The sequence below is a fragment of the Sceloporus occidentalis genome, unplaced genomic scaffold, assembly GCF_023333645.1.
Source record: "Sceloporus occidentalis isolate IW3139 unplaced genomic scaffold, rSceOcc1.0.p SCAF_45, whole genome shotgun sequence".
In the NCBI taxonomy this organism is placed as follows: domain Eukaryota; kingdom Metazoa; phylum Chordata; class Lepidosauria; order Squamata; family Phrynosomatidae; genus Sceloporus; species Sceloporus occidentalis.
In genome coordinates this window covers 3,592,640-3,736,818 of record NW_028317025.1, presented here as the reverse complement: position 1 = coordinate 3,736,818, position 144,179 = coordinate 3,592,640, and the positions used below count along the sequence as shown (strand labels likewise).

General features: G+C 41.3%; 2 protein-coding genes across 2 annotated transcripts; both read left to right on the top strand.

Moving 5' to 3' along the window:
* The first annotated feature begins 31,304 nt into the window (after positions 1–31,304).
* On the top strand, positions 31,305–35,430 carry LOC149289487 (serine protease 57-like). Its single transcript, XM_089490541.1, has 5 exons — positions 31,305–31,344; positions 32,656–32,803; positions 34,429–34,573; positions 34,924–35,178; positions 35,263–35,430. Exons 1-5 carry the CDS (start codon positions 31,305–31,307, stop codon positions 35,428–35,430), a joined length of 756 nt encoding a protein of 251 aa, XP_089346667.1.
* Positions 35,431–47,488: 12,058 nt separating this feature from the next.
* LOC149289486 (paralemmin-1-like) lies at positions 47,489–102,570 on the top strand. Its single transcript, XM_089490540.1, has 10 exons — positions 47,489–47,617; positions 49,934–50,152; positions 51,253–51,320; positions 93,898–93,943; positions 94,653–94,733; positions 95,140–95,270; positions 96,051–96,144; positions 99,320–99,347; positions 99,457–99,510; positions 102,056–102,570. The coding sequence occupies exons 1-10, from the start codon at positions 47,489–47,491 to the stop codon at positions 102,568–102,570; spliced, it is 1,365 nt and encodes a 454-aa protein (XP_089346666.1).
* The last annotated feature ends 41,609 nt before the right edge of the window (positions 102,571–144,179 follow it).

The window sequence follows — 144,179 nt, the reverse complement described above, 5'->3', positions numbered from 1 at the left end:
GCGGTATGCGGTACCTCTGTTAATGTTATGCAGTTTTGGCGTCACGAGTTAAAGGTCTCTACGAGCGACTTTATTGGTCACCAGCCTCCTCTTGCACCAACCAATGAACAGCAGCTGCTTCCTGTCGGCGATCAATAGAGTCGCTCTTAGGGACTTTAATGCCTGATGCCAGATAGAAATATAATACCAACAATCTCAAACAACACTAACTCTGATGCTAAATCAGGCACATTCCCAACTATCTCCACTAGATGGCACCCACACACAAGGATCTGAATAGGGGTGCTGAACCTCCGAAGATTGCTCAGATTACATGGTATCTTTGTTCCTCTAACTCATCGGTTAAAATGTATGACGATGCTCTCGCCAATCATAATGTTTCTACATCGAATCAGCATCCCTGCAGGTGGTATTTAGTATTAACCTGAGATGATCCTCAATCATTAATAATGCCCAAAGTGATCTCATCATCACGATCCAAATAAATATTTTTATATTGATGAATAAATCTTTCTTAGCCAAGGGGTTTTCTTACACTAAAACTGGAGATTTTATTTTTTCTATTTTATCTTATTACTTTATCCAGGATTCCCATCTTCAATGTTTAATGCACACACATTAAAAATTGTATTTTTTCAGATAAACTAAAATTGTATTTAAAGCCATATTGATAAATATAACAAAACGCATTGTGCATAATACATTGTGGGAGAGCCCTTGACATGAGACGATAGCGGACAGAGAAAGAAGCTGCTCTGCGTACGTACCTATTTCGCTGCTCCCAGAGCTGTCCACATGCAAGTGCTTTTAATTAGTGATTCACACATTCCATAGTGTTTCAAAATAAAACCAACAATTGTGTTCAATAAAGCATGATTATTTTACAGTATCACGGGATGTCCACTCTCTGAGAAGTATTTTTCCTTTCTCAATTATATGTGCAACATTTTTTCACTTTACTTTGCATTTCGGGGAACAACACCAGTGTTTGCAGCACTTTGCCGTCAAAGAAGCTGATTTTTATCCCTTTTTTCTTTTTTGCAAATAGTCATGATAATCCCCAAGGACACATGGGGTTATGTTTGGGGTTGGGAGGGGGCACTGGTTGATCTCTGGGGAAACTCCTTACCTGCTTGCCCAGTCCCCTCTTAGTAACTTAGTATAAGTAACCCTGTGCTCATAGGGTGAACAGGGAACCTTGTCTTATCTGCTGTACTCAGACTCCCACGAACTAGCCAGCTACGGAGGCTCTACAAGCCAGGAAACGCTCGACCGGGACCTAACCACCATACAGTTCCATGAACCGTGGCAATGCCCCCCAACAATTGGAACTTTGTCACTACGGACACTCATTGTCCCACCACGTCACTCTTTTTAGGTTACATTGAGCTTGTGGTGGGCAGCACTCGGTGGTGATTACAGAGTGGGAGTGTCACGTCCTCGGAACCCGTCGCCCGCGGGCGGGGGTCTGCTCGCAGATCACAGGGACCCGATACTACTATCGGCGGTCCTATGGTCGGCGAGCGAACTAAGCTAATCCTCATGGCTGGTGCCGTGGATGTGATGGACGTCTGGAGGCACGGCCATGACCTAGGTTAGAGGTGGGGCTTTAGAGTGGCGCCAGATTTAAAAACCCGGTAGTGCTACTCACAGGCACCCTGTTGTGGTCTTTTCCTGCGTTCCTGAGATTGCTGTTGATTCCTGTTTATTGACCCTTGCCTGCCTGACTACCCTTTGCCTTGCGATTCTGTACCTCTGTTTGTGTTACCTGTGAACTGACTTGGCTTGTGTGACTACCTGCTCCTGCTGTGACCCCTGGCTTGTCTGACTACCTGCTTTGTTACCACCCTGACCATTCTGTTGGATTTAACCCCTTCTTGGGTTGTATTAATCCGGTCTGCAATTGTACCTACTATTGACTCAGTGCCTACCTATATTCTGTCTTCACGGAGGCCGCCTCGCTGTTGGGATCCTCTCTATACAGTCCTGGATTATCGCTATTGGGGCTCCTCTCTATACAGTGGTTTTCTGGGCAGAATAACTCCTGCGGTGAGTGCCTTAAGTGTAGCAGACGCGACAGGGAGCTTTTTTGGGAACCCTGGTGTCAAGGAAGCCTCCGTGCCATGTGCTCCTGGAGGGGACTGAGTGCCAGCCTCCTTACTACAGACTATGGGCCCTGGTAAAGAGTGCCATGTTATCCTTTTGTTATCTGTATCCTTTTGTATTGTTAATCCCTTTACTGCCCCTGTTGTCTCTGGGATACAGATTAAGGGGGCGGTTTGTATCCCAATATCTTCTTTTATGTTAATGTGTGTTTTGCTGGATATACCCAGCCATCTGTGTCTAAAATAAATAAGTTCTCCTCTTGTTGTACCTACAGACTAGTCTTGCCTGGGTTTTTGGGTACTGGATAGTGATATCCCTTTACTTTGCTTGGGGATATTGCCTGCGGATTGCGGGGAATTATTGTGCTGAAGGGAGAAGTCGCTTTTGGCGGAGAGGGACAACCTGAGGTCCCTGGTCGGTCCATCACAATTGATTGCCAGCGGCAGGATCCGACTTCTCCAGGACTGACACTGAGACCAGCCCAGCTGGGGGAGATATAGCTGCTGGCTTGACCCCGGTCTCAGCAACACAGTTTACCAGTGGATGGAGCGGGTCTACGATCGACTAAAGTGTAGCACCCTCAAAGATCTACTGGAAGCTAGAGGACTGATAGCCAGCAACAAGAGCAAGGCGGCTATCATCAAGGAGCTGATGGAAGGCGATCAGAGGAGCGAGTCCTCCGTTCAGGGTTTGGACTTGTCGGATGTTCAAAGGGAAGTCCAGTGGCGCCTGGACCTCCTAGGCAAAGACACCCCACTGGAAATGGTCCAAAAAATAATCTCGGAGACAACACAGCTCCTGATAGCGGAGGTGAACAATACCGGGAAAATAATTGAATCCGGATATTGTGCCTGCCATAAGAAATTGCCCTACGCGGGGTTTCGAATGTTTGATGACGGGAAGGAGGGCATAGACAGCTTCCTGCAAGTCTTTGAGAAGCAGTGTCGACTACAAGGGCTGGAGGAAAGCTACTGGGTGACCATCTTGGTAAGCCTTCTAACGGGCAGAGCTGCCGAGGCATACCAAGTGGTACCGGACGAAGAGTGCCGAGACTATGAACGGGTGAAGGACGCTTGCTGGCCAGGTATGGCATCACCATTTGCCAATACCCATCAAAGAATGGGTAAAAGATAAGAAACCCACGTCCCTGGACAAGGCGGCGGTACCAGCGGACCAGTATATGGATGCAGGTGGCATCACTCCCCAGTGGCTGGTATGTTCATCGGGAGAGGCAGAGTTTGGACGGGTGAGCACTGCACTTGTAGGGGCAATTGGGCTAAGGGAACAATTGGGACGGGATAGACTGACTAACTTCAGAGTCAACCCGTCTGGGCTCTCCTCCTTGTTAGTCTCTTTGGGATAGGGGAGAAATGTCATGGAAGCCTCCGTGCCATGGGCCCCTGGAGGGGACTGAGTGCCAGCCTCCTTACTACAGACTATGGGCCCTGGTAAAGAGTGCCATGTTATCCTTTTGTGTGTTATTAATAAAAAGGTATTTTATTATTTCCTAACTGTTTACCCACAGCACACTTTACTGCCCCTGTTGTCTCTGGGATACAGATTAAGGGGGCGGTTTGTATCCCAATATCTTCTTTTATGTTAATGTGTGTTTTGCTGGATATATCCAGCCGTCTGTGTCTCAAATAAATAAGTTCTCCTCTTGTTGTACCTAAAGACTAGTCTTGCCTGGTTATTTGGGTACTGAATAGTGATATCCCTTTACTTTGCTTGGGGATATTGCCTATGGATTGCGGGGAATTATTGTCCTTAAGGGAGAAGTCGCTTTTGGCAGAGAGGGACAACCTGAGGTCCCTGGTCGGTCCGTCACACCTGGTTTTATTACCAATTTTTAGTTTTACCCAGCAGCGGCTGGAAGTTTGGCCCGGCTACTGCACAGACTATTCCCAGGGGAAGTTTCCGCCGCTTTTTGGACCTTAACATCTTCGGACCCTGAGCTCTCCATTGGTCCCCCAGGATTGACGTCGCTCCCTGGGGATCACCCCGAAATAGTGACTCTTTGCCGGGTGAGCATTGCTGGCCATAGTTGATGGGATTAAACCCCTAATCCTATTGTGTTTGTTGTATAAATATCTGTTCTGTTTTAAATAAACTGAGTTCTGTTTGTACCCTACACTAAATCTCAGATATGTGTTATATTGGGAGAAACCACCACCTTTCTATTCTAAGCTCGCTAACCGGGCAGTAGATAAAAGTGAACATTTGTTAAGGCTCTTAAGTGCCTGTTTCATGTCTCTTATATATGACAATACTTTTAGAAAATGAGGGAACTGTACTTTATTCATATATATTTTAAGTGAGAGTATTAACACTTGATAGAATGGTGGGGACTAGCGAGAAGGTTCAGTTTGACCTTTTTGGAAAACAACATGGTGTGGCCACAGTAGGGTTACAATTCAATTCAAACTGAGCAGAAGGAGTTAAACTGCAACTTCTCATATCCTCCTTCTGTATTTAATATGGAATAACACAAAGTTAGCCCCTTTTGTCTGCTGGTTTAACGATGATATCCTTTAGATGTGCTAGTTAATTGGCTGCCTCCAAGTCATTGTAGGTAAGGTAGAAAGTTTTCTAATAATCACAGGTATTTTTGTATTCTCAAGGCCCTTAATGGAGATTTGTGGAGTGAATATTCTTCTAGGACTGAAATGAGCTATGTCATCAGTGACCGATCTGTGCATGTTAGCAGAGGTCCTGACATTTTTTTCCTGCACACTGGTCAGCCAGCTATTTTCACAATTTATCAGCAGGAAGCAAGCTGCCGTTTCTACTTTTTAAATACACAGTCTGTTGACAAGGTAGCAATCAGCCATATTAAGTTGTCTCCCCAATGCATTTTTTACTTTTATTTCACAAACAGATTGTGTGTAGCTGCAAACTACTCCAACTGAGTAGCTCAACCGTAGAGATCTTCCTTGCCCCTGAAAGCTCAATTACTAAGGGGATTAACCCTTTTTAATCTCCCAAACAGTAATGGAGGTGGCACTAGGGTGCAAACAGAACTGATGGAGAGCCCAGGGTCCAAGGATGTTATGTTCCAAAAAGCGACTTGATCTGTCATTGGGATCCTGAGCAACAGAGCTGGGCATGTCCCCTAGAAATTTCTAGAGCTGGGGCTGGGTAAACCCCAGTTCAAAAGATGGGCAGTAAAACCAGGTTTCTCAGATGAGATCCCTCTCAGTAACCACCTCCGATTGTGACCCACCATGATCACAGTATAACCCCAAAAGGGTGATGTGGTAGGACAACGGGCATCCATAGCAACTCAGTTCCAAAGTTTGGCGGGTATCGCTGCGGTTCCTAGTTGCCGCACAGTTCCATGGATTTGCGGCTTAGTCCCGGTCAGGCACCAGGCAGGGAGGAAAGGAAGTCCAACAAGCATGAATGGAACATAGGGTCTATAACCCGTGGGAAAGTTGGTGAATATACTCCTTTTACTGAGAGACATAGGGATGGGGAACAGGATCAGAACACTCTCCCATATTGTCAGGGCCGGACTTTGGAGACCAGCCCCATATAGTTTATCTTGCGGTCGAGCTCTTATACCCACACGCACCCTGAGTCACACTATTTACCATACAAATAACTATAAAACATTCTTTTTATCACATTATTTGTATAAAAATGCCAGAAAGCCCACGGACCCGGTATTCCGGTGGGCCAGTCCGGCCCTGCATATTGTCCAGGGCAACGTAGAGCAGCAGATAAAAGCCAACCTGGCAGGTTTCCGGACATAACATGGGGTAAAACAGATGGGGCTATCACAGGGCTACACATTGGCAGATAATTAAAAAAAAGGAGACCATAAAGTGCTACCACAAATGAGGTATGTGGTTGGGTTCCATATTTCATTTATGCCAGTGACTCTAAAAGGATTACCAATTCAGTGTAAAGGCTTTAGATGTGAGCACTATTATAGTGCATCTTCATGCTGATGTGAAATATTTGAAAATGTGGCGTTAACTTTATGAGTGCCAGAAAGTTCTGCTAATATTATCCATATTAATATAGGGTTAATTTTGGTGATAATAAAAAAAGCAGAGGACAAACTGTTTTTTGATCAACTTTTATATGTCATTCTATCAATACTGAATTATTTAAACAGTAAAACAAAGTCAGTCTTAGCCAAATAAAACTGCACAAGGCTGGAGCACGCTGTGGGTATAAACTGGATTTAAGATTACTGACGCAGACTGGAGGCATCATGGGCCATTTTATGGAAATAAGTAAAATAGACAATCTTAACTCCTCGGCATCCATGTGTACTGGATAAAGATGACATCAGTGACCGGCAGATAATACAATCTTATGTGATGAGACTGGGAGTAATCAGTACACTAAAAAAAAGTCATCATACACGGGACGCCTGAATCCACAATTTATTGCCACTGATCCTTTTTAATAAAATATGCAGATTAAAACAGAGTAAATAACACAAAACCTTTACTTTTCCTCTCACCCAGACACACACAGGCTCTGCCACACCGACACCCAGACACACACCAGGACAGGCTCTGCCACACTGAAGCATAAAAAAAATATTTTCTACGCTGCTTTGCCCCTTTTGTATTTTTGCCGCCTTATGTATTGATGCCTAAGCCAGACCCCCTTTGCTATTGATTAATGCCTCCCTACAACCTTGTGTATTGCACCCCCTTGTGCATTTATGCCCCTACACCCTTGTGTATTGATTTATGTGATGCCCCAGCCAACCCCCTCCCTTGTGTATTGATGCTCCCACCCCTTTTGTATTGGTTAATGTGATGCTCAATCATCCTCTTGTCTATTGATGCCCCCACCGCCATTTGTGTATTACCCCCCAGCCACACACACCCCTGTTTATATTAATTTTGTAATGCCATAACCCAGCCACTCCACCCTTGAATATGAGACTGCTTTCCTTTAACCCTAACTATTTTTTGGTAATACTTACATTTTAGTTTTTTTCTTTTTTCCTGCTCTCCTCCGATGTGATGACCCTCTCCTTGCCACGAGGAACACCTTCTGCAAGCCCACCCCCTCGAACGTCACGTGTTGTCACGCACGTACCGGCACGCAGGGTCGGCGCCGGCTTTCTCCCGGATCCCTGGTGCCGGCGTCGTCTCGGTCGGCTGCTTCTTCGCTCCCCACATCCACTTGGGGAGCTGGGGAAGATGGCGACGGAGCGGCGTCGGGTGCCAAGAGAGGGGCGGCGCTTCTTCATGCCGCTCCGGCACCTCCTCCTTCTGCCGTCTGTGTGCAGGAGAGGATGGGAGGTGATACTGAGGAGGCAATTGCTAGAGGGGCGGCGCTTCCAGCCGTATTACCCACACCTGAGCCTGCACCTGTATTGCTACCGCACCTGTGCCTGCGCCTATACCTGTGCCTGCACCTGTACCGTTACCTGTGCCTATACCTGCACCTGTATCGTTACCTGCACCTATACCTGTGCCTGTGCCTATACCTGCACCTGTATCGTTACCTGCACCTGTATCGTTACCTGTGCCTGAACCTGCACCTGTATTGCTACCGCACCTGTGCCTGCGCCTATACCTGTGTCTGTGCCTGCACCTGTACCGTTACCTGTGCCTATACCTGCACCTGTATCGTTACCTGCGCCTATACCTGTGCCTGTACCGTCACCTGTACCTGTGCTTGATCCAGACCCTGGACTGTACCTAGTAAAGTGAGTCTGAACTACACCTGTTTTTGCTTCCCTATTCCTTTGGTCGTCTGCATATTGGGCTCCTTCTCTGAACGGAACACAGACACCTAGTGGTGTCTGAAATAATATCTGAGCCCACAATGGAGTCCGCAGGAGTGGCAGATGCCCTTACGACCATGGCCCACCAGTTGACCTCCCTGAATCGCACTGTAGGGGAGCTCCAAGCAGGCCTCGCTGACCTCCGGATGCAACTCCAGGAACTACGGTCCGAACGCACAACACCTCATGTTGCAGTTCCCCTTGAAGCTACGCCAGCCACAGTTCCTGAGGGAGTCACTGTCCCTGAACCCCAGGTAGCCATGCCGGACAAGTTTGCGGGGGAGAGACACCAATTCCGGACCTTTCTTACGGCATGTCAGGTGATGTTTACTCTTCGACCACGCACCTATGCCTCAGACCGTATCAAGGTCCACACTGTTATTACATTGCTAACCGGGGAGCCTCAACAGTGGGCCCATCACCTCCTAAGAACCAACGATCCCGTCCTTGAGTCCTGGTCTTTGTTCCAGGCCGCTATGAGCAAGATCTATGACGATCCCCTGAGAGCCGCCACAGCCCAGAACACCTTACGCCACCTCAAACAGGGCAGGCGGCCTGTTGAGGAATACGTCACAGACTTCCGCCAGGCCGCAGTGGAATCTCTGTGGAATGAGGCCGCCCTCCTTGACCAGTTCCGGCTGGGTCTTTCGGACTCATTGAAGGACGAATTGGCACGCACTGGCATCCCTACCTCTCTGGAGGCCCTCGTGGATTTGGTCATCCAGATCGACCGACGCTTAAGGGAACGTAGACTGGAACGTACCATGGGCTCCAGTCCTCCGCGACGCCGTGCCCACCAAAGTCCTGCTCCCACCGTTACCCGGTCTCCACCGTCCACCACGCCTGCACCAGAGGAACCCATGCAGATAGGTCTCTTCCGGGGCCCGCTTTCGTCTGTGGAGCGCTCTCGGAGGAAATCACTGAACCTCTGTCTATATTGCGGCAAGGCCGGCCACCTGCTTCGCGAGTGTCCTGTGAGGCCCTCCAGGCTCGGAGGTAAGCTGTCCACAGAACACACGCCAAAGAGACTCGCAGTATTCCGTGCTGCCCCTCACTTTTCCGTCTCTGTCTCCCTACAGTGGACTGAGGAACCCATCACCACAACAGCAATGGTGGATTCCGGTGCCAGCGGGAACTTCATGGACTTGTCCTTTGCCAAGGCACACCAAATTCCCCGTCTCACCAAGCCCTTGGCCTTGCACATCCAATTAGTGGATGGTAACCTGTTGGCTTCCGGCCCAGTAACCCAAGAAACCACCTCCCTGGCCCTTTTGCTCGGTACTCACTATTACGAACTCATTCGCTTCGATTTAGTCCAGTCACCTTTGTTTCCCGTTATTCTTGGACTTCCTTGGTTAAGACAGCATAATCCTCATATCAATTGGGAGAGGGGCTCTATCACCTTTTCCTCCTACTTCTGCAAGGCCTCTTGTTTATTGCAAGCCGCTCCCTCTCAGGGACAGCTACTCGCACTGGAGACCCAACCCACCAACGACAAACCACCTTCTGTACCTCTGGCCTACCGTGCCTTTGCAGACGTATTCGAGAAGAAGGGCGCAGATAAACTGCCACCTCATCGTAGTTACGACTGTCCCATCGACCTGCTTCCTGGGGGGCCTATCCCATATGGTCGCATTTACCCCCTTTCTGGTCCAGAACTCCGGGTCCTGAAGGACTATATCGACGAGGCCCTCAAGAAAGGATTCATACGACCGTCTACCTCCCCAGCAGGAGCAGGATTGTTCTTTGTTGGCAAAAAAGACGGGGGCCTGCGACCCTGCATAGATTACCGGGCTCTGAACGCTGTCACTATCAAAAACCGTTACCCGTTGCCATTAATACCTGAATTACTGGACCGCCTGAGCTCTGCCCATATATACACTAAACTGGACCTCCGTGGAGCCTATAACCTGGTCTGGATCAGAGAAGGAGACGAGTGGAAGACCGCATTTCGCACACGTTATGGACATTTTGAGTACACAGTGATGCCTTTTGGCCTGTGTAATGCCCCAGCTACTTTTCAACACTTCTTGAACGATGTGTTTCGGGACTATCTTGATGTATTCGTCGTGATATATCTAGACGACATCTTGATATATTCGGAGTCTCTGGAGGCGCACCGACGTCACATGCACTGTGTCCTTACCAGGCTACATGATAACAACCTTTACGCAAAACTGGAGAAATGCGTGTTTGAGACCACCACAGTAGAGTTCCTCGGCTTCCTTCTGAGCCCTCAAGGGATCCAAATGGACGACAAAAAGATCCGAGCCACCATCACCTGGTCCTGTCCCACCAACAAAAAGGAGGTGCAACGGTTCATAGGTTTTGCCAACTTCTACCGCAAATTCATCCGTAACTTCTCCAGGGTAGTGCAACCACTCACAGCCTTAACCAAAAAGGAAGGCCGGTTCGTTTGGTCCCCTTCAGCCCAGGAGGCCTTTGACAGTCTCAAACGCCTCTTCACTACTGTGCCTATACTCGCATTCCCTGATCCCTCCAGACCCTACATAGTGGAAGTGGATGCCTCTGACTCTGCGGTTGGGGCCATCCTGTCTCAAAAAGACCCCCAGGGAGCTTTCTTTTCCAAGAAACTGTCAACCCCGGAAAAGAATTATGATATCGGTGACCGCGAATTGCTGGCTTTAAAAGCAGCCCTGGAGGAATGGAGACACCACTTGGAGGGTTCCACACACCCCGTCTTGGTTTTTACCGACCACCGAAACCTGGAATACCTCCGCACCGCTAAACGCCTCAAACCCCGCCAGGCTCGTTGGGCATTGTTTTTCAGTCGGTTCAACCTCAACATCACGTATCGCCCGGGGTCAAAGAACGGCAAAGCCGATGCCCTTTCCCACACCACGGGTGAGACCGAGAGGACAAGCGGATCCGACGATACCATTCTACAAAACGGCCATTTTCTCGCTATGTTTCCCTCTATTTGGGAGAGACTCCGTTATCATAGTTCACCAGGAAGAGTCTCCGCACCTCGTTTCTGCACACAAAAAGACGGGTTGCTCTACCATCGTGGGAGGATCTACGTACCGCCTCCTGTACGCCGCGAGATTCTGCGGTTGCATCACGCTACGTTGACGGCTGGACATGGGGGAATAAGGAAGACAGAAGAGTTAATTCAACGATCATTTTGGTGGCCAGCTATGCGTAAGGAGATAGTCGCCTTCGTCTCAGCCTGCCAAGTGTGCGCCACCTCCAAGACCTTACAGCGCAGGCCCGCTGGTCTTCTTCAGCCACTGCCAGTACCCAAACAACCATGGACTGACAACTCAATGGATTTTGTTGTTGACCTGCCGGCCTCTCGCGTCTTCACTACTGTCCTGGTTGTGGTGGATCGGTTCACCAAGATGGCCCACTTTATACCAACCAAGGGTCTACCTACCTCCACTGAGACGGCTTCGTTATTCCTCAAGGAGATCTTTCGCCTCCACGGTTTACCACGCACAATCATATCGGACCGTGGAACACAGTTCACTTCTCGTTTCTGGCGTGCATTCTGCAAAGGACTACGAATACAGCCCTGTTACTCATCCTCCTTCCATCCACAGAGCAACGGGCAAACGGAACGAGTCAATCAAATACTTGAACAGTATTTACGCTGCTTCGTTACCTACTTGCAAGATGACTGGGTCACGTTGTTACCTACCCAAAGTACGCCTACAACAATCAAACGCACAGATCCACTGGCTGCTCGCCATTCTTTGCTAACTTTGGCTACCACCCTGCTTCCTTGCCTGACTCTCCTGTGCCCGCCTCTGTACCCAAAGCTGCCACGAGACTCCAACGTCTTCTCCGATCTTTTCGAGTCATTCGATCCAACATCATCAGAGCGCAAATCCAGTACAAAACCAACGCCGATCGTCTGCGCTCTCCTACACCTAGTTATCAACAAGGGGACAAGGTCTGGCTCTCCACCGCTCATCTTCGCCTATCTTGTCCCACGAAGAAACTCGGCCCTCGATTCATCGGCCCTTTTCCCGTTGTGGAGATGGTTGGTTCTGCTGCTGTCCGTCTCCAGCTACCCAGTTCCTATCGGATTCACCCTGTTTTCCATGTCTCCCTCGTGAAACCGTGGAGACCACCTGCAAGCACCTCGACAGACTCCCCTCCTCCGCCTCCTGTGGCGATCGCAGGGGATCCCGAATACGAGGTAAAGCACATTCTTGATTCCCGGATTCGACACGGACGCTTGGAATACCTCATCCACTGGAAGGGCTACGGGGCGGCGGACCGTTCCTGGGAATCTGTGGACAATATACATGCTCCTGCCAAACTCTGTGCGTTTCACCGTCGCCATCCGGAGGGCTCGCCTGGGGGGGGGTTCTGTCACGCACGTACCGGCACGCAGGGTCGGCGCCGGCTTTCTCCCGGATCCCTGGTGCCGGCGTCGTCTCGGTCGGCTGCTTCTTCGCTCCCCACATCCACGTGGGGAGCTGGGGAAGATGGCAATGGAGCGGCGTCGGGTGCCAAGAGAGGGGCGGCGCTTCTTCATGCCGCTCCGGCACCTCCTCCTTCTGCCGTCTGTGTGCAGGAGAGGATGGGAGGTGATACTGAGGAGGCAATTGCAAGAGTTCATATGAAAGGCGGTACTAGGGCTGGATCTACAGGCGTGACGTCATACGTCACACCTGTGATCCCTATAAAAGCCCCAAGCTCCCTCTCAGCAGGGCTCAGATATTCTGAGACGCTCTGTATGCTACATAGCGTCCCAAGTGCTGTGCTCCTTGCCCTGTTTGGTGCCTGAACCTGTGCCTGAACCTGTGCCTGAACCGGTATCGTTACCCACACCTGAGCCAGCACCTGTATTGCTACCGCACCTGTGCCTGCGCCTATACCTGTGCCTGCACCTGTACCTGTGCCTGCACCTGTACCTGTGCCTATACCTGCACCTGTATCGTTACCTGCGCCTATACCTGTGCCTATACCTGCACCTGTATCATTACCTGCACCTGTATCGTTACCTGTGCCTGAACCTGTGCCTGAACCTGTGCCTGAACCGGTATCGTTACCCACACCTGAGCCTGCACCTGTATTGCTACCGCACCTGTACCTGCGCCTATACCTGTGCCTGCACCTGTACCGTTACCTGTGCCTATACCTGCACCTGTATCGTTACCTGTGCCTATACCTGTGCCTGTACCGTCACCTGTACCTGTGCTTGATCCAGACCCTGGACTGTACCTAGTAAAGTGAGTCTGAACTACACCTGTTTTTGCTTCCCTATTCCTTTGGTCGTCCTGCATATTGGGCTCCTTCTCTGAACGGAACACAGACACCTAGTGGTGTCTGACACGTGTTCAAAGTGGCCGCCCAGCCGCCAAGTTCAAAGCAGCCGTTGCGCGGCTGTAAGACCGCCTCCCCCGGCCGTTTAATGTAGTCAATGCTCACCCGGACTGCACGTCGAAGTCTGGCGGGCCGTATTTGGCCTTGGGCCGCACGTTGGACGCCCCTAGTCTATAGCAACAAAACCTGTCAGCCTTACAATAATTCTCCTTCTTGTCTGGTGCCAAAAGACTAGCATAAACTGCACCGGTTAGATGGGTTCTGTTGGTGTACAGCAACCTTTAAGTCATACCACAGATTCTCAATTGGATTGAAACCTGGGCTTTGACTAGGACATTCCAAGACATTAAAATGTTTCACCTTAAACCACTCGAGTGTTACTTTAACAGTATGCTTAGGGTCATTGTCCTGCTGGAAGGTGGACATCTGGAAACAGTCTAAAATCTCTGGAAGACTGAAACAGGTTTCCCTCAAGAATTTCCCTATATTTAGCGCCATCCATCATACCTTCAGTCCTGACCAGTTTCTCAGTCTCTGTTGATGAAAAACATCCCCACACCATGCATCACTGTGGTAATGGTGTTCTCGTGGTAATGAGGTTTGCGCCAGACATATCGTTTTTCTTGATGGCCAAAAGCTCAATTTTAGTCTCATGTGAGTTCCTAATTCCATATAGTTGGGGAGTCTCCTACATGCCTTTTGGGAAACAGCAAACACCTTTTTTTCTTTAAGCAATGGCTTTTTCTGCCCACTCTTCCATTAAGCTCAGCTCTGTGAAGTGTACGGCTTAAAGTGGTCCTATGGACAGATACTCCGATCTCCGCTGTGGAGCTTTGGTCTCTTTGTTGCCTTTCTGATTAATGACCTGCTTGTCTGGTCCGTGAGTTTTGTTGGGCGGCCCTCACTTAGCAGGTTTGTTGTGGGGCCATATTCTTTCAATGTCTTAATAATGTTTTTAATGATGCTCTGTGGGATGTTCAAAGTTTTGGATACTTTTTTATAACCGGACCCTGATCTGTAGTTCTCCACAACTTTGTCCCCCACCTGTTTGGAGAGCTCCTTGGTCTTCATGGTGCCACTTATATTGCGGTGACCTTTGGTCAGTGATGTTGCAGATTCTTGAGCCTTTCAGAACAGGTGTATATATATTTTTAGGTCATGTGACAGATGATGTGACACTTAGATTGCAAACAGGTGGACTTTATTTAACGAATAATGTGACTTCTGAAGGTAAGTACATTTTGTCCTATCATTAATAAGAGGGAACAGGGTTTTATAAATATGTAAGACTAACTTAACAGTATATTAACTCTTTGCATGCACACATTTTACCACCAAGTTTGACTTTGTTTTACAGTGTACGGCGGACATTGACGCCTCAGGGAGGGGCCAGACATGTCGTCGAGGCATTACATCAACACTGTTTGGGTGAAGAAAGCAAGCGTAGATTACTTTCTACACCCATTTAAAGTCATTATGTTAACTGAATGTTTTTGTGTGATGTGCCCGGACTGTCAATTGTCATCAAGGTGTTAAACGACATGCACCATTCAGCAGTATCTTCGCTGAAAGAGTTCCTTAAAGTGCTTACATGTAAATTATCTGTTTTGCTTCACCTCTGATGTTCCTAACTAATTAGATGAATTGTATGGCTGCATCCTGTTTAATAAAGTGCACATCTGTGATGCCTCCATTAATATTATCATTTCAGACGTGACAGTTCCCATTGGTGGTGCAAACAATTTAACACTGCTAAACTTTCAAGAAGTGGTAATACTGGGAATGTGACAAAACTGGGACAATTGCATCATTTGTGTCTAAAAACGTGTTGTATGTGTACAGAAAAGAGGAAGGTAGACATTTTGCGTGCAAGGGAATTCAGCGTGCGGTTAAAAAGCCAATTACATTCATTATACACTATATGGACAAAAATATTGGGACACCTGACCATTACACAAACAGGGACGTTTATGAGATCACAATCTAAATATATAGATATTAATATTGTTCACCCCTTTGCAGCTATAAAAGCTTCCACTCTTCTGGAAAGGCATTCCACAAGATTTTGGAATTTCTGTGGGAATTTTTTTCACATTCATGCAGTAGACCATTTGTGATGTCAGGCACTGATGTTGGATGAGAAGGTCCGGCTCGCAATCTCGGTTCCAGTTCCTCCCAAGAGTGTTTGATGGGGTTGAGGTCAAGGCTCTGTGCGGGCCAGTCGAGTTCCTCCACACCAAACTCATTCAATCATGTCTTTATGGACTTTGTCACGAACACACCACATGCGCATGACTTGGTTCTGCCTGCCCTAGACCGAAAATAGTGATAAAAAAATATCCACCCACAATTAACTATAATGATATAACTAATATCATAACACTGTCACCACCAAGACAATTTATAAATGAGGTGCCTTGGTCCCCCAAGCGAATTAGACTAAAAACCCATACAATATGCTTTAACACAGCATTGGTCTAATCAGGTAACGTGAGTCTTTACCAGACAAAGGCAGAACTTAATAAAACATACAACAGATAATAAACAGATTATTTACACCAAACAGATAAAAAATAAAAAGGAGAAATTAACAGAAAATCTAACTACTCATTTGAAGGCTAAAGTAACAGTTTTTCTGCCCGTAGGGCTCCGGGAAGGAAAGATGGTGACTTACCCAAAATTAGATCTTGGCCCCAAGTAAGCACACTGACCAATTTCCTATCATTAAATTTATATTTTTTCCAGTTCATCTCGAGTTTCCAACCCAGCCCACAGGGTGAAGGGAAAGTGTACCTATAGGAACCATAAGTGACCTCCCCCTTGTGTTGTGGAACCATATGTCAGGGTACCACTGAATCAGGACAAAAGGGTACTGGTAAAAATGTTTATTACAACAAGAAGGCAAAGCATAAGACAAGCGGGTGGTCATGGCTCAAGCCAAGGTCAGGAACCAGAACGGGTAATCACACAAGCAGAGGTCAGGAGTCCAGAATCCACAATCCACAATCCAAAAACAGGCAGGAGTCAGTACCAGAATAGGAGTGAGGCAGGCCGGGTCATACACATAGTATGCACTCACAGGTCTGGGACCACAAAAGGGCAACCAGCAACTGAACTAGCTGGGTAAATATAGTCACAGCCTGCAGGAAGAGGATGGGTTAACTTGGATACTTGAAAGTTGTAAGAGGAAGGGGGTGCAGCCTAACAAACAGAGAGCCATGAGGATGAGGAAAACCAGTACAGGTAGGCCAAAACCCTGACACCATATCAGTCAAAATAGATCATTTTGATTTTATTCCCCCTCCTGTGCTTGCCACAGCAATAATTCTTGAATCTATTAATTTCTTGTAAATTATGAAGTCCATAGATATGTCACTTGCTACTTATGACTGAATACCACGGAATACATTGGAACTAAACTTAGAGGCACCTCCTCTGTAACATTTCACACCACTGAATACCACGGAATTCATTGGAGCTAGAAGCATAGAATTGTCCAACATTTCTTGGTATGTCCTATTGATATGTCCCTTCTTGGTATGGTAACTCTCTCTTAACCTGTTGAGTGTATTAGGGTTATTTTCATCCTCTCATTATGAGTGTTCCCCTTAGCAACTCTTTATCAACAGTCTCTGTCAACTGAAAATAAACATCAACATTTTCTTTTAACTAACTCTGCACTCACTGTGCATACCGCATTTATCTATGTGGTGGCTCCTCATCTGCGATGGACTGGACTGATTAACGCTGGAGAAGCAGGGTCAGTTGAGGAGATCATGGATTTACCTCTAAACAGCCCTAGCGCAAGGTAGCGCAAGGTCTGTTCAGACCTCTGTTTCACTGCTCCCTTGCGATGCTACCAGCGATTGATGCTGAGCACTGGAATTTTATCTCACACAGAAGGCTCCTATTATGCTTTATACTTTCTTTACTACTCACAGCAGCAAAAGGGTTAACAAATAGGTTAGGTAGAGAAGAAAAAATGACAACCAAACATGACAGGTACAATATGCTGAGAACCAATAATATGAATAGATAGGTATAAGACAGGTGTAATCAATTTGTCCCTCCTCTTTCTTTGCTGCTCCTTCAGAGAGTTAAGTATCTTGTCACTGTGCTCCTCAATATTACTCTTAGTTTGCACATATTATATATATATATATATATATATATATATATTTAATATATTTTATTTAAATTCTGTACTTAATTCATGGTTTATCCCCCTTATTCAATTTATACACCTTTTACACTGTTTACAGGAGGTAACTCGTTATTCACACCATACTGCTTACACACTTTGCAGCCGTTTTGCCATGGCCGATTACTCCCTCTCCGGTCTGATCCTGCATTGTTTTAACACAGCGGTAAGACCACCATCTATTCTAGCTTGCCCTGCGTTCATATCTCCTGGTCTTTCTCCTCCTTGCAGCGGCTATTTTCGCGCCGTTTTTGCTTCTCCTTCCTAGGCTCCTCTGCGTCACGTGACGTATGAGCCTCCCCCTGCGAGATTACCTCAGTTGGTGCCCAGCTGACTCGCATTCCCGCCCACTCCCTTAGAGCTGCCAAGTATGCTTAGGAAGCGATTGCTGATAGCTTCCTAAGCTCTGTTTTAGCCGGACGCAGCCGTCTTTGATGATCAGTTTGGGACAGCCATTTTTTTTCGAGGGAGGACTTTCCTCCCATGATCCACGACCAGCCTCACTTGTGCAATAATCGTGAGCGGCGATTCAGGTATTTTAACAGAAAAGACGAGAATTGACAGACTAAGACAAACCGATACATTAAATGGAGAGAGCCCTGCTCGCAAGCTTACAATCTTGAGGGAATGGGGTGACAAACATAAGGCACAGAGAAAAGGTGAGAGGTAGTGTGGTGGTTGTGTCAATGACAAGGAGGTTCTAGCAGCTAAGATGGTATGCTTCTCTGAAGAAGTTAGTTTGGCATATATGCTTGTTGCATACCTCCCAACATTTCAAAATGTTAAAGAGGGTCACTTTCTTTTTAAAATCTCGCAGAACTCACCAATACAAGCAATTGCACTTTACAATGTCGCGCTCGAATCGCCACTTAAAACACGCTTCTTTTTTGTCAGCACAGTCATGCATATTAAAAATAACCAACACGTTAAATTGAATTCGCATAAGGCTCAGCCAGACATACTACTTCCATGATGCTGGCTGAGCTTCATGGGAAGTGCAGCAACAGTAAACTGCAGATGCTAGCTGTGAACTAAAATTCCTATGATTCTCAGCCAGCCAGGTGTCCACCATAATGCTGGCTGAGCATGATTGGAAGAGTAGTCCACAGCAGCAGATTTTTTTTAATTAAAAAAGGCTAATGTTAGCCTCCCTCCCAGGACCCCTACACCCTGCCTTTACACACACACCTGCATAAACACACATATACACATACACTGCCTTTACACACACATATACACATACACTGCCCTTACATACACTGCCCTTACACACACATATACACGTACACTGCCCTTACACGCACACATATACACGTACACCACCCTTACACGCACACATATACACGTACACTGCCCTAACACACACATATACACGTACACTGCCTTTACACACACATATACAAGTAGACTGCCCTTTAAGAAAAATATAGACACGTACACTGCCCTTACAAACACATATACACGTGGAGGCCGGCGTTAGTTCTGCAGTTAGACTCGCAATTATACATACCTCCCAACATTTCAAAATCTGAGAGAGGGACACCTTTTTTTCTTTTAAATTGGTCTCACGGATGATGCCCTTACACACACACATATACACATACACTGTCCTTGCACACACCTGCCTTTACACACACATATACACGTGCACTGTCCTTACACACACACATATACACATACCCTGCCCTTACAAACACCTGCGTTTACACACATATACACATACACTGCCCTTACACACCAACCTACAAATATGTATACTGCTCTTACACACACCTGCCCATACCCCTTTCTCCTGATCTCTTACCTCTTCCTCCATCCTCCACTGACTTTTCCTCCATCCTTCTTCCTCCATCCTGTGGTGGGAGCGCAAGGTCTGTCACTTCAGACAGGCGCGCCGGCTATTGATGCAGAGCGCAGGGGTACGACATCGCATTTGCATTATTTGCTGGCGCGTAGTGATTAGGGAGCAGTAAAGCGAGGTCTGAAATGACAGACCTCGCGTTCCCTAATGTTGAGCCGACTACAGGGAGTTGGTGATCTCCCAACTAGTCCTGCAGGCTGCAGCCTCCCGTTCTCGCCTCACCCTTCCTCCGCCCCTGCCCAAATCGGGACAATTGGGGGGCATGATATTGTGTTTGACAGATTAAGCCTAATGATGGGATGCTTGAGTAGAATATGCCAACGAGAAAATATTCCTGATTTCCTGATGTTGATTATTGAAATCAAATATTGCTGGGAGATTTTGTTCTTGATTATGAATGGGTTTTGTCTTGTACTGTCTGTTCTGTTAGATTGGCGTACTGAAACTAGTCAAATCTCCGTTTATTAAAAGGTAATACAATACATACACGTGAGCACAATCTGACATAGAAGATGAGTCAGAGCATAAACATGTAAAATGGCCTGCAGAGCGCATACATGTGAAAAATAAAAGAAGAACAATAACAAGGTATTTCCATACAGTGCGTACAGTCATGTTCAAACAATAGCGCCACACGTATAATCGAAGCGCAAGAGTGGTACAACACTATCCACAGGTAAGTAGACATTATACTTCGGAGCTAGAGTGGTACAGAAAGTGTCGACCGCTACCATGAAATTGAGATACAGAGATCACAAAATGGAAACAAGCTAACAATCGGAACTAAACATGAGCCTCGAAGGGCAGGAAGAACTGTCCAGTGGGGTGTTTTAGAGACCAAACAGAGTGAGGGGTAGGTAATGGAAAAAAAATAAAATAATGAGTTGATTACCGAAATAAAAGGAAATGCGACTTATACTTGGCAAGGTCAAACGACATGTCCGATGCAAATAGAGAGACCCAGAGTGGTTGTGCATTAATCAGGGACGCAGTCCCGTAGTAATGTGGAGAAGGATGGGGACACAAGAAAGGACTGCCACGGTAGCCATCTCAGGCCGTGTTTATGTGTAGAGCCCCTGGAGGAAGCGACAAGCTCTTCCAGTTGGCAGATGGAGTTGACCTGTCGCAACCATGCCGAGACTGATGGTGTAAGGGGTTGCTTCCAATATCTGGGTATAATCATCTTAGCGGCGTTAAGGAGGTGAATGGTAAGGGACCGCTTATATGCACCAATAGAAAAGCCATTAATGTGCAGGAGCACGCTGGGTGGCTCAAGAGCGAAGTCCGGGTCAGTAACAAATTACACGGAGGATGGCCTCCCAATAAGGGACGATCAGAGGGCATTCCCACCAAAGATGGAGGTAAGTACCGGTATAGGAACCGCATCTCCAGCATAAAGGAGAGACACTAGGCAGGAATCGGTGCAAATCAGACGGGACCCTGTACCAACGCGTGAGAAGCTTGAAGGCGGACTCCTGGAGACTACTGGAGATAGAACAGCAATGGGTAAGGGCAATAGCCTTCTCCCAATCCTCTGGTTCAAGAGCCACACCCAGGTCCCTTTCCCATAGGCTTAAGTAGTAAGGTTTGGGAGAGGTGACACTATCTATATACTTTTTTTAAAGTCTGGACAGTAAGTGAGAGGTGGCTGTGGAGTCATCCCATATAGACTCGAAGGGTGTTAAGGGTCTGTCGAAAGCGATCGTGGTGGGGAAAGTAGAGAGATAATGTTTGACCTGATGCAGGAGGAACTGGTGGGGAAAAGAGGGTGTGCGTCCCTGAAGCAAAGTAGAAAGCGAAGTAAATGCCCCAGCGCAGCGCAGTCTAGAAATATGGAGGACCTTTTCACCTGGCAGTAAAAAGGGACGCAGAGCATCACCACCACTCCCTATAGGAAAGTCCGGATTGTGTGATATTGGCAACAGGGGGCTAGGAAAGCTGGTAAGTTTATATTTAAGTTGCGCTCTCCGCATAATTTTGAGGGTAGGACCGATAGTGGGGTGAGCCTTTACACATGCGGCACAGCGTTGTTCAGCCAACCATGGCACTGAAAGAGGAGTCGGGCAGACGGAGTTTTCAATTTGGACCCATTGTGTAGGCGCAGCATGCGTCCATTCCACCACTCTCCTAAAAATAGGGAGCGTTTGTATTTGACACCTTAATGGCACAGGTAAGTTCTTCCAAAGTAATTGGGGAGTCTAACGTTAACCGTTCAGCGGGGGACAGCTTGCGGTGTAAGTGTTTAGCCGAAAGCTCCTCAATGGAGGGAGTCGAATCTGGGCCCTTGGGTAAATTGTATAAATTACTATAAAACTCATGGAAGCAGGCGGCAATCTTGGATGTTTCATGATGTAAGGTGCCTCGGGAGTCTCGTATCTTAGGTATGAAGGTGGCGGAGCGTTTAGCACGCAAGGCCCTAGACAGTAGCTTCCCAGGTTTGTCGCCCAGCTGATAGAAGAGACTGCTAGTGAGTAGAAGGTTCCGCTTTACGCGGGAGTCAAGGAGGGTAGAGAGCCGTCAATTGCTACAGAATCTCTGGGGCCAAAGAAAATTTATGTTGGAGTTCGAGTTCCGCAATCTGACGACTGAGCGAGACCAGGGTCAATTGATCCGCTCGTTTCAATTTTGCCCCAAGTTGAATAAAGTGGCCACGTATGACAGCCTTATGGGCTTCCCAGAGCGTCTGTATAGGAATATTACCCAGATCGTTTTCAGCAAAATAATGTTTTAAGTGAGATGAAAAGTCATCTATATGCGTGGGGTTATCAATAAGGTTCTCATTCAATCGCCAACACCAATGCTTTGTAGGGGAGAAAGGCACGCGCAGAGTCATATGGACAGGAGCATGGTCGCTAAGCGTCTGAGAGCCAATAGACGAGGAGGAGAGGTAGGAGAGGTGGTGATGCGACACAAATAGAGCATCTATTCGCGTGTAACGGTTATGTAATGCGGAAAAAAATGTATAATCCCGCGTAGTGGGATGGTTGAGATCTCCAGGAGTCCGCCAACTGATTCAACAACAGCATACGTTTAACCCGCTTAATTTTGGCATAAGGCATATGGGAGCAGACCACAGAGCAATCCAATTTGGGGTCGAGCACCATGTTCAAGTCATGTAACAAAGATAGTTAGGCCCTCCTGGAAACTAGCCAATCTAGAGAGAGTGTTAGCTAAGAAGGAGGCTTGGTCTTTGTTAGGAGCGTATATGTTAGCCTGTGCTAAAATAATCCTGTGCAGACCAATATACCCCTTCAACAAGAGGATCCTGCCCACCGGGTCTCTCCAGACATCGGTACACTGAAACGGAGTGGATTTGTGTATTAATATCACAACTCCCTTAGTCTTAGACGTGGAAGAGCTAGCAAAGTATGCGGTCTGATAAAATTTATTGGTCATTGTAAATTGTTTTGTACTAAGGAAGTGAGTCTCCTGTATAAATGCAATGTTAGTCTTAAAAGATTGTCAGGTAAACAATTTAGAACGTTGTCGGGGTTTGTTGAGGCCCCTAATATTCAGGGACGTAACTTTAATATGGTCAAGGGCCATGAAAGAGTATGGGCCGAGGTCTTCGAATAGAAGAGAAAGCGGAGCACATACCCAACTGGACAGTAATCACATAACTGGAACGAAAGTCAACATAGGAAAACACAACATAAGAAAACAAAGCAGGACAAAAGATTTGCCCGATGCCATGGCATCTGGTATTGAGCCATTGAATCAAACAAGTGGTTGATAACCCATTTCCTAACCCAGTAGGGATAGGTGGGTAGACTCTGATGGGGGTGAGTGTACAGAAAGAGAAGAGGCACGTAGCACGAAAAGGCAACATGAGCGTGAGCGAGGGTCGGGACATGCCTCGCAGCCTCTCCGCTGGGCACGTGAACGTGCCGGCTAAAGCATAAAATAAAACAAGAAAAAAATAAATAAAGTACGACTTAGTAGTGAAGACATGCATGATGGGAAGGACGGTAAATCATAGTGGAGCTCACAGGAGTACAGTACGCCTGCGCCCGCAATGTGATAAGCTCAGTGTAGCAAAACCAGACAGAACCGTTATCATAATGTATAGCAATTACAGAACAATAGACCCGTTGTAAGAGATGTGTAAAAGGTAAGACCTGTCCTAGGAAACTGTGAGGGTTTAACAGATAAGACACGCAGTGTGAGAAAGCGACATAACCATGAAAGCGTGAGGGTAGCAGTCGAGGAGTATATCTGAATGTGCATCAGGGAGCAAGAAGGCACCCCGATGAAACGTGTCAGTATGTGAGATAAATAAACGGTGCGTGTATATGCATGTAAGAAAGGCAATATGAGCATAAACAATAAGCAAAAAGAACAAACATAAGAGGACCATCTCTGAGGTCGAGAAGGTTGAAAAGGAGCAGGAGCCAGCCCTAAGGGGCACTGCTTACGTAACATGGGCTGCTGTGTGGTCTAGAAGGAGTTCACCAAGAGTGTCCCGTGGGTTGAGGGCAACTGAAGGCATGGGCGACCCCGAGAGTGAGGAGTCCGTGACCAAGAGTCCCGCAAGACGGACCGGAACAGCGGAGTATGTCCAGCCGAAGGAGCGAGGCGGCGAGGTCGAAGGCGTCTAAGGTCGCGGTCGCAGAGAATCACGGGGTGCAGCCGGGCCCCTCCAGACCAAGAAATGCAGGGTCGCAATGAAGGAGAGAGGAGCTCACGCAGGAGGCATTTTCTGACGTTTCCGTCGGCGAGATGAGGTGGTCCACTCCGAGGACGAGTCCTTGAGAGGAGCCGGTGCAAGGAAGGATGTCTCCCAGTCCGGGATATGCATCCTTGGGAGGCCCAAAGCTTCCAGGAACGTTGGGGCATCAGAGGCTTGTTTCAGAACGTAGGTCTTCGAGTTCTTGCGAGCGATCAGGGCAAAGGGGAAGCCCCACTGATATGGGATGGAAGCTTCCCGCAAAACCGCCGTCAAGGGCTTCAGTGCTCGTCTCGTCTGTAGCGTTATAGGCGACAGATCAGGAAAGAGAGAGATGTCCGACTCGTGCCACTTAATGGACGGGCTGGAACAACAACCACATAGGATCTGCTCCTTCACCGGGTAGTCGTGTAAACGGCAGATAACGTCCCTCGGCGGACCGTCCGGGTCACCCGGGGTCTCAGGGCTCGGTGAGCTCTATCAAGCTTAATGCAGGTGCCAGGGTCTCGTTGAAGTATAGTGTTGAAGATGTGTTGTAAAGTAGAGTGTAAATCTTCAGGTGGAACCGATTCAGGAATGCCGCGGACTCGCAGATTGTTCCTGCGTCCCCTATTGTCCAGTGGGAAAGCTGTTTAACTGCATCTGCTTGGGTAGTGACCTGCTGTGTCAGTTGGTCCACCGTATCCATAATCTTGACGGTGTCTTCTTCCGTGGCAGTGACTCGGTCTCCCAGCTGTCGGACATCCGATTTAATTTCGGACAGCGTCTCTCATATACCTTGCGTGGCTTTCTCAATCAGAGGAATCATCTCCTCTTTTGTAGGCAGTAGTTGCAGAGCGTGGCATATGGCCGGGTCGAGCAGTTGAGAGGCCTCAGAGCTTCTCTCTTCCACACAGTCCTCGTGGGAGCTGGCGGGAGAAGGCGCCATCTTGGAGAGAGAGTCTCCGGAGTCCGGGTCTACAGACCCCTGGAAATATGAGCGGACAGAGGTAAGTGCTGTCCTTTCTCGCTGCGGCTGTGACCGGGGGATTCCAGGTGGTCTGTTGGTTTTCCCCATCTCAGCGGAGAGTGGAAAAAGTCGCACTTTAAGCTTAATAGAGCGGAGAGGAGCTGCAGAGCACAAGGCTTAAGCAGCCATCTTGGTGAGCAGCAAGCCACGCCCCCGGCGTACTGAAGCTATGCTAGTGTCTAGATACTTTAGATGTGGCCAATAATGCAGCAGCAAGAGTTTGCATCATCAGGAATTTGAAAAACTTTTATGTAAGCCTGCTCATATCTCATTAAGAAATAAACTGAGATTAAGAAATGGTCGATTTTAAATTTTAAGTATTTCAATTGCTGGATTGGCATTCCCTGTTGAAGTCTTGTCCCATGTGTTATTTCATCATATTCCACTGTGGATGAATTTACAGGAGTTAATCCCCTATTTATGTCAGTTGGTATCCACTCCTTAAATAGTTTTTTTGCTTGACTGACAAACTATGCTTATATCAATGTAATCCAAATACATGCACAATACTAAAAGCATCCAAACTAGGTTTATATGGCAGAATTTCTTTAATTATTTTCATTAATTGATCATTCATTTTGAGTTTTAATTTCATTTATGCTATATTTTTCTTTATCAGCAGTTTCTGGGCTAAACTGACCTCTGGTTCCTCTTATGCATTTTCTGGTATACTACCATGACTTTCTTCCTCTTTTGTTATGCTTACACAAGCTTGTTTTAGCTCTTTCCACTAAGGCGCTCTTGAGATCCAAACTTAAATCATAAATCTGTTTTGTTAGCACACTAGGATGAAAACATTATTTTTCCACTATACACACATTGTACATTTTCTCAATTTTGTCCATACCAGTAAAGCAGGGGCATAACTAGAAACCACAGGGCCCTGGTGCGTATCTCCAGAAGGATATAGATATGTTGGAGAATGTTCAGAGAAGGGCTACTAAAATGGTTCATGGATTACAGGATAAAATTTACCAGGAAAAGGTAAAGGATCAGATGATGGTTTTGCAGATGTCTTATCACATGCTGAGGGGATTATGTCCGGCAGACAGCCAGGATGCAACCAGGGAGTGACAAGCTATTGTTTCAATTAATCTGTTTAATGTCTGCACCCCCCCCCCATGGTGCACCAAGATGTTGTTTTTCCCCATTCCTCATCAAACATATATTTTTGAAAACTAGATACCCCAGGGTATTTTAAATGCTGGTATTTTAACCCTTTCCAAGCACCAATTCTACCATCAGCCTTTAGCAAACTTTATGGTAGGCATTTTCCTTCAGGTATGAATTTTCTGCTCCTGGTATATGTCCCTGTCAAACACCGCAATATGTGTTCAGTAACATCTCCTGAGTACAGCGATACTCCCCATGCATGGGGTTGTTGGGTAATTTGGGAGGTAAAAGGCCACCTTTGTGAGGTGTGCATTTTTTGGCATTTGGACATCTCGTCAGTCTGTGCCCATGTCCCATTTTTGGGACATCTTTGAAGCCGGCCAATTCGATTTACCCCATCAACTAGGCACCCCATAGGCATTTAAAATGCCAATATTTTAACTCTTTCCATGCGACAAGTGAAGATATAGCGCTAATTGTAGGACTTGCTCATAAAAAACTTTTTGTGACAGTGGGGGGTTATTTTTACCATTGTTACCATTTTTTTTAAATTATTTTTTTAATTTTACTAATCAAATTGTTATTAGTGAGCTGGGCTCCATTGACCTGCATGGTCAAAAATGCAGGTTGAATGCAGGTACTGCATAGACCCTCTGTGAACTCTGACATTTGACAGTTGGCGCCGCCATCTTGAGAGTGACGGCAATACCATTCACCAATTACGCTTGTGGTTGCTCTTTGTAGCAATCACTAGGCGATCGGGGTAGGGGGTTGTGTTACTGACATGCCTCGATATTGAGGCATGTCAGCAACACCGAGTATGCTTAGGAAGCGATTGCTGATAGCTTCCTAAGCTCTGTTTTAGCCGGCAGCCGCCGTCTTTGATGATCAGTTTGGGACAGCCATTTTTTTTCGGGGGAGGACTTTCCTCCCATGATCCACGACCAGCCTCACTTGTGCAGTAATCGTGAGTGGCGATTCAGGTATTTAACAGCAGCCCGCTTTGTCACCAATGCATTGCATCGTGACCCCGTACATGTACGGACTTTGTCGTGAAGGGGTTAAACGGAGAAATACAACCACACGAGGACATAGTCTAAAGCTAGAGTGGCAAAGGTTTAAGACAAACATCAGGAAATATTACTTTACTGAAAGGGTAGTAGATGCATGGAATAGCCTCCCATCAGAGATGGTAGGTGTTACTACAGTGGAGACATTTGAGCAAGCATGGGATAGGCATAAGGCTAAGCTAGATATAAGAGAAGGTGCAGGTACAAGCGAAAGTATTCAGAGGTTGGGCAGACTGGATGGGCCGAAAAGGTTCGGCTGTCACTTTCTATGTTTCTATATTAGACGCAATTTCACACTGCACCCACAAATCATGCCACAAAGCTGCATCATTAGTGCACCCACACCCACATCTAATTTACTATGAATATATATTTTTTTTAAATGACTTTTTCTTACTTTTATTTTTAAAAATCTTTTACTCATCTGCTGATTGCTTCCTAAGTTCTGTTTTAGCCGGCTGCTAAAAGTAACTAATTGGTTCTCTTCCATAAGCCTATACATACCACATACTGCAGGGCAGCATTTTGTCTGGGCTGGTCAGCAATATGTAAAAATTGTATGCGTCCTGGAAAACGTGGCCAATGTGGTCACCCTACAGCCAGCACACTAGCCAAGTGCTGTGTCACTTGTTCCAGGTGGCTTTCCGGCCGCTCACTCACTTAGTACAGTGCCTCTCTCTCTTCTCCATGCAGCCGCAGACCTCAAGTGTTCAAGCACACACATAAAGACTTGCCCCAGCACCCAGACTGCGCACATAAGGACTTGCCCCAGTACACAGTTTGCAGACATAGTACAGCATACAGATGGACTTTAAGTATGATTGTTTCTACATTTCACTTCCTCCTCCCTTAACAGAAAGATAAACTATTCGTATTCGCAAGAAGACTCTTCTTACAACATCAGAGTCTGATGAAAATCATTAGCAACTCCCACTCTACAACCTAAAAGCCAACGTCTAGTTCCTACATGCACATGCAGAAAGAGACTTAGTCATGAAACATCTGCTACTACTGATCACAACTCTGTGCAGTCTCCCTCTCTCAGGTAAAATCACATATTTTAAAACAATTATAATACAAATATATATATATATATATATATATATATATATATATATATATGTTTATTTCCTACATACATATGACATGCTAATTATGCCTTCATAGGCGGGTCCTAGGTAAACCAAAGAAAACATGGTTTGTTATTTAGTATTGTTTTCAGATTTTTGCGTACTAGGTGCGAATCATGAAAGGAGAAGGTTAAGACAAGCAATGCTGCCAATTGTATACTGGCGTTAAAAACTGCATTTTTATTCAGTAGGAGTATTTTGAGTAAACATGACTAACAATTTTGTGGCATATCAGGCTAGGATATGTTGGGGTAGAATCCTGTAACCTTTTAAGGTGCCACGGCATTTTTGTGACTTATTATGCATTCATATATTTGCTGCACATGGGTTGGGGAAAGTGAGGGACCATAGGCAGTTTACAGGGGACATCATTTTATATGCTTGAGACTGTGGGTGAATGTAGTGAGCATCCTGGTAAGGGGAACTGGTCCCGACTTGAACAGCTTCCATTGAGGTGTAGAGATGCCGAATAGTCAAATAATTTTGCTAGCACCTAACGTTAACTCAGATGCAACTCTGGGATTTTCAACTTAAGTCACCTCACGCATTTTTGAAGCCTGAAGCTTTCTCTTAAATTTGGGTGAAAACATACATTGTAGTGATTAAACGCACAAATTGTAGTTTATCTATGAAACTGAAGCCCAGATGACTTCCATTTCAGAACAACATTCTGAACTTAGATTGTCTGAGACATCTTAAGAATATACGGTATTTAGTTTGCTTAAAAGGGTGAAAAGCTAATAAAAAAATAGAAATGAAAATATATAACAATGTCAAGGTACTTCTGCAGGTCACTAATAATTTCTTAATTATTTATTGAATAAATTGACTGTTGTAGGTGCATTAACCAGTAGTATATGTGTATGTGTGCTGTACGCAGGTAATGTTCTGATATTTATTAAGGTAGAGTGAAAAGGTGGCCATTTAATCACAAAAACAAATGAAAATATATAATGTTGTGTTACATAAGAATACTTGTTGCCCCGTGTGGTATAATTTTTATATCTATTAAGGACGCCATCATGTTACCCTTATGGGTCCAGTGAACAAAATGAGTTTGAACTTGTCACCAAATAATGCACCAGCTGACACTGGAACACAATAAGGATATTCAGTCCATAAAATAAACAAAATGTATTGTAGTCCTTGGACCTATAAAATAACAGCAGTGTATGCGCGGTAAAGATGACTTTATTGCCTAAATTATTATACCTTTTCCGCTCCATCTCTCTGCCAGTCCGGCGGAAGGACATCACTAGCCTCCAAGGTGCCATCGAGAGGTTCGTTTGGCAGGGTCGCAGAAGCCGGTTAGCTAAGTCCACTCTTTATAGACCAAAGACTGCCGGAGGACTTTCAGCTCCCCTCCTTTATGAGTATTTTGTCGCGGCTCAGTTGGCGATGCTCCTATCTCTTTTAGTGAGTCCCTCACCCGCACGTTGGGTCCAGCTGGAATCGGATCTCTGTGCGGGGACACGTTTAAATTGGTTTATGTGGCATTCCTCCCTTGACAGGCTTCAAGTTCAGCACTGCCCCACCCTCCTCCACTCACTTACCTTATGGTACCAGGTCAGACGTCGGTACCGACTCACGGATCTTGGCTCCAGAATGACTGTTTTCAGAACCGTGATTTTCCCGCGGGCCTCCAGGTTCGCCCGTTCCAATGGTGGGTCGCTAAAGGCCTCGTTACGGTGGGGGATCTGCTGTTCCATAACCGCCCCTACTCCCTACAGCAATTGCAGTCGCTCCATGGTATCCCTGCTACGGAAATCTTCCGCTATCACCAACTCCTCCATTTTACTCAACTGTTTCTTAGACGCCATCCTGACCATACATCTACATTTTATGAACGGACAAGTCGTCAATCTACTAAACCCAGGGGAGCGGTCTCACAATTATATTTTCACATCCTGGGAGTCAAGTTTTCATCGCCACCATCCTTTGAACAGCGGTGGGAAGCCGACCTGGGTCTTTCCCTTGACTCCTCTGAATGGGGGGAGATATATGAGAACGTATGGAGGGTCACGGCTTGCACACTTGTGCAGGAGAACTGTTTTAAGGTGCTGTCTCGTTGGCACCTCACACCTTCCCGACTGCACCACATGTTTCCTACGCACTCTCCTCTTTGCTTCAGGGGTTGTGATGATGAGGGGACGCCATTGCATATTTGGTGGGCGTGTCCTAAGCTAGTACCAATCTGGTCTCACTTCTTCCACCTGTTGAGTGAGGCACTCGGGGAGCCCATACAACCAGAGCCTTGGACGGCTCTTCTTTGCAAGCGTTACCCTTCGGACTCATTGACCGCAGCTGCGCATCGTCTCATATTCCGTATCTGTACAACAGTCCGCCTTACTATCGCCAGGATCTGGAAATCTGGTACGCCATCAATCCCCGATATTGAAGCAAAAATATGGACTATGTTGAAGCTGGAAAAGATTACGGCATACTTACGTGATACATCGCACCTGTTCCTCTCCACCTGGGAACCCTGGCTGGAGAAGTTTGCGTCGTCTGCTACTGTTCCAACATGGATTTGAGGGAGTGGGTCCTGGGCGCTTTTGCCTTGCTTGGCTGGCCACGGCCGGGAGGCATTGCTGCTCCTCATACCCTTTTTTTTTTTTTTTTCTTCCCCTCCCTTTTTCTTCTTCCTTTTCTTTCTTCTCTTTCCTCCTCCCCCATTTTCTCCTATTTCTTCCTCTATTTTCCTGGAGATGCTTCCCATTGGCTCTGCCTGTTATTTACAATGAGATTCAATTACTTCTGTATGCTCACGGTCCTCTATTTGGCGTGTTGGGCCACAGATTTGCTAGTGTCCTTGCTCGTAACGTTTGTTCTCTTGCAATAGCTGTTTTATTCAAGTTTTCGGGCTTATGTACATTAACAGTGTGAGCTGCATGTTTAGTTTGTATAGCCTGCATTCCTTGTGACATGCCTGTCATTTATTGCATTTTTGGAACGCATCTCCTGTATCAATAAAATTACTTCTTAAAAAAAAAAAAAATAACAGCAGTGTATGGAGGCCAGAAAACAAAAAAGAAGGCTAAACACCAATTAATACGTTGAAAAATAAATTAAAGTACAGCTGTGCAGGGATGGGGGAAGTAAAACAGAGTCTCTGTACAACCAAAAAAGGTAAAGAATCCAACCATATTCCACCCGAACCCTGCATATCTGTTCAAGATACCAGAAATGTAAGCATACTTTATTATATACATTATTAAGTCAAGTAAACCTCAAGAAATAATATATTGACACAAAATATAACAAATATATCATCCAATAAAATGGAATATATCATATTGGGAATTGGGAGTTAAGTACCTGTGGAATACGTGTAGACTAATGAAAAATTAAATATACTTCCCGTTTGCACAATAGAATAATATAATGTCTGCAATTTGGGACATCTGCCCAATGAAAAAAACTACCTATGGGGAAGTTATAGACTTATACTAAACGCTAGAAAGATGTTCTAAAATGTGTAATTTAAGTTGACAGGTTGTGCGACCTACATACTGGATGCCACACTTATGACACTTATGATTAAGCACGTTTAGTCATCTTTTTTTGTTTTCTGATCACTATACACTGCTGGTATATCATAGGTCCAAGGACTACAATAAATTATGGATTTGAAAATCATGTTTATGTCACTCTCTGGCTTTTTGCAGGGTGATAGTAAAAAACCCCTCTTAATTAATTAATTGCCCTGCATTGGGAATTTAACAGGTTACACTTTTTATTGTATCTGCCCAGCCAGAACATTCCTTTTTCCTGTGGCTTTAGTGAAATGTCCTGTTTTCACAGTCAATTCAGACCGCATTACTTAATATACCCCAAACGTGGGATGAAATAATAAATAGAAAACGAACACAAAAAAAAAAGAAAGAATTTTTTTAAAAGATAGTAAGATTAATGTTTTCCCATTAAATACATTTTTCATGTGTGAGAATTGCCAGGAACATTATATTATACCGGTTAAAAGGCACTGTAAGAATGCAAATAAGAGAAAAAAAGAGATATTATAATTATAGGAGTACGGTTTATGTATACAAATATTGAGGTGCATAGGTATGTTAAAACCTTTTTGTCTTGGTAATATTATTCTCCTCTGGTGTACATGCTCGCTAGGCAATCATCTTACAATTTCTTATGATGCTGAAAATAAAGTCTTCAACATCACAGGCTTTAGCAGAAATAACAAAATGCAGGTAACTCATCATTTCCAGTGATGTCATAATATAAAATATGATCTAACATACTACAGTTTGTAAAGAAAACAAAACATTGTAGGTCACTTTTTTATGAAATCATGTCGCTATCAATCTAAAAGTAGAAAAGAAAGATGATAAATTGTTTTCATGATTCATGCATTTTTAAAGGAGGTATCACCAGATACCAACAATGGATGATAACTGACATCTCTCTTATTGTCTTATATAGGAGCATATTGGATTGTAGGGGGACATGAAGCCAAACCACACTCCAGACCTTACATGGCATCACTGCAATACAAGAATGACCATTTCTGTGGAGGGGCTCTCATCAAGAGTAAATGGGTACTCACAGCAGCACACTGCATAGACGACCTGTAAGAGGAACTACACAAATGCTATTTGCATATATAATACATAATCGCAACACATGCAGGTTGCGACATCACATTAGGTACTTGCATAAACCAGAGGAAGGACTTTCTCACCAATGTGAGAATCTTCTCTAGATCCTGTGGAGTTGATGGACCTTATTAAATTTATGTCAAATAGTATACATTTTATTGAAAGTGCAAATTTCATCACTAAGATATGATGCAATGCTCAGCCTTTTTAATTCTCATCCAACATGAAAAGCAGCATGTTGGATCTCTGAAGCATAGCACCAGAGGGTTGACACCAGGAAATGCGTATAATATAATTATTCTAAAAGAGGTATAGAAAGAAAGAAACAAAAATGATGTGTTGGGAGCTATTCTAATGCATTCAACTACCCATGACAGCTCTCATGATGCAAGTGGGTAGCCATGGAAAACATATATGGAAATGGAGAGAGTTACCCAAGAGTGGCCTATGTCATCGTGTTGCCTAAATAAACATTTCTACAATCTACAGCACATTTCAGCTCCTGATGCTTTTTATCTTACCTACACTAGATAAAGTTATAATATTGAAAATGATAAGTGTCATTTAGGGTATGAGGTAACCACTTGTTTACCAAATTTGGTTTATTTATATAGCCAGATGGTAGCTTTTGCTGACACAAGGTTGCATGATTGGCCCAAACTGCAATGTAGTATAGACAGAGCAACCAGATCAGGTAGGGTAGTGTCCACATCACTAAAGACCAGGAAAGCTTACTAGCCATTTTATTTTAGAAAATACTGTTTCTGTTTAGGGCAAAACTTCCTTTGAAGTTACTTTACAGAGCTCTTTACCATCATCCATCTCGATATAAGGTAAATGAGGTAAATGTGATTTTACACAAATAGGAAAATAAATATTTGTATTAAATTACACACTTGGGATACCTTGGAAATTATCTGACAACTTGGCTCCACATTTCAAACTACATTAAGTCTAATGTCACATCTCTGACACACCCAAAGAGGATCTTTTTTTGACAAGACACTTAATATTAGAACCTTACATTATGCCCTTAACACCCCTTACCCCACATGATGGCATGGGAATGAAACTGACCTCAAACCCAAAATACATCACCTTGTTTATGCCTCTGTTCAGGCTAGTCAAATTTCACCTGAAATTTTGGTAGATGCCTGCTTCCATGGATACATTTTCACACATTGCGGAGCTGTTGAGATTTATAGACTATTACATTAATATTCAATGGCACTGATACGAATCATTTCTCTTAATTGCCTCTACTGAGCAACTGGGTGACTAGGCCAAAATAAAGCTTCTAATAAACTATGATTCTTTATATTCGGAGACCACATGCTGAGCCTCATAGATATTAAAGCCTGGGATACTGAGACACACACTATGCAAAATAATAATAATAATCATAGCCATAGATAAGGAACAGATTTAGCACACATGTAGAAATAAGATTTGTTTTTGCTGTTTAGTATTTTCGTAGCTGTACGTACAGCATCCTTTCCCTTGACTTACCTTACACATCACAACACACATTCCAAATACACTTTTTTATATTAAAATATGTATAATTCATACAACATCTTTGTTAATCTCATTGCAGGTCTGTGAACTCAATCCGTGTGGTACTTGGTGCTCATAAATTTTCTGCACCAGACAAATATTTGCAGGTGTTCAGTGTCTTAAATTCTATTAAGCATCCCAATTACAGTATGTCAACCTATGAGAATGATATCCTTTTGCTGAAGGTAATTAATGAAATCATTAACCCACAATAAGTATATGAGGTAATCATCAAATACTATTCTAATAAACTGTTCCAAGCGTTCCAAATTATTTTTGTTAAGAGATACCTCATTTAATGCACCAGGATTCTTTATGTGGCAATCTAATTGAGATTGAGAGAGCATGTAATGAAATGAAAACTCATAAACCTGGAAAAGTAGATGATCTGTGTGTTATTAGATGTATCAACAGTTGTGATATACCCACTATGGTGTTGGTCCCAGCAGAGCAACTTTAGACGTGTCCAGATTTGAAGAGGGTACGTCTTTTTTGCTCTTTCATTTAATTTTAATATTCTCTCTCACTCTATCAGCTGAATGATTCTGCCGTCGTCAGTACAGGAGTGAAGCCCATCGCTCTTCCACGTAAATCCTCAAAAGTAAAGCCTGGAATACCCTGCTCAGTGGCTGGTTGGGGTTACGTGTCTGATTCACATCTCAAACCTAAAGCTTTGATGGAGACAGATGTCGATATAATCAGCCAGAAATACTGCAGGAGTTTTTGGCCTGATATCTTACAAAGTATGGTTTGTTCTGCTACCCCAGGAAAAATCAAAGGATTTTGCAGTGTGAGTAGGAAGCATTAAGCTACCTTGAAATGTTTCATGTGCGAGTATGCTGTATATTTATCTTACATCATTTGACCTGTGCAGGGTGACTCGGGAGGACCTCTTGTGTGTAAGGATCGTCTGGAAGGCTTGGTCTCTTTTTCTGGAAAGAATTGTGGAAATCCTCTCACCCCGGATGTGTACACACGTGTTTCATACTTTTTGCCATGGATCCAGGAAGTGATCAAGGGAAATACAGAGCACTTGATGTAGTCAATATAGCCCTTTATATTGAATCGTATATCTCTTTTGTGGGGGTCAACTTTTTAAACAGGCAGGGGCTTGGTTATACATATATCCTTTTATATGTGTTTGATATGCACATCTTATACACAAGTAGAAAAACATGGAGAACAATAAATAATTATGTAAGGAAATTACATTTTCTTCATCATTTTTCATGCTTACCTATTTAAGTTAAGGATGTCATTTGTCATAATAGTGTTTGTAAGAGGAGTGTAGAGTCATTTGTGGAAATCTTTACAACTTGATTACAAAGATGTATTATAGAGAATAATAAGTAAACTATGAACGATGTGAATCATGCCAAAGGCTGTCATTGTAAATGTTACAAATCTTACGCTGCTGCTTCATCTTGAACTATGAATACTGTGACACAAAAGAAGGCACTGATATAGGTCGTTCCCACAGAAAATGAAAAGGCTTCTGAAGAAATTAGGCCTTTGTCAGGTTAGCTTGAAGAGCTATCTTACTTTATACATATTGAGGTAGTCATTAGAACTCAGTAATTCATTACTTTCTAGTAATGTAAGTGATACAGTACATGTCAGTTGTTCCCTTGCTATGTTAGATATATTTTAACAGCTATTTCTCATAACAGTTTCAGAATAATGTAGATATATTTTTATTTTTGGAGGCTTAGGTCATGTCAAATTTTGTCTTAGTCATATTTTTTTCCCATGGGCATTTGTCACACATGACACAAATTGATAGGTTGTAACTGTGACGGACCGACCAGGGACCTCAGGTTGTCCCTCTCCGCCAAGGGTGACTTCTCCCTTCAGGACAATAATTCCCCGCAATCCGTAGGCAATGTCCCCAAGCAAAGTAAAGGGATATCGCTATCCAGTACCCAAATAACCAGGCAAGACTAGTCTTTAGGTACAACAAGAGGAGAACTGATTTATTTTAGATACAGACGGCTGAATATATCCAGCAAAACACACATTAAGATAAAACAAGATACTGCGATACAAACCACCCCCTTAATCTGCCTCCCAGAGACAACAGGGGCAGTAAAGGGATTAACACACAAAAGGACACAGACACCCCTAACATAAGGAATACACATTGTGTTGATTAGATTATCTCCCAGACCTTAGTGTGCTGTGTGTAAACGGTTAAGAAATAAGACAAAAATAAAATAAATTTTTATTAATAACACACAAAAAGGCTTCATGTCACTGGATAACATTAACTGAGGGGTAGGGTGACTCTAAGAACCGTCACAGTCCCAAAATGCAGGAACCCCAAATCTGTTTTTGAGCTCCACAGTCTTTAGAGTTTCTTACGATTTGGACCCATAGTCTGTAGGAAGGAGGCTGGCACTCAGTCCCCTCCAGAGTCCATGGCACGGAGGCTTCCGTGACAGTTACCATAGAAACTTGAAAAGCATCTGAATAGTTTCTTGTGTCGCTAATCATTCAGAGTAAAGAATAAGAAGATAGGGTTTATTTGTGACACATGAAGTACTATTGGAAACAATTGGAAATTTTGTGTGTGTATGTGATAATTGAAAATCAAAGATGGTGATAAGATTACATCAGGAGAAAAAAGAATAAAAGAACAAAAAAGAAATAACTGCAGCAAACACTACCAGTGGGTAAATTCCCTGTTGCCCTCATGGATAGAGAAAACAATATGGTACAAATGTTTGGTGTGCGTTGGTTACAGGTGTCCAATAGACAGGGTTAAACACATATGAAGCACATTTCATGGAGATTTTACAATGCTTGTAAGTACATACACTACATGAAGCCTTTGGCTGGTCTTATAACTATGAAACAAAACAATTGATGCATTTTGCCTGTGGGCTTCCTGAGAGGCGATAACGAGAATAAAAAAGATTGTAACCTTGTGGTATAGCGATAAGATGACTGTAAGAATAATGTTTGGTCTCCCAACGTGGTAACAACTTGTGATATCTATTGACTGCCTGCACTGCGTGGAGCCGAATAGAAAATGGCTGGCCATACATGCTGTCTGACGACTTTGATGCTGACATTTATCAGTGATATTAGCATTCAGTTTTTTGTGTGGCATGACAGATATGCTGTTCTCAACGCTTAAATTGCGATTTTCTTAACTCTCTCTTTCTCTTGATTGGAAACGGACCTGAAACAGACAGACCCTGACGGACTCATTTAAATTTACCCCAGAGAATTGGAATCTCAAGATCCTGGCACCATAATCTTACTCTTAGAATTACTTTGAGTCCCAACCTATATAACTTTTAGAAAGTATATTTCTTTCCACTTAATTTCTTGCCACTGAACCTGGATTAACTTCTACAAGGACCAATAGGACAACAGCAACAAGTGGTGGTAAATATAATTGTTTTATTATGCTGAATAGAGATAAATTTTGTCTTCTTCATATAGAATTCCCTGTTTCTGGGAAATAAATAATATATTGCATTATTGTATATGACGGCTTGTGAGACTGCAGCTTATAACCCGTGATAGTGACAATAATGAAAAGGTATTTTTACCTGTAGATGAAGTTTGACATTATTTGCATCTATTAGGAATTTCACTAAATACTCTTAGACATTATTAAATTATTTTAATCTGTCCTATTAGTTGAACTAATATAATAGAGTTAGTGATCTTTTTATTACCGCCCTGATTATCATTTTTGGTTGCTGAGTGGGATGGAAATTAATTGTGTGTGCTAGACTCATAAAGTAGTAATTCATATTGATAATATCGATAATATATTGTAATTGGAACTGATTCAATTTGACATGTTTTAAGAATTTTGTGTTTTATATCATGCACTGTATGACTCATATATATATTTTATAAATTGTGTTTACAATAAATAATATTTTTGATTGATTATTATTGTGATATATATATCTAATTTGAATTATAATTTTCGGCGATCTGAAAGGATTTAGGATCGGAGATAAAATATAGGGTATCTCCTTAAATTAACATTGTGGATGTGGTTCTACAATCTTTGGTAGCGTCGTTATTTTGCGTGTGTGATAAAATATTGGTTTTACCTATTTTGTCTCATTAATATCCCTAACATACTTGGAGGCACTGCTGAGATATTTCACGTAAAAGAATAATTCAAATTATTGATATACGGTAGTTGTTGTCATTTTCGGTTGTTTCACATAGTATATTTCTGATACTGTGTATTGCATACTGATCAGTGCATAAAACAAGTCTGTGTCCAGCAAATCGAGTGTTACTTCTAGTGAAGATGTTTTGATGTCTAAAGCACAAATGCTGATACATGTTAATAACATTAAACAGGATATTATGAGAGGTTATCATAAAAATATGAAAATCAAAGAGAATTATGGAGAGTGGCTCCAATCCCTTAAGGATGAAGTACAAATGACCCTAATAAATGAATGGTCTGAAGGATCACCCTTGGTTGGAAAATTGAATGCTATTGTTCAAACATCTGATTTGAAGGAGAGAGAAGGGTTAATCTTTTCATCCTGGCCCTATTTCTTTGTATTGGCTTCTCAGTTGTTGCGAGATCGTGAAACTAGAGAAAAAGAAGTGTCTAGTCTCCAGAAAGAGTTGAATGCTTCTAAAGCAGCCCTGGATCAGTTAAATGATACCCAGGCAGAGTACAAACAGTTGAAACTAAAGTTTGATGAATTGACTGATAAGCATTTTGCACTTCATGGCCAATACTTTGATGCTAAGAGCAGGGAAACGGATTGTCAGTATGATCTTGTTAATTGTCGTAGGGAGATACGAGAACTCCAAGCCCAATTGTCTAAACAGGATAGTGTGCAAATGCCTAAGCTATCTTTGTATGGTGAAGGTGATGAAGGGGTTAAAACCCACACCACCGTAACAGAGTCTGCTGTTCTGAGTTTAAGTAAGCAATTACAAACTCTACAAGAACAGGTTAATCAGGTGGTTTTTGTCCAATCACAGCGGAATCAGAAGATTAAATGCTCTGATACACGCGATTCCTCTGATTCTGATGAAAATCAGGAGAGTGATAAAAGTGATAGTGAATCTTCCGTTTATTCAGAAGGTCATGTTTCAGGTGAACCCTCTGTGATGTTACAAGGTGCCAATACGGCCAGAACACACAGATCAGACGGGCGCTCCCGTAACTTTAAAGGAGCAGTAAAGGGTACTAAGAAATTACCCGTACCTGTCTATGATGCCCCTAAGGTAATTAAATTCCTTAAGGAGACTGTTGCTGAATTTTCTAAAAAAGGCGCAGCTAATATTGCTGATCATTTAGAATCATTTGAAAGGGCAATGCAGTTTTTGGGAATGGATGATGATTCCAACAAGAAACACTATGTGTCGTGGACTTTTTCAAGTCAGCACAGACATTACTTTGAAGGTTTACCAAGTATGCGAATCCTATCTTGGTCTAAAATGAAATATGAGATTAAGATTGAGTTTGGACAGTATAAAACTGTCTCAGCTGCTAAAAAGGCTGTGTATAATCTGAAATGTAGGCCTCACCAAAGTCCTAGAGAGTTTTTAACTGTTCTAAAGAACGCTTATTCTCTTACAGAACGTAAGCCCAGATATGATTCTCGAGAATTCCGTGATCTTTTCTTCTATGCAATGCCTTCTCCAATTCGGACAAATCTTGCTAGAGATTATGATAGCGATTGCTCGTTAGATTGGCTTGTTAATGAATGCATGACACTGTATACAGTATTGCATGCCAGTGATGATTTGCCTGATAAAAAGAGTCAGAAATTTTATGGACAAGAGGTGGCAGAAACCCAAGTCCATCTGGGATTAGAATCACAGAAAAAGAGAAGCTATGCTGAGGTGGTTAAATCCCCAAAACCTCAGAAACAGGAATCGGCTACAGCCTCACCTGTTGTCAGGCCTAAAACCCTTAATGTGGAATCCCAGGATAACAAAGGAAAAAGTCCTACTGCCAAAAAGAATCCACAGTGGAGGAAGGGTAATTCCCAGTGGAATAAAAACCCTCAGGCAAGGAGGAAATTTTACAGGACTAATAGGGACAGATCCAGTCAGTCTGAGTCTGATAACTCCCAACAGCCTCAGTCAAATAACTCCAAACCTAATAGGCAGTACAGGAATGGGAAAAACAATTTGCGTCATCATGTCAATCAAATGAGTGACCAAATCAAATTGTTAACGGAGCAAATGACTAAATTAAGTCAAACTATGGCTACAGCGACTACCAATCCTTTTTTAGGGGCAGGTCCTGCCACAATGCCAGCTCCCCCGCAATAGATCATAACGAAGTTAAAGCCGATGTGGCAATGCAGGGATGGTTATCAGATGATATAATTCCTAACCCTGTTTTACTTCCAGATCCTCATTATCTATCGGATGATTGTGTAATTGATGGTAAAACCTATGTGGTCCCTCCACTTTTGGCTAGGGGGGACGTGTCTGTAACTTTATCTTCTATTTTGCAGCCAGACCAAATGAGTCCGCAAGCTAACTTGTCTTTAAAAGCACCTAGTTCCCAGGAACCAGCTCTGAAGGAGTTAACCGATGAGATGCCAACCGCTAGTAACAGCTTGAATGCTCAAGACATTCCTGAGAAAGAAGAACTAGTGGGTAAGGATGTGCACACATCAGTACAGGTTGGAACTACTGCCGTGACAGGTAACGTATGGAAGACAAGTAACATGTTGACACATTCTAAGTTCTTATGTGAACTAGAGGAATATGAAGGTAGATATTATGTCTCTGTAAATGTACAGGATTCATTACCATATCCCTTCATGGGGTTAATTGACACTGGGTCACAGGCAACTATATTGTCAAATGTGTACTTTCAGAAGGTAATGGACTTAGCAGCGGAAAAGCCAAAGCTAAGAGATTTTCCAAATACTCTATTGCGTGTTGGAGGTAATTCCCTTCATGTCGTAGGTTCTACCTGGTTAAAGTTTACCATAGGTAATAAGACCTTGAGACACCCGGTAATAGTGGTAAATCTCCCCTATGACCGATTGATTTTGGGTATAGATCTACTCAGAAGACTTAATGTAATCATAGATTGTGTGAATGGGATTGTATGGTCACAAACCAAAGTACCCATTCCATATGATAAATCTCATCAGCAATCCAGGCGTAATTGCCATGTGATTGAGGAAAGGCCGGACTCAATTGAAATTCATTTTAGGAATAGTCAGCCATCTGATGTTACTGTTTTGCAGGTTAATGATTTTATTTCCCCTGCAGATGATCATTCCATAAAAGTTCAACCGGAGAGGATCCAAAATGTATCTCTGGAAGGCGATGTTTTAACCATTTCTCTTCACAGGAATTATGTGGAATCTGTGGAATCAGCAGGTCATGTGCAATTCCTTGACAAAATTGAAAGGGTTAATAACAATTTGTTTTTTCCTGTTCAAGTGAATGATCTAGGGAGAAGTAAGAATGCCAAGCTAAACTTGGACATCGAAAACAGCTATATCAGCAAAAGTCTGTTAAAACAGATCGCTAATCCTAAAATGATCCGGTATCTTTCTCCCCAAGACAGGTGGATCCATAATCTGGACGGCGAATCGGATAGCCATAATATTATAGCAAAATGTTTGTTATCCATTTCTATCGGAAATAAGACAGCCAAACATTTGTTTCTGGTGTTGGATGAACCTCGTTACCAGATTTATGTGGGCAATGATATTATACATCGCTTTGCTATGAATTTGGATCTGATTAATTCTAATCTTTGGACCAGATTAAAAAGCGATCCTTGTGAATTTCAGGATGAAGATGAAGTACTGAAATCGGCACAGTTATTGCCATATGCAGTCAATGTTCAAGTACCTGAAGATGTAACCATTCCACAAGGGAGCAGTAACTTTCTTCTACCCATACGGGTTAAGAAAGGCCAGAGATTGAGAAATCCTAATGCATTTATCTGCTTATCCAACCGGATGCAGCAGCTAGGTGTCATGGTAACACCTACACCAATGGTAAATATTCATGGAAACCCTAGTTATGTTGTTATAAACAACATTGCACCTCATAATATTACCTTATCCAAAGGTACTGTTGTAGGTTTGGCATTGGATTCAGAATATTATACTTTTGGATTCCAAAATCATGTTATAGGTCTCATTCCTGAAGAATACCTGACAGAAGAACAAATAGTGGAACAAACGTTTAATTCTATTCCAGAAGGTTTATTCACTATACAATCTGTTTATCCTTTCAGTATAGGTGAAGGTTCGTGCAGGATTGAAGAATCCTCCATTGTCTTTGACCACCTAATTGATGAACAAGAATATAATGACCAAAAGAAGATCGATCCACCTGGAGAGGATCTAACCTCTAAACTTGAGGAATCCTTTGAAATAGGTCAACCTGAAGTTTTTCCTGGATTTCAGGAAAGGGTGGAAGAACAGATATCCATAGCTGATGCTTGGGCTAATTGACAGCGAACGTCAACAGCTAAGGGAAATCCTAATGGAGTTCCAAGAGATCTTTGCCAAGGATTCTTATGATTGTGGTTTTACTAACCTCCATGTCGCTAGGATCCAGACTGATCCCGATCTACCACCCGTATGTATCAAGCAATATAGACTACCTTTAGCGTCCTATGATGCGCTACAGGATATCATTCGGAATTTAAAGGACCGTGGTATTATCCGTTCGGTGCCCAGTTCGTATAATAACCCCATCCTAGGAATTCTGAAGCCTAATGGTCAATGGCGTTTGTGTGCTGATTTAAGACAGCTAAATAAACGTGTGTATATGTCTGGATGGCCTGTACCCTACATAGACCAATATTTGGTACAAATGCAAGGATCCAAAATATTCACTGCCTTAGATTGTGCCCAGGGATACTGGACTATTCCGGTACACAAGGAGGACCAATACAAGTTGGCTTTTACATTTGGAAAACAGCAGTATACTTGGACCCGGATGCCTTTTGGTTACATAAATTCTGGTCATGAATTTGCTGTATTCATGCATAAAGTTATGCCTGATGCATTTGAAAGGGGAACCTTGGCCTATGTGGATGATATTTTACTCAAAAGTACATCCTTTGATAAACATATTCTGGAGATCCGACATGTTCTTACTCAATTAAGAGAGGCAGGAGTTAAACTTTCATTACAGAAAGCCCAATGGTGTCGCACCAAAGTCAACTTCCTTGGACACGAGGTAACTTCTGAGGAGTTAAGTCCACAGAAGAAGAAAGTTGAAGCCGTTCTGAATGCCAAAACTCCTACCAATGTCAAAGAATTAAGATCATTTCTAGGAATGATTAATTATTCCCGTAAGCTTATTGATAACTATGCAGAAATAACAAAACCTCTTTTACAGCTGCTTAAGAAAGACGTAAGATGGAACTGGGGGGAAGCCCAGGACAAAGCCATAGATGAGCTGAGGAGAAAACTCACTCAGGCACCCTGTTTGGCATATCCGGAGGGAGGTAAGCCTTTCTATCTGGAAACAGGATTTACTAACTTAAGCATAAGTGCGGTTTTGTATCAAAAACAGGACAATCTGAACAAAGTCATCGCATATGCAAGCAAAACCTTGTCACCGGTTGAAGTGAAATTCAACAACTGTGAGAAAGCTTTATTGTCTACGGTATGGGCATTGCAGAATTTTCGGAGCTATATCCACGGCGAGAAGATTATTGTAGAAACTGCTCACCAACCTCTACAATATTTGCAGAGCGACAGGATACGAGACGGTAATCTTTCTAACAGTAGAATTACTGCATGGACTTTATTCTTACAGGGATGGCCGTTAGAAGTCCGTTATAATCAAAATAAGAAGAACGTAGTTGCCCAGGGACTAGCAGATCTACATGATTGTGCTGCTCTACCTCTGGATGATAACTCCACCGGAGATGATTTCCTACAGGAACAATTACTTTCTCCGTATAAAGCTTATGACGAGGAATATTGTCGACCATTATCATGTGTATACATAGATGGTTGTTCATATCATATCACCATTGATAATGAACGGAAATTGGTTGCAGGTATTGGAATCACCTGGACAGGTGATTATCCAAATATATCTGTAGGATACAGCATTGGTCCTAAAAGCAGTCAGATAGCTGAACTTTGTGCCGTATATAAAACCATTCAAATGGCAATTGAATATGGTATTAAAGAATTTGTTATCATAACGGATTCTAACTACGTGCGCAACAGTTTTGTCGAATATCTGCCTAGCTGGAAACGTAACCAAATGCTGAGAAGTAACAACAAACCTGTGAAGCATGGTAAGCTGTTTTGTAAGATTGATGAATTGGTAATCAAACATGATTTGACCATTTACTGGAAGAAAACCAAAGGCCATTCTAAGATACAAAGTATCGATAAAGAAGGTAATGATTTGGCTGATTCATTAGCAAAACAGGCAGCCATCAATGGAGAACTTTTTAACATTGATGATTTTATTGGATCAATTCAAATTGAAGCCATAACTAGACAGCAAGCTAGAAATGAAGTGGACCTTAATGTTGCACAATGGAGTCAAGAATTTCCCAATGAGGATTTGATCACTAGTCAAAAGAACGACCCCATTATTGGTCGATTTTATGAGTATATAAAAGATCCTATTGCCAATCCTATCACTGATGATGATTGTAAGGCTAATGAAGACTTGCGAATCTTAATGAGATATAAAGTCCAATTCAACTTGATGGATGGATTGCTGATCAGAACATCCAAACATGGCATACAACAATGGGTAGTTCCTACCACCTTTAGAGGTTTAATGTTGCAACACGCACATGATGCACCTACTTCTGGTCACCGTGGGGATAAGATCACCTACGAAATACTGCGTGATTATGCCTATTGGCCACATATGCTAAGAGATGTGCAAACTTATTGTCGAGGATGTTTGATTTGTCCGCAATTCCAACCTCATGCTCCAACTCATCGTGCACCACTTCAGAAACGAGGAATGTCTCTACCTTGGTCTGACATACAAATCGATTTCATAGGACCTGTAACTAGATCCTCAAGAGGTAACAAGTATATGTTAACTGTTACATGTATGTTCAGGCAACCAGAGTAATAAGGGGAATGGGAGGACTACAGTACCCAGAAAGATTATCAGAATTAGGGTTATTTAGTTTGGAAAAAAGACGGCTTAGGGGGGATTTAATAACTATGTATAAATATATAAGGGGACAGTACAGAGATCACTCCCAGGACCTATTTATACCCAGGACTGTATCTATAACAAGGGGACATCCTCTACGGTTGGAGGAAAGAAGGTTTCTACACCAGCACAGACGGGGGTTCTTTACAGTAAGAGCGGTGAGATTATGGAACTCTCTGCCAGAGGAAGTGGTTATGGTAAACTCAATAAAAGAGTTCAAAAGGAGCCTGGACGTGTTTCTTGAAAGCAATAATATTACAAGTTATGGATATTAGATTAATAGGGACAGAACGTTGATCCAGGGATTTATTCTGATTGCCATATTTGGAGTCGGGAAGGAATTTTTCCCCTGGTATGGGGCAATTGGCATCTGCTTCATAAGGGTTTTTTTGCCTTCCTCTGGATCAACACAGTAGGGACACAATATGTATATAGGTTGAACTTGATGGACTTTGGTCTTTTTTCAACCTTATGAACTATGTTACAATGTTACCAAATGGGTAGAATGTATCCCATGCAGAGAGAACACTAGTTCTGTGTGTGCAGCACTACTAATTAATCATATATTTTCCAGATTTGGCCTTCCTCAGAGAATCGAGTCAGATCGTGGAAGTCATTTCACAAGAGAAGTGATGACAAAAATGTGGAAAATCCTAGGTGTGAAACGCAAGTTACATATCGCCTACCGTGCAGCTTCTAGCGGAGGGGTAGAGCGTTATAACCAGTCCATAGTAAATATACTCAAAAAGTATGTGAAAGAATCTGGCAAGGACTGGGATGTTAAATTGCCTTTAGTTCTAATGGCTAGTAGAGCTACACCTAGTACCGCCACTAAAATGTCACCTTTTGAATTGATGACAGGCAGGAAGATGGTTTTACCACAACATTTGCTATATCGTACATCTGATCATAATTTGATCAACGCTGCAACAACCCATCAGTATGTTGAAAATCTACGTAAACATCTTCAATATGCATTTGCTTTTGCACAAAAGAATCTAGGAAAAGCAGCAATCAGTGCTAAAACCTACTATGATCTGAAGACTACTAAGAAAGAATATGAAATCTCCGACCAAGTTTATCTGTATAACTTTGCACGAAACCAAGTGAAGGAAAAGAAGTTTCTACCTTCTTGGAAGGGTCCATATGTCATAATTGACAAGATTTCACCAGTAGCTTATAAGATCAAGATTCCTAAAGATGGTGATTTTGTTGAAAAATGGGTTCATATTAACCAATTGCGTTCTTGTCATCCCAGATCTCAGTTAAGAATTATAGATAATGATTCGGAAATAGAAGACTGAACATCTGTTTGGAATCAGAAGAGCCAAACCAACAATGTGGTATCGTATACAACTTGAAATGTGTGTTATGTTATGCAATCTAGTATATCCATATCATTAATTTCCATACCATCCAGCAACTATATTAATATTGATAGGTAGCTTGGATAGATATGTCGTAATGTTATGTGATATTACAAGTACGTATACTCATACTATTCTTCTTTTTGAATATTAAGACAAGGATTCAAGTTCTGAAAAATGTCCAAGAAGGATGTGGCGATCGTCTGGATCGTATTGCTCCTGTGTCACGAGATGCGGATGGAACCGATCGCAGAGCCTGGACCATCCTCTGGCATCATGATCCAAGAAGCTCCTGGATTCATCCTTACAGAAAAGAGGATCCTAACACAACGTGTGTTTGTCAGCTTAGACCCGAAGATCTCCATCGAAAAACAGTACAACGTTTCATCGATGCAGCTATCTGAATTAAAGGCCTGGTACCAGATGCATCTTGAAAGAGCACAAAGACGCGTTCAAGAAATTTTGGAACAAGCCAGGAAACCGTTTGTATCGAGCTCCATTACAATGAATCATCGAGCTAAAAGATTCCTTGTTGCTTTAATTGTTGCCTTGGTATGTACAGCCATAGGTGCAGTCGTTGCAACCGGTATGTCTGCCGCAAACTCTGTCTCCGTTCAAACTTTGGAGAACGAAATTCGAGGTTTAAAAGGAGAAATCAATGCTATTCATCGGGAAATGGAACGACAAAGAGAGTATCTAGTAGACTTAATGGTTATGGTAAATGATACCATTGTAACCACAAATATGCACTCCAAATTAATCTCTCACTCTATTAATCTGCACCAAAGTCATGAACAATTCAAACGTGAATTTTTGTTTGTGCACGACCCCATAATATTCCACACAAATTCATTTTTGGATGAAGTGCAATCTGGAATGACTGATTTAACCAGAGGACACATTCCTTTATATTTTGTTTCAGATGATATTGTTCGTAAAATGATTACGAAAGTCGATGGCAATACAGTGGAACCCATGCAATTAAATCTGGCCTATGAAATGGGAAGTGCTCTTCCTCTTTACATTGACCCAGAGCAAATGGAAATATGTTTCTTATTATCAATCCCGTATGTTACCCACCGAAATATTTTTCAGTTGAAAACCATACATAATGTTGGAACATGGAAGGATGAGATCCATGTCAGAATCCAAACCCCTGCTGTGTTAGCTTTTCAACCATGGGTACCAGATTGGTATTCAATACCTATTTTGACAGAATGTGTTAAATTTAAGGACAATATGATTTGAAGTCGTTAATATGCATCTGACGCTGGTTTAGATCATTCTAAAGCAAACTGGATTTTGCTTTGTCATAATCTAAAGGGGGGATTATGTCAGATATTTTATGATAGAAAATATGTATTCCATATATTCTGTATTTTACATGAGCACAAAATGGAGTCAGAGCCATTTTATTTTACTTAATCATATAATGATTATTTCTTCCTGTCTTTGTTCCCTCTATAATTGAGAACAAAGGAGTATTCATGTATATAGATGTTTCAGTATATATGATCCAATTAACGTTATCTCCCATGAGAAAGTTAAGGAGTAGACACTACATATCCTTAGGAATGTAAATTGGAATGGGGGATACGTCGTAAGACCCCCAAAACCTGGCACCATAATCTCACTCTTAGAATTACTTTGAGTCCCAACCTATATAACTTTTAGAAAGTATATTTCTTTCCACTTAATTTCTTGCCACTGAACCTGGATTAACTTCTACAAGGACCAGTAGGACAACAGCAACAAGTGGTGGTAAATATAATTGTTTTATTATGCTGAATAGAGATAAATTTTGTCTTCTTCATATAGAATTCCCTGTTTCTGGGAAATAATATATTGCATTATTGTATATGACGGCTTGTGAGACTGCAGCTTATAACCCGTGATAATGACAATAATGAAAAGGTATTTTTACCTGTAGATGAAGTTTGACATTATTTGCATCTATTAGGAATTTCACTAAATACTCTTAGACATTATTAAATTATTTTAATCTGTCATATTAGTTGAACTAATATAATAGAGTTAGTGATCTTTTTATTACCGCCCTGATTATCATTTTTGGTTGCTGAGTGGGATGGAAATTAATGGTGTGTGTTAGACTCATAAAGTAGTAATTCATATTGATAATATCGATAATATATTGTAATTGGAACTGATTCAATTTGACATGTTTTAAGAATTTCGTGTTTTATATCATGCACTGTATGACTCATATATATATTTTATAAATTGTATTTACAATAAATATTTTTTGATTGATTATTTTGGTGATATATATCTGATTTGAATTATAATTTTCGGCGATCTGAAAGAATTTAGGATCGGAGATAAAATATAGGGTATCTCCTTAAATTCATATTGTGGATGTGGTACTACAATATTTGATAGCGTCGTTATTTTGTGTGTGTGACGAAATATTGGTTTTGCCTATTTTGTCTCATTAATATCCCTAACAATGTATGTCTCTCTGATCTGGGTATAGAGTCAATGTTCAGTTTATTAGTTCTTCCATAGGCAGGCTTTAGCGTTAGGACCCACCGTCATTGGAGTACTTTGGCGTAGCGGTTGGCTAAGCATACTATGGCCATACGATGTGACGGAATCTCCAATAGTTATCATATAGTCCTAGGCTAGTTCCTGTATGTATGTGTGTCAGTGTCGGGTTTAGTAGTCGGAGGCCAATATGCAAGGCAGGAGACATAGGGAATCAAAAGCGAGGTACCGATAGGGATGAGACGTAGACAAAGTCAAGATAAGCAGAGGTCAGTTCAGGCAGCGAAGGTTCAGACACGATAAGGCAAGCGAAGGGTCAATATCCAATGAAACAATGATAAGGCAGCACTGACATATATACGTAGAGAGCACAGTATATCTGAGCACTGAATGAACTAAAGGACACAGATTTATAGGAAGGAGGGAGGGATACTCCCTCTGATGTCAAGATTAATCTGATTCCATACACCTGGGAATGTCGCCGACTGTGCTTTTAAGAAGAGGATTTGTATGCACGCGTGCCACTAGAGGGCGTGCGAGAGGTGGAACGTGTTCTCCGTCTCTGTTGGGACGGCCCTGGAGTTGTGTTCCGGCCGTCCTGAAGATCGCAGTGCCGGGAAGAAGATTGCGGCACCGTCAACGCCGGGGAGTGAGCTGGTCTGCCACGTCGGACCCCTCTTCGTCCGTCGCCATAATGGCGGCGTGGGTCAGAAGGAGGATGCAGCGGGGACCTGTCTTGTAACCCCGGTAGAGGGGGTGTCCTGTCTTGTAACCCCGGTAGAGGGGTGTCCTGTCCTGTTCATGTCGGATCTTGTGTATTCCTTGTCTTCCCCTGTTGTGCCCTGTATTATGTATATCTTGTCTGGTTATGTTTCTTGCTTGGTCTCCCTGTCCCTTGCTTGTTCTGTTTCTGCTATATACTCTGCTTAGCTTCCCTACTTCCAGCCTGCAGCATCCTGCACATGATTCCAGTGTTATGTCTCATGCCTGCTCCAGGGTGCCTGCAGGATATCTCCAAGTTTTGTTTTGGATTTCCACATCCAGCCAAGTTTAGTTTTGCTTTGTTCTGGACTACGTCAGCTGCTATGTCAGGGTGCTGGTATGTGGCTGCACAACCCTAGTTGCCCACCGGGAGAGTGCTGTCGCCCTGCACCAGGCACTGTCCAGGCACTTGCCCCAAAACAGCTTGTGAGGGCCACCTTTGCCCCAAACAGCCTGCCTGTGCCATGTTTGCTTCAGGTTTTCTTTGCCTCAAAACAGATTGCCCTTTGTCCCCTGTCCAACCTGGCACACATATGAAAGCACACTTTACATGCTTACACACTTACACATACTCACTAACACACTCACACACTCTCACACCACTTATACATCCATTGTCAGGGTGTGTAGGGGTTGGAGCACACCACAGAGAGACACCAGATGCAAAACCAGGGAATGGTATAATAAGAATGGTTTATTCCACTAAGCACTAATAGAAACAAAGGCATAAACGGTACCGTACAGCAATCCGTGGTCTGGGGAAAGAGTATCAGCAAAGTCTGTAAGCAAGCCAAGGTCAAAGTTCATAGAATTCAAATAACGAGTATCCAGCAATGAGGTATGGGAAATACAGGAAGGGACTTGAACAATCAAGCATTGATGGATTAATGCTGGGTGTTTAAATAGTCTGCCAAAACCTGGCTCCTCTCCCCAGATCTCAGAGACCCTTCATCCTTATAGGTCATAGTCAGTGGTGACCTGTCCGTCACTGCTTGTCCCGCCTCCAGTGTCCTCTTGCATTATTGGGCCCCAGGGCACGCCCCCCACAATCAATCTATTACTGGCACTCGCCCTGCATGCCACAGGCCATATCAAAGGCCAGGGATGTGGGCCGTGACCGCGTGTTACATGGACGGAGCTGCGGGGAGATGAGGTAGGTCCCTGACATCCATGCTCACACACTTATACATCCGCATCCATGCTCACATACACTTATACATAGCTATGCATGAAAACATACACTTATACACAAACATTCATGCCCACATACACTTATCACAGACATCCATGCTCACATGCATACAAACATATACCCCTCCTTAGCTCTCCAGTAGATTTCGGTCCTCTGTATGTAGGGTCATGTGACATAAGTGTGTCTGTCTCTCTGTGCTATTCAAAAATGTTTAGACCAGGACTGACACGGTCAATGTCAGAAGGGTCCTTTCTGAAACTTTTTGAAGTGGTACAAAGAGAGAAGCATGAGGAGACAGAAAGAAGTGGTTGCAGTGTCTCCCGGGCCCCCTACAGCAGCGACATCTCTAGTTATGCCACTTATTCTGGGAGCCTGTGTATGATGTCCAAACTGTCTCAATGTATAAAAGAACAGCTTGTATAACTAATATGTACAAAGTATTTCATTATGTAATGGCTCTCAGATAATAGCACAAGTGTAAGGGCATGACAATACAACTGGCAAAATTGTAAAAACCATTAATATAATTGCATGTGACAATTACTTACTGAGTTCTGCCCCTAGTATACTCTGCCATGCCCAGACTGCCCATATGGCACACCAGGCAAATGCCCAGTGAACCGATGGCCGACAGGGCTGGATATTTACTGATACGGCCACTCTAGGTCTAATTCAGGTCCTGTAGTGTGTGGCCACTGCCTTGATACGTAATGTGCAGTACAGCATATGACCTTGAAGTGCCAGGGCTGCTTAGTCATCATCAGTCTTACCACGTCCTTGTTGATGGTAAGTTCTGAGTATGACAACCTCATACTGTATCTTGGATGCCAAAACCCTTTAGTTGCCAAGGTAATGTATTCCAGTAACATTTAGGGTTTATTTTCTCAGGTTTTGTGCTCCAACACAATTGATTCACCATCAAGATCTTTGAATCACTTCTAGGATCCATGGCAAGAAAAATGAGACACTAGTGTACACATCCGGGGAGACAGGATTCCCACAATATTTTCCAGAGAACGATACCAGTCCTTCCATGCGATTTCTACACACAAGAGGTCCACCTGAGTCACCCTGTAGAGATTAGAGCATCTCATATTAGAGATATAACATATTGTATATAAATGTATTTGCATTTGGTTTGCATTTCTAGGTAAATTGTATGCTTCATACACACCCTGCAGGAGCCCTTAACCTTGCCAGGGGTGGCTGTACACATCATACTGCTGAAAATGCCATTCCAAGACTTTCTGCATGTCTCCTGGCTGATCACTCTGACATCTGCTTCCATCAGAGCTGGTGGTTTGACTCCCAAATCACTCACGCGCCCCCATCCAGCCACTGTGCATGTTGTTCTGGGAGTCAAGGTTGAAATTTTACATGGAAGTCTGATGGGTCTTACACCTATACTGATAATGGCAGATTCATTCAGCTGCAAGAAAATATGCATAAATTATAGCATGTGACACAACAAAATAAGGAAATCGCTTTAAGACTGAAAAGACAGAAAATCTCTGTTCTTATACCTGTACACTTTGTGGGTTGGCTTACCAAGAGCTATCCACTTTCTGCTCCATCTGAGAACTGTGAAGGGACAGGGGATGTACTAAGTGGGCAATGCTAGGTATAAATGGGGCACACCCTGTTTTACCTCAAAGTAGGTGGGAATATAGAAGAACTGGCAGTGGAACAGGTCAAATATCTTTCTCACCACCTAAAGAATAAAGAGCTGCCCCAGAGGGAATGGTAACCAGATGTGTGTCTACAAGCAGCGGCACAACACAACATTTTTCAGCCCACATACACACACAGGTTGTGTTTAATAGACCCTGAGTATAAACTTTCCACATACTATACGTCAGCCAATGATATTGTGACAAACCCCTTGTACATGCCTAGGACACACGTGCACCAAGAGCCTATTTTTTATTTTTTGTGCCCTCCATGTTCACCACAGCTCCTGTATGGAGTAAATGTTATGCCTTTGCCTTCAGGGCAAACCTGGAAGCTTCCAAAATATGAATATGCTACACCGCCGTGTTAAAGTGAGTGATCTTTCTTCAAAATACACTAGACACAGGCCATATTGGTGATTTAAAAAACCACAAATAAAGCAAGACAGGGATTAAAAATCGGCCCAGTGCCCTAAATCAGTCAAAGCAAAAGTATATAAGAAGACAATGGTGAAAGCAGATGTGCCACTTCCAGAATGGCTACATTTTAGAGTTGGGTGGGTGTGCAAGAGACAGAAATCTTGTATGAGAGTGTGTAAATATTTAATTTGCAATCCTTTTCTATTGAATAAAGTGATTTGATTAGGGTAATTTTGAGAGAAAAAATGAATGTTTAGTTTCCCATTTTGGTCTTTATTCTTACAAAGCCCTAAATTCAATGTCTGGTAAAATTTGTCCTCTCTAGATTTCCTTATGTTTACACATTCATTCTAAGCAAAAGAGCGAGATGTTTCTTCTTTTATTATATGGTATGACAGCAAGTAATATAAATGCAATATAACAAGCTGCATAGTCAAGCTCTCTGAGTACTGGTGAAGAATTGATTCATTTATTACCTTCAGCAGTTGGATATCGTTCACAAAGAAAGTCCTGTTGTACTTTGGGTGTTGAATGGATCTCTGGACACTGAACACCTGAACATATTGTTCTGGAGCATCAAGCTTATGTGCACCAAGTACCACACGGATTGAGTTCACAGACCTGCAACAAAGATACCATTCTACCACTCCTTTAGCTTGTTAGCACAGTGCTGTGTTTTATGATGTGCAGGGTATTTTGTTTAATGTTTGGTTTTGTCATATGTTGTAGATAATCTTCCAGGGTAGTTTTTTATATAAATGAACAGTGCTTGTGGTGTAGGTTAATTTAAAATTATTATAGAACCACAAATATAGAGTCACAAATATGGAACAGTCATTTTGTACACAGTATGTACATAGCAAATCAAAAAATTGAAAATGAAAGTTTGTTCTAATTTACAACAAGATACACGTAACTGTTAAATGATCGTATTACTTAACCATACCACAACATGCGCTATGAGAATGGCAAAACTACTTAACCACCAATTATATGATATTGGAGTGCACAATAAATGTGATGGCAAACCTGCAAAAACCTTTCCATATAGCCTATAACTTATATATAGGGGCAATATGTTCGTGCAAATGGGTAGTGGTGCATTTGACAATCGTGAGAGGACTTGTAAGTGAAATTTTTGCACATTTATTGTGTGTAAATAATGTAGGAATAGCATATGGTGATATCTCAGGGTGTATAATGTGTGAACATTGCAAGGGTAAAACTTGACTGTGCATGCTCAGTGTGTTTCATGATTTCTTGTAAGAAAGCAAGTTTAGTTTAGTCAGATCTAGTGGAAGGTAAACAAAAAAAGGTGTAAAAGGTGTAAAACTACACAGAACGTTGAATAGCTTTTACAGCAAGGTTTTGAATGTAGCATTTTTTCTTTGTTTATACCATTAAAGGTAATGATTTTCTTTGTAATTTAGTCAGGACATTGAAATGCTTACTGCTTTTTTTACCACCATTGTTGCATATAATCGACCAGATAAGTATACAAATTATTATATGTGAGAACAAACACACCCCTGTTACTGGCAATGATCATACATTAGATTAATAAGTATTGGAACACCTGACCATTACACGCAGCGGCATTGCTAGGGGGCTACAGGGGCTTAAGTCCTGAGTCTCAACTTCATAGCCATGAATGGAGACTCTGAGGCTAAAGCATACTTTAGAGTCTACATTTGGGGGTATGCACCCACTGGGGAGATAGATCTCCCTCTAACCGCCCCCAAATGAAAATGCTGAGCGCCAGGTTATGACACCATATATGGGCGCTCAGCACCGGCATTGTACGTAGGGGGTCCGTCCTGGGTGCCACTCATCATGTGATCATGCTCTGTTCCTGCCCCCTATAATTACATGGTTGAGTTTAGTGTGGAAGAACATGACTGGCCTGCACAGAGCCCTGACCTCAACCCCATTTAACACCTTTGGAATGAACTGGATTGGAGATTAGGAGCCAAGCTATCTAGTCCAACATCAGTGCCTGACCTCACAAATGCGCTACTGGATGAATGGGTAAATATTCCTACAGGAACACTCCAAAATCTTATTAAAAGCCTTCCCAGAAGAGTGGAAGCTGTTATACGTCCAACTTCATATTAATGTCTATGTATTTAGATTGCAATGTCATAAAAGTCCATGTTAATTTTATGGTCAGGTGTCCCAATACATTTGTCCAAATAGTGTATCACTTTTTTGAAGACAAATAATAAAATAACTTCACCTGGATTCCATGCAATGTGCTGCAGTAAGCACCCATTTACACTGGATTAGGGCTCCCCCGCAAAAATGACCACCCCTGTCTTGTACAGATGCTATGTAGGGTCTGGAGTGCGGTCTGGACTCACGTCCCCCAACAATTCGATATATTCCTATACAATGCAAATATTCCAATAAGGAGTGCTTAATAATATCAACAATAATACAAACTGTATTATTTCTAACTCCTAAGAATAGGGTTCACTATACAGTTTAGTGCATCCACCATATGTTTAGATTTGGCACGTAGGCTATATAAACAAAAGTATGTGAACACCCAATCGTCACTTGTATGAACTTGATGGACATTACATTCTAAAACCAAGACATTCCACATCTATGAAAACCTCCGCTCCTATGGAAAGGCTTCCCACAAGATTTTGGGGTGTGGGATTTTTTGCCAATTCAGCCAAAAGAGCATTTGGGCGGTCAGGCCAAGGGAGGTCTGGCACCTTCTGGCTTGGGGGGGGCAGGTAAAACCAAGTGACCCCACTTGCCCTCCATTTACATGCACACACTCTCAAACTTACACACTCACCCTTACAAACACACTTACACATAGACATTCATGCTTACAGATACACATTACACATTCATGCTCCCACACAAACACTTATATATACACTCTCACATAAATATGTACTCCCTTCTCACTCAACCCTTAACTCACTCAAATTTTCCTTCACTTGTACTGTGGGGTCACGTACCATCTGCTGTGTACCACCCTGTTGTGTTCCTACCTCTCAGGACTGGTCCAAATTTGCTCTTTGTGAATACTTTTGGACCAGTCTGGGGCAAAATTGCCCCCTGGCCCAGCCCGCCCCTGGGTCAGGCACTGGTGTTGGATGAGAAGGTCTGTCTCGCAAACGGTGTTCCCATGCATCCCAAAGGACCTTGTCTTGTGCATAGGAGCACACTCATCCTGGAACAGAAAAGGGCTTTCCCCAAACTCGTGCCACAAAGTTGAAAACATACAACTGTCGAAAATGTATTTGTATACTGTAGCATTACCATTACCCTAGGAAACTAAGGGGCCTAGCCCAAAACCCGAAAAACAGCCCCAGGTCATTATCTCTCCTCCACCAAACCTTACAGTAGAGGATATGCATTCCCATAGCTAGCATTCTTCTGGCATCTGCCAAACAGATTCATCCATCTGACTTAAGAAAGTGAATGAATGAGTGAGTAAATGAGTCAATTAATGTGTTTGGGGCAGAGGTGACACAGGCAGATGGTTTAGGGGCAGATATGGCACAGACAGGCTGTTTGGGGGACAGTGCTGGCACAGACAAGCTGTTTAGGGGCAGAGGTGGCACAGGCTGGCAGTTTATCAGCAGAAATTGCATAGGCATGATGTCTGGGGAGCAAAAATGGCACATGCAGGCTGTTTTGGGGAACTCAATAATTAGAAGAGGTGTCCACATATTTTTGGTCATGTAGATTTCACCATAATATATATATATATATATATATATATATATATATATATATATATATATATATATATATACAAATACAGTATCGGTGTGTTAATGTGAAAAGGAAATATTAATTCTTAATGTTGTTTCTAATGGAGCACCACGTGATACTTAAATGGCAGTATAATAATGGCTGAAATACCACTTGCCCCCATCTGCCCATTGCTCTTCTTCCATGTCACCACTAGATCAATGCAGCACACCTTGGATATATATGCCATGACAAGCCAGAGTCTACCTATCTTGGTAATATCTTCAGTCCATACTAATTCCCTCTATGTGATTTAGTTTATTTTCAGGGAAACACAGTTTGCAGCTTTCTCAGTTTTCAAAAAGGACAGGTATATAATGTATGTGCACTCATTTAAAATGGTTGAATTTGAACTCACCTCCAGCCAAGAACACATGAAAAGTGAGTATATACACCAGGTGATACTTAAAAATGTTAGTACACAGAACCTAGAAGACCAAATGGAAAAAGTGTTACAAAACATTTTTTATTAAGAAAAAGAAGAGTACTATAATTAACATGATTTAGTTGGAGGGTCAAGACTGATGAGTAATGTGAGAAAATGCTACTTTACAGACAAGTTAGTAGATGAAACAAACCTCAGGTGGGAGCAGTAGATTCAAAAGCATTTAGGAACACTTGCGATATACATGTAATCAGGAAAGGCAGATTATATGAGCTAATTAATCTTCTTCTGCCATTGCTATTTATGCATTTGCAACATTACATGTCATCATTGTCAGTAGTGAGGTGTTATGGTGTTATAGCTCTTACCAGATTCATAGGCGGTAACATCCTGATGTCACTGAGTTTCCTAACTTATCAAATGAAGGTGAGCTGCTGGGGCAGCAAACTGTCCCTTTTCCTGGAGTTGGTTGAGTGCCACTACTAAAAGTAAGTTGTTGGTAGGTGGAAATCTGGCTTTAAGAAAACCCTGTGTACACATATTAATAAACATGCTAACACATGATAAGTAATGAATATTGCATCATAGATCTGTAGTGCTATCATAGCTGTCATATCCAAAGAGAAACATTTTGTGGCACCAAATTATGTAAATAACATATACATCTGAAAGGCAATATAAGTACTAATTAATTAGGTAATTTTGACAGCTAGGATTATGAGGGAACAAAAGTATGTGAGCTTTTAAAGCACTAAGCTGGACCATCAGAAGAAATGGCAAGTGAATACCGCTTAAAGAAGTACATTGTAATTAAGTAAGATACTTTAATATTTAACAGAAACAGAATACATATATTAAGTCTCTCACCTCAATTGCTGGAACACGCTGTCCAAAGTTTTCACAGTTAACAGGCACCAGTGATTTTTTTATCCAGGCTGGCTGAAGAATGTAAATGCCAAAAACGTATCGTGGAAACATTGAGCAGTGACTGCAGAGGAAGAACCTGGCATGCATGCGCTATATCAGCTATCATCTTTTAACAACTTCATCCCTGTGCTGCTTTTTTCTCTATATCCTTGGCTTCCATGAACTGTGTATGATCAGGCTATGATGAGGTTTTAAAGTAGTTTTCCGAAGTATACAGACTCACTGTACGATACAGTGATAAATGTAACCGAAAAATGCAGAAAGGACACGCACCTTTAACCCCTGAATGACAAAGCCCGTACATGTACAGGCTCAAAATGCATTGTTTTCAATGGGTTTAGGGACCGCCCATTGTCCTTAAGGGGTTAAAAGCATATAAAACCTGATTTTGAGGTGCTGCAGAAATGGGCAACATGTGTACACACAACAAATCAAGAAATCAGCATACACAGCAAATACTTTTTAAAAGCACTCATCTGAGGCGTAAATACACGCCTTTCATCACACTATATAGCCATATATTGCTTAGCCAACCACTACTGCCTTTTAATCTACTGAGACTCTCATGCAGCTTCCTGGTAAGCAAAAAAATAACGAAAAATTAGATAGAACCCGCAAAAACTGGGGTACTTTGAAATAGCAGCAGCTAAGCAATATATGGCCGTATGGTGTGATGGAATGCTCAATATTTATGCCTCCAATGGGTGCTTTTAAATAGTATTTGCTGGCCATGTGCTGATTTCGTGCTTTGATGGATACAACCAGTTAATTTAAAAATTGTGCCAGAATAAAATATAAAATCACATGTCAGCTATGCTTGGGGGGCCTGTGGATATTTCACATATTCAACATATTGCAAAGCCAATAGATGGAGTGTATATTTTGTAGATGGAGTGTATATATTAATGTATAGATTACATACATATAATAATGCCAGTTAGTGGTAAACTGGCAATAAATTCAAAATTAGTTATGTTTTGCAAAGATCTGCAAATATATATCTGAATTTAACAGTTTGATGTTCAACTCAAAGGGACCCTATCTTTTGACTAAATCATGTAGACAAAGAGCCAGTTTTAAAGAGATTTTTCCCCAGAAGTGTAATGATTGTCTCATCCACACATATCCAGTTCATTAAAATGTTTGCCATGCTTTTCGCATGCTAAGTAAACAACAGAATAAAAACATACCCAAATAAAGATATATCAGCTATATAAGCACTGTAGAATATCCCATTGTATATATGGAATACCACGGTGGTGGTCTGCAGCAGGACATATAACAGGTTTAATATCAGTTTATGTCTTACCATTTTCTTTGTTGTCTTGCAGTGCCTCTTGTGGCCCAATAAGCAAATTGCAACTATGAAGAAATTGTTTTTACCATTTGTAGTAAAGTGATCTTTCTGTTATTTAACCCAACAAAATGTAATGTGAAAATAATAACAAATCTACTGGTGAGTATATTATATTACAGGTGAAGGACAGGAGCACTCCATTCATCCACATAAGACTTTATAGCAAGAATATGTGCCTATTCAGGGTAGCTTCCAGTTCAGGAATAGGTATTGTAAAAAGTATTGTAATTTCTGCACCAAAGTAACCCCTTAAACAGCAATGACATCACTGTACAGTGTAAAGGAAATCAGGGACTCCATAGCCCCGAATTTCAGTTTGTTTATTGAATAATAAGTGACTTTTTGCCACATTCTTATGTTTTTGTTTGTTATGTGGCACTTCAAGGTCTGCTTATGGGTATTCTCTAGGGTAGAAGTAGGAGTCGTGCTCAGGGGTAAAATGAGGGGCATATACACCTTACTGTTCCCAGATTTCTAATGAAACAGAGTGCAAAACATTATAGCAAAACATGTTATATTCTATGTTACTATGGACACTCCAAATTAAATGGGTTTTTTTTGTGGCTATTAAATGTTTGTCTGTGCTATGTCAAAACCTGTGAATGCTTAGGAGGACGCAATAGGCTAAATACATACCTTCCAAGTGTAAAGAGTTTGGGAACCTTCTGTCCCTTTTTCTTCCTCTTACATCCCTCAGCAGCTGTTTGCTGGGTTTGCTTGTGTCACAATGCTCTAAAGACCCAAAGCTTCCAATAATGTGTACAAAAATAAATTGAACTGTGTGAATATCCTAATTAAATGTTCAATGCAACTATACAAAAAGCCCAAATTCTGAAATATTGTGAAGGATGTTTATTACAGGTATATCAGAATAAACCCCATAGTTTTCTATACCTTACAGAAGCCATGTCATGGCCTACCCTTAACTTTGTTCTTTGCATTGCTTTAGCAAACAGTATCCAGGCCGGTTCCTTCCACTTCCATCCACTTCATCTGCCAGATGACATAGAAGTGCAGCAAATTAAGTTGTCCAGTGTTTTGAGGTGGATTACTTCAATTAATAATCTACAACACACCTTTTTTACTGGCGAATCCAGGAATTTAAGAAGTTCCTTCATATTGTAGATAGCACTAGGATCACTTATTTTACTGACTATTCAATAGTGGACCATCTTACACATATGTCTTCATTTTTATTTTATTTGCTGTATGTGACAGCCTACAAATTGCTCCATGGTATATAACTAAGTGACCTGTTTTTGGAGTGGTGAGATACTATATGGAATTCAGCCAGAGGTTCCAGATCAGGCAGCCTACAGGATGTGTTCAGATTTTTATACTATGGGGAAGCTTCCTGGCCAGCCACAAGTACACATGAAAGACGTCAGACAAAGGAGTTAGTTAAAATAGCAATTTCCATTGTCACAAAATCTTCAATAGGTCCCTTATTTCCTATTTTTTTAAACATATTGTTACTTGCTGATTGTGAATCCTCCTTAGAATATTTCTTATATGCTGAAACTCGGACTGCCTTTACTTAATTTTCTTCTCCTTGAATATGCTACATGAAAACACATTTCAAGTTGTTCAATGTAATTGCTTGTAACTAGAATGTTTGTGGCAGATTTGGCCAATTCATTGTTGTCTATCCCTGCTATTCAGTTTTCACCTAGTTGATCATGTAAAGCAGCCCTTTTATAATTTACCAGGGAACATTTGTCAGGCGACACCAAGGCAGAAAATAATAATCTTGTTTCCATTGGAATTGATGTCTGTTTAATGTTTTGTTTTTTGCCATAAAAATAATATATATCCACTTCAGTTTCTTTACTAAACATACAATAAAAATATGATTACCATCCCTCTCCATTTTCCAAGAAATATTTTATCATAATCATTAGTCCCTTAAAATCTCATTTTCTGTTTCTAATCAGTACAAACATTCATACCCTGGAAGGAAAGTGATGAATGGGTTAAAAGTAAAGCCTATACTATTTTTTACCTTCAAGAACAATACAGTATCTTCAGAAGGCCGGAAACAGTTTGCGGTAATGGGTTGGTTTTATTCTGCCCCTGATAATGTTCTGTTGATCTAGTTCTTACTACACTCTGTTAGAACGATGACTTAATCTTTCAAATTTAAGTAGCATTTTTGGTATTTCGTCTTGTATATGTTAATATTGCTCTTTAAAGCATAGTAAAATATGTAACAGAAGTTGATTTGCATTTGGCACTTTCTTTGCTTAAATCCCCCAGAAACAGATCTAGAGGTATAAATAACTTCATTACATATTCACTTAATAAAACACATTGCCAATTTACAAGTTGTTTTCACCATTTTATCAGCGTTATGTTGAACAAAAATGGGGAGAGTGATAGTTGTTTGAATGGTTCACATTATCCAGGTTACTGCTGTGTACACCACTGTCTCTTAAGGGATGCAGTTGCTCCCAGGTTGTCGTTATGTGTATTAAGCTAGGTGCAACTGGTGATCTACATTAGTTTTGTGCAGGTTAAACACTTGTATGTCAAGTTAATTTGAATGTTTAAATTATATTCTCTTTTTAATATTAGTTCAGTTACCACATTCCTACAATTCTGGAGTTTTGTGCAGATGCACAGTTTCCAATCCTGTGATGTATATACATCTGTGATCCAGGTTTGTTTAACTGCAAAAAATAATGGTATTTGATATGCCACAGTTATGAGATACTAAAAGTAAGAATTGTATCATGTTAGTCATAGAAAGAAATGTGCTAAATATGATACCTTTATTGACTAAATGAATTGCAACAGATTACAAGCTTTCAGGACTACTTAGGTCTTATGTACAAAGTTAGAAGAGGTCGGTGCTCTTGCAAGCTTACAATCTAGTCAGTGGTGGAGGGGGGAATGAGTTGATAAGGTCCAGATGATCTGTCATCAAATTTGCTGTAAAAAGTGACAGTTTAGTGTTCTTAACACTCACATTAAAGAATAATCCATATTAAACTACATTGTGAGTATACATTATTTATGAAAAAAAAAACACTTAGTTGACTTAGAAATTGTAGCCATGTAGGTGCCCTACTTCCCCATGATCTGATTTCTTGCCACTGATTGGCTGCTTGAAGGCACAATCGGTGACGGGATAAGGTTTCTACTGAAATCAAAAGGGAGCATTTGCTTCAGATGTGCAAGGGGGGTCTGTACACCCCCCCACCTATTGTAGATATGGAGTATATCACATATATCACATCCAGCTGAACACATATCCTGCAAGCAAGGGAAGAGGAAAATGAAAATGCATATGGGTGAATTCTTTATCATCCCACCTTGTATCCAGATCACGATATTAGAATTATTCACTGGGATGAGTGATCTACCTCACAAAATCAAGATAACTGTGGATGGTTCCATGAAATTCAGAGATGAATGTAAAATATGTTTTTTGTACCATTCCACTACAAATGCACTATATTGTTACAGAATTTGTCATAGATTTGTAATTTTCAGCAGTTATTTTAATAAGAAAAAAAAACCTGCACCACGCTACATACTAAATACTGTAGGTAGATCCCAGGCCACAAGCATATACAAAATACAGTACAATCTGAACATTCCTGCTTTTCTGAAGCATCCTGAAATTTTGAATCTTTGATTTTGAATTTGAGTACGGTAATATAAAAACACACAATTAAATGTCAGATAAGAACACTGCTGTCCATATTGTCTGCCTAAAATTAAATATAGCCATATGCTTATACCCTACATGTTTAACTCAAATCAAAACAAATCAAAAGAGGAATCCCATCTAGCTAAGGAAAAATAGGATATGTCTATTTCCTGCTTTGGTCTATAAAATGATGACAACTTATTTGTTTTAAATGATCTGCCTTGTATTTTTTACATAGCTTTTCCATTACATCAAATCTAACACTCCCCCATTTTTCCCTTGTTATGCAGCATGTTTCTATGCGAAACACTCTACAGAGCCACTTTGCAAAAGCAATTTCAGCTTGATGGCCCATAGGCTAGCAGTTTATTGGCCTGGCTCCCAACTAATGCAGTCTACTAGGGGACAATGCATTGGGAACATTCAAGCACATGTCCCACCAGCCTTTGTCTGAGTGCTCACAGAATTATGTAGGCATGTGAAGTGCCAAGTGAATAATATTTTTCTGATAATTAAGGCTAAAATCCAAGTACATTTCACATAAATATTCTATTGTAGTTTGGAAACTACAGGAATAGGATTGCTTTGATGCCAACAGGAAGTATGTAGACCAGGTTTGCAGTGACCTTGGCTTGGACCATCTCAAATTCCAGATAACTTTTCATTGTAATTTACACTTCTCACACTTAGCATAGTGTAGACTGTCTTGTTGTCTTTGAAAGGTTTGCATGATTGAATCAACAGCCGAAGGATCTGCAAATATCAGGATATCACACAAATAAACAAAGGTTCAGAATACAATACATAGTGCTACATGATCTGAAAGTCTATGTATAGATTGTTAGGTTTTTTATTTTTTGGCTAATATGTAATTGTTAAAGTTATTAACCACATATAGTGATGGATCCACTATTATGTTGTATAAGGTGTTTACTGTGAAAGGTGAAATGCAGTTTAATCAATGAAGGACAACATACCTGGGGCATTGGCACAGTTCTTTCTTTTAGCATGGGGGCAACATTTTTGAGCAGAAGTGGATTTTGCTATTAATGGGCTGATTATGGCAGAGGGAGTGAGTGTGGCTAAGTTCCATTCCACTTCCTTAAGGGGTGAGAAACACAGGTGTTTGCAGAAATGTTAAACATTTTAACTCCATATCACGTTTCATTATAATTTGTCAAAACTTGTGATTTTATGCTGCCAAAAGAGCTGAAAAGTTGAATTGATATGACACTTTCGATGGTCAGCTCCCTTGCTACAGGAGAAGCTCACCTTCATAATGTATAGTTATTAGACTTGCGCATTCGTCTTCGGGCGAACATGAAAACGAGCACGAAGAGGCCGTTTTTTTGTTCGTTCCGAAGACACGCCGAAGAGAATACAGTGCCGGCAAAACGTAGGAGAAGACGAAGACTCACAACCACGAAGAATCGAGGGTCTCGTCCAATGCCTGTGCTGCTGTTTTTTGAATTCTGAAGGCGCCTTTATAAGACCAGAGCTTGCCTGAGAGATCCATTCATTTTTCGCTGTGACTGCTTTGGCAACACTGCTGTGCTGCATCCGAGCGTTACAGAGAGAGATTGTTCTGTTCTGTGTGAGACTGGTAAGCCTTAGCCTGCCATTTCTCACAGTGTACTTCATCCTCACTTCAGTGCTACTTAATATAATTAATAATAATAATTTGATTAATTTAATTTTTTTTATTTAATTTGTCATCAACTGTAGTGTAAGTGCTGTTGAGTTGACAGTGCACCCAGTGCCTCAGTGGCACTGGGGTGCCCTTGCCCTGGGCTGGCACTAGTGCCTATTGCCTGTCCTGCTTAAATAAATTAAATAGAATTTATAAATAATAATTTAATAGAATCTATAATTTAATAGTTCATTATTATATATATATATATTTGTCAGTCATATATATATATATATTCTATAGTATACTAGTGTAGAGTGTACTGTAGACATTCATCTACTAGTGTCTAATTTAAAATCAGTAATATTAATTAATATAATTAATAATTGAATTCATTATAAAATTATATATATATTTGTCAGTTATAGTTAGTAATAGTATACTAGTGTAGAGTGTACTGTAGACATTCAAGACATCTACTAGTGTCTAATCTAAAATCAGTAATATCAATAATTCTATAATTCTTTCTTGTCTTAATAGTTAATTAAATTAGCTATAAATAAAAGTAATAATATTAAATAATTACTACTAGCGTATAGTTCAGCTAATCTTATTAGTACTGGTGCTGCAGCTCTATAGTTTGTGCTTTGTTTTAGCAACAGCAAGAGACCAAGTCAATTTTTCTTAATTAATCTTTCATTTTATTTCATTTGTTTTGCTCACCTCAGTCCATCAGTGAAGTGAACTTGTTGGGCTAGTGAGTGCAGCCGCATAAGTGCTGTGTTTTTTTTTGATCAGCAAGCAGTGATGTTAACTGTTTTGCAAAGATTTTCTCATTTATTTTACATTTTATTTCAATTTTATTAAAAGTACCCTTAGTGTTTTGCTCACCTCAGTCCATCAGTGAAGTGAACTTGTTGGGCTAGTGAGTGCAGCCAGCAGTGAAGCTAACTGTTTTGCTGTGACATTTTATTTTATTTCTAATTCTTTTCAAGAAAAATTGACTGTGACGAGCTGTACTAAGCAAAGCTTCAAGATACTAGCTGTAGTACTAAAATAATTCTAATCTTCTTTAATCTTAATCTATAACATATTATAAATAATATATAACAATATAAATTCTAATTCATAATCTATAATATAAGTAATTCTAATTCTAAATTCTAATTCATAATCTATATTCTTCTATCTATAATACATAATATATAAGTAAATTATTTCTAATCTATTAATATTATATAACTTAATATTAATTAATAAATCATATCCTGAATCTGATTTAACCTCACTTTAGCTTAGTGGGTTTGAGAGCGTCTGCCTAGAGGTAGACTTATAGTAAGGAAATATAGCTTTAGGCTAGCATAGTAGTAGGCTAAGCTCTTAGGCCCGTGTAAATTCAAATTAAAAATAAAATACTGCTAGTTATTTAATAGTTAATCTTGAGTTAATAATTTAAATAACTTTAGCACTTTGGCAGATTGCACACAGCACAGTGCAGTAGTGCATAGTTTTACTTTTTAAGCAGTAGCACTGAAGAGAACTTCCTCTAATTTTTTGTCTTTAATTCGTTTTTCCTTTTTTTTTTATTTTTTTTTTTTTTTATTTTTTTTATAGTTTTTTAAACACTACACTACACTACACACAACACAAAATTTGAAATGGATCCTCCTTTTGGGACTAAGGAGGGACAAGCTCCATCTACCACCGCCACCACCAGCACCACCACCAGCACCACCACCAGTTCTAAGATGCAGCCTTTGCGTCAGTCTAGTCGGCCAAGTAGGCCAAGCTCTCGCTTATCATTTGGGGAAGCATTGCTTGAAGGATCATCAAGTAAAGGAAAGGCACCAAAAGCAGGCAGTAGTAGTGCGGCTAGGCCCACAAGCTCTATGGTTTTTTACGGAAAGCCTAAAGCACCAGAAGCACGTTCAAAGTTAAAGGGTAGCACAAGTAGTACCAGCCCAGTGACTAAAAAGAAGTGCCTTTTGCCCCAAGCAGCATCTTCCCCATCCACCAGCAGCATGCAAGGTACCAAGCAGAGCCAAATTAGCAGCAAGACTCAGAGGGGTCCCAAACCAAAGCGATCTCATTCCTTTGTAGGGAAAACCACCACCACCACCACCCCCACCTCTACCGCCTCTACCACCACTAGTGCTGCGCCTACTGTTCCCACTGGTACCGCCACGCCATGTCCTCCTAGTACCTCTAGCAAGCCACCAAGTCCTTACAAAATTTTTGTAAAGACAGTTAGAGAGAGGGCTACACATAGTGGAACTCCACCTAGCGAGGTAGCAGAGGAGCCTGAGACTGAGAGGCCAAGTGCAGAGTCTATTCTTCCTGCTCGCACTACTACTAGTCACGAGTCTCACGACGATATCAGTCTTAGCTCCAGCCTAGCAGGAATTCCATTCGATCTGGCTAATGAAGAGCTAGACTATGAGCCAGAGGAAGTAGAGGAGATGAGTGGTCAGGAATCAGATTCCTCAGGGAGCAGTGTCCAAATGACTAGTGCACAATTTTCCCCTGAGCCTCCACCTTCTCCGCTACGATCATCACCACCACCACCACCACCAGCAGCAGCAGCAAAACCTAGCAAATCTAAAGCAATTAGCAGTCCCACTATGGCCAGTACTGTTACCACCAGTCCCACCACCACTAGTTCTGCCTCTGTTCATCCACCCCGAGCAGTAGGAGCAGCACCCAAGGCACACTCCAAGGCTATGCGCGCCCCAATTTGGGAGCACTTTGAAAATGTTGAAGAAGGGCGCTATGGAAAGTGCAAACATTGTGGGAAGCTAATAAGCAGAGGGAAAGTGTCTGGCCATTTTACCAGTGCTAGCATGAAGCATCACCTCAGCACTCAACACAACGCTGTGCTATTGGGGACAGATGCAGAGGGAAAACTTAGTGCAGGCAGCATAGCTGGTGGCCGTGGAAAAACCCCAACAGCTTCTTCTTCTGAGCCAATAGCAGCAGCAGCAGCAGCAGCAGCAACTAGTGCTGGCAGCCAGAGACCAAGGCAGGTTGGAGCACTGCATGTCCAGCCCACCCTGGAACAATTTGTGGCATTCCAATCCAAAAGGTCAATGCCCAAACAGCAGGCCAATAAAGTAACGCGACTGATTGGTCAGTTCATTGCTGTTGGAGGGGCATCCTTCTCTATGATCGAAGGGGAGCCTTTCAAACAATTGATGGCGGCTGTGGCTCCACAATATACAGTTCCGTCACGTTCCACTTTCAGCAGGAACATTGTCCCCTCATTGTATCGGTCCTGTGTTGCAGCAGTGAAAGAGGAGCTTTCCAAGGCTGCTGGTCAGTCTGTTCATTTCACTACAGATTTGTGGAGTGCACCTAGCGGCCAGCATGCCTTTCTTTCTTTGACAGCACACTGGTGGCAGCCCGGTGTGTCTAAGGAAGCTGCTGCAGCAGGCTACCGATCTTTCCTTCTCCATGCAGAAGTGATGGATGAAAAGCACACTTCCCAAAACATTCTGCATGCGATGAGGAAAATGTTTAGCCTTTGGGTGGGAGCAGAGGCGGGCACCAATGTTGAAGTTGGTTTTGTGGTAACTGACGGAGGTGCCAATATGGTGAAAGCGCTGCGAGATGGTCATATTGTTGGTGTGCGCTGTGCAGCCCACATCATCCATCTTGTAGTGAAGGCAGCAATGTCAGAAGGAACTAATGTGGCAGCAGTAGTTCTGTCCCGCTGCAGAAAGATCGCTGGGCACTTTCACCATAGTGTTAAGGCTAGCCAACTTTTGAGGGAAGAGCAAGAGAGGTCAGGTCTTCCCGTACACTGCCTACGTCAGGATGTCAGTACACGGTGGAACTCCACGTTAGACATGCTCGAGAGGATTTTGGAGCAGCAGAGGGCAATCCATAATCTTGCCTCAGAGCACAATATTGGGATTACCTCTCCATTGAATAGGGAGGATTGGACAGTGATCGCCCAGCTAGTGGCAGTCCTTAAACCATTCAGGGATGCCACAGAAAATTTAAGCTCAAACACTGCCAGTCTGGCCCAGGTAATCCCAGTGTTCTCCCATCTAGGCAGCAAGATGGATGTGTTCCTTGGAAACCGTGAGGCTGTTCAAGGTGGCACTCTACATCCTGACATAGCAGCCATAGTCAGGAAGCTGAAGGATCTGCTAAAAGTACACCTTCGCAAACGAATGGAAGAGAGTCCCGAAATGATGCTAGCGTGCCTTTGCGATCCAAGAATTAAGGGAAAGCTAGCTTTGAAATTTAATGTTCTCAGTAGCTACCGGGAGCAATTGGTCAACAAGGTGCGTGACTGGCAGCGTAAAATGGGAATGCTGTCCGAGGAGGGAGAGGTGCAGGAGGAGGAAGAGATGATGTGGTCTGCTACTCCTAGCAGCAGCATCAGCAGCAGTGCCACAAGCAGCACAACACAGCTGAGTGGAGCAGCTGCGTTTTGGGAAGAGGCACTTGGGAGTATAGTTGGACCATCTGACAGAGCTAGCAGCAGAAAGGAGAGTAGTGCTGCTGAAATGGTCAAACTTTACCTCTGTGAAGTTCCTTCTGCGCCTAATGTTGATCCTCTTAGCTACTGGGATGAAAAGAAGAGTGTGTGGCCTGCACTCTCATGGGTTGCGCAGCAGCTACTATCATGTCCGCCAACCACTGTTCAAAGTGAGCGCGTGTTTTCTATGACTGGAAACATACTGAGTCCACAGCGCTCACGCATGGCACCTCATCTGATGGAGCAGATTGCCTTCCTTAAATTCAATCTGCCCAAGTTGGGTTACCCAGCTCTTAGCTTGGAAAGTTAATTTTTTTTATCTGTAATGTTTAAGGTAGTTTCTCCCCCTGGTTGCACGTGTTTGCGGTGTGGCAACGTCTGCTACCTCCGCCGGTGTAGCCAATTTACGCTAGGGCCTAGTGTCTGAGTTCTGGAAGTCCGCTCCCAAACGCCATGGACTGACAGACTTTCATGCTTTGCCCTGGGGTGAAACAGGTGAGCGGGTCGTCAATTGCCCACTCATTCACCTTTTTCCTTTTCCAACGGTGCTGCTGGTGGTGGTGCCAGCATCTTTTGCCAGTTCACTTCCTGGCTGAAATCATGCCTCAAATGTCCCTAATGGAGAGGGTAGTTTCTCCCCCTGGTTGCACTTGCTGCGGTGTGGCAATGCCTGCTACCTCCGCCGGTGTAGCCAATTTACGCTAGGGCCTAGTGTCTGAGTTCTGGAAGTCTGCTCCCAAACGCCAAGGACTGACAGTCTTTGGATGCTTTGCCCTGGGGTGAAACAGGTGAGCGGGTCGTCAATTGCCCACTCATTCGCCTTTTCCAATGCTGCTGCTGCTGCTGCTGGTGGTGCCAGCGTCTCTTCTCTGCCAGTTCGCTTTCTGGCTAGTGTCATGCCTTAAATGTCCCTAATGGAAAGGGTAGTTTCTCCCCCCCTGGTTGCACTTGCTGCGGTGTGGCAACGCCTGCTACCTCCGCCAATGTAGCCAGCTTACGCTAGGGCGTTGTGTCTGAGTTCTGGAAGTCCGCTCCCAAACGCCAAGGACTGACAGTTTTTGGATGCTTTGCCCTGGGGTGAAACAGGTGAGCGGGTCGTCAATTGCCCACTCATTCGCCTTTTCCAATGCTGCTGCTGCTGGTGGTGGTGCCAGCGTCTCTTCTCTGCCAGTTCGCTTCCTGGCTAGTGTCATGCCTTAAATGTCCCTAATGGAGAGGGTAGTTTCTCCCCCCCTGGTTGCACTTGCTGCGGTGTGGCAACGCCTGCTACCTCCGCCAATGTAGCCAGCTTACGCTAGGGCCTAGTGTCTGAGCTCTGGAAGTCTGCTGCCAAACGTCTAGGACTGACAGTGTTTGGATGCTTTGCTCTGGGGTGGAACAGGTGAGCGGGTCGCCAATTGCCCACTCATTCGCCTTACCCAATTCTGCTGCTGCTGCTGGTGGTGGTGCCAGCGTCTCTTCTCTGCCAGTTCGCTTCCTGGCTAGTGTCATGCCTTAAATGTCCCTAATGGTAAGGGCAGTTTCTCCCCCCTGGCTGCGTCTGTTTGCGGTGTGGCAACGCCTGCTACCTCCGCCGGAGTGGCCAGCTTACGCTAGGGCCTAGTGTCTGAGCTCTGGAAGTCTGCTGCCAAACGTCTAGGACTGACAGTGTTTGGGTGCTTTGCCCTGGGGTGAAACAGGTGAGTGGGTCGCCAATTGCCCACTCATTCGCCTTTCCCAATTCTGCTGCTGCTGCTGCTGCTGGTGGTGGTGCCAGCGTCTCTTCGATGCCAGTTCGCTTCCTGGCTAGTGTCATGCCTTAAATGTCCCTAATGGTAAGGGCAGTTTCTCCCCCCTGGCTGCCTCTGTCTGCGGTGTGGCAACGCCTGCTACCTCCGCCGGAGTGGCCAGCTTACGCTAGGGCCTTGTGTCTGAGCTCTGGAAGTCCGCTGCCAAACGTCTAGGACTGACAGTGTTTGGGTGCTTTGCCCTGGGGTGAAACAGGTGAGTGGGTCGCCAATTGCCCACTCATTCGCCTTTCCCATTTTTCAATGCTGCTGCTGGTGGTGGTGGTGCCAGCATCTCTTCTCTGCCAGTTCGCTTCCTGGCTAGAGTCATGCCCAAAATGTCCCTAGTGGTAAGGGCAGTTTCTCCCCTCTGGCTGCGTCTGTTTGCGGTGTGGCAACGCCTGCTACCTCCGCCGGAGTGGCCAGCTTACGCTAGGGCCTTGTGTCTGAGCTCTGGAAGTCCGCTGCCAAACGTCTAGGACTGACAGTGTTTGGGTGCTTTGCCCTGGGGTGAAACAGGTGAGTGGGTCGCCAATTGCCCACTCATTCGCCTTTCCCATTTCCTTTTCCATTTCCATTTCATTATTTTCCTTCTGATACACAACCAACCAAACATAACACACACAATAACACAAATAACACAGTGACATAACACATAACACACATAACACATATAACACAGTGACAAGTGACAACACACATAACACACATAACACATACACGTACAATGCAAAAATCACAAGGACCTTTCCTCTTGTTATTTGTCCTGGCCTTCATTTCTACACTCACTAGCATTAACGCTATAACTCACACTTCATACTATAACATTTTTCCATCCACATACCTGCCAACAGACCCAACTTTTTCAGGGACAGTCCTGCTTTTTTCCAGTCCTGTCCCATCTAATTTAGCTAAACTAGGTATGCAAATACACGTTGGTAGTTATAGCTCGGTAGGTAGCACTAGTATAAACATTAAATAAATATAATAAAGTACTAAATAATAAATCTAACTTTAAAATACATTTAAATAAACCCCTAATTTTTTTTTAAAACCCATTAAAATTAAATTATTATTTAGACATAATACATCTTTAACCAAAGCAGTGCACTGCTACTAATCTTAAACATAACCGTACATTAACCCTAAGCTATTTTTTAGTTCTTGTCCAACATTTTTCCATCCGCATACCTGCCAACACACCCAAGATTTTGGTGGACAGTCCTGCTTTTTTCCAGTCCTGTCCAGTAAAAGTTGGGTTGTTGCAAAGTATGCCATTGTAAATAGGTAGCAAATGTTAGGCATGTATTACAAGTGGTCCAAAATCAATTTAAAAATGTAAAATAATCCCTATTCTTTTATTAAACATCTATGGATGTGTGATTGTGTATGATAAACGGAGGCCAAGTTCCTTGGAGCATTTGTCTCTAGGTCATTTTGTGTACAGTACACCTCAGTACGTGTGTGCAACTCTATTGGTCGTTTCGGCAGGGGGCTGGCCTGCCATCAACGAATGAAGTGCGTTCTGCAATTCACTAGTTGATGCCAGACCAGCCCCCTGCCGAAACGACCAATAGAGTTGCACACACGTTCCTTCACGGCAGCTGCTGCTGCTCCGATGTGTTGTTAACCCCGTATTAACCCCTGCAAGGCAACCGGGAAGGAAACGAAGATTAAACGAGCACGAAGAATGTCCGCGAATATTCGCCCGAAGAGAAGACAGGAACGGGCGAATATTCGCGGAATACGAAGGTTTTTTCCCCCCCGAAGACGAGCACGAAGACGAACACGAAGAGCCCCCTGGTGCCCAAGTCTAATAGTTATTGTGGATGCTGAAATGTTGAACTCTCTGATGTTATAGGTACATAAAACACGTTAAAATGTAACTAAGCAGAACAGAAGGTCAACAGGATTGCCTGTTTAGGATTCAATTAGTCCACAAAGAGAGAGATTAAAGCTAAATAAATAGGTAATGGAATGCGTCAGGTTAAGATTCCAGATAAATTGTATTTATACAGACTTTCTCACGTTTGTAACAAGCTTAGCAATAAAATACGGCCTTTTGGATGCTCATGTTTGGTTACACGCTATAGACCAGGGGTGTCCAACATGCGGCCCGCGTGCCAAATGCGCCCCGCGTGACCTCGAGGTGCGGCCCACGTGAGCTCGGCAGCCAGGATCCCAAGCCCTGCCGCTTACTTGTGGGAGGGTCTATTCTCTGCTCCAGTCCTGCCTCTTCTGTGTGGAGAACGAGGGAGGCAGTCTGTGAGCGGCATCAAGAGCTGTAGTAGGTAAGGGGAGGTTGTTTGAATGAGTATGCCTGTGAGGGAATGAATGTGTGAATGAATGAGTATATGAATGAATTAGTGTGTGTGTGATAGCATGGATGTGTAAGTGCTGGAACCTAGGCATGATGGATGGGACTGTGATTGCTGTTAGCAATCACACTCCTATCATGCTAAGTCAGCCAGTACATGCTGAAACCTGACTAGCTGCCCCCCTTGTGTATTGATGCTGCCAGCAGTATGGGGTCTGCACTTACAGCCACCCTGTACCAGCGTGTACTGGCTGACTTGGCATGATAGGAGTGTGATTGCTAACATCTAACAGCAATCAGCTAACAACAATCACAGTCCCATCATCAGGTTCCAGCATTTACTGGTTGCCTGGGTATAAAAAGAGTGTGTTTGCTGTTAGTAATCACACTCCTATCATGCCAAGTCATATTGTTGATGGGGTCTGCACTTACGGCCACCGTGTACCAGCATGTACTGGCTGACTTGGCATGATAGGAGTGTGATTGCTAACAGCAATCTGCTAACAGCAATCACAGTCCCATCATGCCTAGGTTCCCACATTTACTGTTTGCCTGGGTATGGAAAGTGTGTTTGCTGTTAGCAATCACACTCCTATCATGCCAAGTCATATTGTTGATTTTTTTTGTCCAATTGTGGTGTGTTACTTTTAATAAAAGTGTGGTTACACACTAAAATTGGACAAAAATTACTGGTACAATGCCCAGCCAACCGGTACATGCTGGAATCTGGGTATGCCTGAGATTGCTGTTAACAATCATAATATATAATTTTTTTGTACAATTTTGGTGTTATTAAAAGTATGTGGGGGGGTCATTTTCGGTTTTGGCTAAGTGAACCCTGAATTTTCGGTTTTGGTCCAGAATTTTCATTTCGGTGTATCCCTAAAATAAATAGAACTATTTCATTTTAACTTATCCAGAATCCTGAATTTGTAGTCACAAAACTTTCTAGGCCCAGAAATCAGTGAGAGGAAAAGTAAAGGCTTTGTGTCATTTACTTTATTTTAATCTGCATATTTTATTAAAGGCCATATTTTCACACAGTGAAAAATGAGTGCGGCCCTCGCACATATACAATTCTGATGAAGTGGCCCACTGCAGAAAAAACTTGGACACCCCTGCTATAGAAACCGAAATAAAAACCTTTAACACCCGATCACGTGTGAAATAAAATAAAATAAAAGTGAATACTTCCCTATAGGAACACTGCCGCTGCCCAACAAAACACTCCTCTCAAAAACGTACAAAACAGCAATCGGGGCGCATGTGTATATAGGAAAAAAGAAAAAATATATATGATAGTGTGATATTGTTAATATAATTTCAGATATGTGAAAAATATTAGGTGCACTCACAAACAATGTCAGTACAAGGGGCTCTTCAGAAATAGATTCTGTTCTTTTATTCTTTAAAATTCTATAAATATAAAACAGAAAACAACCACATGGTGCAGTAACTTCCTATGCTGTGTATAAGCAAGTAGAGATGCACTTACAAGATGGTTGAGTTCAAATAAATGTATTCAAACTTAAAGTCCGAGGTCCGGAATAGGTAATCTCCGATCTGGAAAAATGCAGGTTTGTTCTTTTATATCTCAACGCGTTTCGCCCTAGAACTGGGCTTCCTCAGGAGAAATAAAGTTGAAGTGGTCCGCAATATTGATCCGCAATCGTAGTGTGTGTTTTGTACACCCCTGCTATAGACCATGTTTATTTTACACATCGCGACTAGGAGGTATTGACATATGTCCACATCCACATCAACATCAGGAACATTTTAAGTTTGAGCAGGGCCCTCCTTACCTGTTGTTTCTTTAAGTCAAGTTGTTATGTTATATACTACTTGTTATGTCCTGTCTACCCATTGTACAGTGCTACAGAATACAATGGCACTGTATAAAACAATAAATAATAAAAGTTAATAACTATGAAGTGTTTTTAGATGCTGGTGGTAGAATGGTTCGTAGCTGTATTGGGAAGCACTTACTGTTTTAAGAGGTTTTTTCTTATGATGAATGGGCAGGTTTTGAAAGCTATGCACTCTACAACTATTTCATATTTCAAATTGATTTGATGACCATGGGGCAGCTTTTCTTGTTTTCTTACGAATATATCTTATTTAACTCCCAGGTTGAATACAGCTGACTCCTGATTGACTTACAAAGAATTGCACCTCAAAGAAATCAAAAAGGATTGATTCCACAACTCACATATATATGAAATCTGACATATAGTAGAAAAATAAATGTTATGTTTTGTTTTTACTAAAATTTGACAACGTAAGAGAGACTAAGAGAGATATGTGGTTCTATTGGTTTGTATTGACTTTTTACTGTCTCGCATATTTGGATGGATGATGATTCTAGAAAGTCAGCTGTGGCCACACACGAGTCTGTCCGTCACACGCGGATGTGAGTTGTAGCGCGCGCTGTGCAGCCCGCTCGAAGGTGCGGTTCCCGGAAATTCCAGCAGGGGGTGGTGTGAGAGTGTAGCGACTGTGCGGAGAAATACAGCCGGAGCCTCCCTCCTGTCACACTCGCACTCGCACACTCACAGGGCCAGCTCGGGCTCTGCCGCCTGCACATCACCCTGAGCTGTTGCAGGAGCCTACACCATGGAGTAAGTACAAGGAAGCACCCTTAAAAACACCCTTTTTACCCCCAAACCTCTGTTACTTTCTGTGCATCCCTTGCATCCCCCTACATCTCCTTCTTGTACCACCCTGCACACCGCTCCCTGTATTACCTATCAATTTCCTCCTCTTGTATTCCATTTCACACCCTTTTCTTGAATTATCCTTCTTACTCCTATACCACTTTGGACACCCCAGGTCTCTATATCAGCCAGCATGCACCCCGTCCACATTGTTTTCTTATACCTCTGTAACAAGCATCTCCTTGATCACCCCTGGAAGCACCACGCACCTCTCGTTACCCCCTTGTACCCCCTACTTCCTTTGCACGTTTGTATCTTTTTTAACGTTGCGCTCCTCTCTGTATTTGCCCGGGTCCTCCCTGCACCGATATGTTTCCTCGTACCCCCTCATGTCGCTCGATATATTCCAGCACCACCCCCACCCCTCTCTCTGTATCACTGCATACATTTTTTGTGCCCTGCAACGGTCCTCAAATTCCTGGTCTTCCTGTAATCACATCTACTCCCTTCATCCCTGCGTCTGGCCAGCCACTCCTCCTTGTGTTTCTGTTGCTCTTATCATTCTTCTGCCTGCCCTGCATCTTTCGGCTTCTCCTCCTGCATTTCTCTGCTGTGCTGCTGCCTCTGCATCCCCTCCTCCTGCTGCTCCAGCCTCCATGTGTCCTTGCTGTGTTTGTCACTGTAGGGAGTGCCTCCATGACCCAGGTGTCCTATGTTGGGTGCAGTGTCTGGGGTGGCATAGCTTGGGGGGTATTTAAAATCTTTCTGTCCCCTTATATATCTCTCATATGACTATTTGCCACCTGTTGGCACTGTCAGATTCATCTCTGGCGACTGGCGTATGATGCCTGGCGTAATTGTGCATGTTCAGGATGTGTGGATGTGAGGTTGCCCTACATAAGCAAGGGGAAGGCAGGAACATTCTTTATGAAGCAACATTGACTTCCACAAGCCTTGTCGCTTGTGGCGTCTGGGTATGGACCTTTTGCCTACTCCTGCACATCAAATGAAATCACAGCCTGCTCTGTGGGGAGGAATCTGTTAAGGAATTAAGATGTGCTAAAAGACTGTGCAAATAGAGGGATAGAAAAAGGAGAGAGAGAGAGGACAAGGGGCAAAACAAGGGGTAAGGGGCAAGAACAAGGAGACACCAGAAAGTAAGAAAATTGAAGGAGCAAAATGAAAAGAACGAGTGGGAGAAGAGGGCGAGAGGCCTCAAAATGGAACCACAGCCACATTCCAAAAGAGGGCTTGAATTCCCCAAGTGTCAGAAAAAAAACAGAAGTTCAATGCAAGGCTATGTAATGCTACACGGAGCACTGGGGCTGCTTGAAATGTAATCGCATATATTGATACAATTGCTTATGCAATAACTAATAATTTCATGCACGGATATACGTAGCTACAGTAGGGATACATAGCAAGACTACATAGTGGAAAGACAATAAAATACATAAAACAACTCATAACAAGGCTTCATGTAGCATGTAGAATGGAGTAATCCAGTATCATCATGCATGGTGATATAATATTGTGGGGCACAATAAAATATTTCTTATAGCAAAACTTCAGCAGTTTGAGGACAAAGTAGTAAATTTTAAAAACACGATTGGTTTCTATGGTGCTTGCTCCAAACGTAGAACTTTGCTGCAGAATTCTAGGATGGCTATAACAACGTACCAGTGTATTAATATGCAGAGGTGTTTTAAAATGTGATGGAATAGTAGATAGAAAGATTGCTTTTCAGCCTCAAGACTTATCTATCGCTCACTGTATTTATGCTTTCCATTTCTTTTTATTTTTTATAAATCAAATATTTGAATGATATGTCAGCATACTTAGTAATAAGTGCAGAGTAAAACCAAAATAACACCCAGCACTGGCTGTAACAACACAGAGCATTATAAAAACATATAATGGTATAAAGACATGGAATGTAATATGTTGTATTAATCCTGGGAGTTTCTGATGGCTCCATCAAGAGGCAGGTCAGGAGGAGGAGGAACTTCAGTGTATTTTTAGCCAGCTCTCCCACCCACAATTGGTATATTAATTGTGCTGTTCCACATACACTATTGATTGTTACTCTTTTCATACTAAATGCACCATTCAATATGTTGTTGAATGCCAAATCCCTTCCAGGAAATCATTCTCTAATCAAGTAAAAATTTTGTCTTATTTATAATTTTTGCCAGGATCTTATGACCAAAAGCAGGCACTGATAGAAACTGAAAAGGCATATTTTTTATGTTATTCAAAATACAAATGCGCTAAGGTTTATTTGTTTAATATTTCTACAGTAAAATGCATGTTTTGTCCAAGTGGGACAGCACCTTTAACATGCAGAGCAAAATAATAACATATGATAAATTGTGTAACTACAGATGTGTAGTGCATTAGTATCACATAAAGTGCTTTAATAACATTGGGGGGTCTCACACTGAATCTAAATACATGCATGGCAATAGAAAACCAACACAGTGGTGTTGAAGTTAATACGTTCTTATAACTAGGCGTGATAATGTGTAAATATGAGGCTGTATTATAATAACACGCAGAGTAATATCAGTGGAAATGTAAAGGTTGTAATAAGCTCTAGAGCATTAAAAGTTGCAGTGATATTGTATACAATTGGTTTTATACCATGCAGAGATAATAATATGTAAATATGCGCACGTGATGTAATAACACAAACAGCTGTACATGACACATAATTTGGCCAACACAAGCACAGAATATTATAACAGTATACTATATATGGACTATTCAAATACATAATAGTGTAATGCTACAAAGACAGCTGAAATACCTAAATAATTACTATACAGCTTTTACCCAAATCTCCCCACTAAAATTCAGCCCACTAACTGTGGCAGATGGGGCAAGCTTAGCAGATATGAGTTGCCCTGTCATCTTTCTCCAAAGGTGGTACATAACTTCAGTGTTTGTCATAAGGATGTTCCATGCATCATAATTACAGAGCTGGCTGCTGCATATATACAGTAATGTATTACATGTGAGTGAAATAATTATGGCTATACTGCGCGGTTTATGGAGCAGTGGGTACAAGGGGCAGCTGCTGTGCAGTGCGCAGACCCAGAGTAGCGATGTCTTTTGCCCTACTGAAATGACAGCCCAGGACTAGCATGCTAAAATGTAGAAAAATTCAACTTTCAGGAACTATTTTAACTATTGTCTACTTGGCACAGGGAGACATAACAGAGCACTGTTCAAGTGTCTTCTTTGAAAGAAGACACATGATAAGTTATTGTAAGCATTACTACCCTGCATGCCTTAGTAGGTATACTGAGATAAGAAAAAAAAAAGATTTTGCCGTAAAAACAAATAGCCTTAAAAAAAAATTACTGTAAAGAGCATAGAAAACCATTAAACAATCAATAATATTTATCTTTTTTTTTTTTTTTATAAAACTTAGAATACACATTGCTGATGCATTTGTTTTATTAGGGACCTTTTAATGCATGTGATAGCTGAGAGGTCTTTCATGGTGTCCCCTTCCAAATACTGGGGTGGTGTTCAGCTGAACACATCTCTTGACACATGGTTTACTTACCGCTTGTTATCTCCTGCATTGGCTCAACAAATTCTACTGGGGGGGGTATTTGTTTTTATGTCGTTGGGATGATGTTATATAATGATACTCATGTGCCCATGCGGAAAGTGCTCACATTGATTTTAGTGGTAGCTCTTTCCTGCCACTGATTGGCTCTTTCAATGCATATGGAAGAACTTACAAAGTACATGTGCATTCAGTGTTATGGGGGCTCCCTGTAACACTGAGTTCCTTCTTTAATGATATCATTGACAGCATTTTTTTTGTTTTATTGAAGCTGGGAAGGGTCTGAGAAATAATTACACTGCAAAGTCTGTCTGAAGTTGAACCCCTTTTGTGACCTTTCAAACTAGTACACGCTTATTTTTTTGCAATGTTTGGCTTCCTAAATGTCAGTATTGAGTTAATGGTCACACTTTTAATTTGGCCAAGTGTTAGAAAAAAAAGTCATTCTGTGGCAGGATTGTTTTTAAAGTTGCAATCATATAATTTTCTTGTACAATTTAATTTAAATGTGAATTGGTTCTAACTTGTGCACTGAAGACTGTTTAAATGGCTAACACTCTACAGAGCTGCAAAGCCCCCTTAAAGCTAGCATGCCAGCGACACAATAGTCGGTTTGGATGGTTCAATCTTGAATTTGGGCAGAGTGCCTTGGGTGTGTATTACTAAAACTGGGTGAAAATGTAAAAAATGCTCTGATAGAAATTACAATAGAATCCTATGTTTGGGGAGCATGACAAGCATGGAAACACTTGTGATGCTAAATGGATGGAAAGTGCCCAAAAAATGTTCAATGTAAAACATTCTGCAGAGCTGCTTTGGTCCATCGCAATCCTGTACCGCACTCTGCTTCTAGGTGAGAGTATATTGTAAGCACACGGACCCGCAATCTCTGTCCACACAGACGCTGTTTGCTTCAGTGATACAGCCATAACAGCCCCTTAAACTATTTTGGCATCTTAATTGCACACAATAGCCCGTTAACAATGATGTGTGCTTGAGTCACATATATTCTCTTAAGATTTATTTTCCCTAATGAGTAAGCCTAGGTAGTATGATTTTAAAAATAGGTATTGTTTGTAATAATTGTCTATAAAATTGGTTTAAATCCAGTCAGACCAACCCCATATGCAACAAAGAAATTACTCAGAAACCAGAGGGATTCTATACTTAGCTTAGTTGAAGGTAATCCTTTCACTCACGATTGAAACAGGTTAGTACAAATCTGCATTTTCAGAGACAGAAACACTTATAAAACATCTAAGAGAGTAATATTTATTAATGTTTATCAAACGATTACATTTAAAACATTTGTTTTTTTACCATTTACTCTTTGCTTCCACAGTATTACAAACTCAAATTGATACACAGCTGACAGGCAGATTGGTACGTAAAATAATGGGTGCAGTCACTACCTCAAGAGTTTGTAGAAGAGGTGAACATTTAAACTCCCTGACTTTACTATATGTATATTACTACTGGTCGACCCATGTTAGGGAGCAGGATAGAGGTGGGTCTGGGGGCTTTCTTAGAGGTGCGGGCCTAATAAAGTAGAAAAGAAAAAAAACATTTACTGCACTTACATTATGTTCTCTCCTTTTTTGTAAAATTAAGGTAATCTGATATGTGACCATTTACCATTTATTGGCTTTTTAAAAATAGTCTATGTATTGCTATATATATATATATAAATGTTGTTTCGTAGTAAAATAAACGAAAACACAAAATAATATACAAACCTGCAATAAATAATCCAGATTGTGTACAAACAAGGCATGGCTTGCACATTAAGTACTTTAGAAGTTGGGATTTCCTAATTTATTATGATCCTAACACATCGGCAGCACATCAATGGAATTCCGAAGAAAGCCTGGAGGTAGGGGGCTCAGGGTGAAGAGACCCCTTCATTAACAGGTCACAGCTGGGAGGCAGATGGTAGTATCAGAGGTTTTCCCCACTTCAGTTAAGTTGCTTTATTTTAGAGATCCGTATTGTGTGTCCATGTACTGTGGTCTCAAGCATGCCACGCTTAATAAATGCCAGCGAGCGTGGATTTTAATGAGTGAGTGTGTATCATTACCATGTTGCTGGGATCCAGTGGACTGGCGTACTTAGATACTGGGAAAATGTTATACCTATCAAAAACAATATTGTGGATTAAGCCATGTCAAATGGCCAAGTACCCCAATTTTAAAGAGTCCAATCTAATAATATTTGAAGTATTCCCAATTGTGCCTCTTCGGAGTTTGGGGAAGACCCCTTCCTGTTCCAGCATGACTGTGCCCCTCTGCACAAAATAAGATCCATAAACTCAAGTGGCCTACTCAGAGGCCTGACCTTAACCTTATTGAAAATGGTTAAAATGAATTGGAATGCTGATTACGAGCCAACATCAGTGCATGACCTCACAAATTAAATGCAAACTAGTGGCCAACTCCAAATTATGGTGTTGTAAAAAGGACAGACACTTCTTTAGTGCTTTTCTGCTTATTTCCTTTGGTGATTCACTTAAAGGATCTCTCTTACCCCCTCACAACGAAGAATATTATGTTGCAAGTACTTAACTATGCATTCTTTAAAAGTTACATGAAATATGTCAATTACTTGCCGCTCACTGTCTCATCGATGCTCTGATGATTCCTGCAACCAGTTAGCTGCTTAAAACAGCCAATCATTATGCAAGAAAGCACTACAATGAGCATGCGCAAAAATGAGCCAGTGCTGGAGCTGACTGGTGGTAAGTATATGATGTGTAATGACATGTGTTCTGAAGAACACTTATCCTGCACTGAAAAAAGTTGGGGGTGGGAAAAAGGGCAAATATATTTGCAAGGGGGATACCATGCACATTTAAAGGACCTCTCAGCTCTCAAATACATTAAAGTGCATATGATGACAAAAGTATCCCTTTAATATAGCATGTGTATTTGTAGTAATAAAACTTTTTCACGTGCTGTCTATCAGGTTTTTTTCTGCTTTGCAGTAAAGCCCACCTGTGGTTTTTTTGGCTGTAATAAAGCCACTGGTGAGTTTGTGGTGGAGTGGTTCTAAGCCAGCAGCTGAAAGATTGCAGGCTGGCTGGGTAACTCCGAACATTAATGAGATGCTGGAGTTTGAAAGTTTCTATAGACAAAAATTGACTGCTTTTCAGAAGGTGTGGTAGAATCATACAGGTAATCTCCCCTGAGTGGTTTAGGAACCAGTGTGTTATTCCCCATAATGACTGCATTGCGATTGTTGCATGTCAGTCTTTAGCAGACTTTGATGTGTAGAATAAGTCCTTGAGGACAGATTACCTCATGGCCATATGTAAACGCCTCTGTCCAGCTTTATATGTACATTGGGAATGTCATACACATGATGGATCTCTCTACAAAAGTGCTTGTGTTTTCTTAGTAAAAGCTTATTGTTTCCCTAAGTGCCTTAGTGCCTGCAGACTATGAAAAGGTGGGGGGATGGGTAAACCATCCCTTGGGGGTCAGAATGCCTCTTATTTCTGCTCACCATTAAATATGCAAGAGCCCCCCTAAATTGCTCACTCTGCGCCCCCAGCACTCACACCTCACCTCGGTTCATCAGCACTCAGACAGCAGCCCCCTACCCACTCCTGAACTCAGAATGTACTCTCCTTCCTTCCTGACACAGCACATCCTCATCACTAATGTATCTCTTGTGCTGTCTCAGAACTCAGTTATCAGAAATGAACAAAGCTATTTTACACCAGATTACAGCTATCTTTAAGCATTATGCATTTATCCTAATTGCATACAGCCATCTCCTAATCCATCTATTCATAATAGTGTGTCTGCACTGCATATTTTTATGCTGCAATGTGTGTATATTGTGTCCATGCTTTAAGCGCACTGTCCTCTTCCTCTTATGCATCTGTCTGGTCCCATGATGCCTCCTCGTCCTGGTTGCCATGGTGATGTTGCCACAGTGCCCGCCTCCCTATGGTGTCAGACATTAATTCCACACATCCCATCTCTCCCTGAGGGCCTGTCTGGGACATGATGGGAGCACTGTATAGGTGACACAGTTCCAAAGACAGACTGGGGAAGTCCAATAAATCCAACTGGTGGGAAAGGGAAACATTTACCATTACTAGGATCCTTTTGCCTGGTGTAAATCTGTAACTTTTTTTTATCTCTAAATCCACCTATTGATTCAATCGTTGCATTAAACATACATTTTAATGAATATAGAAGAAACTATTTTTTTAAAAATTGAACTGCTGATAAATGCGTATTGTGTTTAGGACCTAAACCATTAATGGAAGAATCATGATTTCAGATTTACAAAAAAAAAGAAATTAGGAAATCATGTCCTTTATGGTGCTGAACAGCATTCACCTATAGTTCCACATACTTACTGCTAATTTTCTTGAATACATTGGCTATATATGCTTTGGAACAAGTAAGATTGATGGGGCAAAATATACAGATTCTACACCATCCCAAAAATACATTTGTAGGAACCCATCCAGTGCTAGAGGAATGCAGAACTCCTGATTATGACCAAAGTTCCCCGCCAAACCCCCAAAATGATTTCAAGTTAAGGGTCCTCTGTGTAAGGGACCAGGAACCAGACAACACAAAAAATCTAAAATTAAAAAATCCTTTATTGAATAAACGATAAAGTAGCAAAAACGTAATGCAAAATTGTAGTCCGGAATTGAAGTCAGGAATACAGAAGTCAGCTGTGTCATGGTACGATAGCCAGGAATCTGGAGCTGGAAGGGTAGCCACACTAAGCCAGATCATACACAGGAAAATCAGGAACACACTTGGTACCCAGAGCAAAACACAAAGGCAATGGAATCCTGCAGGCTGCCCACAGCACACATAAAGCTAACAACACTAGAGAAATCTCAAATGTGGCAGTGAAACCATAACACTCTGGCTTGTCAAAGTCTATCACCAGTAGCAGTTGGGAAGTGCTTTCTTAATTTAAAAACCAACGTGAGATATAGTTAGAGGTTTAGAAGAGTATGCATCTCCTGACTTTTTAGTACAGTGTTTGTTTTTGCATCTTGTAGTTTGAAAAGACATAAGAAAAATATTTGAACAAGCATAGCAAAATATCTTTGTAATTAGCGAATCAACATTGTACTCAGCTGTTTTCCACGTTGAATTTAATGCACAAATTGACATTTTTAACATAGAATACAAAATGTAGAACTTGGGGGAAAAATGGATCAGACTATGAGACTATAGAATTTATGGTTGGCCCTGAACTACAATTACATTCAAAAAGGGGTGACCACTTAGTAAGGATAATACTTAAGTGGCCTATAACATATCTCTCTGGCCTAGTGGGCACTTGCCAGATGGCCAGTCACGGTCTGTCATCATCTATTATCCCTGGCTTTCAATGCCTCCTCTCGAAGCCCTGATGTATAGTAATACAACAAATTATGGAAAGGACAACAAATAATTTGTTTTTAGGTTTTGGCAGTAGCGTACCTAGGGGGGTGGGAGGTGGTCCGCCCCAGGTGCCACTCATCAGGGCGGGGCCGCGACGGCACTGAAAATCTGAAAAAAATATTAACTTATAAATAAATGAAATAAGTGGGGTGGATCCATGTACTGGATCCGCCACAGGTGCCAAATACTCCAGGTACGCCCTTGGGTTTTGGCTTGCTGAACCTAAAAAGAAGGCAGGTCATTTTCTTGCTGGAAAAGACTTAAAGGAATCTAACATACATGGGAGGCAGTGCGCCAGCTCACATGCTGTTGGAATACACTGGTATTGATTGTTAAAATATTCCCTCAGCATAGTCTAGGATGACATGCTTAATTCATCGCAGTTCATAGTCATATACTAATTGTTCACAGAGAGCTTATAATCATGTCCATATACAGTGTAGAAGTCATGGGGTTTGTACAATATAATTAGATTGTGGTTTCATTAGTATTTATTGACATATAGTGCCATCATATTCTGCAGCACTGTACAATGGGTCAACAAGGCATAACAAGTACATGACATAACAATTTGGACTTAAAATGTTTGAGGACTCTGTATTGTACATGCAAACATCAGAAAATAAGTTTATAAATTAAATTGTGTAATTAAAATACATTGTTTTCCCAAATATCATACTCGGTTGCATAAATTGCTTGCAATATATAACAGTCTCATAATATGCCTTGGTAAAGAGTAGCCCCTTAGCCATGCCTACACCCCAAAAACAAGTATCTATTTTTAGCCTTTGGAAATGTTGGGAGGTATGCAAGGTTTGCATGCATTTGATGAAATTCTAAAGTACATTGCTTGGTGTAATGATATCCACTGTATAACATATTGTCATCTAGACGGTAAACTTTAGTTCTTCTTGCTAAGCCTCTGACAGACCCCCTTAGTAACTAAAATGGTTAATCTCAGAAGATGGAGTGTAGTTAATTAAACCCATACATTTCTTAAGGCTTGTTCTATTCAGGGACCTCTGTGTCTAGTCATTATTCACATCCCTTGTGTCATCCTTCCCTCCTCCTCTTTCTAATCACCAGAAGTTCAACAAAACATGCTGAAAGGTGTGGAAAGAATTGAGGAGAGCCAACCCAGAGGGGGCTTAGGGGCACTGTGTATCAGCCAGAGAAACACGCAGAGTATGCACTGGAGAAAGGCAGCTGGTTTTAACATTGTTACAGGAACGATGTTGTGTGCAGGGGGAGTTCGTGATGTGTTGTTTTTTTCTGCTAAGAGAACACCGGAGAGGATGATAAAGTAAAGAGCGGTGTTTAAAAAGATTGTATATTGCCTTATTGTTCCAGGAGAGGAGTGCCAAGAAGGGTTTGTGATACCTTTTAGTGGACCAACTATCATATAGTAACAAACTTTCAACACCTCTCTAAATGGGGAAGAAAATTCTGTGTGTGTGGCCAAAATATAATTTAAAGTAAGTGGACACAGATTGGACTGTACCGGGTTACACCTGAACCAGCGCGCTAAGGCTGGTGCGATTGGTGCTTTGCACAAAGGCTGATCTTAGTACCAGGCAGCCAGCTAGGGGGCTTTAACAAGAGGCTTGCCTGCACGTACGAGATCCTTCAGACCTCTGCTTCAGTTCTTCCTTAGAACTGTGTGCCGGCGATTGATGCGTCGCGCCAGGATATGACATCATATCCCGCCGCTTAGCACTGAAGCCTCGCGCAACTCAAAGGAGCACTGAAGCAGACCAAGCACTCCCAACACAAGATTGAAAAGGTAAACAGATGAGGGACAGAGCTAAGAGATGGGGAGATAGAGGTAGATGATATTGAGAAAAGGGAGAAATTAAAGAGAACATTTGAAGAGATAAAGGCAAATGAGAGAGGCAGTGAGAAAGGGAAAAGATAATTATAAGGAAGAGAGATGGGGAGAAAGAGGGCTAGATAACGAATAAGAGAGATAAGGAGAGTGTATATATAATGTTTGTAAAGCAAGAGAGCTGATCTACGATTTGTGTTGTAAAGCAAAATCAATTTATTTTAACATAGTGGTATTGTAAAAAAGAGTTTTGCTTGGCCTGAACCTGCCCCTTGATGGTACATAAGTCTGCTGAGCATGGACATAGGCCAACAAGGGTTCAATCCCAGAAAGCATAGAAACCTAGAACCTCTTAGTTTCAGGAGCTATACACCATGTATATTTTTTTTCCTTCACTTTATTAGCCTCTACCACTTGTCTACCACCCTCTTATTAGGGAAGAAGGCACTGATGTCTGAAAACATGTAAACTTTAGAAATATTTAATAGAGTAAACATATTATAGCCTTTTGATGTTTGTAATCATTTTATTAGATTCACTTTATTTAAATTGTATGCAAATGTTTGCCAAATCAAGTGGGATAATGTATTAATTTAATTTTTAACTGTATGCATTGAATGTATACAGCTAGTAATGCTGTGCATTAACAGAAAGGGATGGGAACCGAAGGGCTGGGCCATCACATGAGGGCAGAATTAATGTTATAGCCACGCCCACCAATAGGGCACCAAGGAAATCATGCACCCAGGCGCCAGTAAGCCCAGGCTCACCCCTGCTCCTGAAGCTGCCGTTCTAGTCTTGTAAATGCAAAGTGACCATTCCCAGAGCAGACTTACGGAAATGCGAGAAAGAGACAACAGCGGGATGAGGTCTGAATTTTTTTAAAAAAGGCCGAAACAGGCAGCAGGATGAGGAGCAAGATACTAACAAAACAATGTGTAAGGATTCTGTATTGTATCATACGGGATGAGGTCTATAGGGGGTGACACCAACATGTATACGAGTACCTGCAGTGGAGGCTCCTCCATAGGAGCACATGCGCATGTGAACTCCCAAGCGCAAAACGAAAAAAAAATTGCAAAATTCATCTAAAATCCATTTTAATCTAAATTAGATTAAAATAGATTTTTAATCGATTTTGCAAATTTTTTTTTCCCTTTGCACTTTGGGGTTCACGTGCCATGAAGCCTCCTGTCCCCTGATTTAGCCTGCCTATGCCTCTTCCTATCGCACGTGCGATAGGAAGAGACCCTATTTGGCTCAATTGCTGCGGTGCTTGCTAAAGCGCCAGCTGAGACGCCCATTTGATCTCTGTTCACACAGTAAAAGCTGTGCGAACAGGAGGAGGAGCTCCCAGCCGTCAGCTACCAGCCAACAAACTGCCCGCCCAGCCTGGAGTCTCCCCACTCTCCCCAGTGTCTGACTGCAATCCCTGCAGTCACTCTAACGATTGGCCCCACCCCTTTCCTGATAGATTAGTTGCTGAGCAGTGTGGACGCTAACTGTGAGTATAAAATTAATATTTGGCTGCTGAAAGTAAGGGGAGGTGGGGGTTAATTTAGGGGCAGTTATGGTTAATGGGGTGTTTAGGGTTAATTTAGGGGCAGTTATGGTTAATTAGGTATTTTGGCTTAATTTAGGGGCAGTTATGGTTGATGGGGTGTTTAGGGTTAATTTAGGAGCAGTTATGGTTGATGGGCTGTTTAGGGTTAATTTAGGGGCAGTTATGGTTGATGGGGTCTTTAGGGTTTATTTAGGGGCAGTTATGGGCGATGGTGTGTTTAGGGTTAATTTAGGGGCAGTTATGTTTAATGGGGTCTTTATGGTTAATTTAGGGGCAGTTATGGTTGATGGTGTGTTATTTTTTTCCCCATAGGAATATATGTTTCTGTACCCCTTTCCTTTGGTAAATACATGCATTTTTCTGTTTCAGTTTCTTTGTCTATGTATTACAGGGTAGGATATCCCTTTCCATTGTTTTTATAGGATGAGCTCATATGGCACCCACCCTATCCCTTGGGACTGTTGCCTGCGATCGGCTGCTTCCTCTCCCAATCACAAATTTGCTTAGGAACAATACTCGTGTACAAGTGCATAGTGGAAAACGTATTCCTCCGTCACAGATAATATATAAATAATTCTGTAGAGCAGTGTTTCCCAGTGTTTTTTAACGATGTACCCCTGGTTGCTGGTGTCTACAACAGAGTACCCAAGTACTAGCACATAAGTCTTCAAGGGGCAAACATATAATATCATAGGTTGAGAAACATTGTTTTAGATGACATGACTGCAAAATCTGTAAAACATTTTAATAACCCATTTTAAAGATTTTGCTCACTCCCACTCTCTCACAATCTCATCCATGTTCTCTCACACTTTCATTCACTCTCACTACCTACTTTCTCCGCCGACTGCTTCCGTGTCTCGCAGCTCCGGAGGATCAGGGAGAGGATGTCCCCGGAAGCTCCACCGTTCTGCACAGGAGGTTATCTTCAGGTAAAATGATGGAGCTTCCAGGACTTCCCTTGATCTTGGGAGGGCACAGTTAACAGTTGATTGTCTGAAAACAAAACAAAGCATATTGGTACAGTATATACACAAAATACATATTCATGTTTGCATTCAGAGTATGAAGTATTGCTTGTAGTATTCCAATTAAAAGTTTGCCATATGTCTGAAGCTGGGATGTGTAGTAGTATCTGACAGAGCCAGGATTATCTAATCAGTCTTCTGTCTGGATGTTTTCTCCCTTATTCTTCTCTACCCTCCCATACATAGAACAAAGAACATATTCCACGCATACCCAGCCAATACCATTCAATAAACAATCTAAGGCATAAATATTGGGGATTCTCTCACTCTATATGACCATGTAGCTACCCCATCACTACGTCAAAGTTTTTGTAATCTGATTTTTCATGGCTATGTTGTTTACCAAAATGCTGAATCAATGGGATTACATTGCATTTTTAACCCAAGGACACTCTCCTGCAATTCAAAGCTTTCTCTGGACACCATTAGTGAGGCACCTTGGTAAGCAATATAGCCCTGAAAATTTGATTGGACTCGCCAAACGTGGAGTACTTTGTCATAGTGGCTAACCAATGTATAGCCATATAGTCATACCTGGGAACTTCTGGGCTCCGACTACCCGGAGCCTTCCCTTGTGGGACGCGGCCAGGACTGCCCACTGACGTCAGGGGCAGTCCTGGCCGCTGATGGCAGCGGGAAACACCCCCATATTTAAAGGGAAAATGGGTGGGGAGCGGGGCGTGTCAAGACCCCGCAACCCGGAGGACTCGGGTCTTGACCCAGAGAAGCGTTGCTTTACCCTGCAATCTCCGGGTCAAACCCAGAGAGTTCCCAGGAATGCATATAGTGGGAGAGAATCCACAATATTTGTGCTTTAGGTGTCTCTTAAAAGGTATTCACTGGGTATGCGCTGAATTCTTGCTTTGTTTTGTGTATTAATTGGTCATTATTATCCTAGCAGTACTACGGGAATCTGAATGTGTATACTTTTTGCTTTTTAGGTTGTGTGCTTTTTTTGTATATTCGTTTTGCCACCCATACATAGGCTGCCTGAAGTAAGCAATTACAGCTTTTAGCTCAGGGCACACTTTTGTAAGACACAACTTTGTCATTCTGTTGTTTAGTGGTAAGAACACATCTGTTTGTATAGCAAAACACAAACAAAGCATTTTTATGTATCTAAAACAGTAGATGGCTAATTAAGTCACCCATTTGGATTACAATTACAGTGCGCAGATACAGCTTCCTTGAAGATTTATACAGATATGTGATGGATTATGTATGAAGAACAATAATTTTGCAAAAGTGATGCAATCACTGTACCACATGATCTAAGGGAATCACACCTGTACGTCTAGAGACAGCAACTCTGTATCCAAAATAAGACAGCAGTGGCAATCGGATTCACTAATAAACGCATTGTTTAACAGGCTATAAATGCCCTTATACAGAGCAATGTGGAGGTTGGCGAGGAATATAAAGAGGTGTGGTGTAATATATATATATATATGTGTGTATATATATATACACACATATATATATATACACACATATATATATATACACACATATATATATATATACACACATATATATATATACACACATATATATTGTCCATTATTGTAATGGGCTGCAATGTAGATGCTGCAGTCTTCCTTTCTTTCACATCAATAAATTTCTTTTTAACTAAACGCAGATAATGGAATCTCTCATATACCCTCCCCCACTCCCCCTCTCCCTCCCCCACCTTTTCCTTCTCTCGCTCTCTTCATTCCTTCTGTTTGTTATCATCTCCCCTTCAGATCTCTCCTGTTGGGTAACCTGTTGTGGAATACAACTTCCATTATACCTTGGTCTTGCTGACCATGATTTAAACTGCTGTACATATCCGTTGTGGTGTCAGAGAAAAGTAGAAATATTAAATTTGATGACGGATAAAAAACGTTCAGCTGATTCAGTCTGCCCTTTTCACAAAGGTTCAAATGTTCCCTACTCCTGCACTCACTGTCCCCTCAATTACATCTTATCGTTCCGTTACCCCTCTTGTATTCAAGTACATATCCATCTCTCCCCTCTACACTTCTCCCAGCTCAAAATTATTCAGGCCCATGTCTCATGATCAAATCACACGACCAATAATAGACCCTGAGGCACAGATCTAAGTGCTGTACTTACCATGTGAGATAACCTTACCAAATGAAGCAATCCAATGAGCTGTGTCCACGTGCAGAGCGGCGTCTCCATGTCCAGAGACAATCTCCAAACTCAAAAGCAGTTTGCTGTACATAATTATAAATAATACCAATGCAGACTACAAAATTATATATATATTTATATATATATGTATATATATATATATTATTGTATATATATTATTGTATAATACGGTATATATATATATATATATATATATATATATATATATATATATACAGTACATACTGGAACATACATAATGCAGGGTTGTTCTAACATCAATGGGCCCCGCAGAGTTACAAAATAGATGTTGGCATCCTACACCTCATCACCTCTGATGAATAGCTGAGCAATGTATTGGCTCCTATCAGCTCTGTGGACCGTGCCTTACATTAAATAGATGTGGTCGTATCCCTGTGCATCTATTCAGACAACTGTTTGTGCATGTCTTGAAGGTGTTACAGTAGGTGGGGGTGTGAAGGGGATGATGACGCATGTGTTTCTGTCACCGTATGCAATCAGCCATGGTTTATCTACTTTTTTGAGATACAGGGTTAAATGCTGTAATGTACATCAGACAGCCTATAGAAATGACAAGATAATGGTTTATTATTTAAATTGAATCAGACCTGCTCAGATCGTGATAATGGTGTTTGTGGGGAGGTGTGATTCAACATTTGTTTATTCAATTACAAGATAAATAAACTGAGCATTTAAGAATGGGAGTATTCCGCCCTTCATCAAATGTATACAGAACTGTTTATGTCTATGCCATTTCTGTACAAACTAATAAAGATTATGGAACCCCTTGGCAGGACTAATAGCCTCCACTACATATATGATATACCCCAGGTATTTTGGGGTCCTTTGTCCTTGCAAGTTCTCATGGGAGCTAGCAGGAGCGGAGCTAGATGGGCATTGCTTAGAGACTGGATAAAATGCTATGGTACCAGGAGACTCAAGGGCCAGCCAGTTATAAAGAGTGTGCATCATTCCAATTACATCTTGTTATATACCATACAAAGCTAAGACTATTAACATGTCTACGCTCCGTTTTATATCAGTGTATTTTGGATCATATTTATCGCAGCAGAACTTGAGCGGCTATGCAAAGATTGCTGAACTTGCAGAAGCCATTCTAAATGCAAAGGTTAGCACTTTGCCAATGGGTGTTTAATTAGCTTGTTTTAATTTGTGGAATAACCCTGTGACACCGTATCTCCCAAGTGTTTTTACTTCGAAAAATGAGTCCCTCTGTTTTCTCCCCCGATGTCCTTCTTTACTGGTCAAGAGTATATTAAAAGTGCTGTACAGCCCTAAAATTCCCAGTAACGTGTAGAGGAGCCGGAAATGCATTTATAGTGTGTTCAAGTAAAATACATTCTTCTTCTAAATGATTTACTTGATCATGTTATTAGCTACCAAGAGGTCACAGTCATTAAAAAGGTCAAAGGCACACCTCTAACCACACTTCCTAGAAAGAAAGTGTCCGCCTTTGTTCGTGTTACAGTATGGGACACAGTGTGCAAATAATAATTCCTTATTACATTGTGACAATTTATGAGGACAGCACAGACACATAAAAAGCCCAATGTTTTCACAATGTAAATACCGGTGGCACAACCGTAATGATGGTTCCCTCATGATTATCAGTTCAATTATTTAATTTAGTATCTTAATTCTTTTCTAAAATAAATGTCTTACTGCCATTAGCCTGTTTCATGTGGAAATGGTCACCATGATAGGCAATCTATTTTATCAGTTACAGCTGCTGTAGTACATGTCCCTTTGGCCTTTCCTAAGTGCATTCCTGAATACAAGGTCATCTTGAAAATAGATGTAGAAAAGGTCAAAGTTGATAAAAGACAAGGAAAACAATTATGTAAATAAGTGTATTATGGATTATAAAAAACACAAGCTCTTGTTTTACAGGGTCAGTGAATCACAACAGCAAGTGGACAGGCGGCAGGTCATTGCGGTGAGTCTAAATGTTGCCTAAATGTACAGATATCATAGCCCTGACATGAAAAAAACCCAAGAACATTAGATTTGTGTTGGTGACTGAAATTCACTAAGGCGTTACTCACTAAACACAGGGACCTGCAGTGACAAGCCATATTCTGGACTGTACCTATTCCCTGGAATTTTCTACCCTATGTGGTCAGATTCTCTACTACAAATTTTAACTTTAAGCTCACAATCTATTCAGAGAAGCATAGGACCTACCCTCCTGATAACCTTAACCTGCATCTTGAAGAAACCATCTCTCCTCCTTCTGTCTCATTCCCCTCCAACCTCTTAATTGTAAGCTTACAAGAGCAGTGTCCCCTTCCCATTCTGTACCAGTCCAGTTTCAGTTTGATACCTTGAGGTACAGGGTTGAAATCATTAAATTCTAACACTAATGCAACTAGACTTTTTAAACTCAGTAGCTAAAAAAATATCCAAGCTGCTGTTTTATTTGGTGTTTGCTTTAACTCTTCCATTTTGAGGTTGTTTTTTTTGTTTGTTTATTTACGTCCACCTAGCCTTTTTTCGGTTTTGCAATAGTGACATGCAACATAATTTGCAGCAAAAATATGTATTTAGTCTTACACAACTGCACATTCAACTCGTTTTACAAGCATTCACTCACAAATACTCTACCTACATCTATACAAACCAACTCTCTCTCTCTCTCTCTCTAGGAGAAGCGACGGCGCCAGGTGGAGACTGAAAACAAGAGACGCCAACTGGAGGATGACCGAAGACAGCTACAACATCTCAAGGTGAATATGTCCTAACGCTTGCATCTCATTTCTCTGAACCTGTTCTTTCTTTTTATTACAATTTAACGGGTCTGTATCGTACTGTAAGCTAAGAGTATAAATGGATGTACTGTTTCACCACTACATTATCATGCACACCACATGATCACATGTGAGCTAGTCATATTCCATGTATAAAATGAAAGATACAAGTAGTAAGTAAAAGTTCAAGAAAAATACTTAAAATATTTTGGCTCTGTTAGATTGATTTAATGTTATGCAACTCAGTAGTCAAATTTGTTGATAATAATTGTATCTCATTGATTTTACAATGAAATATGTGGGTCAAAACGTAAGAAAAATAAAATTTTTACAAGTTTTAAACAGTTTTATATTTTACATTGTACCCTCCCATATTGACATCCAGTCTAAGGCTCTTCGGGAGCGATGGCTCCTTGAAGGTGCTCCAGCGTCCACCCCTGAAGAGGATGAAGCGACCAGGAGACAAATGCAGGAAGATGAGCTCAGGACTCGAGAACTGGAAGACACCATTCAGAGGTACAGGGGCTTGAACAATAAGAATGGTTTAAATATTTGTATATCCTTTTTCAAGGTTATCTCCTTTTATAGCCTATTCACTGTGCAGTGAAGGCTGTCACCTGCAATATTCACAAGCCTGCAAAGTCCGAGGCTTGAGTTTATGAGGCTGTTGGGAATTTGCTGCATACACTGGGAAGTGGAATATACTAGTGGAAATCCAGTAGACTAGTCATAAACCGCTACAAATGGCATAAAATCACAGGCTTGGTCACAAGCTGCAGGCCACTCATGACAAACTTAAATATGGTACAAGCTGGTTCAGAAAACAGGTAATCGTTAAACAAGTTAGAACACCCCTTACGTAGCCACGCATCTCCAGCCAGCAGCTGAACATATGTAATTTGGCAGTCCCTAGCCTCCAAGTGCCAGGGCCACTTTATCAACCCTAGTCTGAACAGGACCCAAGATTGCCTTTTTTGCAGGACAAGCTCACTGGGTTTGGCCCTTAATAATGCTTAGTAAGGTCAGGTAGTTGAATGCCCAGCTAATTTGCAAACTCCCAGGTTAGTGTCTGTGTATTTCTTCCAATAAACAAATAATGTAATTTTTTTTTCTCCAAGAAGCAATAACCTGGTATGTATTTTTATTAAACAATTGCATTTTTTATTGCATTATTTTTATTTTATTGCTTATTTCCTGACTTTTACCTCATCCTCACTTAAATTACCTAAACCTTATCCTGAATCAGATTACTTATCCCTAGCTTTGTTTATATCCTCTCTTTTTCCCTGTCTTTAGACTCGAGGCAGAACTGGAGTTGCTGGAAAATGGTTTGTCTGCCACATCCACCAAAGAGAGTCTGGCAGAGGAGCTAGTACCTTCAGACAGCAAGGTTAGGCTCCTTGATGTATATTTTTAAATCTAAACATGGACATAAAGACATAAGTAAAAGTATATTATGTGAATAATGGCTTCCCCACCACTAATTGTAGTAACTTTCATGAATTCTGTGCCATCATATAGAGAAGGTACATCCTTGACTTCAACGTCTATACACCAAGTCAAACTATGCACCAAGTCAAAAGACGCCGGGGCTCATACTGTATTACTTTTTGCAGACTGATTTCTGGTTCAATGGTCTGCTGGCATATGCTCCTACTCTGTCACTAGTAAAATTATTGTTTAGCTTTACCGAGAGCAGTAAAAGAGGCCTGACATGCACTCAGAATTGCTGGGATCACTTGCCTCTTCCCCTGTTATCAATATAATAGTGACCTGCTGAAAGGAGCTAAAATCTAGGCTTAGCGGCAAATGCTTTCTCTGTCAGTCGAACTATAAAAACGCTGCTCTTTGAAAAACTACCGCCAAATGGTGTCAAATAAATCACAACTAAACAGTGTGAGGTGTCACTAAACTATCTAGTTATGCTACATATGCATACCACAGTGACAAATGACAAAAAAAGACTCATACATAGGTAGGCATAATAGAAATGCCTGCTACAAAGGGAGCTAAACACAGTGTACGCAATTTATCTGTACATTTAAATCCCCCCTAAAAAAAGCTAAGCATATGGGGGGTGTAATTGGGAAATTAAGTAACCAATACATGGGTGAGATAGATGGGTCTGGCTGAAGCATTTGATACAACAGGAGCAACTACAGTTAGATGATATCAGAGTTTGTGGGGTAAGTCATATATAACCCTGATTTGTGTGGTTTGTTTGGCATAATTGTCAGCATAATAAGATAAATACATTTCAGGTGCTAGGGTTGGGTGAAGGGAATGACTAATAGCTCAGGATTTGAAATGTTGAGTTTGACTTCACAATTGGCCATCCAGAATGACTATAGGCAGAAGGCTAAAGCCATTCATTAAGATACATGTCGTACAGAAACTAAAAGGACTTAACATTTGTTATTTATGAAAAGCCCATAGATAGATTTAAATATTGTTCAATTTGAGGGCAACACTGCCAGAGAACAGGAGATGGTAGGAAGCAGTTAATGAAAAAGTGGAGAACACTGTGCTTCAAGATTCATACTAGAATGCTTATGTGGACCTTTTGAGCAAACATGGTGTTAGTAAGAGGTTTTCCTCCACTAGTCTAATGTCTGTTTTCTTAGACTTTGAGGTTAAATATTAATTATGATGCATCCAGCCTGGATGCACAGAATTCAGCTACTTACCCTTGAATTGTTAATAATTGCTAAAACTCCCTAAATCCTAAGGGCGAGGCTAGAAAGGTAAAACATCGGTTGGACCAGTGCTCCAGTTTAGAGAAAGCAATATTCCACCTAGAGGAAGCATGTCATGGAATGACATAAAATTTTACTTACAGAGTGCCAGAAGTTTCCATAGCACTGTTACAAAAGTGAAGTGAAAACTAACAAAAACATTAAAATTGATGATAAAAAAAATGGACAATAAAATCAAGTATTTGACGATGAGATCTGAGTTATAGGGTCACAGTGTTAAGGGCTCTGTAGGTTCTGAAGTACCTTCCCAGGTGCTAAAGAAAATGTCATTAAGGAGTCCCTCATTGGGCCAGGCTCTGGATTATATTGGGATCCCTCGCCATACCTTGGATGGCAGAGACATATGAACAAATACATTTAGAGCTGTTATAGTGTTTTGTTGTTTAAACTACTTTTAATTTTATCATCCAGGCCATTACTGTGTTTATTGGCCTATACAAGCAAAGCAGTGAGGCATTCCCTGTGAATTTTTTTTTTCCATTTGGTGTGTATGACTGAAACATTAAAAACTGAAACATTTACATTACACAAAAGCACGACTACCAAGTGCCCGGAGCACATGAATAAGTCAATTTCAGCCAGACCACAGTAGCTGTGATTAGTATAACTGGATCGCAGAATTATTCCTGAACCCGCAAGTTAGTCATACCTTGTTTAGAAAACCACCAGTGCTCGATATGCCTGGGTATTTTATAGAGGATGCTATCTATTTTTTATCTTCTCATTTAATTTAGTACCATCCTGTTGCTTTTAAGACACAACACAGCTTTATGGTGCCGATACTTTCCATTATTATATTTAATTTTCACATGGATGAGGAAATTCAGCGGTGCCTGATCAAACTTTGACCTTACAATTAATATTCTTTTACAGTATGTATTTATAAATGTAAACATACGCAAATCATTACATTATTAAAGATGTGCTTTCGAGATAATAGAAAATTTACTATATATTTGTAGAGTAAATAATTATATATATATATATATATATATATATAACCACTCTCTGGTGTCTTATTGTTTGCAACAGGGGATTGGAACATAATGTACCCGTGTCTTACTTATTTTGTATACCTGTGTATTCATAGAAAAATATAGTGTATAGTGTGAGTTAAAAAATGGAAACTGCACCTCAATAAGCCTTCCTCACCTTTGCCACTTTTATTTATATGTGTTTTTCATAGGTTCCAGTAAATGGTCATAGCTTTCAATGTTTTTACCAACACACAAGCGAATCCTTGCAGTTTTGTATCCATATATAAGCCGCTGGCAAGCATATGCATGATACACCCATGTGTATTAACCAAGATGTTCCCTTACATCTAATTTTGATGAGCTGAATGACAGTACCATCCTGTGGCTATCATTGGCATTGCACCTCAACCTACACAGAGCAATGGAAGTTGCTTATTGGGGAAAACCACGTATACAACTGTCACAAAAGACAGTAGTTTTCTTTGTAATATGTGGCATGTATATTATTATTATTTATTTATTGTTTTATATAGCTCCATCAAATTCCGTAGCGCTGTACAATGGGTATTCTCACCAGTTCCCTTACTAACCACATTTTTAAATAACGTAACAAAAATATTGATGGGCTGTGCACGCCAACAAAAATTCAGCATTTGGTGAGGAGCAAATTCAACAAATTTTATTTGGTCAAATTAAACTGAAACAAGGGCTTCTGTTGCTGTGAGGGGTGTCTGATCACTTAAGAACATATGCAATATTGTGCAATTAATTTTATTGCTTTCCAAAAATGCAAATGTTAATTTATTACAAATATTTTTCTGTTTCTTTCCAGACCTCACTGAATACAGCCAGAGGTAAGAGCATATATTTATTAGGATGTACTCTTTAACAGTCGACAGGGATGGATAATATTTATTCTCTTTAACTATGTTGTACTGATACTATAATATCTGTGTCGTCTATGCTCAGATCAGAATGTCACACCTGCTAAGAAAACAGACAGTCCAGACATGATGAGAGCGGGTACGTATTCAGGTCGATAAACAGGGATGACCTGGAACTCATGTGATAAGCACTGCTTGGCTTTTATAGCATTTAGGAAAGCGGCATGGCTGGGCTGTACTTTCTCATATTGGTTCTGCAGTGTCGCACAACACAGAAATAATGATGTCCCAAAAACATAATGTCATGAAGCAAGGTGACACGTTATATGGATATGGCTCATGGGAGCAAAGCTGTAGTGTCACAATGCGTTCATGCCTTATCTTAAAACGATGACACAATTTAAAGGGTAAGTTCCAATACCAGCTTTTTGTGGACTGTGATGTCATCAAAAAGTGCTTTCATGCACCAAAACAATACAAGGATTTTTTAAGATGTTTTACAGTGTTTTTTTGGTTTTTTTTGTGGAACTTCCTCTTTACCATCACAATTCTACAATATAACCAAATAATAATATAACATTACAGTGTCACACAGGTTCAATACACAGTGTCACGCTTTCATCTGTTCAAGGTATGCTGGCGAATGCCCCTCTGTCCTTAAAGCATGATCAGGTGCCCGATCCCAGGATGTAGCAGGCTGTTCCCCTTGCTATCTCCCAGTGCTTTGCTCTTCTCATTGTGAGCCTTTTTTCCCCACGCCTTCTTACCCCAGCTTGCTGCCCCTAAGCAGGGCTGTGGGTGGATCAGTGGCCATTACAGGGTTTAATGCCAATGTCCTGTTTGTATCCCAGCCATGTACTCTGTGGAGATCACAGTAGAGAAGGACAGAATCACAGGGGAGACTAAAGTCCTCTCCAGCAACACTGTGCTCCCCCAAGAGCACCCCCTGCAGGGGGTCAAGGTGTATGAAGATGATCAAAAAGGTATGGTGAGCTGGGAGGTCAGGGGTCCTGACACCCCTTAACACCATTTAACAGGTATTTTCAGCAACCATCACTGGATCCTAATAGTGCTACAGATTGAAACAATAATACATTCCCTACAATCATTCTTTTGGAAGTCTGTTACTGACATCTTTAATCGTAATCATAGGGAAATCATGCTCAACTAACACTATCTTCCCAGTTGTTACTGTGTAAGCTACCACACAAAACACGTTTACAATTACTTGAAAAGCAGATATACGTATGTATGAATATGATACAATACATATGACTAAGGTAGAAAGAACATGATAAAAGGGAAAAAATTGTAAATTATAAAATCATTTTAATGAAAGTTAGCTTGCGAGAATTTTTTCCTTCCTAAAAATCTACTGGAATCTGTGCAATATGAACTTCACTTAGGATGACAAGGCAGGCCTGGCACTTTAGGGTTGAAAGCCTTCAAATGACAGGTGTGTCCGACAGCTGGGTATGAGAGGTCGCATGTTACTTGTTTATGGTTGTGCAGTGTGCATATCCAGTGGTGGTCGCACATTAATATGCAGCTGGAGTGTGACATTGAGTGACCATGGAGTGCTCTTGGTCAGCGGCCCACTATGCTTTGGCCCGGTGTACCAGATAGCCAGTCCAGGCATGTTTAATACGTAAAAAATCCAAAACAGCCAAAACTTAAACTTTTTGTTTGACAATGACGAGCCATTGGGCATAATAAAGCCCCTGTCTATAGATCCGACAGTTCTGTGTTCATCAAGTGGAGGGCAGGCTGTATGGAACTCCCAGAGGCCTTTTGTGTATCACATGTTTTAGATGATTTCTAGTGAAAAAGAAAAGGGGTCATTTCTTGGTAAAGATAATCACATTCTGTATCCACTACTACAGATTCTGTATCCACTACTACTACTAATATTAAATTATGTGATTATTTTCCCTTTGTGTGTTATGTTAACAGAGGTACAAGTTCATAAGTGTTAAGCTCTAGTATATCCAGGGTACTATTTTAGTCAATTGATTAATGGAATACCATTGCAGCCAAAAATTGTGGTGTGTTGATGTCATTATGTAGTATATTCAGTGGCTGGGTATTATATTTGATTTTGCTTCAGATGCACAAAGATAAACATATTTTTTATTATGAGGTAATCGTTACCTGTGCTAATGATACCTAATTAGTATATCTATTACTAAGTGGTGAACAAAGCTCTTTCCATTGAGAAAATCAACAAAGTCTATACAGACAGAAAATAATTTTTATATTTTTCCCTTTGTTAATTTGAAATCCCTTCACTAAGATCAGATTCAGTGGCCTACATTCATTGTGGTTTCCTTGTCATTAAAACCCATAGGATATAGCTAGTTTCAAAAGTCCAGTAAATTGTCATTAATTGCAAGGGATTCTGAAGCCTTAATTTCCATTCATCTTATCTCTTTTTCTGCACGTGTGGCCTAATTCTGACTTTTTGTAATATTTCCACCAATGTCTGTTTTTGCCTTATCATTTACACTGAGGTTCCTCATGTTCTCTCTCAGTTCTCCACTCGTTGCATTCTGTTTACCATATATGAACTTTTGTTTCTTGTCTTCCCCCTTCATCCCTAATAGGCCTCTATGCTTTTGACATTCTTTTTTTCTTTACTGTTTTAATGATTTCTCTAACACATGTTCTTTGTTACCCTCTTGTAGTAGTGCACGCAGTAGGACCAGAGACCACTGTTCCCGGTGATGGTGTTCATTCTCTAAGCTCTGTGGAGGTAGAAGATCTTATTCACAAAGCAGAGGAGGCAACTTTGAGTGAAATTTCCCTAACTGATGATAAGACCAGTATGCAAAGAGTTTCTCCCAGAAAGGAGATTCCTGGTGTCCAGGCACGAACACCTCAGACCCCTCCGGGACCAGAACCTCCAGTCACTATGATCTTCATGGGCTACCAGAATGTGGAGGATGAGAATGAGACCAAGAAAGTTCTGGGCCTTGATGAGGCCATCACAGCAGAACTAGTGGTTATTAATGATGGAGACCCTCAACCTGCTGCTGATGTGGACCTGACAGAGAAGACCCAACACCCCCCTAACGGGGCCCCTGTAGATCCCGCCAACAAGAGTGAAAGGCAAGAGACCAATGACACAGTACCACCTAAAAGTGGCGAACAGGATCTCACCATGAAGAAACAGAGGTGCAAATGTTGCAGTGTGATGTAAACATAATGCTATAGGGGGTTGTCTTCCTTCTCTGCCTTCCCCCTATAAACTGATAAGGGGTAGCTGGTCTTTCACAATGTAGCCTGGAAGAAGGCTACTCCCTTGTCAGCTTGAAAGGGTTATTTCCCCAGCCACTGAAGCAGTGGAAAGTCATCTCCTTTACCATTAGGAACTCCTTTTTCCATATATCCTTTCCAAAACATAGGAGTGTCCATCTGTATCCCCCCAAAATTCATGTGACGTGAACTAAGCCTTACTCAGTGCCCTACTGAGAGTTTTTTCTTCCCCCAGAAATTGGAAAGAGGCTTCCCTCTACAAATCTGAAATAAGAGTATCTATCCACCTCAGACTCACAAGAAGGAGCTCTCCTACCCAGATTACTCTTATGTACAGAAAAAAAAATCAAACATTGTCCTCTTGTGAGCATCCTACCTTTATTATTCCCTCTATGAACAATCTGCAGCACTCTATAAGATAGAAAAAGCTACTGCCATTATACAAATGAGTGGAAAAGAGCTTGAGCCCCACCACTAAATCCCTTGATAATCTCTTGCTACCCAGTTTCTCATGGTGTACAACCATGCTTGGTTGTAGTGCTTAAGTAACTCTTGACTCTATTGCAAACTGAAAACAAAAGGTGAATTTACGGTTAACCAAGATTCCTTTAAATAACATGATACCTGGATATCTACTTCCTCTATAAATATGACTGTCAAGTATTACTAACTACCGAAGTATATATTAGAAAATCCACAATGCACTTGATATATGATGTATTTTTATGACAGCTGGAGCAGCTGTAATTGAGGATTAGTATCAAGTTTTTCTTAATTCTGGAAAATCCTGATTCATCATATGAGATTCCAATTGTGGCGATTCGTTTGCAAGGTCACAACCAGACTGAGGCCAATGTAGGGTCTGGCAGGAAGATTTTGAAGGGTGGAGACTGGTGGATGTGGCTATGATTTAGCTCTTGACTGCTGGGAAGGATTGTAGTGTTTTGAAAAGTGTTGTTATCATATTTACTGAGGGTATGTTGTAGGTTCTTCTGCATTTCTTGTGTCCCCCTATGAGTGTGTCATTTGTTTACTGTGACCCTTCCCAGTTGACTTTGCCTGTCCTTAGTCATGGTCATCATGCTGGGAGTCTTAAAGGTGGTGGGGCAAGGCTGGACATTCATACTGGTGCCTCTATCTCCTGCTCTGGACTATTTACCCTGCCTGATACTGAACCTGGCCCGCCCTCCCCTTTCCTCTCACCCAGATTTCAGACCGACTCATTGTAAAAAAATCTCAGTAAGTAAATAAACTGTGTCATTTACTCTCACAATTATAGAGTGTCCTATGTCTGCTGACATACAGTAGTACAAGTGTATGCACACAAAAAAACCAACCATACATAAATAAGTAAATGAGAATTATACAGAAACAGATAACATACATATAGAGACTTATGTTAACCACATCACAACCTCATTTCCATAATTCTTCTTCTGCAATGATTTAATCCATAAAAGATTTTATTTTTTCTTGACAGCTTCATAAAGAGCATTCTAAGTTCATCATGAATGATAGCATTCATATGCAGGTTTTGCCACACAAGGCACAGAGAAAATGCTTACAGGGCTGCTGTGATTTGAAGTTTTCTATTTACTATTCCAAACATAGGTGGCGCAATGAGCTAAATTACTTTATTAAAGCTGTCTATAGCTTGCACTTTTTTGTCACTGTAAGCCTGCACAGCCTCCATAGCATGCTGTACCTAACATCATATTGCTTAGCAGTCTGGAGGGGCAGTTAAGAGAGTGTGCTGTCCTGGGACAGACCTAGGACAGCTCCTAAAATAAATACATCACTGGGTTAAATTGCTCATAATTAAAACAGGAGCATCCAGGTTAACTGGAAATACTAAAGGATCTTAATAGGTATCCCATAGAGGAGAGGGAAGGTTATGACAGAAACAGTTGAATACATAAAGAGATTCAACAAGGTGATATGTCAGGACAAGATATATTGTCTAAATTAGAGGGTCAAAAAGCTTAAATATAATATATGGAAGTTTTACATCACTGAGAAGGTGAAATAGACTTCCTGCAGAAGCAGTAGAGGTTGATACGGTCAGGGGAATAAACATGCATGGGACAGGCATAAAGCTACCCTAAATGTAAAACCAGAATAAGGCCCAAATTTTACAGGAGAAAATGGGCAGACTATATGGGTCAAATGTTTTTTTTCTGTCATATTCTGTTTCATACATGATCTGGTAATGTGTCTAGGATAATGTGCTCAAAAATTGAATGACAAACCATGGGCAGCAAATAGTCTCTACTTTTCCTCGATTAGCTACATCATATGGCGCTCTAATGTGAAACACTGAAAAAATCTGATTTTCCTATTTAATATTTACATATGTCCTAGCTCACCACATAGATCATTATAGATGTCCACAATTACGCATTAATACTCCAACTTTTCATTTAATCCAAGCTGTTTATGAACAAATAGACAACTTCAATACCTACTACAAAAGAATACTGAAAATGGATTTTAGACATGAGCTACAGTTAACAATATTGTACATTTACTGTTCTCTGATTTTTGTTACATCAGAATAAGTACATACCCTCTTTTTGGTGTTAAGTGTACTGGCTTCTAAGGCAGCTTCTTAACAAAAGCTGGCTTCTACACCAGTAGAAGCCAAATAATAAATATCCAACAGTTTTATTTATTTCATTTCCAATTGTCATTAACAAATGAACAAGCCACAAATCATGTGAATGTTTTACACCATCAATCAAAGTGTGAAAAATTGTATCACCTACAGAATAGACTCTAGTATGGATCATATTGGCAGTACCTACATCACACTTCCAAGTTAAATCAACATTTAGGTTTCAAGGCATAGCCATACGTTTTGTAGCACATGTACATCTCTCAGGGCTATTACCTGATATCTCAATTGTCATTACCAAATGAACAAGCCACGAATCATGTGAATATTTTACACCATCAACCAAAGTGTGAATAACACACAGGGCTGGTGCAAGGATTTTTGCCACCCACACAAACCCTTCCCCTTTTGTCACACACACTTTTACCCCACCTCCTCCTAACTGGCTGACTCGCTCCCACTCCTCCCCATAGTGACCATAGGTCATTCAGTAAGCGCGGCTCGCGGCTGCACCCTGCACTGCCTGCCCGGCTGCCTGCCTCCCATCAAGTGACCGCTAGCAGACGCCTACTTTGTCTATAGGTGGCGCCAACCCTGCACCTACAGAATAGACTCTACTATGCATCATATTGGCAGTACCTACATCACACTTCCAAGTTAAGTCAACATTTAGGTTCTCAGGCACAACCATAGGTTTTGTAGCACATTTACATCTTTCAGGGCTATTAGCTGATATCTCAGTGAACTTGATAAATTAGAACAGCAACAATAAGCACGTATTAGTTGAAATGCTGTATATTTGAGTGCTGTCAATTTGAAAATCCCAGTCTCCTATCAAGTTGTCAAGCTGCATTCCACGACTGCATTCAACAGTTTGTCAGATTGGTCTGGTTGATCTGTTTATAGGGTTCTGGGTCAATCTGCTTCCTCCTGATAAGTCAAGTTTGAGTCGTTTTGGTATATGATTTGCTCTACTTTCCATTTTAACTTGACATGAATTGGGAGTCACATTGGTAACTTGTGAAAATGTAAATTTGAAAAGTCAAATGACCTCAGCAACTCAAATTAACTGGCAACTCTATTTAACTGAACCTTTAGTGAATAGACTCACCTTTGCATTACAACACTAGAAACTGCAAAATGATGATAACCAAACAATCTGGTGGCACTCAATCAGAGAGTGCTGTTGTATGGATTTGTGACATGTTTCTATAGTTTCTGAACTTTTTAACCAGGTATATATATACTGCATATATATATATATATATACTGTAAATACACTGTATATATATATATACATACATATATGTGTAAAAATGAGTATTGCAGTATATGTTTTTTCTTTGATTAACATTTCTTAATAATATGCACACATATATGTGAACACCCCCACCTACAGACAAAACAGTTGCATACCTCCCCTCCCATTCTCGTGAAGTTTCCGGACTCATGCTCTGCTCACAAGCTCATGTTTGGTTTCTGCCTAATAAAAGCGGCTCTGTGATCAGCAACATTCCTGGGTGTGCATTCCCCCAGTCAGCATCTCCTGACTATTGTCCTGCATCTCTCCTGGTCACTCTGTGCCAACGTCCAGCAAAGTGTACACACAACGCGGTCCTTGCCACCCACTGGGCACAGGCAGAGGGGACATGAAGATTGATGCCCTGCAGCATGGATGGGAGCAGGTAGGATTCGCCGTTTTTGTATTCTTTGACATCTCTGTCAAATACTGGGTTATGGCTCTTACTAAAAGACTAAAACATTTAAATACATCTAGTAGACTGTAAAACTGCTGTACCTATGTTTGGCAGTTTTTATTTATGAAAAACATGGTCATTTTGGTATTAGCGAAATCAATGGGTGTAGAAAGAGTAAGCTTGTATAATTAAAAAGCTTATAATCCTCCGTCAAGATTGTAAATGTAGTTGGAATGCTAGCATTCTATAAATCTATAATAAAGGGACAGGTAAAGTGTGAAATAGCAATACATAGCAAATACGTGAATTTTGCAATTATGTATAAAAGCAAATTCGCTGTGGTTTTTTTTTATTGTAAATTAAACCAGCTTACCACTTTGCCGCAGCGATTCTAGTGGTAGCCACTGAGAGTAATAGTTGGACTAATTTACCACGCGAATAAAGGAGAAAGAGTGTGGTGATGGTAAATTCAGTAGGATTTGGGAATGGGAAGAGATGCAGGAGAATGTGACGACCATTCATTCATTAGCAAGGACTTAAGTGCATGGACGTAACTAGACAATTTTATAATTCCCTACAACTGGTTGTTGCCATCTATAATTTTTGGAAGGGTCTGGAGCACAGGTATCATCCCTGGTACATATTGCCACCAGGTGATACAATCACACACGTACAGCCACTGCTGGATAAATGTGACCGTATATTAAACTCTTACACTGTTGCAGGAGCTGCACGCTAAAATAAGGACTCTGCCCCAGGAGTGGCACACGGTACAAATATTTGTGGTTTAGCAGGAAGGAGCAAGGGCGTAACTAGAAACCAAAGGGCCCTGGTGTGAAAATTGCCCCAGGACCCCCCAACTTCAACAGCTAGTCTGTGCCATCATTGCCTCCACACAACTGGTCTGTGCCTTCTTTGCCCCTTGCCCCCCTTCTAACATACAACATATGTAAACGCACTTACACAAATTACACACACTCATACTCTCTAACACACACTCCATCTCACCCCACATCCATGCTCACACACAATTACACATTGTAGATGGGATTTTCATGTGAGCAGCAAAGGATACTGCGTCCTCACACAAAACCTTAAAGGTGTATTAAATGCAGAGTTTCTTGACTCTATGGTCACACACCCTCTCCACCCCTATTGTCATGTTATGCTTCAAAAGGCAAGTAGAACATAGGAATTTATCCATGTATCAGATAGCTGTAAGGATATTCTGAAAGTAACACAAGGCCAAGGACCAAATACATTTTGAAACATGTAAAACAATAGATGGGCTCAATGGTTTCTATCTGCTAAAAAAGAATCTATTTTGTTATGTATTTGGTGTCCTAAAAACAAATAACAATGGTAATATAGTGGCGTGAGAGGGAGAGAAAGAGCCTAGATGATTGAGGAAGTGAAAGCAATATTTCTCATGGCTGCTTGCCAAAACTGCAAGCTATCAATACTGTGGAGTCCAAGGTCGTAAGGGTCGGAATGAAGTGCCAGACACCTCAGCTAGGGAGGGGCTGGTTATACGACACGTATAAAAAAACAAAAATATACGTTGTCAGAGAAGGGTATGTTATCAAATATCTATTTATGAGTCACACACCTGAAATTACACATACCTGTCCATCTGCAATATAAAAAATAGTGGTAATTTTTGCTTAATATTGGCGGTTGACATGTCCAGATGTCAGAATTGAAAGACTTCTCATCCAAATAAAACAAATGGGGCTGTTACAGCAGTGGCCTCCTGACCCCTTGTGACATACATTTAGCACACACACTGAATATAAAGCACATAGACGCACTAACAGCAACCTACACATATACACTTACTGTAACACCCACATACACACTACCTCTCACACACTTGCACCAACATATACTCACTCCATCATACCCCACCTTGTCAATGATATCTCACTCCCTCACAACTAAGTCAGTCCTACATCACACCCTAACCTTGAACTGAGTATTTCCTTATAGCTGCTTGCATGTTTGAACAGTTTCACTTTTAACTTTATGTTACGTGACCCCAATGCTTTCCTACTTATGAGAGTTCTCTAGAAAGCATTTCAATAAAATTGTATAAATGACTCAAAACCTTGTGTGATTTTATGTATTAGATATGAGTATAATTGAATAACGTATTTAAATGAAAATACTGTATTTTATTTACACTGAATTGTATTTAGATAGACCCCGGAGTTTATTATTATTATTATCAGAGGAGGACACTTGGGAGATTTCATATCATCAATGTATCATTAGGTGCTCATTAGTGAGATGTGGTGTGAGATGCAGCTTACTTACAAACACTATGTATTGTATAAAGCATGGGCAAGTTTCTCTTGTAAGGAAGAACTGGGCCGATCATGCATAATGCATATAGTAAATGCAGCAGAAAGGCTACATCAAATGCAAATGTTTATTACCAGGCAAGCAAAATATTACTATTAAATTCAAAGTATGCAAGATTCATTTGGAAAGCCATTTCACAGAGTACAATCGATTTGTTTGTGAAGTGGCTTTCAATAAGCCACTTCACAAACAGGGTACAAATGGCAGTGACAGTGCTGTTTTATTTGACGTTGTAATATGTATGTTTTTTCATTTTTCATTCTATTGAATGTAGCTCAGTGAAAGTTTGTATAAATTAAATTCTGTCCTTCTCTTCTTCACCTTTTCTTTCATTCTTTTTTTTCCTCTAGGACTGATAGCCACCTCCCTCTCACAGTGCCAGTTGCAGACTGATCTTTTACAGTGTTGGACTTCCAGGACGCCAGATACCCAACCCTTCATGTAGGAGTACATGGCCTGACAAGATGTTTAAATATCCTTCACCATGGCAGGTGCTGTGCAGTGGCCTGGAGAGGAGGGAGCAGGTGAGTAGACATGTTAACCTCATTGTGTGCTGCACTTCTTTAAAATTCTTGAACACATTATTTTCACAGCAGGAGACTGCACCATATAAACATCATTCCTGATAGTGTTGAATATCCTTCTAAATTTTTCCTTGCTCATGTTTTTTTGGTAGGAATATGTAATTGTCATATGACATAAAAGCAGGATTTGATAACTTGTTGCCGTGGTAACTAGAATAGTTTCTGAAATATTTATGTGATTAAACCTTCATAAGAAAAGAATGCAATGACAGATCTGCTAAAATGTATTAGCTTAAATCCAAGAATGTGGAACAGCACCTTGTAATGGTATGGTCCAAAAGTGAGAATTCTATAGCACCAGTCCATGGCAATTATGATCATGATAGTTTACTTAATGCTCCACTGTATGTTATTATCTAATAGACTTGTACATGGCAAGCAAAATCAAAACAGACAGAAGTTTTGTTATGTTTTTGCACGTTCCAGGACATTTTTGTTCAGGAGTGACATTCAGGGCATTCCGTAAGTGGTAGGACCCTGGCACTTCCTGGACTCACCTCTTACCTACAGTAGCGCCATCTCAAGGTTAAGGAAGGACCATCAGCAACAGAAGCACTACACCAATATATATACACATCCAGCAGCATGCTATGGAACTCAATTTCTCCAAATTTTGGACCAGTTTCATTAATTGATGCCTCAGAGTAAGAAAGGTCATATGGCAGCAGCAGCAGCAGTAGTAGGGCACTCATTTCCTTAACCCCTTCGTGACAATGGCTGATTTCATTTTTTGGACCCTTCGTGACGATGGCTGTTTTAACATTTCTGCGCTGCTCGTGTTTGGCTGTAATTTTCTTCTTTCCCGTTCGCTGAACCCACACAAGTTATATATTGTTTTTTTCAGGACAAGAAGGACTTTCTTTTTAGAGGACATTGTTTTGATCGTATCATATTATTTACTATTAAAAAAAGTATGAAATATGGTGAAAAAATGAGAAAAAAAAATTGACTTTTTCTAACTTTTAGAAATACCCAATATGTTTTTATGCATTACAGCAACACCATTTGGGTGCAGAAAGCGAACGTAGATCGCTTTCTGCACCTGTTTGAAGTCATGACGGTCCTGGACCGTCACTGGTCATTAAGGGGTTAAGGAAGGAAATTGAGCTGCAGAGACAGATCGAGGCACATGGTAGGAACTGGCAGACAGACTGAATCCCCCCTCATATTAGAACAAGAAAAAGAACACAAAAATAAACAAGAATTGGTGTAGCAGGGTAAGGATGAGTATTGAAGGACTGGGCACAAGGCAGAGTCACAGGCAGAGCAAAGAGAAGGACAGGCACTGGCAGACAAACACTTCCAACCACAAGACAAACACTTCCATCCCCCTCATATTAGAAAAATTAAGAATCCATTCCCAAGAATAAGGAAGGGCATTGAAGCCAGGTACTAGCAGACAGACATATCCAGCCACACGACTGATCAGCCCCCATATTGGAAAAAATAAAAACTGATTCCCAAGAATAAGGAAGGGCGTTGAAGCCAGGCACTGGCAGACAGACACACGCAGCCACAAGAGAAAAATAGAATTGATCGCCAGAGTATGAAAGGTAAGAGAAGCAGCAGCAGAAGCATGAGCAGTGGTAGTAGTGGTAGTAGTGGTAGTGCACTGGATCTTGGCAGGTAGGCACTGGAAGATGATAGGCACATAGAGCAGGATTGAATTTTGCCAATATAAAAATAAAAAAGGTTCCCCCTGAGTAAGGAGGAAGACAGAACAGCAACACTAGAACCTCACTCACTTTAAATATTGAGTGCAAATTGGGTACCCTAATTTGGAAAGATTGACTTTTGAGACAGACACTGGGTGTTCTCTAGGGGTTGAGTATGTTGCCTATCACAGAGAAAACCTTCTCGCTTTGGATACTGGCGGGTGGGGATGAAAGCAACTGCTGGGCCGCTAAAGAGAGGCCCGGCCAGACAGTGGTTTTCTGGTCCAAATAACGTAGAGGGTTAGTGCTATATGTAGCAGTTGTAGCAGTTCCTCAAAGTAGTGCTCTGGCTTAAGTCCTCGGTCACATCCCTAAATAGCTTCAGGACCACCACTATCTAAATATCTTCAGGACACCCCAATGTTCTGCTCAGAGGACATGGAGTGAAGAGCCTGCTGCTGCTCCATCATGTCCATGGTGGAGTTCTAGCGGGGGACTTTTTTGTGGCAGTTTCGTCAGGGATGGCACTTTTTATCGGTATGCCTGGAACTCTGGATGTGCGCAAATACTCCTGATGTATTTCTAATACACCCACATTTACAATGCTCAGAGATGCTACCCAATCTGTTCATCCAACATATTTTTGAGGTACTTCACCGTACCTAGTAAGTGACACTCTGCGCCTACCACCAAACCTTCTTTGATTATTTACTTTTAAACCCCTCCTCTCTCCTGGGTGTGGCAGTCTTATGCTCCACGGACTTTGCTTACCAGTCTCTAATCTAACATATCTTGCAGACTCAGAGTACAGCAGAGGATCATGAAGCAGACGCAGTGGTGTTCCTGGCTGTTAAGGTGAGAAACTGGATAAGGAAATAGTATTGAATGGGCGATTAAAAATGTTAAGTCACTGCGGGGTTATGAGCTAGGATTAAGAGTTATACTTAGAAATGCATATTGGAAACAGCTTCATTTTGAACTGTTAACCAATAGTTTCACTGCAATATCTACTAAATGTAGTACCTTGCACTAGAATTGCTCAAGTTTTGGTAGTATGTAGATGGCCCACATAGAAAGAGGACAAGGACATATAGTGAACATGCTAAAACCCATATAAAAACATTATGGGAAGAAAGTAGAGGGAACTATGGATGCAGATGCAATTATTATTTATTAATACAACAAATGCAGAATCTGCTGTATTGTATGATGAGGTTGTACATAACAAGTGGCCCATTTCAACAAACTGTAATTAAGTACATTCCACAATAAAATACTAGATAACTTAGTTATCACCAATGAGATACTTTGCCACAGCCTCAGCAAGCAGTATAGGGTTGTTTATATTGTGTATGCCCACAATAAAGTGAATGAAGAGCATGTGGGCAGGGAACTGGGGGAAAGATAGGACAAAGGAGGACTTGACGTTGTGCGCACAAACGCCTTAGTTTTACAGGATATTAATCCTTGTAGAAATGTAATTATTTGATAAAATATGAGTACCTGTGCTAGTTGATCAACATGCAAATGTATATAAAATACACGTATCTGTAGGTTAATCTGTAAATTAAACACTGCATTTTTGTCCATGTGCACTTTCTATGCAGTCATGCTTCTGTTTTCGTATGCGTACGGTCAGCATGTTTGTCTGTAAAAATGACCGGCTATGTGGTTCCTAGAATTATCTGTAACTTGGCTTATCAGCTGCACACAGACATGCTGGACCATTTACTCTATCCTCCCTGGCTCTCCTCAAAAAACTACACACATCCACTCCCAGCAGTCTCCTGCTAGACACACAGATACAGAACCCTTGCATGCTACTAACCAAGGCGTACAAGTCTACAAGAGTAATAAATGCTAACCAAAGATACATTGGAGACTTTTAGTATTGCATGGATATCAGACATCTCATTAACTAGAAACAAAAGTGTCATGTCACATTGTAATTTCCGCTTTGGTTATCCATAATCTAACTAATGAAATGTATTTTGTATATTCTTGTAACTGCATTTACCTGGCATTTACATGCATATGCAGAGCTGGATTGTTCTTTGTTATGCAGACTACAGTAGATATATAAATAAAAAATGCAAAAGATTATATATCCAATGATAAGCAAATTGTGTGCAGTACAACACATTACGTTGTCTAAACTGATTACACTCTAAACCAACCCAAAAAGGATTTTGCACTTTTGCTCTTTTTGATATATCGTACAATAGTTTTAGATACATGGATATATATATATATATATATATATATATATAAATATATAGTGATGACAGAAAAGGGCCAATTGGCTGATATATTATGTCATTTAATCACTTTTTACTTAGTAATAGTAATTGTTTAGTATAGTGTAATACACATCCCTGTTTATTCCATACCCTTTCTATAAGGTACAACTTTCTCAGATAACCCTTCAGTCTTCTGCCTTCTAACAATAAATGATGCCCTATAGTTCTGGCACCCCCCTTTTTATTCAACATGCTTCTCTCTTAGACCTTATTTAATGCATTAAAATAGTCAGATGTTTCTATCATTTCCCCCATCTCCCTTTGTTCTCCCAGGTTGTCCATTTCAGTGTTTCTAAGTCTTTCCTAGTATGTTTCTTTATTAAAAAAAATAAAAATAGAATAATTACATTTGTTCCAGAGGTTAATCACATACATTTATTCCTTTTTTGTACAATGTTTCTACATGCAGTATGACTCATTGTCTTAACAATTTCCAAGAGGCAATTTTAAAGCAAATACTAGTTTTCATCACTGCAAAATTAAATTGTAGTACATTTTCCTGGGGCTTCCCAAAAGACACGAGTACAGAGGCGTCTACTTCATGTAGGGGTCTTACCTTGGGATAGTCTTGCTTTGCCACCCATAATGGTTTAAAGGTGGTAGAGCTTCTGTTTTAAAAGTATGGATCTAATGAGGAAAAAAAACCCAAAACATTTTTTCTTGGCAGTGGTGATCCCTACTAGTGCACAGATAATTAACACTGGTTGATTAGCCTAGGCATGCCTTTAGTCCTCAATACTGCAGTATTTGAAGTTGTTTTGGCGATAGTTGACCACAGTGCTGTGTATGACACATGTGTATGAGTCAATGGTTTAATTTGTGTTGAGTGGAAATAAAGTATATAATCCTATAGATCATATATGTCTACCAATAAATCCAAGTCATTAATTCGCCTGGACCCTCTTTGCTCCCTCAATTATTCTGCAGCACAACAGTAGCTATGTTTTTCTCTAACAAGATGCCACCAGGTCTTGGCAAACAAATCTCAGTATTGAAGTAGCCTTAAAAATGCTTTATAAGATATTTTATAGCAAAGTCTATGGATGCACCTTCTAAATTCAGCCATTTGTCAATCAGTGTACTGCGGTCTCTTAAAGAAAATCATAACCTGATTGTTTGCATTGACAGAACAATATGAAAACATAAGGTGTTATATGATTCATAATGTATTAATTTTACCCTCATCTATAATATAGTATTTACAAAATGAGAAAGTTTTACCTCTTCCTGGACAAATATATCACAGGAATTTTTTGTTGGCATAATTCGGTATATCTTGGGGAGATCAAGTTGAATAGTCTTAATATCTTTTAGTCAAACTTACTGTGTAACTATATAATTGCATATAGAAACTTTGACCACAGTGGTAAAGCATTTATAGCACAAGAATTTATATTACTTTCTAGTAGGAGTTCAGGAATTTGCTATACAGTGCATGACACTGTCAATAATTTTATTCACTAAAGAGTGAGTTATCAGGAGATTTGCAGTTCCATCTCCCTGACTTCGTATACATTATGAAGGTTCAACCCAAGAATAATAACAGTGATCCAAGAATAGCTCAGTAAGAATAAATCAGGAAGAATTCATAAACATACACTGAATGAACTATGCATTATGCAGGGCCAGCTATGCTATTATTTTAATGTTACTTGCCAGGGATGGACATTTATAATACAAGGTGAAATCAAAACTCTTCAAGAAACTTTTGTTTTAGTGAATATAGTGAGCTGTGCTAAGAGATTTGTAGCTTCCAAAGGTTCCTATGATGCTTCCATGAATTTTATTGGAAGACACTGACTCATTTTTATTTTCTCGTTCTCTGACTATTTTATTTTTTCTGCATTAGATTCCAGTGAATGAAGGGGAAAGTCAGAGTGTAGATGAGTCAAGCCTGTCTCAATTAATAGCACAAGATGCTACACCTGAGCAATGTGTGAATGGCTCACAAAAACATCATAGCACAACCAAACAGCAGATTATTGGTTCACCAAAGCAACAAGAGAAAGAAAAGCATGAGAAGCTGAACTCACCTGAATTAGAAGTATGTGGCACCCCTGACACACGTAAATGGAATGAGATTGATTTATGTGTGACAGGCACAAACAAAGTTCCAGAGACATCTGAGGTGACAAGCTATACAAAAAATAACAGTATCAAAGAAACATCAGCCAGTGGGCAACAAATAGTGTCAGACATGGACAGGGTGACAAGGAACCTCATTTTTTCCCTGTCCTCTTCAGGAAGTTTAGATTTTATCAATAAAGAGTCAGAGATGGAGACTAATTCTACCTCTGAACAGAGCCAAAGTGAAGAAAAGATGGGATTTGGCAAGAGCAGAGATGTATGGGTCCCACCTCCAGATCGTGAGAGGAGACTTAGGATATTGAAAGAAGACAACCATTTTGGTGTAAGAGCTTATCTCCCTGACACCAGTCCCAGCAAGTTATTTGAAGATGGCGAAGATGATAGCGCCCAAGTAAACTTGCTTAAGTTTACACCAGAGAAGGCATGGGAGCTTGAGAAACAGAGAAGAGATTTAATAAAGGAACAGGGGCAAAGGAAAAGTTTGAGCACAGGGGAGATTAATATTTCTCAAGATGGAATGGATTCATCAGCTTCAGACATTGGACTTAATGAGTTTGATAGTGACCCTACAGAAATGCATGTGAACACAGAGCAAATAAACTTTGAATCTGCCAGACAGCAATTTATTATTTTAGAGAAGAAACAAAACAGTGTCCCAATTAGTCCAAGGCTTCAATCAAAACCTTCCTTTGCTAGTTCTCAATCTCTTTATGAAAGCGATTTCAATCCAAAATTATACAGGATGGGAAACTCAGTTGGGACATTGAATGAAGTGAGAACATATCAGACTGAGACTCCTGCAAATCAAGAAATAACTGGCAGAATCAGAAGTGTGGGTCAACTTCAGAAGCAGTTGCTCTGGCAGGGGTCTGTAGATGAGGGAGACAGTGTAGTAGTAGAGAAATCACAAGAAGTGCCTGGGCAAACACACTTGCAGGAAACAGAACAATTAGCTGAGCACCCCCCCCACCCCAGTAACGAGACACCCATTGAAAGGGAGATTCGACTGGCCCTTGAAAGAGAAGAAAGTCTGAGGAAGGAAAGAGGTATTCAGAGTACGGTAGCAACCAAAGAGATGGTAGAAATACTCAAAAATCCAGTGATTTCACAACCATCTGAAACACAAAATGAGAAAAAGAGCAAGGAGCGGTATCGTTCTTCTTTTTTCCTCCAGAAGGAGATTGAAAAGGAAGCCCAAAGAGAAGCTGACCTAAAAAGTGAGGGGAAGGTACCAGGACTCTATGATAAAGGCAGCGTGCAACAAATAGATGAACGCAGAAAGCTTTTTGAGCAACCAGATGAGATTCCTGTTCAACCACAGCAAGGTGTCACAAAAATAGATTCTAGGGGAGTTATGGATGCCCAGGGCACAAGAGAGAATGTACCACAAGTCGACTATGGGCAGACTTTTGAAAGGACCAACTTAACTGTTATGGATTCCCCCCAGCCCTACAACACAAGAACTATTTTACAACCATCTACACTGAAAACATTCAGACACAGGAGGCAGAGTGTAGATGATATTCTTGATTACAACATACCAGTAAAGGAAGCCACAGTAGAAATCCCCATTTTAAATAGGGAGAATTTCCATGTTAAACCATGGACCGCCCGTCTACGTGTCAGAGGGGACGAGATGGTGGAGGAGGGTGAGAAATGGACTGAGATAACGTCCAAAAACCCAAGTCCTGGGGAGATGTATAGTATCACCAGACTGAGGCCATCTACATCAAATGTGATTGAGCAAGAAATCCAGCAGATGTTAGAGAGGGATCGTGAGTTACAAGAGCAAAGGCGGAAAACTGAAGTACACCATGTTACCACATTCACAGATAGTCAGCCTACTACGCCATTGAATGGGTACAAACAGTATACGAAAACGTTGTTAAATTCAGGTATGCAGTGCTTTTTTACGTTGATTTTTAGATGAAATGAATCAATGTATGGATACATATAACAGTGAAGTATTTATAGGGGTTCTCTGACCTAGGCATGACCTGTGCCAAATTAAGAACGGAGCAAAATTTTAATTTGCTCCAGGACCCTGGCGGCAAGGGGCCGTCATTTACTATTAACCTTCTGCAGTGTTATTTATACATTTGCCTGCATTGCACAGCAGGAACACAATTCTTGTTCTGGTGCATGGTTTCCTCTGCAGTAGGGATAGTTGAAGAGACACAAGCTCTGAAGTATGATCAGTGATTACAGAGGGAGCTTCTCGCTCCCTGACCCAGGGCAGCCTCCTGGACCTACCTAGAGGAAGGTCTCTACCCCCTATTTGAAATATTCAGATGGTTATTAACACCCCATGAAAATATTTCAACCACTTTGTTAATATACTATGCTTTTTGGTGTTTCGGGGGTGGAGAATGAAAAAAGGAAATTAATTGATATGCTACTGCTACTTTTCACAAAACCTGGCATCCATAAGGTAAAATAGTACTTTACCAAGGATCTCCAGAACAATTCCACTTATTAAAAAAAGAGAGATGCTGCTTTTAATTTAATTACCTTAAAAGAGTGTTGTATTTTTAAACTAAACAGCAATATTGTATTAGCAATTACCTTACACTTTTTGTTGACAGCAAAAAAGATATATTATGAAGTTCTGCATTTTTTTAGGTGATTCAAGTCCATGGTCTCCTGCCCCACAGAGAGGAAGTTCCTCCAGTAGAAATCCCTCTTATTCAGTCTCCCCTATTCAAATGTTTCGACCAAGAAGGTACCCCAGATTTGTTGTTTCTGAGTCAGATTCAACTGGACCCAAGGGACATGGGGACAATTTCTGGGTAAGTTCTCATTAACTGTATGACTTTCAGGGCAATATGCATTTTGTGGGGTATCTCTATTTAAAGCAGATCTGATTTTCTCCAAAACCTATACTAATTAAACTAAATTTTATATTGGTCACATATTAAAATAAGCAATATATACCTATTGCATGATTATTCATCCCCAGTGAGTTACCCATCCCCTATTGTTCAATTGCCTATTGCTGTTGGTTGTTTTATACTACCTTTATATTATGAGAAAAAACAGAAGAGAAAATTAATTGTATAATACTGACAGTATCATCTTGAAATACATTTTACAGGAGGTGTGTTTGGGAGGATTCCATATTAATGCCCATTATTTTGAAAACGGATGTCCAACAAGCTCATATAGGTGTAATGGTCAGATATCCACATACTTTTGGTCATATAGTGTATACCCAATATTTGTTGATGTTGATGAAAGCCAGGTTTGGCAGAAGCTGGATCTGCCTGTGCGAGGAAGGAGGACATCACGTTGGTTACCCTCCTGTTTTTTCTTTGCTTGGAGATACCATTCTTGCGTTACGGAAGAGGTGGTTCTACAGACATATGTGAATGGTCATGCTCAGTAGACTTTTGTCAGTGGTAACCTTACAATGCGTTTGCTCTTTGGTTGCTGGTCATACCAAGTCTGGCTGGATGTTAAAGCACTTGCTTTTCCCTTTTTCTCAACCTACTAGCTCCATTTTGCAGCTCACTTAATTAATACATCCTTCTTCTGTTGCAGTATGCTGGTATTGACCCAAGTGATGATGTCAACACAGAGGTAAGAAAACAGCAAGTTTATTTGTTATCCATAAATAATGCATGCGCATCTGTTGTGAGCAGAAAGCAAGATTAAAATATGATTCAACTGCAATTTTGTATCTGCCACAACAGAACTGACATAAATACTCATTCATACTAGAATTCTTCTTTAATAATAAACAAGTACATCTCTTCTAGTATGCATGTTCTATAGATGCACAATAGAGAAATATTGTCTCTCCATTATAAAACCTTATCTCACTTTAAGTCATGCTTAAGACAGCACTTTAAAATCATGCCTTCTAAATTCACATATAGGAATAGGTAAGAATGCAAAGGCGTTTGAGCGCCTTGCAGGCTTCCTCCCTTTCCAGTGATTTACCCAATTTCTTCCAGTTCTTTAGGTGTTATCGAATACTAGACTAATGCATGACACCTGTGTGATAACTTGTAGCTCTTTCTTGAGACTGAAAGAAATGGACACATTTATTGTGCCAACATGTACAATGATGCCTGTTTCTCTTTCTTTAGTTAATATATTCTATAAGATAAAATATGTAAGAAACAATTAGTTGTTTATGACTGGTCTAGAAGCTATTCAATGTACTATGGCATAGTGTATCAGTACATATAATCTTTTCCTGTGAGTGGTATGACAATTAATTACACTACATGCTTTTTTATATGATAAATTCAATTTACCACACATGCCGTGTACACAGTAATCTGCCGATATGCTAAGAATGTATATACAAATCTCTCATTTTACTAGTTACTAAGTGAGATTTAGCAAAGTATTTTTTTTACTATGAGCAGGAGCAGCATTACTCCGCTCATTAATGTTTAACCCACAAGTAAAATATTTTAGACAATAACATTTTATTGTCTCTGGGTTAGGCATTCTGAAACTCCGGTTAGCAAAATGTCCTAATCCAAAACCTACTTGGTTAAAGGTTATGGGCGTGGCATTATCAGTGACAGAAACTGCAGACAAGACAACACTATTACTTTATTTTGTTGTGTAATTTTAATTTACATAATTCAGAGCTCTAATATAAGGGTATGGACTTTAACCCCTTCGTGACAAAGGCTGATTTTACTTTTTGTACCCTTCGTGACAATGGCCGTTTTAACATTTCTGCGCCGCTCGTGTTTAGTTGTAATTTTCTTCTTTCCCGTTTACTGAACCCACACACATTAGATATTGTTTTTTTCAGGACAAGAAGGGCTTTCTTTAGATGACATTGTTTTGATTGTATCATATTATTTACTATTAAAAAAAGTATAAAATATGGTGAAAAATTTAGAAAAAAATGACTTTATAACTTTTAGTTGAAAAATCTTTTACTCATCTATAAAAGGTAATGAAAAAACCTGCTAAATAGATTCTACTATTTGTCCTGAGTTTAGAAATACCCAATGTTTTTATGTTTTTTTGCTTTTTTCTACACATTATGGGGCAAAAAGTACAGGTAGCGTTTTGCTATTTCAAAGCCTTTTTTTCCAAATCTGGTAATTCTTCCCCCCATGTGCCATTTCGAGTATCTTTGAAGCTGGCCAATGCAATTTACCCCATCAAGTCATATATTTTTGAAAACTAGACAGCCCAGGGTATTCCAAGTGCTAGTATTTTAACCCTTTCCAAGCACTAATTCTACCATCAGCCTTTGTCAAACTTTATGGTAGTCATTTTTTTTGCATTTGTTTTTTCACACACATTTTACTTTAGGTATGAATAAACAGGTTCTGGTATATGTCACTATCATAAAACACCCCAATATGTGTTTAGCAACATCTCCTGAGTACAGCGATACCTCACATGAATGATTTTGCCTGGCTGTTTGGGGGCAAAAGGGCCACATTTGGGGCATGCGCATTTTCAATGTTGAACTTTGGCATTTGGGGATCCACTGCCCATGCCCTATTTTGTACATCTTTGAGCCGGGCCATTTCAGTATGCCCAATAAAGCCATATATTTTTGAAAACTAGACACCCCAGGGTATTTCAAATGCTAGTATTTTAACTCTTTCCATGCACCATATCTACCACCAGTCTTTGTCAAACTTTGTGGCAGTCATTTTTTTGCATTTGTTTTTTCACACACATTTTACTTCAGGTATGAATTAAAAAGTTCTCGTAAAAGTCACTATCACAAAACACCCCAATATGTGTTCAGCAACATCTCATGAGCGCAGTGATACCCCACATGAATGATTTTGCCTGGCTGTTTGGGGGCAAAAGGGCCACATTTGGGGCATGCACATTTTTCAATGTTGAACTTTGGCATTTGGGGATCCACTGCCCATGCCCTATTTGGTACATCTTTGAGCCGGGCCATTTCAGTGTGCCCAACAAAACCATATATTTTTGAAAACTAGACACCCCAGGGTATCTTAAATGCTGGTATTTTAACTCTTTGCATGCACACATTTTACCACCAGCATTTTTTCAAAGTTTGCAGTAGTATTTTTTGTGTGTGTATTTTTCCCCCACACACCTACTTTATGTATGAATTTACAGCTCCTTGTATATGCCGCTGTCACACGACACCCCAATATGTGTTCAGCAACATCTCCTGAGTACAGTGATACCCCACATGCATGGGTTTGTCATTTTTGGGGGGAACTAAAAGGCCACATTTGGTACGTGTGCATTTTTCTAATTGGGACATTGTTGAATCCGGCCAATTCAATTTACCCCATCAAATCATACATTTTTTAAAAGTAGACACCCCATGGGCATTTAATATGCCAGTATTTTAACTCTTTCCATGCGAGAATTGTTTTAAGCTAATGTGCTAATTTTAGGACTTGCTCACAAAAATATATTTTTTATATATATATTTTAATTTTTTTTTGCCTTTTTTAAAACATTTTTTACATTTTTTTTCAACTTGAAGGTTCCCCTGATACTGACATCAGAGGGAAATTATTTTTACATTTTACTGGTTTTTTACTATTTTTTTCTAATGATTATTAATTTTATTTTATTTTTAATTTATTTTTTTCTAATCACACTGTGATTAGAAAGCTGGGCTCCATTGACTTGCATGGTTGAATGCAGTACCTGTATTCAACCTGCAAGTGGAACCAGAGTTCTCTAGAGGGTCAGGAGACCGTCTAGCGAACTTTTTCGTCTTTATTATTTTTTTTCCCGGGCCGCCGCCATCTTGCTGATGGCGAAGATCACCGGCAGCTGCGGCTGTGACCGCTCTCCGGAGCGGTCACAGTCCATCCCCAGGTAAGTGTTTGGTGTCGCTGGATGCCTCCTGATCGAGGCATTCCAGCGACACCATTTAAGTTTAGGAGGTGATCGTTGATCGCCTCCTAAACGCTTTTAAAACGGGCGTCCGTTGTCCGATGTTGACGGGGAGGGGCCGGACATGGCCCCTGATTCCGATCATGGCGTTGCTGAATGCCTCGAGGTCGAGGCATTACAGCAACGCCGTTTGGGTAAAAAAATCGATCACGGATCGATTTTTTTTACCCGTTTTAACAAATGACGGTCCTGGCACGTCATTTGTCGTTAACGACATGTTTTTCCGTGACGTGCCCGGACCGGCAATTGTCATCAAGGGGTTAAACATTGTATGAATTAAACAATAAAAGTTTTACAAGGCTTGAAAGATAGCTGGAAGAATAATAAATTATCCAACATAATCAAACATTACAAACAGAATAAAGCCTAATCAGGACACCAATAGTTGAAATGTCCTTCAAGTCAAGGAGACTTTAGTTGTGATATCTGCATAATGTTTCTGTAGGAAATAAACAAAGAACACTGACATTCCTGATGCTATCTTTCAGATTGTGGAGTCTACAAGGGTGAATCGACACAAGAGCAGAATGGCGTTGCGTTGGGAGGCAGGAATCTACACCAATGAGCCAAGTGATTAGTTCCAGGATATCCAGTGCAGCTGTAGCCTTTTGTGCAATTACGTCGGGGTTTATTTTTTACGATTTGCCTACTTAATTCATTGTCTAGCCAAGGGACTGATGTGATTACGAACTATAGTTTCAATTGCAAATCTTCATTGCCAGTAAACCTATGTCTACATTGTCTGTTTTGTATAAGCTTATGTGTGACTCCATCAAATGTGTGATTTAGAAAGGGAGAGACTACTTTCGGGGAAGATACGGCTGCTTTTGAAAGATTAAGACTATTTTATATGTGTTTAATTAGGTGAAGTACCTTTTTTGGTGAGTGAGATTTTTAATTTCTCTCAAATGTTGAGACTGCCTTGTAATTAATTAAATTATTAAAGCCTTTTAATTTAAGCAATTACTAACCAAAGTTATTTTGTGATGTATGAAATGAATTGTGAACCTGGCTACTGTCTCTATATCCTTACTGAGTTATATGCCCAACTATTCTGTTGAGCATCCCACACTCAAAAAATGTATTGAGGTGATACATTTAACCTCACTCACAAAACTATGCACTATAAAGTACCAACCTCATACAGTCTCATTTGTGAGAAGTCGTATTGCTTTATGTGTGATGAAGAATGTCTCTGGGTCGGGCCCTTCAAATGATTCATCTCATCTTTATTATGCTCACAGATCTAAATGTTGATACACCACTTCTTACACAGGAGGTCAGTGCTACCCCTCTCATGGTCATCCATTGATACTGGATTACACACATCATCTTGAGATATGGGGGGCTAGCTACTACAGCAGACATGCACAATTTACCTGATATTTTGTGAGGGAGGTATTTATTCAAGTTCCTAAAACTGTCTCATAGTTACTAGAGAGGCTTGGGTACTTATTAAGCAATGAGGCTTTTATTTGTTTTTCTTTATACATTTTTTGTCATTGTATGATGGTTAATGAATAAAATATTTTATTAGATGCAATACATGCTCCACTGGTATCAATGGGCTATAAAGGTTTGGAAGTGCAATGGATTCGTGTCTGGCGTGTATCAGGAGTGAAGCTGGCTTCACTTCACACTTAGAGTTTCTCCTAACCTCTGTACTACTGGGTACTTGGATTTCAATAAATGAGAACAAAAAATCAAGATGTGGCCTTTTTATTGTAACCTTTCATGTTCACTATATCAGTATATCACTATGGTTGGACTTTGGTTGGACCCTGCACAATGCATCTTGGAAAGGAAAATCAAGTTAGTTGGTAAATGGGAATAAATAAAACAAGTTTCAAATCACAGATGAGGTCCAGTCCAGTCAATACAAGGCGCTAGAATAGAAACGTTTCCCATACAGTGTAGTGTATAGCTTTCTTATGAGTGCAAATTAAGTGAATCAGTCACTGAGCAATGGGCGTTGCAATATGCTAGGTCAGTGATGGCAACATTTTTGGGCTTGAGTGCCTAATTTTGTGCAATCTACTCACACTACACATGCATACGCACACACATACATGCATTTACACAAACGCTCACTGGCTACTTTATTAGGTACACCTTGCTAGTACTGGGTGGGACCGCCTTTTGCCTTCAGGCACCCAGTATGGTCTTCTGCTGCTGTAGCCCATCTACTTCAAGGTTCAACGTGTTGTGCGTTCAGTGATGGTAATTCTGCATACCTTTTATCTCTCCCCCTTTTTGATTGCTTTGATCAAAATACATATGAGCACAGGAATATCCTTTTAAGTAACTCGATGAGGAACTACTGTGCCAAGTGTGTAAACCATTATGTATTGCTGGGTGATACACGGATGCCAAGAATGCCGTCTGTTGCTTTTCTTATGGCCCCAATAAGATTTTGGCAGCACCAAAACTGTTTTTTAAAACAAGTAGTGTTGGAGGTCTACAGGTATTCAGATTTTATTTTCATAACGTCACAATGCAAAGGAACATCCCTAAGAACTAGACTTGTGCATTCGTCTTCGGGCGAACATGAAAACGAACACGAAGCGTGCATTTTTGTGTTCGTTCCGAAGACACGCCGAAGAGAAGACAGCGGCGGTAAAACGTAGGCGAAGACGAAGACACACACCACGAAGATCTTCGTGATCGTCTTCGTCTACCATTCCCCCCCCCCTTCTAACTTACCTTGTCTTCGCGGCATCACGGCAGTTCACGGAAGTGGAAATCCACAGGTTCGCCGTCACGGGTTACAGGGCAGTGTGAATGAGCCTATTGGTCGCCTACAGGGACCAATAAAGTCGCTCGTACGGACATTTAACTAATTGAACAGGGAGGGAGACCAGTGGGATGTGCCGGGTAAGTTGCAGCATTGGGGTTTTAAAAGTCTGCACGAGCGACTCTGTTGTTCGCTCGTACAGACTCTTAAAACCCCAATAGAACAGGGAGGCCAGTGGGATCTGCAGGGTAAGTTACGGCACCAAGAGTTTAACAGTCTGTATGAGCGACCCTATTTGTCGCCAGCAGAGGGCTCGTCTGCCATCAACCAATGGCAGACGAGCCCCCTGCTGACGACCAATAGAGTTGCTCATACGTACATTTAAACTCCTGGCGCCAGAGCTGCGTTAACCCCGAATTAACCCCTTAACCGGAAAAAACGAAGAAAAACCGAACACGAAGAATGTCCACGAATATTCGCCCGAAGAGAAGACAGGAACAGGCAAATATTCGCGGAATACGAAGATTTTTTTTCCCCCCGAAGACGCGCACGAAGAGCCCCCTGGTGCCCAAGTCTACTAAAAACTTCCCAGGGCTGCCCGTTCAAGAGCTTTCCCTCTCCTGTTCCTTACTAGAAGAAAAATATGATAAGGTGGATGGGCTAGCCATACATAGGGACAGGTCTAGCCCCAGTTAGACTTTGAAAGGCTAAAGAGTGCTTGTCATTTATCTGGAGCCCAGAAGAGGGAGCCAAAAACCCAGAAAATCCAGATGAAAATCATCAAGTTTTCTACTCTACTTTACGTCCATTCATGTTTGATAAGGCTAATTTGGGGCAAAAATTGTCTCTTCAAATGTTATTAAAAAAAACATAGATCTTAATAAACATACGTACAACTGCAGCCAGTATGTGGCCATAAAATACATAAGTCATCATGTTTTAATCAACGTTTTACTCCTTGGTGGTTCTTCTGGGATGTTACTGGGACACATTTCTGGTATGTTACTACTTGAATATGCTTTTAGAGATTGTATTTAAGACTTAGTTCCATTTGTGAGACAGAATTTTTAAATACATCCATGTTTACCTTTCACAAACTGAACATGAGCTGTAATCCTAGTGCCTACGGAAATATTGTTACTTATAATGGATTGTGAGTGATTGCCAAAATCAAATTCTTCTCCACTAATGTAGGCTATCCTACATCTAATCACTCGGAATACACATTAAAACATGATTCACCCAACCCTAAATCCACTTCTTGCCAATTCAATGGTGCATCATTTAGCAGCTTAGCATGGAGATAATGAATATTAGCTGTATGTAATTAGTAAGTTACAGGTCACTTATTACATATAATACAAATTAGATGAAAGCAATCTACGGTTTAACTGCTTTATATTTTTTTTCAAAGCACAGAAAAGCTTGATATATGCTAAACTTTCGTTAATAGGGTTGTAGAGAAGTCAGATATTTTGTCACAGTTTTTTCTCTGTAGAGCTTCACCATGTTCTTCTTGCACAAGGTGGCGCCAACTTTACTTATTTGTGTTTGCAGCACAGGCCGCAGAGGGCTTTCCCACTATTTACAGGCCTGGATTTTTTGGGAGTAGACTTGTCTATTTGTCTACAAACCTTTAACGAAACTTGCCAGTTTCATGCGTTCGCCATTGTCTGCCTGCCTAGGTCCAGTGCTCTACTACTGCTGTACCTCTTTGACCATCCTTACTCTGGGGGGACCTTTTCTTTTAAATTTCTATAATATCGGGGGAAATTCAGTCTTGCTCAATGGGGCTACATGTGCCTATCATCTGGCAGTGTCTGCCTGCCCAGGCCCAGTGCCCTACTACTATTGCTGCTGCACCTCTTTTATTGTCTTTACTCGGGGGAACCCATTTTTTTTAAAATAATTCTATAATATTGTGGGGGAAATGCAGTCCTGCTCCATGGTGCTGCATGTACCTTTTATCTGCCAGTGTCTGCCTGCCCCGGCCCAGTGCCCTACTACTATTGCTGCTGCTGGTCCACCTCTTTGACCGTCTTTATTCTGGGGGAACCCTTTTTAAAAAAAAATAAAAATCTATAATATTGTGGGGACAATTCAGTCCTGCTCCATGGGGCTGTATGTGCATCATCTGCTAGTGTCTGCCTGCCACTATACCTCTTTGGTCGTATATTTTCTCTGGGGAAACCTTTTCTCTTAAATTTCTATAATGAAAGGTGAGTCCGGAAGGTGTCAGGGGCCCCAATTCTTGAATTCTCTTCTAATATTAGGTGAAATTCAGCCCTGTACCATGGCTGTGGATGTGTCTTCCTGCCAGTGCCTGACAAGTGACCTGCTTCTGCTGCTGCGGATCAATCTCCTTCCTTCAATTCGTGTTTTTGTGATATTTGGAGACAATATTGCAGGAAGTGCATATGGTACTTTCCAGACCTTAAATAATCTAGGATGAGCAACTGATTTTCAACTTGAGTCTCACATAGTTGTTTTCCCCAAACGTTCATTGGAAACCTGAAGAAAATGCTGTTTCAAGAATTCCACCCATCCATGTTAACGCATTTTCTTCAATGGTTACTTCTATTGTCATTGCAGGGTTTGACGATATTTAGATAATCTGTGTAATGGTTCATCATTTTCTTTTTTGTATTACGGTTGAGGTGCCCTATTGTTCCACAGTGATGACAAGGTTGATTTTTAAACTAATACGTTTTTGAGTCATGGTCAGGGGCGTAACTAGACGCCTCAGGGCCCGGGTGCGAGAATCTGTTAAGGGCCCCCCACCCCCTCACCCCCCCCCAAAAAAACATGATTTTTACCCAACAATTTTTTTTCAACTAATTCAACAAATTCAATTTACATATTGAATCATAATCAAAGAAAAAGGGGCGCATGTACAAAGGGCATAATCCAGGGGTGTCCAAGTTTTTTCTGCAGTGGGCCACTTCATCAGAATTGTATACGTGCGCGGGCCGCACTCATTTTTCACTGTGACAAAAAATATGGCCTTTAATAAAATATGCAGATTAAAATAAAGTAAAATGACACAAAACCTTTACTCTTCCTCTCACTGATTTCTGGGCCTTGAAAGTTTTGCGACTACAAATTCAGGATTCCCTAGATTTATTCTAGTGATGAACTAAAATGAAAATTCTGGACCAAAACATTCAGGGTTCACTTAGCTAAAACCGAAAATGACCCCCACCTTTAAAAATACTAATAAAACCTCACATGTTTAATAAAAGTAGGTAACACACAATTGGACAAAATTAGCAATATGACTTGGCATGATAGGAGTGTGATTGCTGTTAGCCTAGGCAACCAGTAAATGCTGGTACCTAGGCATGATGGGACTGTGCTCGCTGTGATTGCTGTTAGCAATCACACTCCTATCATGCCAAGTCAGCCAGTACATGCTGGTACAGGGTGGCTGTAAGTGATGTGCAGACCCCATACTGCTGGCAGCATCACTACACAAGGGGGGCAGCTAGCTAGGTTTCAGCATGTACTGGCTGACTTGGCATGATAGGAGTGTGATTGCTAACAGTAGTCACAGTCCCATCATGCCTAGGTTCCAGCACTTACACATCCATCCAGTAAATGCTGGAACCTAGGCATGATGGGACTCTGATTGCTGTTAGCAATCACACTCCTATCATGCCAAGTCAGCCAATACACGCTGGTACAGGATGGCTGTAAGTGATGTGCAGACCCCATACTGCTGGCAGCATCAATACACAAGGGGGGCAGCTAGCCAGGTTTCAGCATGTACTGGCTGACTTGGCATGATAGGAGTGTGATTGCTAACAGCAATCACAGTCCCATCATGCCTAGGTTCCAGCACTTACACATCCATCCAGTAAATGCTGGAACCTAGGCATTATGGGACTGTGATTGCTGTTAGCAATCACACTCCTATCATGCCAAGTCAGCCAGTACATGCTGGTACAGGGTGGCTGTAAGTGCAGACCCCATACTGCTGGCATTATCACTACACAAGGGGGGCAGCTGGCCAGGTTTCAGCATGTACTGGCTGACTTGGCATGATAGGAGTGTGATTGCTAACAGCAATCACAGTCCCATCATGCCTAGGTTCCAGCACTTACACATCCATGCTATCACACACACACACACACACACACACTCATTTATTCATATAATCATTAATTCACAGATTCATTCCCTCAATCACACACACTCATTCAAACACCCTCCCCACCCCCCTACCTGTACTGCAGCTCCCTCGATGCCGCTCACAGACTTCAGCAGGGGGCGCGGCCTCCCTCTGCCTTCTCTGCTAAAGCACAGAGGAAGTAGGAAGTCACGTGAACTCCGCTTCCTCCGTGCTGTCCAGAAGACCCTCCCACAAGTAAGTAGCAGGGCTTGAGGTGCGGCTCGTGTAAGATCGGTTGCCCTGGCTGCCGATCTTACGCGGGCCGCACCTCGAGGTCTCGCGGGCCGCATTTGGCCCGCGGGCCGCATGTTGGATGCCCCTGCCTTATTTAAAAAAAAAAAAAAAAACGTAAAAAAAAAAAGATTTCGGGCGGCCCCTTGGCTTGGGCCCCCCTGCCGCCGGGGCCCGGTCGCAGTCGCGACCCCTGCGACCCCGGTAGATCCGCCACTGGTCATGGTCTTTATTACCCACCGGTAACAAGCAGGCTTGGGTTGAGGGTCTGTATTGCCAGTTGGTCATGGCTGAATTGACCACTGCTCTGAAAACCTCCTCTCTCACCACTTCTTTGTAAACCAGCATGTTTAATGCTTTAGTATCCCTGACAGCAGTTTCCACGACAGATGTAATCTTAAACACCAGTGTAAGTTTCTTTTGAATGGTTTTACTATTCAGTCCCAGGACCAACTAGGCCCTAAGAGCTGTGGGTAGGTACTCGCCAAACGGAGGGCAGTTTGCAAATACACATAGGCCTTAATATATTCCCCTGGTTGCCTTTGCATTGCTAAAAATATAATCTTTCTGTAATGTCCAGCAGTTTTGACTGGAAGTGATCCTGTAAGAGTTCCACCAGTGTTTTGCTTGCTAGTTTCTCAGGAAACAAAGGGTCTCTTACAGTGACACATGTTTTAGCATTCATGGCTGTCAGAAATACAGCTACTTGCCTTTGAGGGGCTTTGGTGATTTCACTGAAGTACTGTTCTAATCGTTCAGTCCAGGAACTCCAGGATGTATGCTCCCCATCACATTCAGATAATGTGCCTATCAGTGACATATTCTTGCTATATTATCTGTGGATGGCAATGTGTGATTAACAATAGCTCTTGTTATTTTCAAGGGTAGGGCTGGGTAGGGCTTTTGTAAATTCCATCCTTGTCGCCACTGTTCTAGTCCTTATCTGCTTAAAACGTTAGGTACAACCTTCCTTTATTGCTGAACTCTTGCTGAATAATCAGGTTTATTATTAATGACAGGAATACAGGAGTATATATATCATCCGCAGCATTATTGCTCCACATTGACTGGCTTAAGATGGCTGCCATGCTCTCTGACCTATGGTATAAAACTGTGTTTGTAGATATGTTACTGTGTGTATGAGCATGTGTGTAAGTACGCTACTCAACTTGCCCCTTCTCAGTAAACAAAGGTAGAGGTGTGTGTTACTATGTGAATGCTTGTGTGTAAGTATGTCACTGCTTATGTGTGTAAGTGTGTGTGCATCAGTCTGTGTAAGTATGTCACTCTATGTGTTAGTATGTGTGTGTAAGTATGTTTTTCTTTTCTAATATTGGGGTAAATTCAGTCCATGCTGCTACGGCTCTGTTTCTTTCCTTACTCTGAGGAATCAATTCTTTTAATATTTAGATTTTTAGAGGAAATCCAGTTCTGTTTATTCTGAATGTGTCTGTCTGGCAATGCCCACACACTACCCTACTACTACTACTACTACTCCTGCTAATGTTGAGGCTCTATCACCTTACTCTGAGGGATCAATTCTTTAATTAGTTTTTTATATTAGGGGGGAATTCAGTCCTGTGCCATAGGGGCTGGATGTGTCTGTCTGCCACCGCCTACCCCATGTCTTGCTGCTGCTGCTGCTGCTGCTTTATTACCTTCCTTACTCTGAGGGAACAATTCATCAAAATGGTCCAATTTTTTAGAGAAATTCAGTCCTGTTTATTCAGGATGTGTCTGTCTGGCAATGCCTTCCCAGTGCCCTACTACTACTACTACCACTACTGCTAATGTTGAGGCTCTATCACCTTACTCTGAGGGATCAATTCTTTTTCTATATTGGGGGGCAGGGGCGTACCTAGAGTATTTGGCACCTGGGGCAGATCCTGTATGTGGCACCCACCACACACACACAAACACACTTTGAAACTGCATAGCTTCTATCATTAGGCAAACATTGACAGGGGTACAGCATAATTGTTTTCATTATATACTGAGGCAGACATTGACGGTGGTACAACATAACTGTTATCATTATATACTGAGGCAGACATTGACGGTGGTACTGCATAACTGCTATCATCATATAATGAGGCAAACATTGACGGTGGTACAGCATAACTGTTATCATTATATACTGTAATTGCTCAATTATAAGACAACCCCCCTAAATGTGAATATTAATTTAGGAAAAAAAGAAAAAGCCTGAATATAAGACGACCCTATAGGAAAAAAGTTTTACTAGTAAATATTAATTCATGTAAACTATTTTTTTTAAATAAATGCTATGATTGAGAAAAAATATTTTTTTGTTTTTATTTCCTTATATTTTCCAACCTGCCCCCCAGTTATGCACATCTGCCCCCAGGCATGCCACTCTGCCCCAGAAATGCCTATACCCCCCCTATATGCCACTGTGCCCCATGATATGCCTTTTAACCCTCTAAATGCCACTGTGCTCCATGATATGCCTTTTAACCCTCTATATGCCACTGTGCCTCATGATATGCCTTTTGACCCCCTATGTGCCACTCTGCCTTCAGAAATGCCTTATACCCCTATATGCCTCTCTGGCATTTAGGGGGTTAAAAGGCATATTATTGTCACGGTCTGCCCAGGCTGCGGAGCTGCATATCTGTCCTGCTTTAGTTTTTCTGCTTTGCTTTGATCCATTCCTGGATTTCCTTTTGCTTTGTTCTATTTTCCATTCCTTGCTTCTGCTCCGACTCTTTGCTTCAGCTCTGCTTCCTTTATTAGGTGTGCCCCACCTGTGTTCTGTTTGTCTCAGTCTGCAGTCTAAGGTATGTCTCTGTGCTGTGTTTGGTTTACATGTGTGGTTTGTTTTGTATCTTGTCAGCAGGGATTAGCGTTAGGACCCACCGTCATTGGAGTACTTTGGCGTAGTGGTGGGCTAAGCATACTATGGCCATATCATGTGACGAAATCTCCAATAGTTATCTTGTAGTCCTAGGCTAGTTTCTGTAGTCATGTTTGTGTGTCTTTATGTACCTTTGCCCTTCTTCCTTGAATCATCTGAGGATTCCGGTTCCTCTCTCCTCTCCCCATGTCCCTGTTAATATGTCCTATCCTTGCTTATAGGAGAAGCGTCCGAGGGTTCCGGCTCCTCACTCCTTCCCCTGTGTTCCTTGCCTTCTTCCCTGTCCTTTGTTGTGCCCTGTACTATGTATGTCTTGTCTAGTTATGTTTATTCCTCGTCTAGTGCCTGTTTATATTTTGCTCTATTCATATCTTGTTTCTAGCCACTTCTCATGTATATTCTATATCATGTTTCTTGCCTGGTCTCCCTTTCCTTTGCTGTGTTATGTGTCTGCTACATTAACCCTTTGCTTAGCCTTCATTCTCCCAGCCTGCAGCATCCTGTTCGTGATCCGTGTGATATGCTTCATGCCTGCTCCTGGGTGCCTGCAGGATTCATTTTATTCTGGACTACATCTGCTGCCATATCAGGGCGCTGGTGTTTGGCTGCACTTCCTAGGTGCTCAACGCCTGGGTGAGTGTGGTCACCCTGCACCAGGCCCTGCCCCAGACTCCACTGCTGCATCGAGACTCTTGCAAACAACCATCGGGCGCGCTGGGTCCTTCTGCCATCAGCTTGGACCCAGTCCGTGACAATTATGGGGCAGAGTGGCATATAGGGAGGTATAAGGCATTTCAGGAGGCAGAGTGGGATTAAGGGGGTTAAAATGTATATCATGGAGCACTCTACTTACAGAAATGCCTTATGCCCCCCATTTAACCCCCCCCAAACTTACCGGTGCTTCTGACTCCCTGGTGTGTAGGCAGCGCGTAGACGCCTACGTGATTCGCGTAGACAACTTCCGCTGCAGCCGGAAGGAGGTGCCCTTAGCAGCGGGGGTGGTTTGCATCCCTCGCGCATACACCCTCCTGTATGACAGCGATGGACGCAGACAGCTCCCGCTGCTAACAGCACCTCCTTCCGGCTGCAGCGGAAGTTGCCTATGCGAAACACGTAGACGTCTACCCGCTACACACCAGGGAGTCAGAAGCACCAGCAGCGGAGGTTACCAGACAGGAGGATTCAGGTCCCCTGCAGCGCTGCAGGGGATCTGGATCTTAGCCTCATAGTCAGACCTGATTATAAGACGACCCCGATTAGAGTCGAGGGGTATTTTTCAGAGCATTTGCTCTGAAAAAAACCTTGTCTTATAATCGAGCAAATACGGTACTGAGGCAAACATTGACGGTGGTACAGCATAACTGTTATCATTATATACTGAGGCAAACATTGACGGTGGTATAGGATAACTTACAGTTACAGTTTTGGTATATGCAGGGCCGGCCCAAGGCAAAATGCCGCCGGGGCGAATTTTAAAATGCCGCCCCCCCCCTTATCTACCCTTCCTCTCCCTCCGTCCCTGCCACCCCCCCCATTATCTACCCTTCCTCTCCCTCCGTCCCTGTCGCCCCCCCCATTATCTACCCTTCCTCTCCCTCCGTCCCTGCCGCCCCCCCCCCCCCTTGTACTTACCTTTCAGCAGTCCTGCGGCGAGTCTCCCTGTTCGGTCTCGGTGCCGGCTATGAGGAAATCTTCCGGCACTCAGCATTACAAGCCGGCACCGAGACCGAACAGGGAGACTCGCCGCAGAGGAGAGAGAGAGAGGGGCGCCGAGCGGGTACTGACAGCTTGGTAAGCGAAAACCACTTGGCGCCCCTTTCTCTCTCTTTCGCATTTAAAAAAAAAGGGCTTGGGGCGGCAAAGTGCCGCCCCTTCAAAAGTGCCGCCTGGAGCGGTTGCCCCACTCGGCTCCATTGTCGGGCCGGCCCTGGGTAGATGTGTAGCCCCCACAGACTCCAGTCTAACCTGTTTTTTTTTTACTTTTCTTTCTTTAAAGGGGGTTGTATGATAATCATGCTTTTACAATTATTTATAACCCAACCCTTGTTTGTACAGGCTTCCTCAAATCAAACTGATTTGCACAGATGCCCGTTAGTGCAATGTATAAACTTGTTAAAGGTTGGGGTCCATATTTGACACATCATAATGCAATCTGCTGGAGGTCCTGTGCAAACTTTGTATTATATTATTTTTGAGTTGAACAGATTTGTTAAACAATAATACTGTAGTTTGGGGTAGCCGTACTAGTCCAGTGTATAAGAATGCAATTCTTATACAATAATAAGAAAAATGTGCTTCTTGTACATAAATTGTGCATTGCACATCTAAGCCAATAGAGGGAGATGCAGACCACCAGTGCAGAATTCTGCCCCACAATACCAGGAAATAAGCTGTGTACAGTTTAAACATGTTTGGATGTTCACCTAAGCTATTGCACGGTTGTGTTATAGCCACCAAACACATAATGTTTTCAGTTTCCACTCTGGTCTGCTTCTTTATTAATGATAATGACTTGGATATTCTGCCACGCTCCAGTATTTCATCATGGTGTTGAATTGCTGCGAAGCACACTAGACTGTGATTTGTATGTAGTGTAACTGAGCAGGCATTTAGATGAAAGAGAAAGTATCTTATTTACACAAAAAACACAAAATAACACAAATTTATAAACACATTTCCTGCTGTTTTTACACATTTTATTGTAACCTATGTGTTTGTATTATTATTATTATTATTACTACTATTATTATTATTACAATCGTTTTATTTTATAAAAGCCAACAATAGAATTGACAGACTAAGACAAAATGATATATATGGTAAACAGGGCCCTGCTTGCAAGCTTACACTCTGGAGGAACACTTTGATACACTTGTAGCCAAGAAAAAATCTTAAGCTCCTACAAAAGAAGGACATTAATTAAGAAAAAGGAAAGAGAGGCCAAGGGATTTGGGTTATTATTGTAAAAACACTTAGTGTTTTAGATAATTTTGCTTGGGACCTAGCAGCAAGTTACCCTCATCCTACATCTTAATGCATATGAAAAGGTACAAAGGCCTTCTTCCTGTATCCATATCATCTTTTTTAAAAGGTAAAATTGTATCTCCTTTGAAATGCATTAGCTGTTTGCTTTCCCAATATGTTAATAAATCCTATATTTTACAATATACCGTAGGAACCTAGGAAGTATACCTTTGATGTGTCTATAAGAGATGTTTTATAAAAGGTTTTTATTAGAAATAATTGGAATATTTTTTTATGAGTTCTGTTAATAACATTACTATTCTCTATTAGATGATTAAGACTATTTCTGATGTTAAGCCAAGCTTGGAAATACTACTGGTGGACAGGATTGTAAAGTTCTGAAACCAGCTGATCCATCCACCCGAAACATCTGCTCCCTGGGTCCTCATCAGTACCCTGTCCTTGACTCGTCCTTTTCAATTGAGTGTCTGCGAACAAGAGGATCCTTCTTTCACAGAAGGACCTTTTTGTACTTCCAGGGTAAGAATGATTCAGAGAATAAATGGTGTGATTATTATTTGCCATTGATACCAGCAAAGAATGATCTGCAGGAGAACAAATTTACTGACATAAATAGAATTAAAAGGATGAGGATGAGGGTCAGGAATATAACCACATGAATTTCTGAACTTATAGGAAAACAGATATGATAATTAAAACAGATAATGAACAAGTAAACCTCACTTGTGCAGTCAGCAATCACTGAAATGCTCAAAAGGTGATTCTGGTGCAAAGTTTGAAAAGTGGTCTTACCACCATAGCAACCAATGGAATTGTCCAAACAGTATGTCCCTTTTAATTGGTTGCTATGGGATAAAAACACTTCTTCTGTTAACAGAATCCCTTTATATACACACACCACAGTTGTTTACTCACATGAAACTCCTTGCATTAAATTATGTCTTAAAATGGCCATGGAAACCCTTAAAATAGCACCTGACAAGTTTTCTCAAATATATGCATCATCAGCAATTTAATCAAAGTCTCTGGAACCTTTTGTTACCAGGTCACACATCAATTAAGTTTTTTTATGATCTGGTATAGAGAGGGAGAATGGTGTAGGCAATATTTTGGCTGTGACTGATATTTTGAAAAGAAAGCAGAAACTTTTCTTAGAACAAGTGGTCATCAGTTTTCAAGCTTACAATTTTCTATCCTCCTCCCTCGGAGAGAGGAATTATGCTTGGCTTAGTTAAGGGTGTAGGGATAGGTGTACAAAGAGGCTGGGCTAGATTTAGTCTGGCACAGGCCAACAGGTTGAAGGGAGCAGCAGCCCCTCTGGTGCTCAGCATGGAGGGTTGGTGCCACTGTACTTGCGATGCATTTGATGTTATTAGGACAAAATTTGCTTTTCTTTCAAAAACAAGGACATTTCTAAGTGACCTCAAACTTTTGAGCTGAAGTGTATGTAATCATTGACTGTATTTTCCATCTGTCTATTTTGAGGAAGGACAGCCCCTCTTTATGACCCATACATCAATCCAAGAAAAATACTAAAGGAAGAGAAAATGTAGGTCACATAAAAAGTTTTGGTAAAGCCCTGCTCCAACCCACACCCCTAACCACAACAGTCTCTTGCTTTTTTTAGGAATCCGGGGGTAACTGTGACATTGTATGATTTCTCTGTTCTTGCATATGGTACATCTGAACTTATGTTACCGTAGTTGCTTGATTATAAGACAAGTTATATCTTGGGGCAGAGTGGCATATCAGGGAGGCACAGTGGCATATAGGGGGTATAAGGCATTTCTGGGGGGCAGCTGTGCATAACTGGGGGCAGGTTGGCAAATAAAAGGAAATAAAAACCAAAAATGCGTTTCTCATAGTCATAGTTTTTATTAACCCCTTAACGTCCATTGCCGGGTCAGGCACGTCATGCAAAACGGTCACTTAACGACCTATGACGTGCCTGACACGTCATCAGACTTAAACAAGCTTAGAAAGTGATCAATGATCACTTTCTAAGCTTAAACGGTGTTGCTGTAATGCCTCGATGTCGAGGCATTCAGCAACACCGAGATCGGCATGATGGGCCATGTCTGGCCCCTCCCCGGGGCGTCAACAGCCGCCATACATTGTATGGCGGCGGACGCCCGTTTTAAAAGCATTTAGGAGGCGATCAACGATCACCTCCTAAACTTCAATGGTGTCGCTGGAATGCCTCGATCAGGAGGCATCCAGCGACACCAAACACTTACCTCTTGATGCACTGTGACCGCTCCGGAGAGCGGTCACAGCCGTAGCTGCACGCAGTCTTCACCATCCGCAAGATGGCGGCGGTCCGGGAAAAAAATAATAAAGTTGAAAAAGTTCGCTAGACAGTCTCCTGACCTTCTAGAGAACTCTGGCTCCACTTGCTGGTTGAATACAGGTACTGCATTCAACCATACAAGTCAATGGAGGCCAGCTTTCTAATCACTATGTGATTAGTAAAATATTTAAAAAAAAAAAGAAAAAAAATTAAAAAAGAAAAAAAGAAAAAGCTTAAAAAAAACATGGTAACATTTAAAAATTATTATGCTTTAGAGGAACTATCCAGTTCCAGCAAAATGTAAAAAAAAAAGTCCAAAAAGAGTAAAATAAATAAAATAAAAAAATAAAGTTTATTATTATGAGCAAGTGCTAAAATTAGCGCTGTATCTTCCCAAAAATCCTGACGTGGAAAAATTTAAATAAAAGCATTTCAAATACCCAAGGGGTGTCTAATTTAAAAAAATGAATGGTTTGATGGGGTAAATTGGAGTGGCCGGGCTCAAAGATAGGGCATAGGCACAGACTGACCGAAATGGGGGGAAAAAAAGCGCACTTCCAAAATGTGGCATTTTAACCTCAAACACCAGACAAACCCATACATGTGGGGTATGAATGAACTCGGGAGATGTTCCTGAACACATATTAGGGTGTTGTTTGATAGTGACGTATACCTGGAGCTATAAATTTATACCCAAAGTACAATTTGTGTGAAAAAAAAAAATACTACCACAAAGTGTGGCAAAGGCTGGTGGTAGAATCTGATGCATGGAAAGGGTTAAATACTACCATTTTAAGTACCTTGGGGTGTCTAGTTTTCAAAAATATATGGTTTTATGAGGTAAATTGTAGTGGCCAGGCTCAAAGATAGGGCATAGGCACAGACTGACCAAAATAGGGGAAAAAAAGCGCACTTCCCAAATGTGGCCTTTTAACCCCAAACAGCAGTCAAACCCATGCATGGGTGGTATCACTGTACTCGAGAGATGTTATTGAACACATATTAGGGTGTTGTTTGATAGTGACGTATACCTGGAGCTATAAATGTATACCCAAAGTACAATTTGTGTAAAAAAAAAAATACCAAAAAAATACTAACACAAAGTGTGGCAAAGGCTGGTGGTAGAATCTTATGCATGGAAAGGGTTAAAATACTAGCATTTGAAATACCTTGGGGTGTCTAGTTTTCAAAAATATATGATTTGATGGGGTAAATTGCATTGGCCGGCTTCAAAGATACCCGAAATGGCACATGGGGGGAAGAATTACCAGATTTGGAAAAAATGGTTTTGAAATAGCAAAACGCTACCTGTACTTAATGCTCCATAACGTGCAGAAAAAAGCAAAAAAACATAAAAACATTGGGTATTTCTAAACTCAGGACAAATAGTAGAATATATTTAGTAGGTTTTTTCATTAGCTTTTTTGGATGAGTAAAAGATTTTTGGGGTAAAAGTCAGAAAATGTGGGTTTTTTTTACATTTTTCATCATATTTTATTATTTTTTTTATGGGAAATTAGATAATATGATTAAAACAATGGTATCTGAAGAAAGCCCTTCTTGTCCTGAAAAAAACAACATATAATTTGTGTGGGTTCACTAAATGAGTGAAGAGAAAATTACATCTAAACACGAACACCGCAAAAGTATTAAAACAGCCTCGGCCCCAATGGTACAATAGGTAAAACACAGCCTGGTCCTTAAGGGGTTAAATATGAAAAAATTGTTTACATGTGAATTAATATTAACTAGTAAAAAAAATTCCTATAGGGTAGTCTTATATTCAGGCTCTTTTTTTCCTTAATTAATATTCAAATTTTCAGGGGTCGTCTTATAATCGAGCAAATACGGTAAATAGCAGGGCTGTTTTTATAAGCAAGTTATTGCATTATCTATTACATCTGACCACAGGGTCATGTCCATATGCTGTTTTGTAAACCACAATTCTATTTGAGAAATTAGGTTGACACTAAGATTGAGGGGGGAAAAAAAGGTCTCTGGCCATTTAAAATTTTGAGAAGTATGGGCCTGCTCTAGATAGAGAGGCTGTGGTTTGGTTGTGAGTCTTGTGACCAGAAATTGCAGAACATGAACAATAACTGGGAGGAGGTTTCTTTGTCACTGTGACTCATATGAGATACATGTGATGACCTGTCTGCTAGCCGTCTGGGTTCCTTTTGAACAGAGCAAGTCTTATGGTGGAGGAGGGGATTAAAAGGAGTGCAGCAGACTGGATTGAAGGCAGGGTTAGGGCAAAAACCAGCAAAAATGAGGGATAGGGAAAAAGAATCATCAGATCTACTGTTGGATTAACTCTTGCTAATTTAATAAAGATGAGAATATGTGAACAGTAGCTTCCAGGTAGAAGCCTTTGTTTATAGTGGTTGCTGAAAGGAAATTAGCGGTTGCTGGAAGGAAACTCAACTACAGTTCTCTTTGTGTTGTTCCGTTTGTTTAAAAACCTTTCACCACGCACTAAAATGTTTAGTACCACCAGCAAACGGTCTGGGCCTAGACCACATGGAACCCCAGGAATAGGGGAGTGGTGGCACCTTCTATCCCAGGACTCCCCCTCCCCAGTAACTTAAACATTTTAACGTATACTGGTAGAGTAGATGGAACCTCTGGTTGTAGACGAGGGTATGTGTAGCCAAGGCAGAGATCTAAAGGCACTAAATCCAGATGACAAACAGGATTCAATATTGTCAAGCCAAAATAGAAAAACTAGAAACTGGGTCAGAAAAAGCTGGGTAGAGAATTAATATCAAAAGTTCACAGGAACATTCATGGCCACCAAGAGAAGTTTTGGGGCTCCTTACAAAACAACTGGTCTGAGTCCCTATCTCCAGATAACCCCCCTCCGCACCACCAGGATTTACTCATCTTTCTACTCATCTTTTTGGCAAAGATGGAGCTGACAAGCTGTTTGGGAGAACTGATAAGCCCTTTGTGCGCAAACATGGGGCAGACAAGCCATTTTGGGTGCAAAGATGATCACATTTTATTTGGCGTGTCCAGTTTTTTCTGCAGTAGGCCACTTCATCAGAAGAGTATATGTGCATGGGTCGCATAAACAGACACACAGATACTAACATACTAAAATACCTCCACACACTCACAAACATACCCAGACATACACACATGCTAACATACCCAGATACATACATTCACTACATATGTTCACACACTGACCTTTCCTCATACACACATACTAATATATCCAGACACGTACACTAACATGTACAAAGAGACATGTTCGCACATTAACATACCCAAACACCCACTCTAACATAACTACTCCTGTGGGGTCACACAATGTGATGTTGCATGACTTTACACATGATGGGGTTTGCTTGATTAATGTGAAGTGCACAGGTAAATTAAAATTACAAAACTAAACATTGACATGGCGCAACACGTCAAATCTTTAGTTCGTAGTTATTAAACTAATTGGGATGGAAAAAAAACTATTAAACTAATGATAAAAAAACCCCAGATCAACAGAAATTACTCTGGACTCCTGGAAAGTAGTATATGATGTTTACAATTAAGCCAATGCTTATAAAGGTCCTTCAGAGTAAACTTTAATAACATTCCATTGAGGAAGACCCTGTTAAGATCATCATACTTTTATTTTTAAAACCAGATTGAACATGCAACTGATGCTTGAATGCAGTATGCTCCATAGGGTCATCTTTATATTTTTTAGGGGGGACATACATTTTTAGACTATACTAGTTAATTCCCTTCGTTCCACCAATTTTCATGATATTGGTAAGTACTTAATTACGTAATTAATTGCATGAGCTAAGAAATAATTGTGCAAAAATGTTTGAACCAGGATATGTTCCATTCGTGGAAGAAAATGGAGGCTTAATAAACTGTACTTGAACTCTGAGGTCTGTGATAATAAATATGGAAGGTACTGTTTACATTTACTATACTGGTTTGAAAATATATTACAAGTAGTTCAAAAACAGAATAGAATAAGTGGCAAATAAAAAAGGAGAGGTTCCTGTGTTTCTAAGAAAGAAACGTATTTTCTCCAGAAGCCATTGTTTACCTACTTTTTAAAACCATAATAAGAATGCAACATTTATAACCCCAGCCCTGTTTGAAGAATTTGGCACAGGCCCTGGGAGCAATTGGCCTCTTGCCCATCACTCCCCTGAGGACCAAACAGCACCCCAGACAAGAAGCCTCTCTGTTGCCTTCCAGAGACAATAATAATATCTTATTTTACATTTAGAATATGAATATAGCATGCCCCACACATTTTGCAGAGGCTTTAGTTGCATCCCTGACATGCACCAGACCTATTCTCATTGTTGGAGACATTTGCTTGTGATGACAGAGTAGCTTTTCCTGCTTTTATACAGGCCCACACATTAAAGCCAGCAGCCTATAAAATTATGTATCTGCAGCTGCTGCCTGGATACATGCAGCAACATGCTACTCACTTTTGTTGCATTCGGTCGTATGTTAATTAGCACCTATACAGGTACATGGGATGCTCTATTGGGCACCGGACCACCGGGCATTTGCCTGCTTTGTCTGACAAGTCCAAGCCTGTAACCTGTAAGTTCAAAAAATGTGTTTACAAGGTTGCTTAGCCGCAGCAGACCTGATAACAAGTGCTAATTACGTGTGCAAAGGTACTATACAAGTAGTGCTTCAGTGTAGTCAGTAAATTTCAGACAAGTATTGTTCTTGTACTTCCTGCATTCAGCTTGCCCCACCTTGCTGCTACGTTTGTTAGCTTCTGCCTGCAGCAGGCAAGCTCTTCTTTTAGTCTCAGTGCTTTAATGCAGGTGTTATTCATTTTGTGTCATAATGCCATGGCGATTTTCAGCTTGGTGAACCCCAGGGGTAGTATAACCATACTTGCCATTTTTCCCACATAAACATTTCACTTGTTGCTGACTATCATATGTAAAATGGTACAATGCAGTATTCGGGAAAACTCTCAAAGGGGTTTATATACGCCTCTTACGTTAGGACAGCAAAGTTGTGCAAAATATTAATCGAAAATTCAAACTTACACAGGCATAAGAGACTTTTTGCACTTTTTGTGGACAACAGTTGGGTTGTCATTGTAATTCTAGTCCTCAGGAGCTCATTTCCTCTCTGTTGTTTTGTGGGTTATTGGAGGGCACATCTGATGTCAAAATGTCTGATCTCTGCATATAAGTAGGGATGAGGTTTTTTTTTCTATATCATATGTTGGCAAAGTGTAAAGCTGATGTAAAAAAAAATAGCCATTGTAAAATGCACCTGACTGACTGGACAGCCTTCTCCACTCCTTAATTTAGGAGCAAAGTGTTTCAGTGTAAACTTGATGTTTTTCGAATGGAGAATGCAAGACGTCTTCTTCCAGGGTATTCAGTAGAAGACAATCTATTAGCTCGACAAACCATGCTCCAGTACATAAAAATTCCAGCAATCATGGATTGGGTGGCACAGACTACCACCACACATTGGTTACATGTTTCTGGGTCTTCTTGGCATTTACACCAATCAGCCGTAGGATTATGACAACTGACAGGTAAAGTGAATAACACTAATAGGCAGCAAGTGAACATTTTTATGTGCTGGACAAACAAGTCCGATCCATAGAGGCCTTGCAACTTACATTAAAGGATCTGCTGCTAACATATTGGTGCTAGATACCAACGTACACCTTCAGAGGTCTAGGAGAGTCCATGTCTTGACAGGTCAGGGCTGTTTTGGCAGCAAAAGGGGGACCTACACAATATTAGGCTGGTGGTCATAATGTTACGGCTAATCTGTATAATTTTTTCCATGTAGTTTGTCCTGTATACTGAGTCTTGTGAGCACTGTGTACTATTTATATCAATATTGGACCAAAATAATATTTCCTCAGCTATAGCAGAAAAAACTTTTTTTGTTGCTAGCAGTATACTGTGCCTGAAGGAGAGACCTTAGGTATAATTTTATCAAGTTTGCTTTGTTGGTACAGCATACTGAAATTCTAAAAATGGGCTGAAAGAAAAATATAGAATATGGAAAGTCTCAGAAAATTTTAATTTGCTTTAGGTGTCATTCCTGTTGGACAGGTTCTG

Bases quoted from the DNA above. Each gene is read 5' to 3' on its own strand.
- LOC149289487 (XM_089490541.1), top strand. From the start codon at position 31,305: ATGGGGGAAGTAAAACAGAGTCTCTGTACAACCAAAAAAG. The intron at 32,804-34,428 runs GTAAGAGGAACT...ATCTCATTGCAG, and splicing joins GCACACTGCATAGACGACCT to GTCTGTGAACTCAATCCGTG. The intron at 35,179-35,262 runs GTGAGTAGGAAG...TGACCTGTGCAG, and splicing joins AAATCAAAGGATTTTGCAGT to GGTGACTCGGGAGGACCTCT.
- LOC149289486 (XM_089490540.1), top strand. From the start codon at position 47,489: ATGTCTGCCGCAAACTCTGTCTCCGTTCAAACTTTGGAGAACGAAATT. The intron at 50,153-51,252 runs GTAGAGGGGGTG...TGCATGCCACAG, and splicing joins GGACCTGTCTTGTAACCCCG to GCCATATCAAAGGCCAGGGA. The intron at 99,511-102,055 runs GTACGTATTCAG...ACCCTCTTGTAG, and splicing joins TCCAGACATGATGAGAGCGG to TAGTGCACGCAGTAGGACCA.